The 144,179-nt window shown below is 43.3% G+C and overlaps 2 protein-coding genes across 2 annotated transcripts; both read left to right on the top strand.

Annotated features, from left to right (window-relative positions):
* Nucleotides 1-3,579: 3,579 nt before the first annotated feature.
* On the top strand, nt 3,580-109,760 carry LOC106613063 (chloride channel protein 2). The gene is made up of 23 exons (XM_014214947.3): nt 3,580-3,782; nt 10,450-10,603; nt 16,916-17,047; nt 27,697-27,825; nt 27,935-28,068; nt 29,722-29,799; nt 30,729-30,807; nt 31,438-31,563; nt 41,644-41,728; nt 43,333-43,434; nt 44,297-44,381; nt 46,176-46,331; nt 55,748-55,817; nt 55,952-56,062; nt 57,237-57,450; nt 58,496-58,629; nt 59,283-59,479; nt 99,762-99,879; nt 100,166-100,236; nt 101,808-101,846; nt 103,792-103,896; nt 104,646-104,732; nt 107,104-109,760. The coding sequence occupies exons 1-23, from the start codon at nt 3,738-3,740 to the stop codon at nt 107,308-107,310; spliced, it is 2,658 nt and encodes an 885-aa protein (XP_014070422.2). The 5' UTR covers nt 3,580-3,737; the 3' UTR covers nt 107,311-109,760.
* A 22,088-nt stretch (nt 109,761-131,848) lies between these two features.
* Nucleotides 131,849-142,075, top strand: LOC106613062 (uncharacterized). The gene is made up of 11 exons (XM_014214946.3): nt 131,849-131,966; nt 134,131-134,310; nt 134,465-136,018; nt 137,943-138,035; nt 138,622-138,726; nt 138,905-139,014; nt 139,255-139,449; nt 139,801-139,963; nt 140,190-140,355; nt 140,856-140,950; nt 141,247-142,075. Exons 2-11 carry the CDS (start codon nt 134,154-134,156, stop codon nt 141,330-141,332), a joined length of 2,724 nt encoding a protein of 907 aa, XP_014070421.3. The 5' UTR covers nt 131,849-131,966; nt 134,131-134,153; the 3' UTR covers nt 141,333-142,075.
* The last annotated feature ends 2,104 nt before the right edge of the window (nt 142,076-144,179 follow it).

The raw sequence follows: 144,179 nt of genomic DNA on the forward strand, positions 1-144,179 counted from the left end.
GGGGTACGTGTGACTCGACCTTTGTCTCCTGAGCACATTGGTTATTTGCAGCGATGAGACAAGATCGAAAAAGGGGGTAAACTACAGGACCTCTATACCAGGAGGTGTCAGAGGAAGGCCCTAAAAATTGTCAAAGACTTCAGCCTCCCTAGTCATAGACTGTTCTCCCTGCTACCACACGGCAAGCGGTACCGGAGCGCCAAGTCTAGGTCCTAGAGGCTTCTAAACAGCTTCTAACCCCAAGCCATAAGACTCCTGAACATCTAGTCAAACGCCTACCCAGACTATTCGCATTGCCCCCCCCCCCCCACCACTCTCCACACCACTGCCACTCTCTGTTGTCATCTATGCATAGTCACTTTAATTAACTTTACCTACATGTACATACTACCTCAACTAACCAGTGCCCCTGCACATTGACTCTGTACCGGCACCCCCCTGTATATATTGTTATTTTTTACTGCTGCTCTTTAATTACTTGTTACTTTTATTTCTTATTCTTATTCATATTTTTTTTAACTGCACTATCGGTTAGGGGCTCGTAAGTAAGCAATTCACTGTAAGGTCTACACCTGTTGTATTCGGCGCAGTGACTAATACAATTTGATTTGATTTGATATGTGACTTTGTCACAACAAATCCATATATAATTGTGCTTAATTGATTGATTGATTGTACAAGCAGAAGTGATGTCCTCTTACCCATCAGGTAGGAAGTAGCAGTAGCAACACTGCCAAGTGGCTGGGATGTCCTCCACTGAGTCCACTGTCCCCACCACCTCAACTCCCACCATCTGTCATCTGCTGTCTGCATTCCACCTCCCTCTGACCACATATAGACCGCACATTAACCACACAACATTGTCAATACATGGTCAAATGAAACATAATCTCATCCCCAGGCTATTGCACACAGCGCATATAAGCCTGGGATATCAACCACTCAACGTTGGCCTTACTGGGAGTGACCATAGAATTCTATGGGACCTACTGAATAAAGTATTTGTCATCATTTAATTTGAGCCAATCACACGACAAGGCATGTCTCTGTGCTTGTGGTGCGCTAGTGTACGGGGGAGGGTTAGGGAGAAAGTGTTGTGGAAGATGATTGGTTGGTAGATTAAGCCGATTAAGCCAATGCTTACACACCAGGAATATCACCCGGCATTCTGTATTGGCTAACGAAGGCCAAGTTTGACGCAATGGACCAACAGAGTCTTTGCGCATTTGGGCGAAATATATTGATAAAAGTCACCTTGTCCGAGAGAGATTTAGATGGTTATCAAAAACTCACAACAGGGTAAGCCTACACTAAACACAACCCCTATTTTAAGTGTTTCTAAAATCTCCTATGGAAAAAAATGAATGGTTGAAAAAACAATTGGAACCATTTCCGTGTTTGACCACTAGGTTATATTGTTTTTGACACCTCCACTGTGGGGTTCTATTGTGGAGGAACCATGAGCTCACGTGGGAAAAACATGCTCACAAGAGAGAGGAAATGCCCACTTACACAGACAGGAACCTTGACAATTCTTTTCAATGGTAAACGGTCTGACTAAACTATCTTATTTATCCACCATCTTTGCCTGAACTTTCACTGTTCAGAAAACAAGAGGACAGACTGTACCATTTGAACGAGCTAGAGGGGTGTGTCATACAACTCCAAGGCACACAAATCCAGGGGTGTAGTGCTGCCGAAGCATGAGGGCTCTCTAACTTTTTTCAATTTGAGAATACACAAAGCTGGTAAAAATATTTTTGGAACATGATTTCTGAAGCTCAATCAATGCCTGGCAAGATCACATAATGATGAATTAGTATTTACAAAAATCTAATCTAATCAAAATTGATTGGTCACATACACATTTTTAACAGATGTTATTGCGGTTGTAGTGAAACGCTTGTGTTCCTAGCTCCAACATTGCAGTAATATCTAACAATTCACAACAATATACATCAATCTCAAAGTAAAATAATGCAATTAAGAAATATATAAATATTAGGATGAGCAATGTCAGTATATACGTATGAAATGAGTGAAACAGTATGTAAACATTATTAAAGTGAACAGTGATTCCATGTCTATGTACATAGGGCAGCAGCCTCTAAGATACAGAGTTGAGTAACCTGGTGGTAGCCGGCTAGTGACAGAGATTAAGTTCCGGGCAGGGTACTGGGTGGAGGCTGGCTAGTGATGGCTATTTAACAGTCTGATGGCTTTGAGATAGAAGCTGTTTTTCAGTCTCGGTCCCAGCTTTGATGCACCCGTACTGACCTCGCCTTCTTGATGATAGCGGGCATATACAGGCAATAGCTCGGGTGATTAATGTCCTTGATGATCATAACAGAATCTAATATAATATAATAGCATAGCATAGTAGGCCTATAACATTACGGTTACACCAAAAACAACTCTTCATTTCTGGCAAGATTTAAGGATGGTTAGCTGAAGCTGAATAGTCCCATTTCTTTCTCATGCTGACAAAAATCAACATTGTGCGACTATGCAATATATATGCTTTGATTGAAACAAAATACAAGAAAAGCTAATTGTTTACCTGTATCTTTGTAGTGACTGGGTGTATTGATACACCATCCAAAGCCTAATTAATAACTTCACCATGCTCAAAGGGATATTCAGCATCTGCTTTTTTTAAACACTTGTACCAATCGGTGCCCTTCTTTGCAAGGCATTGAAAAACCTCCCTCTCTTTGTGGACGTATCTGTGCTTGAAGTTCACTAGTCAATTGAGGGACCTTACAGATAATTGTATGTGTGGGGTACAGAGATGGGGTAGTCATAAAAAAAATCATGTTAACCACTATTATTGAACACGGAATGAGTCCATGCAACTTATTATATGATTGGTTAAGCACATTTTTACTCTTGAACTTATTTAAGCATGCCATAACAAATGGGTTGAATACTTATTGACTCAAGATATTTCAGCTTTACATTTTTATAAATTTCTAAAATGTTCTACAAACGAAATTCCAATTTGCCATTATGGGGTATTGTGTGTATATCAGTGACACAATCTCAATTTAATACATTTTAAATTCAGGCTGTAACACAACAAAATGTAGAAAAAGTAAAGGGGTGTGAATACTTTCTGAAGGCACTGTAGGTATGCTTAACTTGGTGTTTAAGGGTATTAAAAATATACATTTTACATTTTTATCCAGAGCGACTTACAGTAGTGAATGCATACATTTCATACATTTTTTTCTCCGTACTGGTCCCCTGTGGGAATCGAACCCACAACCCTGGCGTTGCAAACACCATGCTCTACCAACTGAGCCACACGGGACCATATACGTTTATTGAGACAATATGTATGGGCATAGGCAGACGTTGCAATTGGAGGATACATTTGATTAATATTCTATAATAATATTCAATAGGCTACATCTGTCGGTACAAACTTTGATTGAGAAATAATGATGTAACTAACTTTTTTGGGTGCGCTCCCGCACCTAAAGCACTACACACCATTGCACAAGTCCCGCCTCTGGATCGAAGAGATTTGGGGATATAAAATGAAGGAACTTTGTTATGCAGCACTTTTGAGTTCATCTCATGAACGTCAGCAGCTTCACGACACGTTAATCAGTGTAGTGTTCTAGTCACTAGCAAATAAGAGAGAGTTTTTGTGTCTCACTCCTACCTCAAAAGAATTCCTCATCATCATCTCTCGCATCTCTCTGCGGTAGCGCGAGCCACACAGCGCAGCCATGGCCAGCGACGATCAGCGGGGGCTACATTATGAACAAACGTTGGTAAGTTAACTTGTTGCTAGCTGAGGAACGCTTTTCTCCGTTCTCTCGATATACACGACCAGTTGAGCGTTCATCAGCTAAGTTGTTGCCACTTCAACTTCGGTGTGTTGTCCATTACATCTGCTTGAGCCAGTGTCGTTCACTGTTTTTACGTTGAGAGAACGTCTTAAAGTTTTGGGCTCGCACCTGGGCGTTTGGTAAAATGACAAGTCACAACATGGTTATGACAGAGAGGTTTATGATTTCTCTCTCACAGATTAAAACAATTCAATTAAAAGGGGTAGGCCGATTTTAAAACACTGCATTAAATGGGTCTAAGGTCGTTAAATTATTCACAATGTACATAAAGTGAGTATTGGTAAAGTGGGACACTTTGTGAAAATGTGCTAACAGGTGTTGTGCTAACAGGTGTAGGGACTGCGGTTGAAAATTAGCCGGCTGGCTAAAACCGGCACTTTTACTGAAACGTTGATTAATGTGCACTGTCCCTGTAAAAATAAAATAAACTCAAACTCAAACATCTCCCCCTGACAGAATTCTCCCCCCTTCGCGTGAACGCGCACACACTCATTCTTCATTGCTGCGACTTGCTTGCTAGTAGAGAGTTCTGCTCTTCACTCCGTCGTCAGTGTAGCCTACATTTCACTGGTCTTAGTAGCAGAAAGCATTTTTTATTTGTGTCCTTCAAGGCAGCTGTCAATGATAACGTTTTTTTGTTTTATGGCGGTTTGGATCGCGGGGGAGGCACAAGTAATGTCTGCAGTTTTCGGTTTGGCTATTTGTTTAAAGTGTATTAGTCTATAAATAACAAAAATTGCCAAAATTCGTCATCTCTCCCATGTCTTATTCGACTAGTAGTTGTTCTGAAATGTTTATTGCTTGCCAACATTTTACTCCCTCTATGTTTAACACACATACATTAAGTATTAATTTCGGTTGCCTATCCTGACGTGAAGTTTGTTCTATAGAAAGTATTTAACTCTGATGTGTGCCACAGAAAGTATTTGACTCTAGTGACAAAATTAAGGAAATTAGAAGGGGGGTTCGGCAAAGGCCGTTTTCTTGCCTGGCGAAATCCTCCCACCCACCCCGTTCTATCTTGGGACTACAAGGCCTGGCACACTTCATAATCATTTTGGTAGCTCATGTTGACCAGTAGTGTGCCACAAAAAGTATTTGACTCTAGCCACAAAATGAAGGAAATTAGAAGGGGGGGGGGGGGGGGGGGGATTCTGGCAGGGGGGAGATTTTCGGCACAACACCAGAACACCTTACAGAATCATCGCATAGTCATAACCCCAACATGATACCGTTCTAAACATCATAAGAACTCTACTACACTATACAAAAGAAAACGAAAGAAATATTTAACAAAGAATGGATGACTCTTCTTCAAACACAAATTGTCCCGAGGCCACATTTTTTGCAGTCCATACTGGTAAATTGGGACACTTTGATTGGCAAAGTGGGACACTTAATTCTTTATTGTAAAGAATGATACATTTGAGAATATGTCACGTCCTGACCCTAGTAAGATATAATTTTCTATAGTAGAGTAGGTCAGGGCGTGACAGGGGGTGTTTTTGGGTTGTTCTATGTTTTCTATTTCTATGTTTAAGTTCTAGTTTTTCTATTTCTTCATTGGGATTGTTTGGGTTGATCTCTAATTGGAGGCAGCTGATCCTCGTTGCCTCTGATTAGAGATCATATTTAAGTATGGGTTTTTCTTCCTGGGTTTTGTGGGTAGTTGTTTTCTGTTTAGTGTATGTCACCTGACGGAACTGTTGTCGGTCGTTTTGTTAAAAAGTCTTCATTAAAAGTAAATATGAGCACTCTACACGCTGTGCCTTGGTCCCCTTTATACGACACACGTTACAGAATATATGAGTCATTTCCATATTTTTATGATGAACTTCAAATATTCATACAAATGAAATGTATTAAAACATTCTTTAGGCATTTTTGTGGAACATTAAACATGATTATTTATTATTACAATTATGATTATTATTATGATGACTATTATTATCATCATACTTGATTATAAGTATATGATGTAGCCAATACAGTGCATTCTGAAGGTAATATAATGATGTACAAAGATTTAAATGCCATTTCTCTAAAAGTTTGGCAACTTCATATAATAATTTAACTGTCACGCCCTGACCAGTATAAGGGGTTATTTGTTATTGTAGTTTGGTCAGGGCGTGGCAGGGGTGTGTTTGTTTTGTGTTGTCGGGGGTTTTTGGGTAATGTTCTATGTTTTGTATTTCTATGTTCTTTCTATGTTGTGTATTTCTTTGTGTTGGCCTGGTATGGATCTCAGTCAGGAACAGCTGTACATCGTTGTTGCTGATTGGGAGCCATACTTAGGTAGCCCTTTTTCCACCTGTCTTTTGTGGGAAGTTGTTTTTGCACTGCTGTATTTTAGCCTGCAAAACTGTTTAGCTGTTTTTCGTCTTCTTGTTTTTTCGTTAAGTGTTCAATAAAAGTTATTATGAGCATTCACATACCTGCTGCATTTTGGTCCAATCCTTATGACGGCCGCGACATTAACATTATACATCAATATAATGTGCTTCTGAAAATATTCAGACCCGTTGACATTTTCCAGATTTTGTTACGCTTTATTCTAAAATAGATTTTAAAAAAAATACTCATCATTCTACACACAATACCCCATAATGACAAAGCGAAAACATGTTTTTCGCAAATGTATATAAAAAATAGATATATATATCTTATTTACATAAGTATTGAGACCCTTTGCTATGAGACTCGAAATTGAGCTCAGTTGCATCCTGTTTCCACTGATCATCCTTGAGATGTTTCTACAACTTGATTGGAGTCCACCTGTGGTAAATTCAATTAATTGGACATGATCTGGAAAGGCACACACCTGTCCATATAAGGTCTCACAGTTGACAGTGCATGTCAGAGCAAAAACCAAGCCATGAGGTCGAAGGAATTGTCTGTAGAGCTCAGAGACAGTGTTGTGTTGAGGCACAGATCTGGGGAAGGGTACCAAAAGCATTGAAGGTCTCCAAGAACCCAGTGGCCTCCATCATTCTTAAATGGAAGAGGTTTGGAACCACCAAGACTCTTCGTAGAGCTGGCCGCCCGGCCAAACTGAGCAATCGGGGAAGAAGGGCCTTGGTCAGGGAAGTGACCAAGAACTTGAGGGTCACTCTGACAGAGCTCCAGAGTTCCTCTGTGGAGATAAGAGAATCTTCCAGAACTGTGGTTCCCAAACTTTTTATAGTCCCGTACCCCTTCAAACATTCAACCTCCAGCTGCGTACCCCCTCTAGCACCAGGGTCAGCGCACTCTCAAATGTTGTTTTTTTGCCATCATTGTAAGCCTGCCACACAATACATTTATTAAATATAAGAATTAGTGTGCGTTTTTGTCATAACCCAGCTTGTGGGAAGTGACAAAGAGCTCTTATAGGACCAGGGCACAAATAATAATATAATAATCAATAATTTTGCTCTTTATTTATCATTTTACATATAAAACCTTATTTGTTCCTAAACAATTGTGAATAAATCACCACAGGTTAATGAGAAGGTTGTGCTTGAAAGGATGCACATAACTCTGCAATGTTGGGTTGTATTGGAGAAAGTCTCAGTCTTAAATCATTTTCCACACACAGTCTGTGCCTGTGTTTAATTGTCATGCTTGTGAGGGCCGAGAATCCACTCTCACATAGGTAAGTGGTTGCAAAGGGCATCAGTGTCTTAACAGTGTGATTTGCTAAGGCACGAAACTCTGAGCGCAGCCCTATCCAGATATCTGGCAGTGGCTTCTGATTAAATTAGATTTTCACAGAACCGCTTATTGCAATTTCGATGAGGCTCTCTTGTTCAGATATCGGTAAGTGGACTGGAGGCAGGGTATGAAAAGGAGAATGAATCCAGTTGTTTGTGTCGTCCGTTTCGGGAAAGTACCTGTGTAAAGTACCGTAGTCCTGTGTGGCTCAGTTGGTAGAGCATGGTGTTTGCAACGCCAGTGTTGTGGGTTCAATTCCCACGGGGTACCAGTACGGGGAAAAAAAGAAAAAAGAAAATGGATGCACTCACTATTGTAAGTCGCTCTGGATAAGAGCATCTGCTAAATGACTAAAATGTAAATGCGCACCCAGCTCACTCAGGTGCTTTGCTATATCACATTTGACATTGTCTGTGAGCTTCAGTTCATTTGCACTCAAAAAATCATACAATGATGGAAAGACCTGTGTGTGGTCTTTGTTAATGCAGACAGAAAAGAGCTCCAACTTCTTAATCATAGCCTCAATTTTGTCCCGCACATTGAATACAGTTGCGGAGAGTCCCTATAATCCTAGATTCAGATCATTCAGGCCAGAAAAAACATCACCCAGATGTCTTTATTTATTTATTTAACCTTTATTTAACTAGGCAAGTCAGATAGGCCAGTCGTGTGAGAAACTCATCATCATGCAAGCGGTCAGACAAGTGAAAGTTATGGTCAGTAATGAAAACTTTAAGCTCGTCTCTCAATTAAAAAGAAACGTGTCAATACTTTGCCCCTTGATAACCAGCACACTTCTGTATGTTGTAAAAGCATTATATGGTCGCTGCCCATATCATTGCATAATGCAGTGTACCCAAGTGGCGTCGGGAACAACTGCTTGCATGCGCGTTACCACTCCACTATGTCTCCCTATCGTGGCTTTTGCTCCGTCAGTACAGATACCAACACACCTTGACCACCAAAGTCCATTACTTTAAAAATATCCTCTCATGTTGTCCTGGTTTCCAGTGGTTTGCAGAAGATGATGTCTTCCTTAATTGACCCCCCATAAACATAATGGACATATACCAGGAGCTGTGCCAGGCCTGCCACGTCTGTTGACTCATCCAGCTGTAACGCATATAATTCACTGGCTTGTATGCGAAGCAGTAATTGTTTCAAAACATCTCCTGCCATGTCAGTGATGCGTTGTGAAACAGTGTTGTTTGATGAAGTCATTGTCTGTATATGTTTTGGGGCCTTTTCCCCCAGCACTGTCCCAGTCATATCCGCAGCAGCAGGAAGAATTAAGTCCTCCACAATAGTATGGGGCTTGCCTGTCTGTAACGTGTGTGCTGGGAGTGGTGACCTAGAGGCCGGAGAGGGAGCACACGTGACACTGTATCAGCCACTCGGTAGCTCACCATATAAGACGCTTCTAGACCCTTCTTATTAATGGTATCTGTTGCTTTTATACATGTCTTATTACTCGAAAGTCGTCTTTATTCTCGCTCCAAAAACTCTGTGGCTTATCTTTCAAATTGTCATGTTTCGTTTCTAAATGTCTGTGCAAGAGTGAAGGTTTCCCGCGAGAGAGTAACGGTTAATGTGATTGGATGTTAATTATTTGACTAGGCTACCTGCATTTGACATTGTGCTGTTATTTCGCTGAACATTAGATGGTTTAATTAAAATTTTGGCAATGAAACGAGGCTACTCAGGCGAGAAAAAAACCTCACCCAAATGTATAGCCCCGTTGGAAAATATAAATGTACTGTTTGAAAATGTGAAGATAAAAAAATAATAATATATGAATCACATTTTTATTTGGCTTACCCCCGACGGCATTGCTACACCAGTTTGGGAATACCTGTTCCAGAAGGACAACCATCTCTGCAGCACTCCACCAATCAGGCCTTTATGGTAGAGTGAATAGACGGAAGCCAGTCCTTCGTAAAAGGCACAAACAGATTGCTTATCATATATCTGCTGCAGAGGGACAAGAGAGAGCCATGAGAAAACGAGTTTTGATCAGTCATGGAAATAAAAGTGCAGAAAACAAATTGGCTACCTATTTCAAAAGAAGATGCAGAACAAGCTTTGAAGGAAAAATACTTGAGTTTTGCTGCAGGTACAGCTAACTAGTGCAAAAATAATATTGCGATATTATATTTCGTAAAAAATTATATCCCGGTATGTAACTGTATCGTCGATTCCCCCCCATCACTACTCTTCCTCCCCCTCTCTCATATATTCTACCTGTTGTTCTGGCTGATACCATCCTATACACTGTAGATAGGGTCAGTTGTTCTGGCTGATACAGTCCTATACACTGTAGATAGGGTCAGTTGTTCTGGCTGATACAGTCCTATACACTGTAGATAGGGTCAGTTGTTCTGGCTGATACAGTCCTATACACTGTAGATAGGGTCAGTTGTTCTGGCTGATACAGTCCTATACACTGTAGATAGGGTCAGTTGTTCTGGCTGATACAGTCCTATACACTGTAGATAGGGTCAGTTGTTCTGGCTGATACAGTCCTATACACTGTAGATAGGGTCAGTTGTTCTGGCTGATACAGTCCTATACACTGTAGATAGGGTCAGTTGTTCTGGCTGATACAGTCCTATACACTGTAGATAGGGTCAGTTGTTCTGGCTGATACAGTCCTATACATGGACCGTATACATAGACCATACTTAGGCTGTCATTGCAATGTGCCGGTGGGACCCATTCATTCGACAAGATGTCTAGAAATGTCCTCTACAGTATGTGTAAGTAAACTAGTGTTGTAGTAAGTAGGGTTGTCTAGTGTGATACCCAGTCCTTGATGTAAGTACATGGCATGTTTTGTATGTTTATGTGTGTGTGTTACTTACTGCTCTCCCTTAACCCTTTCTGTGTGTTCTTCCAGATGTATGGTCGCTACACACAGGAGTTGGGGGCGTATGCTAAAGAAGAGGCAGCTCGCCTGAGGGAGGAGGGGGTGCGGAGACCCTCGGTCGCAGAACGCTCACGCTCCCTGGAACTCCTGGAGAATGACAAGGGCTGCTGCGCCAAGTGTCGCAGTGAGTACTGACCAATACTGACCACTCAAGCTGGACATACTGTAACCAGACCATATTCTCTGACCAGGTCTCTCTTTGTTACTGTGAAACAAGTCTCACTTCACATAAACTTTGCTAGATACCATGTAGTTACATTGTTACAAACATAAATACACTGGAGTGTATTGAAGGAGGGAGTTGGGAGGGAGAGTTTTGGAGTGTTTGTACAGTCAGTGTGTGTGTGTGTGTTGATGTTTATTTGCTAGTACAGTGTTTGTGGTGTGTGAGCCACCTCATTCTATTTACTGTTGATGGTGATAATAATGATTAATATATTTGTTTTTGGTAGACTGAACAGCCTGTTCACTAGAAATAGACTAGGAGTGTACAAAACATTATGACCACCTGCTCTTTCCATTACATAGACTGACCAGGTGTATCCATGTGGAAGCTATGATCTCTTATTGATGTCACCTGTTAAATCCACTTCAATCAGGCTAAAGAAGGATTTTTAAGCCTTGAGACAATTGAGACATGGATTGTGTATATGTGCCATTCAAAGGGTGAATGGGCAAGACAAAGTATTTAAGTGCCTTTGAATGGTAGTACGTGCCAGGCGCACCAATGTGTGTCAAGAACTGCAAAGCTGCTGGGGTTTTCACGCTCAACAGTTTGCTCTGTGTGCCAAGAATGGTCCACCCCCCCAAGAATAATTGCCCAGCAGTGGGCGCAAAGTTGTGATGGGCGGAGTCAGAGCACACTGCTCAGACCACAGCTCCACTGCAGTTCACAATGCTCTAGCAAGCCTGAGAATACTTGATGATACAGTAGTTGATGGAAACAGCGCGCCGTTTTCAATTATTTAGCCTTCTCCATGCCATAGCCCTAACCTTAACCACTCAGTATTCAGACCCATAATGACAAAGTGAAAGCAAGTTTATAGAAATTTTTGCAAATGTATTAAAAATAAAAAACAAAATACCTTATTTAAATAAATATTCAGACCCTTTGCGATGAGACTTGAAATTGAGTGCAGGTGCAACCTGTTTCCATTGATCATCCTTAAGATGTTTATACAACTTAACCACCTGTGGTAAATTCAATTGATTGGACATGATTTGGAAAGGCACATACCTGTCTATATAAAAGGTCCCCCAGTTGACAGTGCACGTTAGAGCAAAAGCCAAGCCATGAGGTCAAAGGAATTGTCCATAGAGCTCCAAGACAGTATTGTGTCGAGACACAGATCTGGGGAAGGGTACCCAAAAAATGTATGCAGCATTGAAGGTCCCCAAGAACACAGTGGCCTCCATCATTCTTAAATGGAAGAAGTTTGTAACCACCAAGGCTCTTCGTAGAGCTGGCCTCCCGGCCAAACTGAACAATCGGGGGAGAAGGGTGGTCACTCTGAAAGAGCTCCAGAGTTCCTCTGTGGAGATGGGAGAAACTTCCAGAAGGACAACCATCTCTGCAGCACTCCACCAATCAGGCCTTTATGGTAGAGTGACCAGACGGAAGCCACTCCTCAGTAAAAAGCACATGACAACCCGCTTAGAGTTTGGCAAAAGAAACCTAAAGACTGTCAGACCATGAGAAACAAGATTCTCTGGTCTGATGAAACCAAGATGGAACTCTTTGGCCTGAATGCCTGTCAGGCTTGTCGTTAGGAATGGACCAAGGCGCAGCGGGAATGTGGATACTCATCTTTCTTTAATGAAAAAACACGCAAAGCATCCACAGTGAAAAAACAATAAATGATACTCACGACAAGAACAGTTTTGCAGTGCAAAAACAACTACCCACAACCCCAAAGAAAAACACACACCTGTTTATAGGACTCCCAATCAAAGGCAACTCAACACACCTGCCTTCAATTGTGAGTCCAACAACCCACTCACATGTAACACAAAAATCTCTCTGCCACGTCCTGACCAAAACTAATACAATTGCTCCCTCTGCTGGTCAGGACGTGACAATGCCAAGCGTCACGTCTGGAGGAAACCTGGCACCATCCCTACGGTGAAGTATGGTGGTGGCAGCATCATGCTTTGGGGATGTTTTTGAGTGGCAGGGACTGATGCAAAGATTAACAGAGCAAAGTTCTGTGAGATCCTTGATGAAAACATGCTCCAGAGTGCTCAGGACCTCAGACTGGGGCATATGTTCACCTTCCAACAGGACAATGACCCTAAGCACACAGCCAAGACAACGCAGGAGTGGCTTCGGGACAAGTCTCTGAATGTCCCAGCTAGAGCCCACACTTGAACCTGATCGAACATCTCTAGAGAGACCTGAAAATATTTGTGCAGCGATGTGCTCCATCCAACCTGACAGAGCTTGAGAGGATCTGCAGAGAAGAATGGGAGAAACTCCCCAAATACAGGTGTGCCAAGTGTCACGTATACTCCCTCTCGGCCTCTAGGTCATCAGGCTGCTGATTATCCCGCACACCTGTCACCATCGTCAAGCGCACCAGCGCCTCATGACGCTCACCTGGACTCATCACCTCCTTGATTATCTTCCCTATCTGTCACTCCCCTTGGTTCTTTCCTCAGGTGTTATTGACTCTGTTTCATGTCGGTGCGTTGTTTGTGTTTCGTGTTTATTGTTTTGTTTATTTATTAAAACACTCACTCCCTGTACTTGCTTCCCGACTCTCAGCGCACTCGTTACACCAAGCTTGTAGTGTCATACCCAAGAGGACTCGAGGCTGTAATCGCTGTCAAAGGTGCTTCAACAAAGTAATGATTAAAAAGGGACTGAATAACAAGTCAGTACCGCCGATCTGCCAACTTCTGTCTGTAGCGACCAAACAGTTTGGGCTACACACTAATATGACCCCTCTGTGGAAAGGTGAAACTTTCACAAACACGTACATGTCAGTAGATGCTTTGCTCTAGGATGCACACAAGCCTCACTAGACTTGTCTGAAGATAGCCCTGTACCAGTTTAAAAAATGAACGAAAATGTATATAGAAGTAGTTTAGGGCAAATTTTTTGGTTGTTAAATATGGGTAAAAAATATATAAAATCCTGATCTTTCTTATATCTCTCAGATATAGGACAGACATTTTAAAACAAACTTCCTTTTGATTTATTTTTGGACTATCTGTTTTTCCATGTATGAATCTGTTATTTGTATGTGCTAATAGCAGGCCAAATTCAATGTTTCATCCAAAAAAAAATAAAAAATTTTTCCCTTATACCTAAAGGGGTCCTCAAAATCAAATAGCTAAATAATCGTTGGCATAACCATCTTTAAAAAATACATACAGTGAGGGAAACAAGTATTTGATCCCCTGCTGATTTTGTACGTTTGCCCACTGACAAAGAAATGATCAGTCTATAATTTTAATGGTAGGTTTATTTGAACAGTGCGAGACAGAATAACAAAAAAATCCAGAAAAAACGCACGTCAAAAATGTTATAAAATTATTTTCATTTTAATGAGGGAAATAAGTATTTGACCCCTCTGCAAAACATGACTTAGTACTTGGTGGCAAAACCCTTGTTGGCAATCACAGAGGTCAGACGTTTCTTGTAGTTTGCCACCAGGTTTGCACACATCTCAGGAGGGATTTTGTCCCACTCCTCTTTGCAGATCTTCTCTAAGTCATTAAGGTTTCGAGGTTGACGTTTGGCAACTCAAACCTTCAGCTCCCTCCACAGATTTTCTATGGGATTAAGGTCTGGAGACTGGCTAGGCCACTCCAGGACCTTAATTTGCTTCTTCTTGAGCCACTCCTTTGTTGCCTTGGCCGTGTGTTTTGGGTCATTGTCATGCTGGAATACCCTATCACGACCCATTTTCAATGCCCTGGCTGAGGGAAGGAGGTTCTCACCCAAGATTTGACGGTACATTGCCCCGTCCATCGTCCCTTTGATGTGGTGAAGTTGTCATGTCCCCTTAGCAGAAAAACACCCCCAAAGCATAATGTTTCCACCTCCATGTTTGACGGTGGGGATGGTGTTCTTGGGGTCATAGGCAGCATTCCACCTCCTCCAAACATGGCGAGTTGAGTTGTCCTCTGAATCATTCAGATGTTCATTGACAAACTTCAGACGGGCATGTATATGTGCTTTCTTGAGCAGGGGGACCTTGCGGGCGCTGCAGGATTTCAGTCCTTCACGGCGTAGTGTGTTACCAATTGTTTTCTTGGTGACTATGGTCCCAGCTGCCTTGAGATCATTGACAAGATCCTCCCGTGTAGTTCTGGGCTGATTCCTCACCGTTCTCATTATCATTGCAACTCCACGAGGTGAGATCTTGCATGGAGCCCCAGGCCGAGGGAGATTGACAGTTCTTTTGTCCTATCACAGCCATTAAACCCTGTAACTGTTTTAAAGTCACCATTGGCCTCATGATGAAATCCCTACACCATCTCCTTCCTTTCTGGCAACTGAGTTAGGAAGGGACTGGGTGTATTGATACACCACCCAAAGTGTAATTAATAACTTCACCATGCTCAAAGGGATATGTTGTGGAAGTTTTAAACATGGACACTCAAAGTCAATCTTATTTACCCCCAATTTTGATCTTGTCTCATCGCTGCAACTCCCCAATGAGCTCGGGAGGCAAAGGTCGAGTCATGCGTTCTCCGAAACATGATCTTGGTGTCAAGTGTGCGCCAAACCGCGCTTCTTAACACCCGCCTACTTATCCCGGAAGCCAGCCGCACCAATGTGTCGGAGGATAACCGTTCAACTGTTCAAGTGGCTCTCGGAGGATGTGTTGGTACCATTCTTTATTCATGGCTGTGTTCTTAGGCAAAAGTGTGAGTGAGCCCACTCCCTTGGCTGAGAAGCAACCCCACACATGAATGGTCTCCGGATGCTTTACTGTTGGCATGACACAGGACTGATGGTAGCGCTCATCTTGTCTTCTCCGGACAAGCTTTTTTCCGGATGCCCCAAACAATCGGAAAGGGGATTCATCAGAGAAAATGACTTTACCCCAGTCCTCAACAGTCCAATCCCTGTACCTTTTGCAGAATATCAGTCTGTCCCTGATGTTTATCCTGGAGAGAAGGGGCTTCTTTGCTGCCCTTCTTGACACCAGGCCATCCTCCAAAAGTCTTCGCCTCACTGTGCGTGCAGATGCACTCACACCTGCCTGCTGCCATTCCTGAGCAAGATCTGTACTGGTGGTGCCCCGATCCCGCAGCTGAATCAACTTTAGGAGACGGTCCTGGCGCTTGCTGGACTTTCTTGGGCGCCCTGAAGCCTTCTTCACAACAATTGAACCGCTCTCCTTGAAGTTCTTGATGATGCAATAAATGGTTGATTTAGGTGCAATCTTACTGGCAGCAATATCCTTGCCTGTGAAGCCCTTTTTGTGCAAAGCAATGATGACGGCACATGTTTCCTTGCAGGTAACCGTGGTTGACAGAGTAAGAACAATGATTCCAAGCACCACCCTCCTTTTGAAGCTTCCAGTCTGTTATTCGAACTCAATCAGCATGACAGAGTGATCTCCAGCCTTGTCCTCGTCAACACTCACACCTGTGTTAACAAGAGAATCACTGACATGATGGCAGCTGGTCCTTTTGTGGCAGGGCTGAAATGTAGTGGAAATATTTTTGGGGATTCAGTTCATTTGCATGGAAAAGAGGGACTTTGCAATTAATTGCAATTCATCTGATCACTCTTCATAACATTCTGCACTATATGCAAATTGCCGTCATACAAACTGAGGCAGCAGACTTTGTGAAAATTAATATTTGTCATTCTCAAAACTTTTGGCCATGGCTGTACACCCCCATCCATGTCATCAACATTACAACCTTTTCCCCTATACAATAGCACACACAGGCCGTACTATAGAGGAGGAAAGTATAGAGACAGAAATGGGGAGAGTAGTAATGCTTTAGATGAGGTAAAGAAAGAACGTCGTGGTGTAGCGTGTGGTTTAGTACATTGGTGAGATGAGAGAAGACTGAATAAGATGACTGGGGAGCAGGAATAATGTTACGACAGTGGAGGGAAATAGGGGAAGAACTGGTAGAGTCAGTGTGTGTGTGTGTGTGTAGGGGAGGGGGAGTTAGAGGAGAGGACGGGAGACAGAGGAGAACATCACTGTGTTAACTTTTGCACAGACTAGTATAATTTTAACTTAAAAAATGGTGAGAGTGTTACATTGTATGGTGGGTATGGGTGGTCCTGACTCCAAGGTGGGTAATGTAGTTTTAACAATGCTACTCTTCTCTCCTCAGTCTGTAAGATGTGTTGGTTTGTTTGTATTGTAGTTCTGACTGACTTGACTCACTGGTACTGTAGTAGTAAGTGTTGTTGTTGTTGTCTAACAGTGTGCACCTGTATCTCTCTTCCCTCCAGTCTGTACGGTGCGCTGTCAGAAGTTCCTCATCTCTTGTGTTGGTGAAGACTGGATCTTCCTCATCCTCCTGGGTCTATTCATGGCTCTGCTCAGCTGGCTGGTCGACTTCGGTATCGGCATCTGTCTACAATGTAAGAGAGGGAGGGAGGGAGTTGGGAAGGAGGGAGTTAGGAAGGGAAAGAGAGGTAGACTCCTTGGTCTACTGATGGCTCTAGTCAGCTGTGTCATCGACTTCACTATCGCAACCTGTCTACAAGGTGAGGGAGGGAGGGATAAGAGAGGAGAGTGAGGGAGGAGGAGAGAGGGATGGCGGGAGAGGATGCAGAGAAGTCAAATGGTGGACAGACTACTTAGACCCCATGGTGTGTGTAAGCACATTGTCAGTGTTTTCCCATTAGGTTTGAATGTATCTTTTGTGTGTATATCTTGTCAAGGTATCTTGACACAAACGAGCTGTACAGCTTTTATAACTGGATACATGATGACTAACCACCTGTCCAACAGGGACAACCCACCACCTCCGCTTACACCCACGCACTTGAACACACACACACACACACATTAGGACACATACTTTGAGAGGCTGGTCATGGCCCACATCAAGGCTAGCATGCCAGGCACACTGGACCCACTCCAATTTGCCTACCTCTCCAACAGATCCACAGAAGATGCCATTTCCATTGCTATTCACACGGCTGTAACTCATCTGGACAAGAGGAGCACCTATGTAAGAATGCTGTTCATACACTACAGTTCAGCATTCAACACTATTGTTCCCTCCAAGCTTGACACCAAGATCAGGGCCCTGGGTCTGGACACCACCCTTTACAACTGGATCCTAGACTTCCTGACGGGCAGACCATGTGAGGATTGGTAACAGCACTGCCTCCACACTGACTCTTAGCACAGGGGCCCCCCAGGGGTGTGTCCTCAGCCCTCTGCTGTACTCCCTGTTCACCCACAACCGCGTGGCTTTGCACGATACCAACTCCATCATAAAGTTTGGTGACGACACTACAGTTGTAGGCCTGATAACCAGGTAGGTAAGGGAAGTGGCATTGTGGTGACAGGATAACAACCTCTCCTTCAACGTCAGCAAAACCAAGGAGTTCATTGTTTACTTCAGCAAGCAGAGGAGGGAACATGCCCTGATTCACATCAATGGGACTGGAGAGAGAGAGAGAGTCAGCAGTTTAAAGTTCCTCACAGTCCACATCACAGAGGACTTGTCATGGACCATCAACACCACCACTCTTGTCAACAGTGTCTTTAACTTCCTAAGGCGGCTGAATAAATTCGGCATGCCATTCCGGGTACGCTCCAAATGTTGCCGCTGCACCATCGGGAGCGTCCTGACCGGTTGCATCACGACCTGGTACGAGAATTGCTCTGTCCACAACCACAAAGCCCTACAGCAGTTGGTGAAGATGGCCCAGTACACCTGTCACGTCCTGACCAGTATAAGGTTAATTGGTATTGTAGTTTGGTCAGGACGTGGCAGAGGGTATTCATTTTATGTGGTTCGGGGTGGTGTGTTTTGTTGAAGGGGCATTTGGTTTAAGTATTCCGGGGTTTTTTGGGCACTGTTTGGTTTTCAGGTATTCTATGATTTTGTCTAGTATGTCTGTTTCTATGTTTGGTTAATTGGGGTTGGGACTCTCAGTTGAAGGCAGGTGTTGTCTATCTGCCTTTGATTGAGAGTCCCATATATTAGGGTGTGTTTGTGTGTGTGATTTGTGGGTGATTGTTCTGTGTTGAGCCTTGTGCTTTGCAGACTGTCAGTTTATCGTTCGTTTTCTTGTTTGTTGTTTTGTATTCGTTTTGATTTAATTAAATGTTCAAAATGAACAACTGCACACCTGCTGCGTATTGGTCTACATTCTCAGATGACGATTTCGCATTATCATCAGAAGACAAAGTTAATTGTGACAGAATCACCCACCAACTATGGACCAAGCAGCAGAAGAAGGAGCAGAGGGACTTCGAGTTGGACTGGCGGGAGAAGTGGACCTGGGAGGAAGTACTGGACGGGGCCGGACCTTGGCACCAGGCTGGGGATTATCGCCGCCCGCAGTGGGAAATTGAGGCAGCCAAGGCAGAGAGGCGGAGGTACGAGGCCAAGTACGCGCTGAGGGTGAAGCACGAGAGGCACCCCCAAGAATTTTTTTTAGGGGGGGCACACGGGTAGTTTGGCTAGGCATAGGAAGAGCCGGAAGTCAGCTACCCGTGGTTATATGGAGGAGCGTATGGGGTGGAGAGCGCCATGTTTCGCTGAGGAGCGCACTATCTCACCCATACGCACGCACAGTCCGGTGCGCGTTGTTCCAGCCCCTCGCAGGTGCCGTGCTAGAGCGGGCATCCAGCCTGGTAGGAGGATGCCTGCGCAGCGCATCTGGTCGCCGGTACGCCTCCGAGGACCAGGCTACCCAACTCCCGCTCTACGCACGGCTACCATCAGGCCCCTGCACAGCCCAGTCTGCCCTGTACCAGCACCCCGCTCGTACAGGGCTACTAGTTCCATCCAGCCAAGACGGGTTGTGCAGGAGGTAAGATCAAGACCGACTGTGCGCCTCCATAGCCCTGGGTTTCCAGCTCCTGTCTCTCGTGCGGACCCGGAAGTGCGTCAACCCAGTCCGACTCGTCCTGTTCCCACTCCCTGCACTAGCCTGGAGGTGCATGTTCAAAATCTGGTACGCCCAGTACCAGCACCACGCACTAGCCTTCAAGTGCGTAAACCCAGCCACGGCCAGTCAACAGTCACCGGAGCTGCCCGCCAGTCAACAGTCGTCACCGGAGCTGCCCGCCAGTCAACAGTCGTCACCGGAGCTGCCCGCCAGTCAACAGTCGTCACCGGAGCTGCCCGCCAGTCAACAGTCGTCACCGGAGCTGCCCGCCAGTCAACAGTCGTCATCGGAGCTGCCCGCCAGTCAACAGTCGTCATCAGAGCTGCCCGCCAGTCAACAGTCGTCATCAGAGCTGCCCGCCAGTCAACAGTCGTCATCAGAGCTGCCCGCCAGTCAACAGTCGTCATCAGAGCTGCCCGCCAGTCAACAGTCGTCATCAGAGCTGCCCGCCAGTCAACAGTCGTCATCAGTGCTGCCCGCCAGTCAACAGTCGTCATCAGTGCTGCCCGCCAGTCAACAGTCGTCGGAGTTGCCCGCCAGTCAACAGTCGTCGGAGCTGCCCGCCAGTCAACAGTCGTCGGAGCTGCCCGCCAGTCAACAGTCGTCAGAGCTGCCCGCCAGTCAACAGTCGTCAGAGCTGCCCGCCAGTCAACAGTCGTCAGAACTGCCCGCCAGTCAACAGTCGCCAGAGAGGTCAGACTGCGCTGAACTGCCGGAGTGGCCAGACTGCGCTGAACTGCCGGAGTGGCCAGACTGCGCTGAACTGCCGGAGTGGCCAGACTGCGCTGAACTGCCGGAGTGGCCAGACTGCGCTGAACTGCCGGAGTGGCCAGACTGCCCTGAACTGCCGGAGTGGCCAGACTGCCCTGAACTGCCGCAGTGGCCAGACTGCCCTGAACTGCCGCAGTGGCCAGACTGCCCTGAACTGCCGGAGTGGCCAGACTGTCCCGAGTTGCCAGACTGCCCAGACTGTCCCGAGTTGCCAGACTGCCCCGACTGTCCCGAGTTGCCAGACTGCCCCGACTGTCCCGAGTTGCCAGACTGCCCCGACTGTCCCGAGTTGCCAGACTGCCCCGACAGCCTGGAACGGCCTGAGCCGGAGCCACCTCCTGAGATAGGTGGGTTGGGGAGGGGGGGTGTAGCACAGTGCCGTCGTTGACGGCAGCCACCCTCCCTTCCCTCCCTTTAGTAGGGGGGAATTTTTCTTTTTGGTGTTGCTTGGGGTTATTTTTGTTAAGGTGCTTCCGGGGGGGGGGGGGGGGGGGGGGGGTACTGTCACGTCCTGACCAGTATAAGGTTAATTGGTATTGTAGTTTGGTCAGGACGTGGCAGAGGGTATTCGTTTTATGTGGTTCGGGGTGGTGTGTTTTGTTGAAGGGGCATTTGGTTTAAGTATTCCTGGGTTTTTTGGGCACTGTTTGGTTTTCAGGTATTCTATGATTTTGTCTAGTATGTCTGTTTCTATGTTTGGTTAATTGGGGTTGGGACTCTCAGTTGAAGGCAGGTGTTGTCTATCTGCCTTTGATTGAGAGTCCCATATATTAGGGTGTGTTTGTGTGTGTGATTTGTGGGTGATTGTTCTGTGTTGAGCCTATGCTTTGCAGACTGTCAGTTTATCGTTCGTTTTCTTGTTTGTTGTTTTGTATTCGTTTTGATTTAATTAAATGTTCAAAATGGACAACTGCACACCTGCTGCGTATTGGTCTACATTCTCAGATGACGATTTCGCATTATCATCAGAAGACGAAGATAATTGTGACAACACCCATCCACAGTCTACTCAAAACGGTGCCTGAGGAAGGCCCGCAGCACCATCAAAGATCCCGCACACCCCAGCCACGAGCTGCTGTTCACTCCCTTACTGCCGTGGCAGACGGTATCGGAGCCATAGGAAGTTAATACTGCAGAACACTTTAATTGGACTGGCCACCTGCTCTGATTCTCTGCACCTTCGCACACATGCACTCACTCACTCACTCATACACACACACACACACACACACAAACCACTGCTTTTACCAGACTCTTATTATGATTGCTAAATACTGCACAATTTAAACACCACCCCCCCTTCCCCAGAACACATGTAAATATTGGACTATAGATTGTGCTGTCCTGTATTATACTTATGCTAAAATGTTTATTTTATTCTACTGAGCCATTTACTTTATGTTCGTATTATTGTGTTTTATTATGTCTTATTGTTGTTGCATTGTCGAGAAGGAAACTGCAACTTTGCATTTCGTTGGACAGTTTATACCATGTACAGTTGAAGTCGGAAGTTTACATACACCTTAGCCAAATACATTTAAACTCAGTTTTTTTCCTGACATTTAATTCTAGTATAAATTCCCTGTCTTAGGTCAGTTAGGATCACCACTTTATTTGAAGAATGTGAAATGTCAGAAAAATAGTAGAGAGAATGATTTATTTCAGCTTTTATTTCTTTCATCACCTTCCCAGTGGGTCAGAAGTTTACTTACACTCAATTAGTATTTGGTAGCATTGCCTTTAAATGGTTTAACTTGGGTCATACGTTTCGGGTAGCATTCCGCAAGTTGGGTGTATTTTGGCCCATTCCTCCTGACAGAGCTGGTGTAACTGAGTCAGGTTTGTAGGCCTCCTTGCTCGCACACCCTTTTTCAGTTCTGCCCACAACCTTTCTATAGGTTTGAGGTCAGGGCTTTGTGATGGCCACTCCAATACCTTGACTTTGTTGTCCTTAAGCCATTTTGCCACAACTTTGGAAGTGTGCTTGGGGTCATTGTCCATTTGGAAGACCCATTTGCGACCAAGCTTTAACTTCCTGACTGATGTCTTGAGATGTTGCTTCAATATATCCACATAATTTTCCTGCCTCATGATGCCATCTATTTTGTGAAGTGCACCAGTCCCTCCTGTAGCAAAGCACCCCCACAACATGATGCTGCCACCCCCGTGCTTCACGGTTGGGATGGTGTTCTTCGGCTTGCAAGCCTCCCCCTTTTTCCTCCAAACATAACGATAGTCATTATGGCCAAACAGTGCAGTTGCAAACCGAAGTCTGGCTTTTTTATGGCGGTTTTGGAGCAGTGGCTTCTTCCTTTCTGAGCGACCTTTCAGGTTATGTCGATATAGGACTCGTTTGACTGTGGATATAGATACTTTTATACCTGTTTCCTCCAGCATCTTCACAAGGTCCTTTGCTGTTGTTCTGGGATTGATTTGCACTTTTTACACCAAAGTACGTTCATCTCTAGGAGAGAGAACACGTCTCCTTCCTGAGTGGTATGATGGCTGCGTGGTCCCATGGTGTTTATACTTGCGTGCTATTGTTTGTACAGATGAATGTGGTACCTTCAGGCATTTGTAAATTGCTCCCAAGGATGAACCAGACTTGTGGAGGTCTACAATTAGTTTTCTGAGGTCTTGGCTGATTTCTTTTGATTTTCCAATGATGTCAAGCAAAGAGGCACTGAGTTTCAAGGTAGGCCTTGAAATAGGTACACCTCCAATTGACTCAAATGTTGTCAATTAGCCTATTAGAAGCTTCTAAAGCTATGACGTCATTTTCTAGAATTTTCCAAGCTGTTTAAAGGCACAGTCAACTTAGTGTATGCAAACTTCTGACCCACTGGAATTGTGATACAGTGAATTATAAGTGAAATAATTTGTCCGTAAACATTTACATTTACATTTACGTCATTTAGCAGACGCTCTTATCCAGAGCGACCTCCAAATTGGTGCATTCACCTTATGATATCCAGTGGAACAACCACTTTACAATAGTACATCTATATCTTTTTTGGGGGGGAGGGTAGGGGGGGGTTAGAGGGATTACTTAATCCTATCCCAGCTATTCCTTAAAGAGGTGGGGTTTCAGGTGTCTCCGGAAGGTGGTGATTGACTCTGGTGTCCTGGCGTCGTGAGGGAGCTTGTTCCACCATTGGGGTGCCAGAGTAGCGAACAGTTTTGACTGGGCTGAGCGGGAACTGTGCTTCCGCAGAGGTAGGGAGGCGAGCAGGCCAGAGGTGGATGAACGCAGTGCCCTTCTTTGGGTGTCGGGACTGATCAGAGCCTGAAGGTACGGAGGTGCCGTTCCCCTCACAGCTCCGTAGGCAAGCACCATGGTCTTGTAGCAGATGCGAGCTTCAACTGGAAGCCAGTGGAGTGTGCGGAGGAGTGGGGTGACGTGAGAGAACTTGGGAAGGTTGAACACCAGACGGGCTGCGGCGTTCTGGATGAGTTGTAGGGGTTTGATGGCACAGGCAGGGAGCCCCGCCAACAGCGAGTTGCAGTAATCCAGACGGGAGATGACAAGTGCCTGGATTAGGACCTGCGCCGCTTCCTGTGTGAGGCAGGGTCGTACTCTGCGAATGTTGTAGAGCATGAACCTACAGGATCGGGTCACCGCCTTGATGTTAGCGGAGAACGACAGGGTGTTGTCCAGGGTCACGCCAAGGCTCTTAGCACTCTGGGAGGAGGACACAATGGAGTTGTCAACCGTGATGGCGAGATCATGGAACGGGCAGTCCTTCCCCGGGAGGAAGAGCAGCTCCGTCTTGCCGAGGTTCAGCTTGAGGTGGTGATCCGTCATCCACACTGATATGTCTGCCAGACATGCAGAGATGCGATTCGCCACCTGGTTATCAGAAGGGGGAAAGGAGAAGATTAATTGTGTGTCGTCTGCATAGCAATGATAGGAGAGACCATGTGAGGATATGACAGAGCCAAGTGACTTGGTGTATAGCGAGAATAGGAGAGGGCCTAGAACTGAGCCCTGGGGGACACCAGTGGTGAGAGCACGTGGTGCGGAGACGGATTCTCGCCACGCCACCTGGTAGGAGCGACCTGTCAGGTAGGACGCAATCCAAGAGTGAGCCGCGCCGGAGAGGGTGGAGAGGAGGATCTGATGGTTCACAGTATCAAAGGCAGCAAATAGGTCTAGAAGGATGATAGCAGAGGAGAGAGAGTTAGCTTTAGCAGTGCGGAGAGCCTCCGTGACACAGGGAAGAGCAGTCTCAGTTGAATGACCAGTCTTGAAACCTGACTGATTTGGATCAAGAAGGTCATTCTGAGAGAGATAGCAAGAGAGCTGGCCAAGGACGGCACGCTCAAGAGTTTTGGAGAGGAAAGAAAGAAGGGATACTGGTCTGTAGTTGTTGACATCGGAGGGATCGAGTGTAGGTTTTTTGAGAAGGAGTGCAACTCTCGCTCTCTTGAAGACGGAAGGGACGTAGCCAGCGGTCAAGGATGAGTTGATGAGCGAGGTGAGGTAAGGGAGAAGGTCTCCGGAAATGGTCTGGAGAAGAGAGAAGGGGATAGTGTCAAGCGGGCAGGTTGTTGGGCGGCCGGCCGTCACAAGTCGTAAGATTTCATCTGGAGAGAGAGGGAAGAAAGAGGTCAAAGCATAGGGTAGGGCAATGTGAGCAGGACCAGCGGTGTCGTTTGACTTAACAAACGAGGATCGGATGTCGTCAACCTTCTTTTCAAAATGGTTGACAAAGTCGTCCGCAGAGAGGGAGGAGGGGGGGAGGATTCAGGAGGGAGGAGAAGGGGGCAAAGAGCTTCCTAGGGTTAGAGGCAGATGCTTGGAATTTAGAGTGGTAGAAAGTGGCTTTAGCAGCAGAAACAGAGGAAGAAAATGTGGAGAGGAGGGAGTGAAAAGATGCCAGGTCCGCAGGGAGGCTAGTTTTCCTCCATTTCCGCTCGGCTGCCCGGAGCCCTGTTCTGTGAGCTCGCAATGAGTCGTCAAGCCACGGAGCAGGAGGGGAGGACCGAGCCGGCCGGGAGGATAGGTGACATAGACAGTCAAAGGATGCAGAAAGGGATGAGAGGAGGGTTGAGGAGGCAGAATCAGGAGATTGGTTGGAGAAGGATTGAGCAGAGGGAAGAGATGATAGGATGGAAGAGGAGAGAGTAGCAGGAGAGAGAGAGCAAAGGTTGCGAAGGCGCAATACCATCTAGTAGGGGCAGAGTGAGTAGTGTTGGAGGAGAGCGAGAGGGAAAAGGATACAAGGTAGTGGTCGGAGATTTGGAGGGGAGTTGCAGTGAGATTGGAAGAAGAACAGCATCGAGTAAAGATGAGGTCAAGCGTATTGCCTGCCTTGTGAGTAGGGGGGGACGGTGAGAGGGTGAGGCCAAAAGAGGAGAGGAGTGGAAAGAAGGAGGCAGAGAGAAATGAGTCAAAGGTAGACGTGGGGAGGTTAAAGTCACCCAGAATTGTGAGGGGTGAGCCATCCTCAGGAAAGGAATTTATCAAGGCGTCAAGCTCATTGATGAACTCTCCAAGGGAACCTGGAGGGCGATAAATGATAAGGATGTTAAGCTTGAATGGGCTAGTGATTGTGTCAGCATGGAATTCAAAGGAGGAGATAGACAGATGGGTCAGGGGAGAAAGAGAGAATGTCCACTTGGGAGAGATGAGGATTCCAGTCCCGCCACCCCGCTGACCAGAAGCTCTCGGGGTATGCGAGAACACGTGGTCAGACGAGGAGAGAGCAGTAGGAGTAGCAGTGTTTTCTGTGGAGTCCATGTTTCCGTCAGCGCCAAGAAGTCGAGGAACTGGAGGGTAGCATAGGCTGAGATGCACTCTGCCTTGTTGGCCGCAGACCGGCAGTTCCAGAGGCTGCCGGAGACCTGGAACTCCACGTGGGTCGTGCACGCTGGGACCACCAGGTTAGAGTGACAGCGGCCATGTGGTGTGAAGCGTTTGTGTGGCCTGTGCAGAGAGGAGAGAACAGGGATAGACAGACACATAGTTGACAGGCTACAGGAGAGGCTACGCTAATGCAAAGGAGATTGGAAAGAAAATTAACTAAACAACTGGGGAAGCGAGAGAGCAGGGCCTCCCTCACTCGCCATTTGCTGAAACACTCAAATATAACTATTCCAACTTCCACTTAGAAATTATAATTGATGTAAACTACAGTGGTTCAATGTGTCCAGGAATATGCTCAAACTTAGTTTATTCAGCTAGATAACTTGGTATAGTATTCTTCCGTGAAACCCACCCAGTGCACCGTATCCTATGACGTCGTAGCCAACTAGCATGCTAGCATCCAATAACACACGGTTAGCACCAATACTTGGTTACAACAAACTACCAATGGATCATTCGTGTCCGTGTCTAGTTCCTTTCATAACGCAGAAGTAATTAAACGTTGGCTAGCTAACACAAAGTCAGTCCTGCTAGCTACACAAGTGGACTACTCAACTCGAAAGCTTACGTTGCAAAAATCTTATTGACTAAAAAACAATTGTTGGAAAAATTACTTGTGTCATACACACAGTAGATGTCCTAACCGACTTGCCAAAACTATAGTTTGTTAACAAGAAATTTGTGGAGTGGTTGAAAAATGAGTTTTAATGACTCCAACCTAAGTGTATGTAAACTTCCGACTTCAACTGTACATACAACTAATAAAACTTGAAACACTGTTCCTCTGTCTGAATCATTTAATCTGACACATCTCCTGCATGCAGCTAAAGAAGACATTAAGCCACACTAAGATAATCTCAGACACTGTGGTTCACACACACACACCCGTCAAACCAGGGTGTGTGTGTGTGTGTGTGTTCATGATGATCTGCAGTGCAAATTGCTGTCTCCCTGAGCTGCATGCAGGTGTGTGTGTGTGTGTGTGTGTGTGTGTGTGTGTTTTTCTGCCATTAGAAATCCCTCCTCTGATTTTATTTATCGTGTTATCAGTCAAACAGACATTTACACACATTGCTGCATTATTGTGTGTGTGTGCCAAGGGGGAGACTGATGCACGTGGAGAAAGTGAAGAGAGAGTAATCTAGAAGCAAGACGCTCATATAGACAAATCCTCTTATTCCCTTTCTCCACACACATGCGCACACACATGCACACACACACAGGCACACACACATTTTTGATCTCTCCCTGTAAAGCATTCCTTTTAGGGAGAGGAGTCCTGCGTGTTCTACTGTTGTTGAGGTACTCATAAGTAATCCTTCTTTCTGTCTCAGTTGAAGCATGACTTGGATGTACTTTTACTTTATGACTGACATCAAGTTGATATTGGTGTGTGTGTGTGTGTGTGTGTGTGTGTGTGTGTGTGTGTGTGTGTGTGTGTGTGTGTGTGTGTGTGTGTGTGTGTGTGTGTGTGTGTGTGTGTGTGTGTGGTGTGTGTGTGTGTGTGTGTCCACAGCACAGAAGTGGATGTTTGTGAACCTGGAGAGTAATGTGTTTCTCCAGTACCTGGCCTGGGTCACCTACCCTGTGGTGCTCATCACCTTCTCAGCTGGCTTCACACAGATACTGGCCCCACAGGCCGTAGGTAAGACACACAATCACACAATCTCACAATCTCACCCACACACACATACTACACACACATACTGACCATAGCATACCCACACTAACCCTCTCTCCCCCTCCCCCTCTAGGTTCAGGTATCCCAGAGATTAAGACCATTCTGAGGGGTGTAGTGCTGAAAGAATGCCTCACCTTTAAAACCTTTGTGGCCAAAGTCATCGGCCTCACCTCTGCCCTCGGCAGTGGCATGCCTCTGGGCAAGGAGGTAACACACGCACTCTCTACACACAGTACACACACACACACACACACACACACACACACACACACACACACACACACACACACACACACACACACACACACACACACACACACACTCTGTAAACATTCTTCTCACCTCACACAGTCCTCATACACACGCATACACACACATATAGACGCATACACACACGTCCTCTTCTCACAGTCAGGCTTGTGTGAGTTTGGGTAGTTGTCACTTGTTGCTGACAGTACAGTACTGTTATGCAGACACACACTCCATTTGACAGCCAGCAGACGCAACCTGGCATGAAGACTCCTAAAATCAATCAATATATCTGTGATTCATAGGACAAGGGGTTCTTACAGTGAAGCACACAGAGGGTTGTGGTTACACATGTCCTGTGTCCCTGTCATACAGCCACACACGTTGCACTCAGGCCACCCTGTTGGTCACAGTGGAGAGGGAGGACAGGGGAGGGGGATAAGGAGGGAGGAGAGGAGAGGGGGATGAATGAGGGTGGAGAGGAGAGGAGGATGAAGGAGGGTGGATTGGAGAGGAGAGGGGATTGGAGAGGAGAGGGGGATGAAGGAGGGTGGATTGGAGAGGAGAGGGGGATGAAGGAGGGTGGATTGGAAAGGAGAGGGGGATGAAGGAGGATGGAGAGGAGACGGGGGGTGGAAGAGGGAAAGAAAATGAGATCATTGTAATCTTGAAAGACCTGAGATTAGTCAATGATACACTGGAGGAGAGGAGATTTATAGGAACACACTGAGGAGGGTGTTTGTGTACACACATGTTTCTGAGAAGAGTGTGTGTCTGTGTGTGTGTACATGTGAGATGTGTGTGCGAGTGTTAATTATACTGTATGAGACAGTGAATGCATTAAACCAATTGCATTCACAGGTGAGCCTGCTGTCCTGAGAGGGATATAATGATGATGCTTGGGTTAAATTACCATTTTTTTAAATGACAGGACACATAGGGTGACTCCTCCCCCAGCTTCTCTCCCTCTAGACAATAACACTGCAGCTCCATTTAAAGTTTCCTACTCCACTCTGCTCTGTTGTGGCATAAATGACAGATGCCCAGCAGTGACTTCAGCAGCAGGGTTCAGGCTATGACTGAGTGTTGAAACAGGGAGGGAAACATTTTTACATTTGATATTTTAGTGATTTATCAGACGCTCTTATTCAGGGTGACTTGCAGTAAGCAGTGAGTGCATACATTTTGGAAAGAAAAAGACTGGAGACCTCTCTCCTTTCAGAGAGTTTGAAAAGTGGAGAGAGAGAGGTCATGAGTGAGTGTAAAAACAGGGAGTGAAACAGAGGTAAAGAAAGAAAGTCTGGACACCTTTCCTCCTCTCTGAGAGTTAAAGAAAGTGGAGAAAGAGAGGGAGAGGGAGAGAGAGAAAGAGGCTAGTTGTATTGGGGAGAAGTGTTGCTTCTCAACACCAGGATTAGGTTAGTCTCCTGGAGGGTTTTAAACCTCTGGACTACATGGACCCTTTTGGCAAAATGTGACTTGTTTTTATTCCGGCGTGAGTGAAACTGAAGTTTAAGTGTGATGTGGTTTTCTTTAAGTATGTAACAAATCTTTTTTTTATACCCAGTGTTTTAAGAAATAATTCACAAGTCATTCTCTCTTCCTCTCTAGAGTCCGTTTGTTCACATTGCCAGTCTTGGTGCTTCACTTCTCTGCAAGTTCATGTCTCTGTTTGGAGGAATCTATGAGGTAAACTACACCTGTACACACACACGTTACCACATTGTTACCAATATGTTCTTAATAAGCTTTCAACACTATACATGCCTCTGTCAGTATTTCACTTCCATACCCTAACCTCACAACTAAACCACAGTACATCGTCCGTCCGTCTCCCCTTAATCTTTTCCTTCTCTCCCTCGGCTCCCTCTCGCCTCTCTCCTTCTCTCATCCTCTCTCTCTTCCCCCTCCTCTCTGTGTTGTATCTGTACTGTATATGAATATGCCGCATTTTATGGCTTTTGTTTGCGCTTCCACATGAATTACTCTTCCATCCATGCATTTGTTCATTCAAATATTACCTACAAAGTAATCATGTTTAGGAATAAACACTTTAGCGCTCTTGCAAAGCTAAAGAAATATAAATGCTTACTTTATTTGTCCTGGTAGTTGGAGAAGGATTCTTCATATTTCCTTGTTGTGACAGGCAAACGGAGGTGCGTTGGAGAGCGCAATGTTTTAACTGTTCATACCAACCTGTTGGTGTGAAATTGTATATTCCATGGTGAAATGCATTATCCCAATTTTCCCCTGTCACAACAGCTGTGACAGGTATAGGTTGGGCTATACTTGCTGCAGTGCATGCTAATTGCGAACAGGCATTACTGAGGCCTGCCCTGGGGGAGGTCAGTGGGCTGACTTATTGATTTAAATCCAGTTGATATTGCTCTTCGTCCTGTTGATTATTTTGTAAATAATGTAGTAGCTTACTTTTTGTGCTTATTTATTCCCCATTTTTGCTCATAAAAGCCCTGACCTTGTGCAGAAAAACGTAGCATCATTGTCTGCCTCCTTCCACACTACTAGGCCTACATCCATCCGGACAACAGCCTACCTCACAGGCTGTGTGTGTGTGTGTGTCTGTAAATGTGAACACACCTCTCCCTATGTACTTACAGAATGAGTCGAGGAACATGGAGCTGTTGTCAGTTGCCTGTGCTGTGGGGGTGAGCTGTGTTTTCGCTGCCCCTGTAGGAGGTGAGTGACACCAACATAACACTCACTGACTGATACACTGGCTGGGTCAGAGATTGTAAGGTTTACAATTAGCAGTTGATGTTACTCTTCAATAACACAGACCCCAAAGCATATCAGGCGGAGAAAAATAGGTTTATTCAAAGAGGACAAATCATAGATGTTATGCTGAGAGGTAGATGTTCATTCTCCCCTGTCCTCATTGATTCTCTCCACAGAACAAAGGGACAGGATGTAGTTTTATAACCCAGCCCTAGCCTGTGGTTGACCAATTAGAATTCCTTGCAATAAAACTGAGCCAATGGCCAAATAACAAGTATCTTATTTCAGGCTCAATGCCTAGACAAATTCCTCCCATGTCTCTGACCCATTGATCAATAATTCCCTATTACAGAAAAAACACTTTTTCCATAGTCCTCTCTTGACCTTTAGTGCTCTTGACCTTTAGTCCTCTTCGTTGTGTATTTATCTTGGAAATAGTCTTACACCCGTCACTCCCCTGATTGGGGCATAGTTACTAATAATCTTCCTGTGTGTTTCTAAGTAATGTGTGTGTGTGTGTGTGTGTGTGTGTGTGTGTGTGTGTGTGTGTGTGTGTGTGTGTGTGTGTGTGCCTATGCGTGTGTGTGTCAGGTTTGCTGTTCAGTATTGAGGCAATGTCTACGTTCTTCACTGTGAGGAACTACTGGAGAGGGTTCTTCGCTGCTACCGTCACTGCCTTCATGTACAGAGTCCTGGCCGTGTGGAACAGAGACGAGGGTAAGACATGTTTACATGTGTACCCAGCAAACTGGGAGCATTCCCAGAACATTAACTTATGTTATAGTTAGGGTTTTATCGAACATTAGGATGAGAACATCCTAAAAACATTCCAATAATGTTTTTGATAACCAAATGTTGTTTTTTAAGGTGTTTTAAATTTATTATACTTGGAATTTTCTCATAACGTTCACTAAAATGTTGTGCACAACATCTGTAACAACCACTGCAGAACATTCCCCAAACATTCTCATTAGGTTTCCAGGTACAATGTACAAGTACTTTTAAAACATAGTGCCACAACAAAATGTGAGTGCAATAGAAATGGTTCTGAGAATATATTACGTGAACGTTCTGCTAATGTTGATGAAGATTTGATCAAAAACACGCGTAACAACAAGCAGGGAATATTCCCACTATGCTTTCATGAAGTTACGGTGAGACATTATGACATGATTATTCCAATAACGTTTCCTAAACATTCTTCAGCAATCATGTCTGCATTCAATGAAATTAGTTCTGAGAAAACATTACTGGAATATTTCACTAACATTAATGGATATCCGAGACACCTATCCAGGCATAGCATCTTAATTTGACCAGTTTCTCACAGCAGGAAAATAATCTTGCAGCAACAGGAAATGTGCATTAATAAGTGGATTATAATTAATGGACATTTTTGTATGGGTTGATACATTTTTCATTAGGGAAAATCAAGTCTGATATTTTAAAGAAGAAACTTTAGAATCATTTTTAAACCTACAGTATTCTTTCCAAAATGTTCAGTCAATGTTGAGGGAGACATTACTACTAACACCTATAACAACAAACAAGAAACATTCCTGGAATATTCAGTTAATGTTGAGGGAGAAATTACTACTAACATCTATAACAACAAACAAGAAATATTCCTGGAATATTCAGTTAATGTTGAGGGAGACATTACTACTAAATCCTATAGCAACAAACAAGAAACATTCCCGTGAGACTCTTATAAAATTATTCTGTAAGGTTATGACATGATGATCCAGAATTGTTCTAAAAACAAACTTCAACGATAATGGAAGTATTTCTTAAAGCATTGCTACAATGTTCTGCAGTGCATTCGTAAGGTATTCAGACCCCTTGACTTTTTACCCATTTTGTTAGGTTACAGCCTTAAAAAAAAATCAGCATCAATCTACTGTACACACAATACCCCATAATGACGAAAACAAAACGCTGTTTTTAGACATTTTTGCAAATGTATAACAAATAAAAAACTGAAATATTACATTTACATAAGTAAATTCAGACCCTTTCCTCAGTAGTTTGGCAGCGATTACAGCCTTATTTATTTGGGGAGTCGCTGCACAGCTATATTCGATTGGTTTCAAGTCTGGGCTCTGGTTGGGCCACTCAAGGACATTCAGAGACTTGTCCCAAAGCTACTCCTGCGTTGTCTTGGCTGTTTGCTTAGGGTTGTTGTCCTGTTGGAAGGTGAACCTTCGCTCCAGTCTGAGGTCCTGAGCACTCTGGAGCAAGTTTTCATCAACGATCTCTCTGTACTTTGCTCTGTTCATCTTTCCCTTGATCCTGACTAGTCTCCCAGTTCCTGCCGCTGAAAAACATCCCCACAGCATGATGCTGCCACCACCATGCTTCACTGTTGGGATGGTGCCACGGTTTCCTCCAGACGTGACGCTTAGCATTCAGGCCAAAGAGTTCAATCTTGGTTTCATCAGACCAGAGAATCTTGTTTCTCATGGTCAGAGAGTCTTTGGTTGACTTTTAGCAAACTCCAAGCGGGCTGTCATGTGCCTTTTACTAAGGAGTGGCTTCCAATTGGCCACTCTACCATAAAGGCCTGATTGGTTGGGTGCTGCAGAGATGGTGGTCATTTTGGAAGGTTCTCCCATCTCCACAGAGGAACTCTGGAGATCTGTCATAGTGACCATCGGGTTCTTGGTCACCTCCCTAACCAAGGCACATTATATTGATGTATAATGTAAAATTATTATATGAAGTTGCAAAACTTTTAAAGAAATGGCATTTCAATCTTCGTTAATCATTATATTTTATTAGGATATTATCCAAAGAATGGTAATCAAATCACATTTTATTTGTCACATGCGCCGAATTAAACATGTGTAGTCTTTACCATAGAATGTTTACTTAAGATCCCTTTCCCAACAATGCAGAGTTAAAAAGTAAGAACATTTGCAGATAAAAATGTAAAATATTAACACAATAAATAACAATAACTTGGCTATATACAAGGAGTACCGGTACCAAGTGAATGTGCAGGGGTACGAGGTAGTTGACATAATATGTACATGTAGGTAGGGGTAAAAGTGACTAGGCAATCAGGATAGATAATAAACAAGGCAACAATAAACATGTCTTCCCCCATGAATGATGCCGTGCCCCCCTTGGGCCAATCAGTGTAATTTAGTAAATTATGGAGCTCTATGGCAAGACGCATTATTCACCCCAGTTTTGTCCAAAATCAGGCCAGTTGTTTCTGAGATATCTCGTGTGACTAATTTACAGTGGATTACTATAGCGCCCCCTCTTGGGCCAATTAGTGTAATATTGTAAATGCAGGATCTCTATGGCAAGATGCATCATTCACCCAAGTTTCGTCAGTATCGGGTCAGTGGTGTCTGAGATATAGCGTGGTTTAGTTAGACTCATATCCCTGAGCATGTGTGCCAAATGTCATCATTCTGAGTCAAATAGATCAAGAGATGTGCCCGTTATAGCACCACCATGAATGCTCTTGCATAAGTTGAGTCTTGACAATGTTTGCAACGTGTACCAAATTTAGTTACAATACGAATATCCTTGACTGATTTATATGCACCGGGCCGGCCGGCCCGCCCGTTAGGCAGGATTATGGTGGCAGCTTGACGAAGATGGCATTTTCCGAGTTAAACTGACCAAGCAGCACCTCCAACAACACATAACACCTCATAATTTTTCCCAAAACAATGACAATTTCTCTCAACCAGTGGCATATGGGCTTTTTAGGTGAGCACTGATGCCATACTGTGATAAGCAGTGGCCACTTTGTCAAAGGCAAGGGCACAAAATATTTTGCTCGTCCATTCCCAGCGTGCCTCTCCAGGGTGCTGTTGGAGAGACTCATCGCTGCGGCGCTCCACCAACTTTCCGTCAAAAAATAATCAAACATAAATCATGTAGCAGATATAGCCTATGAAAGAGAAAAGAGTATGCAGCCTTTTATGTAGCCTACAGGCAGGAGATAAAATGTATGACAATGTAATGAGACAGACACTTTTTACATCATACACGTTTCTTCCATCATATAGCCTAACCTAAATGACGCAAATAGCCAAACCTAAATGGCGCCCAATCAAATAAAAGATGTGCTGACATGTTAAACACCATATCCTAAAAACAGTACAGAAAAGTAAAGTAAAATGGACCATATGCTGTCTGCTGTCCAGGAGTTTTACCCCATGGGCTAAATTGTCATGATCAGTGTTTTAAAGTTTGTATTCATCCCATTTTTGATGAGCTGATCATAGGGAGAAAGAAAAAAGGCGTACTTCTGAATTTCCCGGTGTGTAAACATTGCAAATAGGCTGAGGATAACTCTTGATAAAGTTGTGTAGCTGATATTCAGAGCTTAAATAGCCAAATTGATTAGTCACAGGAATCAGAACTAATAAAGCCAATGCAACTGCCTGTTTTATAAACGTTAGTCCTACAACATAGATTCATAAAATTCTATTGCGGCCGACACTATAGGCTAGACCCCAGTAAGCACAGACCAACGCCAATGTCTTTTTCTGGTCCTTTCTGGACAGTCCGTTTTTTTTTTTGTGTTTTACAAACGGTAGGTCTACCAGATGGATGGGCATTCATAAAATTCCATTGCGGGACGACACTGTAAGCTGCACCCCAGTAAGCACGGACTGACACCAATGTCTTTTGGGCATCTTTTTTTGGTCCAGTCCAGACCAGCCTTGATTTCTGACATAGATTTTTGGTCCGGTGAAGGCCAAATCTGAACCAATCATAAACGTTTATGTTTGGTTCAGATTTGGTCGGGTCTGGACCAGCCTTGATTGGTTCAATAAATGACCTAATTTCAACTTTCATTCCGAACTGGAAATGAACCTTCAACATCTGGAAAACTGTATTTTCAACATCTGGAAAATATGTTTTTTCTACATTCGGAAAGAATGCCTGTTCAACTTTCATTAAGAATTGAAAATGAGCCTGATTTCAACGACCAGAAAATACATATTTTCAACGTCTGAAAAATACGCATTTTCAACATCAGGAAAATACGTATTTTTCAACATCTGAAAAATACGTATTTTCACCTTTCACAGATTCTAAAATGAACCTAACTTCAACTTCTGGAAAATACATATTTTTGATGTTTTTTCAATGTCAATTTGCTTACTAGGACTTTTCTAGTTTTGTGGGGAATAGGAGGAAGGCGTCAATTTTCTTCTCTCACCTAGTGCAGCAGAACGGCCAGGACTGGACCTGTATGTGTATTTATGTGACCGCCCCCGCTCCCAACCACAGCATGAAAAATGCTGAACGTGCCGCAATGATCTCTGTCGGAACCCACAGTGATGCAGCCAGTCAAGATGCTCTCAATGGTGCAGCTGTATAACCTTTTGAGGATCTGAGGGGCCAAGACAAATCATTTCAACCTTATGAGGGGGAATAGGCGCTCTTGTGTTTAGTCCTTGGGGATGTGGAAACTGAGGATCTTGAAGCCCTCGACCCGCTCCACTACAGCCCCGTCGATGTGGATGGGGGCGTGCTCGCCCCATCTGTTTCCTGTAGTCCACAATCAGCTCCTTTGTCTTGCTGACATTGAGGGAGAGGTTGTAGTAGTAGTACAGTAGTAGTAGTAGTATGTGTCTTAGAACATATGCGCATCTATGTACATCTCACCACAGTCTGCCAGGCAGTAATTTTACATGATTTCTGAAATTAAGTTTGTAGGGAAAATAAATATAAAAACATCCCAACAGTGGCCAGTGTATTAGGTACACGAAAATGGTTCACTCCTCCTACAGACGTGGCCGTGGCATGTAGGCAGACAGGCATCGATGCATTCAGTTACTGTTCGATTGAGCATTAGAATGGGCAAAACGAGTAACCTAAGCAACTTTCAGGGTGGTATGATCGTCGGTGCCAGGTTGGCCTGCTGGGCTTTTCTAGTCTGACAACGTATAGGGTTTATAGAGAATGGTGCGACAAACAAAAAACATACAGTCAGCGGCAGTCCTGGCGGTGAAAACAGATCGTTAATGAGCGGTCGAAGGAGAATGGCAAGAATTGTGCAAGCTAACAGGCTACAAACTAGAGGTCGACCGATTATGATTTTTCAACGCCGATACCGATTATTGGAGGACCAAAAACCGCCGATGACGATTAATCGGACAACTTTTTATTTATTTATTTGTAATAATGACAATTACAACAATACTGAATGAACACTTATTTTAACTTAATATAATACATCAATGAAATCAATTTAGCCTCAAATAAATAATGAAACATGTTCAATTTGGTTTAAATAATGCAAAAACAAAGTGTTGGAGAAGAAAGTAAAAATGCAATATGTGCCATGTAAAAAAGCTAAGGTTTAAGTTCCTTGCTCAGAACATGAGAACATATGAAAGCTGGTGGTTCCTTTTAACATGAGTGTTCAATATTCCCAGGTAAGAAGTTTTAGGTTGTAGTTATTATAGGAATTATAGGACTATTTCTCTCTATACGATTTGTATTTCATATACCTTTGACTATTGGATGTTCTTATAGGCACTTTAGTATTGCCAGTGTAACAGTATAGCTTCCGTCCCTCTCCTCGCTCCTACCTGGGCTCGAACCAGGAACACATCGACAACAGCCACCCTCGAAGCAGCGTTACCCATGCAGAGCAAGGGGAACAACTACTCCAAGTCTCAGAGCAAGTGACGTTTGAAACACTATTAGCACGCACCCAGCTAACTAGCTAGCCATTTCACATCGGTTACACCAGCCTAATCTTGGGAGTTGATAGGCTTGAAGTCATAAACAGCGCAATGCTTGAAGCATTGCGAAGAGCTGCTGGCAAAATGCACGAAAGTGCTGTTTGAATGAATGCTTACGAGCCTGCTGGTGCCTACCACCGCTCAGTCAGACTGCTCTATCAAATCATAGACTTAATTATAATATAATAAACACACAGAAATACGAGCCTTAGGTCATTAATATTGTCGATTCCGGAAATTATCATCTCGAAAACATATTTTTTTTTTTTTGTGAAATACGGAACCGTTCCATATTTTATCTAACGGGTGGCATCCCTAAGTCTAAATATTCCTGTTACATTGCACAACCTTCAATGTTATGTCATAATTACGTAACATTCTGGCAAATTAGTTCGCAACGAGCCAGGCGGCCCAAACTGTTGCATATACCCTGACTCTGCTTGCAATGAACGCAAGAGAAGTGACACAAAAACGAATCCCCGAATTCCCCCTGAACAAGGCAGTTAACCCCCGTTCCTAGGCTGTCATTGAAAATAAGAATGTGTTCTTAATCTGACTTGCATAGTTAAATAAAGGTGTAAAAAAAAAAATATGATATTATTATTATTATTATATATTTTTTTTCAATTGGTAAATCGGTGGCCAAAAATACCGATTACCGATTGTTATGAAAACTTGAAATCGGCCCTAATTAATCGGCCATTCCGATTAATCGGTCGACCTCTACTACAAACTGTCAAATAACAGCGCATTACAACAGTGGTGTGCAGAACGGCATCTCGGAACGCAAAACTCGACGATCCTCGTCGACCACACCGGGTTCCACTCCTCATCCGCCCAGTCCCCTCACCAACACACAAGACGGAACACCGCAATCCCAGTTCCTATTGCATCATGCTGATGTCAGAGTCAGGATTTGACGTAAGTAGCATGAGTCCATGACCCCATCCTGCCACAGGCTGGTGGTGGTGTACTGGTGTGGGGAATGTTTTCCTGGCACAGGTTAGGTCCCTTGATACCAATTAAGCAACATTTCCATGTCCTGAAGAATTCAGTTTGTTCTGGAGGCAAGGAGGTTCTGACCCGGTACTAGATGGGTGTACCTAATAAATTAACCACTGAGTGTATAAAGAAGATTGGTAGAGTAAGAAATAATAGAGGATCATTTTTTCCTAGATTTAGTTATCCTCTCTTTTGCAAAGTCAAAGACCACAGCCTGGAAGTCACAGAGTAAAAGTGTAAACAGCTTCATATTGGTGTCAGTCCCATCCCAGTGGCGCAGTGGATTCATTCAAGGGTTAACACTCAAAATCTCCCAGGTTCGATCTCCGCTTGAGACTATCAACAACATACAGAAAAGCTATGTTTGTACAATACATGTTTAATAAATTGTCATGTGATTCCACTAATGTTCTCAACAGTAAGATAACACTGACACATGAAAGAAACCTCAATGGACTTAAAAAAACGGTAATTTATCATTCTGGGAACATAGAAAGAACATTGAGGGAATGTTTTGTGCACCCTGATGCAAACATTGTAAGTATGCCGTCACAACTGGACATATTTTGTGTTTAGGGAACCTATCTCTCATCATATCCCCACAATGTTCCCAAAACCTAAATAAATGTTTTAGGGACTTTTAAAGAACATACAAAATGTGTTATCGGAACATTCTTGCAACATCAGGCAAGTGTTTTTTCAACCTAATAGAAACATTGTAATCATCAGCACAACTGGACAGTTTTTGTGTTTTGGGAACATATCTCTTGTCATGTCCTTGCAATGTTACCACAACCTAAAGAAATGTGTAAGGAACTTTTAAAGAAAAGAAATGTGGTTCCTGTAACATCAGGTGAATATTTTTTGCACCTTAAAATAAATATGATATAATCATCTTCACAACAGGACAGTTTTTTTGTTTTTATTTTTGGAACATATGTGACCGACTGCCTTGATTCGGTCTTATGTAGCAACATTTGAAATTGTGTTTTTTACATTGGATAAAAGCAGAGACACAGAGATACAAAATGGTATATCAAGCACTGCATTTGAGGAACAGTGTGAAAGCTATTCTGCTTTTAAAGTTGATAGACTTTTGAGATAATGGCTAATAATAATAATTGAATGTTTTGGTACGTACTGGAGAGCTCTTCTTTGTCTACACTCATTCAGCATCGTTCACACCCTCTTTATCTTTAGCTCCACCAATCTCTTTAAGGGTTGATCCAAACGTTCTGTCCTAACAACAGCAGTCAAGCACCCAAGTTAACTGGCTAACAGTTGTTGCAGTGAAATTCTATTAAAATGGGCACTTGCACAGTGGAGTCTTTTGTTAAGAGATGTAGCTAGCTAGCTAAACATTGAACCATAATCACAACTCATGACGTTACTACCCTGCATGAATCTGCAGGTAGCTAACCAACCAGGTTCAATGTTAGTTAGCTAACATTAGGCTATAACAAGCAAAGCAAATGGCTCTGAGATACAACTAATAAGATCATACACGTAACATTAGCTAGCGAGCCAGCCAGCCAGCTAACGTTAGCTAGCTAGCTAACAGTACACTTTAACGTGAAATGAAAATACTTTGTCAAAATTAGAAATGTGTAATATCTGAAAATGTAGCTAGACTTTCTTACCCGTCTGAAATCGGAGTAGATAGCCAGAGCGAATTTACTGGCTACGTCTATCAGTGGTTGTCGCGGTGACATTCTATTGAAATGGATACTTGCATAGTGGAGTCTTTTGTTAAGACATGTAGCTAGCTAGCTAGCCAAACAATGAACCATAATCCCAACTCATGACATTGCTACCCTACATGAATCTGCAGGTAGCTAACCAACCAGGATCAATGTTAGCTAGCTAACATTAGGCTATAACTAGCCAAGCTAATGCCTCTGAGATACGAATAAAAAGATCATACACATAACGTTACCTAGCTAGCTAACAGTACACTTTAACTTGAAATGAAAATGACTTTGTCAAAATTAGAACATGTAATATCTGAAAATGAATATCTTACACGTATACATCATGGTTGGATGTTTCTCCCTGTCACGGGTGCCATGGTTGCCCTTAGTTTGAAGATGTAATCCGGAGACAGGTGTTTTCTCCATCTCCTTAGCTATCATATTCTAATTCCACTGATTTCAAGACTCGGTCCTCCAGAAAGTGGAGAGCAACACTTATGCAGCTCTACTAAGCAATATATTTTTTTAAAAGCCACGTTAGACAAGATTACCTACACATACTAACCAGCTCAAATAGACAGAAGTGTGCTATATGGCAGACCAATCCGAACTCATCTCTCAGCATGTCCAGCCCACTCATTATCTCAGCAATCATGGCTAGCAGGAAGGTTGCTTGCTTTTTCTGTGGCTCAACCAACTAGGCTCTGTGGCTAAAACACATTTTGATTAAAAAAAAGGTTACGTTAAAATGGCTCTCGTGTGAAGTAGTGACCCGCAACATACGCCTAGTTTCCTGAAACGGGTCACATATCTTTTGTGATGTCCCCACAATGTCCCCACCAGACTGTTACCACAACCTAATGAAACATTCTGGAAACCTTTAAAGAACAGACTATATGTGTTCTGGTAACATCCTTGCAATGTCAGGCTAATGGTTTATACGAACATTGTATAATCATCAGCACAACTGGACAGTCTTTGTGTTATGAGAACATTTTCCACAACATAATAAATGTTCTGGGAACTTTCACAGAACCAATTTTGGTTTGCTGTGTATACTGTATATTGCCTTAATAAAACATTAAGGTAAGGTCTGTACTGTATTTAGCCCAGTGTTTCCCAAAATTAGACCTCGGGACCACAAGGGGTGCATGTTTAGTTTTTTGACCTAGCACTACACAGCTGATTCAAATAATCACAGCTTGATGATTAGTTGATTATTTGAATCAGCTGTGTAGTGCTGGGGCAAAAACCAAAACGTGCACCCAGGGGGGCCACAGGACTGAGTTTGGGAAACACTGATATAGCCCTTTAAAAACATTTTGATAACGATTAATCACTCCATTTCTCTCTCTCTATCCCTCCCTCCTACACAGTGACCATCACAGCTCTGTTGCCAACCAATTTCCGTCAGGACTTCCCCTTTGACCTCCAGGAGCTCCCAGCCTTCGCTGTCCTTGGGTGAGTCTAAGTTGTCCTCAATTATCCAGTGAGCTCTCCGTTGCCTCTGTTAGCCAGAGACCCATCTGAGGAGTGGAGCTTTGACTCACAATCAAGCAAAACAGCAGTCTTATCACACTTCTATAGGGAGAGAGATAGAGAGAGAGAGTGTTTGTGTGTGTGATGCACGCCCCTGTAGGTGTGTATTTCGGTAACCTCTCCCTCGCCAATGCCTTGCTGTCTTTTTGGAAAGTAGGTCAGTGATTCAGTCAACTCGGACAGAGAGAGAGATAGGGAGAGAGAGTGAAATATCATCTATTCATTATTTATTCAGGAGTATTTGACATATTTATTATGCAGGAACATTAATTTATGAGCATTCATATACAGTAATTGGCTGTAACTGAGGGGGAACTTTGAGCTGGGTGATATGAACAAAATCCATATCGTGATAAATGTAGCTATTTGCTTGATAACAGTAAATACAACAACAAACAAAAAAGTGAATGTTTTTGGGGCAGGGCTTTAGACACATTTTTTCCAGTGTCATGTAGGACAACAGAGATGGTAGCCTATGATTAAAAAAGTCACCTATTTCATCTAACATATCCAGGGAATGCATGATTGATATTTTGATGTGTAACCTGATTTATTTTTGGCTATATAGCCATGTAGGCTAATTGATTAATCTATCAGTAAATATAGGTTAATGTCCTAAAAAAAACTTTCCAGTTTGATGTAGACCATTTCTATTCACTGAAAATGGCGTGTTCTGCTCTGCGAGCACATCAAAACCATACTACGGCCTGCACTGATCAATGGTCATACAGTGCATTCGGAAAGTATTCAGACCCCTTGACCCCTTTCCAAATCATGCCCAATCAATTGATTTTACCACAGGTGGACTCCAATGAAGTTGTAGAAACATCTCAAGGATGATCAATGGAAACAGGTTACACCTGAGCTCAATTTCGAGTCTCATAGCAAAGGGTCTGAATATTTATCTAAATAAAGTATTTATGTTTTTATTTTTAATACGTTTGCAGAAATGTCTAAAAACCTGTTTTTGCGTTATCATTATGGGCAATTGTGTGTAGATTGATGAGGATAATTTTTTATTTTATCAATTTTAAAATGTGGAAAAAGTCAAGGGGTCTGAATACTTTCCGAATGCACTGTATACTTGTACATCTCTCTCTCCTCGCATAATGGGGTCAGGGAGTGAGAGTCTCCCACAGCAGTCGACAGCGAAACGGGACAGGCAGATACTTTCATAGCAGGAATCAACACAATGTATAGGCTATTACTATTGACCAAATAGAACAATCTACAGGAACGATGTGTAGCAAAGTCACTGAACATGCGAGTGTCAGTAATTTTCAATTCGTCATCCCAGCTCTAGGCTCTGCTACCACTTAGTTCTGGTGGCTGGAGAAACTCTGTCTCTCTGTCCTACTGTAACTTCCACAAAGTGGACACATACTGGGTACTTACTTAAAACACAAGCTTATATAAACTGGTCTCTCTCTCTCTTTCTACACCCGTCTTTTTCTCCTTTTAATCTCTCCCTCTCCCTGTCCCTCCTCCCTCCCCACTCCTCCCTTCCCCCTCTTCTCTCGCCACAGTATTGCCAGTGGTTTTGGCGGAGCGTTGTTTGTCTGCCTGAACAGACAGATAGTCCAGTTAATCAGGAACCAGAAGACCATCAAAAAGTTCCTCATGAAGAAGTAAGTCATCAACATCAGACAGTGGCCCCTACTGGGTCCTAGAGAGAGTACCTGTATCCCAGTGTCCACACACACACACACACACACACACACACACACACACACACACACACACACACACACACACACACACACACACACACACACACACACACACACACACACACACACACACACACACACACACACACACACACACACAGATTTAGCTCCAGTGATGCAGATCTCTCCACAGCAGAGATAAATGAAGACATTCATCTTGACAAGTGTTTATTAATGAATGATGTCTACTCATCTCCCTACCAGACTGATGAATTAACAATCCTTAGACTTCTAAATTAACGTAATGTTCTGTATATCACTCAGCCATGTGAAGGGTTTGTGGACAGTTTGACTAAACATCCTCTCTGCTCTCCCTCTTATCCTCCCTCCCTTCTCTTCTCTCACCCTCCCTCTCTCTTTCCTCTCACCCTCCCTCCCTTCTCTTCTCTCACCCTCCCTCCCTCTCTCTTTCCTCTCACCCTCCCACCCTTCTCTTCTCTCACCCTCCCTCCCTCCCTCTCTCTCCCTTCCCTCCCTCCCTTCTCTTCTCTCACCCTCCCTCCCTCTCTCTCTCCTCTCCCTCTCACCCTCCCTCCCTTCTCTTCTCTTCTCTCACCCTCCCTCCCTCTCTCTCTCTCTCCCTCCCTCCCTCCCTCCCCTCCCTCCCTCCCTCCCCTCCCTCCCTCCCTCCCTCCCTCCCTCCCTCCCTCCCTCCCTCTCCTCTCACCATCCCTCCCTTCTCTTCTCTCACCCTCCCTCTCTCTCTCCTCTGCCTCTCCCCCTCCCTCCCTCCCTCCCTCCCTCCCTCCCTCCCTCCCAGGCGTCTGCTGTACCCAGCCCTGGTCACTCTGCTTGTGTCTACGCTTACATTTCCCCCCGGCTTCGGACAGTTCATGGCAGCCAAGGTTAGTTTAGTTCCACTGTTCCAAACCATGGCCAGTGGGTTTTTGTGGATAACACAGGTGAAATCAGAGGAGAGTTGATAGTTAGGAACACAGATAAGTACTGTTGTTCTTTGTGTCTATTGGTTATGTGTGTGTGTGTGTGTGTGTGTGTGTGTGTGTGTGTGTGTGTGTGTGTGTGTGTGTGTGTGTGTGTGTGTGTGTGTGTGTGTGTGTGGTTTAGGGTGACTAATGTAGATGCCTCTCTGTTTAAATTCCTCTCATCTGGGAAATTAAAACAATTAACAGCAGAAAATTCAGCGGCTCCTCCGGCCTAACACACACATACATACAATCACACATTTACATAGCGGCACAGTCTCTCCCTCCATCTCATTTTTTTCTTCCTATGTCTTCCTGCCTCCCTACCCCCCCTCCTTCCCTCTCTCTGTAATGAGAGGGGGAGTGAAACTCTTGGTGTAGTTCTGTTGTTGATGCTAGGGATGTGACAAATAGATTTAGTTTCTTAACGTTTAAACTGCAATTTTTCTTTGTGCTTAAACAATAAAAAAATCATTAAGATTAGAAAAAAATTGTAAAAAATAAATAAATACAATTCCATGTACAGATAAATAGTTAAACAGTTAGATTAAACAACTCCTTTGTAAGATAAATGTTTTAAATTGAAACATGTATGGAAACAGGTGAATTAACACTTCTCAGTTAGCAAGCTCAAGCAAGCTAAAACCCACATGGTAGCAAAAACTAACTAGCAGAAATTGTTAAAAGCTAGAAAAATGTAACACTTTGCTGGAGGCTACTATTTACTAGTTAACAAAAAATCATGTATGTCATATAAAAAATATTCACCCCACCCAGTATTGTAATCAAAACGAGAAAGCACGTAGTTCTTGGCTCAGACAGTGTAGTAGTGTGGGCTCAATAGCATCTCTGTAAGGATCTATGTGTAGCTGGTGCAGAGGAGTCAGGCGCAGGACAGCAGAGATTAGTAAATAAAAGTAACTTTACTCAAAGTCATCAAAATACAAGAGAATAACCAAGCCCACAATACGGACCACAATACAACAAACAATCACTCACAAACAAACATGGGGAACAGAGGGTTAAATAATAAACAGGTAATTGGGTGAGTGAAACCAGGTGTGTAAGACTAAGACAAAACAAATGGAAAATGAAAAGTGGATCGGCGATGGCTAGAAGGCCGGTGACGTCGACCGCCAAACGCTGCCCGAACAAGGAGAGGGACCGACTTCGGCGGAAGTCGTGACAATCTCATTAGTGTGCAAGATCTTGAGAATCAGCTATACATGTGATGGAAGAGTGCACTGTGCATGCAGAGGGTTGCAATTCCATTGAATTGGTGAAAGTTTAACCAACATATGACACAAGACCTAGAATTGCCTTGTGTATCCCACAATAAGTTCACTGTTACAAGCTAACGTTTTTGATGAATTTAAGCAAAATTCCCCAAATTCCCAGGCTTAACTTCCCATGGAAAATTTCTGGAAAAATTCTGGAAATTTACCAGAAAGTGTATGATCCTTTGCAACCCTATCCCCTAGCACCTACCCCATGACACTTCATGTAGATTGGGATAGTACTAAGCTTCTCCTTGCCCTCTGAAAGGAATATTTCTTGCTGTGTTGCTTATACCTATCCAATCCTTTCATATCTGCTTCAATGCTTTGGGTAGGAGCTAGGGACCAATATGGGATATATAAAAAATTACATAAATGCCTGCTGGCTTTAGCCCTCCATCTGTCTGATATGATGTCACTTCCTGTTTCCCCCATGCAGCTGACCCAGATGGAGTCCCTGGAGACGTTGCTGGACAACCACACGTGGTCCAAGCAGGGCATACCCGAGGAGTTTGACAGCAACAGCCACTCCCAGGCCTGGAAACACCCCCAGGTCAACGTCTTCGTCACCCTCACCCTCTTTGTTGTCATGAAGGTAGGCACACAGGAGCCTAACCTTTCTCCTGTTAGTGGTCTTGAAGGAAAGGAGTTAAAGAAACAATTTGATCATCCAAAACTGCTTAAAAGTCCTGTCCTGTCCTCTTGTCCCCTCCCTCTCTCCTCCCTCTTCTGTCCTAAAATCAGACACCTTTACTTTCACTCCTCTGATGGTGCTGTCCCATCCCCCTGTTCTTCCAATGTCACTTCCAAGGTTGACACAGTCAATTTTCTCTGGGTGTGTGTGTGTGTGTTTCCAGCCCACTACTGTATATGTAGCAGTATTTCTGGCATACATTTTGACGTTGTCACTAACTTTGTGTTTGTGCCCATTGTCCTCAATAGAGGTAGTATTTTAGTAATCCCCTGTGTGTGTGTGTGTGTGTGTGTGTGTGTGTGTGTGTGTGTGTGTGTGTGTGTGTGTGTGTGTGTGTGTGTGTGTGTGTGTGTGTGTGTGTGTGTGTGTGTGTGTGTGTGTGTGTGTGTGTGTGTGTGTGTGTGAGAAAGCAGCGTAGGGTGTAGAGTTACTGACAAAGATCCATTAGATCACACTGGCAGGTGGGCTTAGTTACTGCTAACTAGATGGTCATTTCTATGCAATCAAATCAAATTTTATTGGTCACATACACGTGTTTAGCCAGTGTTATTGAGGGTGTAGCAAAATGCTTGTGCTTCTAGTTCTGACAGTGCAGCAATATCTAACAAGTAATATCGAACAATTTCACAACAAATACCTAATACACACAAATCTAAGTTAAGGAATGGAATTGAGAATATATAAGTATATGGAGGAGCAATGTCAGAGCGGCACAGACTAAGATACAGTAGATAGTATAGAATACAGTATATCCATATGAGATGAGTAATGCAAGATATGTAAACATTATTAAAGTGACAGTGTTACATTTATTAAAGTGGCCAATGATTTCAAGTCTGTATGTAGGCAGCAGCCTCTCTTTGCTAGTGATGGCTGTTTAACAGTCTGATGGCCTTGAGATAGAACCTATTTTTCAGTCTCTCGGTCCCAGCTTTGATGCACCTGTACTGACCTCGCCTTCTGGATGATAGCGGGGTGAACATGCAGTGGCTCGGGTGGTTGTTGTCCTTGATGATCTTTTTGGCCTTCCTGTGACATCTGGTGCTGTAGGTGTCCTGGCAGGCAGGTAGTTTGCCCCCTGTGATGCGTTGTGCAGACCGCACCACCCTCTGGAGAGCCCTGCGGTTGTGGGCGGTGCAGTTGCCGTTCCAGGCGGTGATACAGCACGACAGGATGCTCTCGATTGTGCTTCTGTAAAAGTTCTAGGTGACAGGCCTAATTTCTTCAACCTCCTGAGGTTAGGGTAGGGTTAGGCGCTGCTGTGCCTTCTTCACCACACTGTCTGTGTGGGTGGTCCATTTCAGTTTGTCAGTGATATGTACGCCGAGGAACCTAAAACTTTCCACCTTCTCCACTGCTGTCTCGTCGATGTGGATAGGGGGGTGCTCCCTCTGCTGTTTCCTGAAGAAGAAGGCTGGCTCTGAAGGATCAGCGAAGTGGAGATGTTGTTTCCTACCTTCACCACCTGGGGGCGGCTCGTCAGTAAGTCCAGGACCCAATTGCACAGGGCCGGGTTCAGAACCAGGGCCTCGAGCTTAATGATGAGCTTGGAGGGTACTATGGTGTTGAATGCTGAGCTATAGTCAATAAACAGTATTCTTACATAGGTATTTCTTTTGTCCAGATGGGATAGGGTAGTGTGATGGCGATTGCATCGTCTGTGGATCTATTGGGGCGGTAAGCAAATTGAAGTGGGTCTAGGGTGTCAGGTAAGGTGGAGGGGATATGATCCTTGACTAGTCTCTCAAAGCACTTCATGATGACAGAAGTGAGTCAGTGCTACGGGATGATAGCTCAGTTATCTTTGCATTCTTGGGTACAGGAACAATGCTGGCCATTTTGAAGCATGTGGGCACGGCAGACTGGGATAGGGAGATTGAATATGTCCGTAAACCCACCAGCCAGCTGGTCTGCGCATGCTCTGAGGACGTGGCTAGGGATGCCATCTAGGCCGGCAGCCTTGCGAGAGTTAACAGGTTTAAATGTCTTACTCACGTCGGCCACGGAGAAGGAGAACACACAGTCCTTGGTAGCTGGCCTCGTCGGTGGCACTGTGTAATCCTCAAAGCGGACAAAGAACGTGTTTAGCTTGTCTGGAAGCAAGACGTCGGTGTCCGCGACGTGGCTGGTGTTCCTTTTGTAGTCCGTGATTGTCTATAGACCCTGCCACATACTTCTCATGTCTGAGCCGTTGAATTGCGACTCCACTTTGTCTCAATACTGACGTTTTGCCTGTATTATTGTCTTGCGGAGGGAATGACTACTCTGTTAGTATTCTGCCATATTCCCCGTCACCTTGCCATGGTTAAATGCGGTGGTGTCACGTCCTGACCAGTAATAGGGATTTTTTTTGTTATTGTAGTTTGGTCAGGACGTGGCAGAGGGTATTTGTTTTATGTGGTTCGGGGGTTATGTGTATGTAGAGGGGTGTTTTAGTTATGTGTTCCAGGGTTTTGGTGTATGTTCTTGTTTTGGTATTCTAGGTTTTTCTAGTTTGTATATTTCTTTGTTGGTCTGTGTGGCTCTCGATCAGGAACAGCTGTACATCGTTGTTCCTGATTGAGAGTCATATATAGGGAGCTTGTTTTCACCTGGTTGACTGTGGGTAGTTGTATTTGCACTGCTGTTGTTTAGCCTGCAAATCTGTTAGCTGTCGTTCTTTGTTTATTGTTTTTCCGTGTTCGCTATAATAAATATAATTATGAGCACGCAACCCGCTGCGCCTTGGTCTAATCACTTCGACAGCCGTGACAGGTGGTTTGCGCTTTCAGTTTTGTGCGAATGCTGCCATCTATCCACGGTTTCTGGTTAGGGTAGGTTTTGACAGTCACAGTGGGTACAAAATATTCTATACACTTCTTGATAAACTCAGTAACCGTCTCAGTGTACACGTCCATATTATTCTCAGAAGCTACCTGGAACATATCCCAGTCCGCGTGATCAAAACAATCTTGAAGGGGGGATTCCGATTGGTCAGACCAGCGTTGAATAGTCCTTAGCATGGGTACTTCCTGTTTAAGTTTCTGCTTATAGGAAGGGAGGAACAAAATGGAGTCATGGTCTGATTTGCTGAAAGGAGGGTGGGGGAGGGCCATGTATGAATGCCGGAAGTTAGAGCAACAATGGTCCAATGTTTTTCCAGCACGAGTGCTACAGTCGATATGCCGATATAATTGAGGTAGTATCGGCTTGAGGGGGGATATACATGGCTGTGATAATAACCGAAGAGAATTCTCTAGGGAGATAATAAGGTCGGCATTTGATTGTGAGGTATTCTAGGTCAGGTGAACAAAAGGACTTGAGTTCCTGTATGTTATTACAATTACACCATGAGTCGTTAATCATGAAATATACACCCCCGTCCTTCATCTTCCCGGAGAGATGTTAATTCCTGTCGGCACGATGCACTGAGAATCCAGATGGCTGGACCGACTCCGACAGTATACCCCGAGAGAGCCATGTTTCCGTGAAAGTGTATGTTACAATCCCTGATGTCTCTCTGGAAAGCAACCCTTGCCCTGATCTCGTCAACTTTGTTATCTAGGGACTGAACATTAGCGAGTAATATACTTGGAAGAAGTGGGTGGTGTGCGCACCTCCTAAGTCTGACTAGAAGACCGCTCCGAATTCCTCTCCTCCGGCGGCGTTGTTTTGGGTCGGCCTCTGGGATCAGTTCAAATGCCCTGGGTGGTGCTAACAAAGGATCCGCTTCGGGAAAGTCGTATTCCTGGTCGTAATGCTGATGATGCTGGTGAGTTACCACTGCTCTGATATCCAATAGTTCTTCCCGGCTGTATGTAATAACACATACAATTTTCTGGGCTAACAATGTAAGAAATAATACATTAAAAAAAAAAAATACTAAGGACTAGAAGCGAGGTGGGCCGCTGTTGGCACCATCTTGGTCTCTTACGCTGAATCAGTGCTGGAAAATGCAACATTACCTGTTTATCTTTAGTTATACTGTTAAAGACCTTTAAACATCCCAGCTAGCCCACAGTGTTACCTGGAAACAGAGATGGTAGTTGCTATGTAATAACACAGAATCTGTGTTATTGGAAATGCATCACTACTTGTTTCTCTTTTGTTGTACCGTTGTATCCCTTCTCCATTACAAATATAACATAACAGTGACACGTCCTTTTAAAGTAAAAAAACATGGCTATGACATGACAAACAAAGCCCAGTTAACAATCAGATTCTTTACTGTCAAAAAATATATGCACAAGATATGACTAAGGATTTATATGGCAATTCAGTGACATGCTGTAATCCAGCGGCGTGCCTACTCCATATTTCCAGTATTTTTAAAATATATTTATAGATTTGTATTATTTAAGATATTGGATGCCATTTAAAAAACGGTTTGTGATTTCCAATATGTACAACTACTGTAAATGATTATGTGTGCGCAAATGATCAGATGAAGAGTGCCAGTCCATGTTCCCTGGATCAACAGGTGACAACAAATAAATCCAGTCAAATCACACAGCAACAAAAGTGACATAGTATTCAAAGTGACATAGTAAAGGAATAAAATAAGTGACATTGTAAAAGTACACAAAAAAGAAGAAAAAAATACCTATAGGAATATAGTATGGAATGGACATTGTTTGTGCAAAGAGTAGAATAACTACAGTGCAGTAGCAGCATAGAATTATAATGAAAGTATGTCTACATAGTGGAGTTAGGTGACTTAACCTCTCTGGGGCAGGCGGGACGAATTCGTCCCACCTACGTAACAGCCAGTTGAATCCTGTGGCGCGATTTTCAAAACCTTTGAAATGCTATTACTTCAATTTCTCAAACATATGACTATTTTACAGCTATTTAAAGACAAGACTCTCGTTAATCTAACCACACTGTCCGATTTCAAAAAGGCTTTACAACGAAAGCAAAACATTAGATTATGTCAGCAGAGTACCAAGCCAGAAATAATCAGACACCCATTTTTCAAGCTAGCATATAATGTCACAAAAACCCAGAAGACAGCTAAATGCAGCACTAACCTTTGATGATCTTCATCAGATGACAACCCTAGGACATTATGTTATACAATACATGCATGTTTTGTTCAATCAAGTTCATATTTATATCAAAAACCAGCTTTTTACAATAGCATGTGACGTTCAGAACTAGCATACCCCCCGCAAACTTCCGGCGAATTCACTAACAATTTACTAAATTACTCACGATAAACGTTCACAAAAAGCATAACAATTATTTTAAGAATTATAATACAGAACTCCTCTATGCACTCGATATGTCCGATTTTAAAATAGCTTTTTGGTGAAAGCACATTTTGCAATATTCTAAGTACATAGCCCAGCCATCACGGGCTAGCTATTTAGACATCCGGCAAGTTTAGCACTCACCAATATCAGATTTACTATTACAAAAGTTTGATTACCTTTTGTTGTCTTCGTCAGAATGCACTCGCAGGACTGCTACTTCAATAACAAATGTTGGTTTGGTCCAAAATAATCCATCGTTATATCCGAATAGCGGCGTTTTGTTTGTGCGTTCCAGAAACTATCCGAAATGGTAAATCAGGGTCGCGTGCATGGCGCAATTCGTGACAAAAAAAATCTAAATATTCCATTACCGTACTTCGAAGCATGTCAACCGCTGTTTAAAATCCATTTTTATGCCATTTTTCTCGTAAAAAAGCGATAATTTTCAGACCGGGAATGTCCATTTAGCTAAACAGAGGAAAGAAAACAAAGCTTTCGGTCGACGCGGGCACGAGCCTGAGTCTCACAGTACTGTAACCAGCCACTACCCAAACTCGCTACTTTGTTTCAGCCAGAGCCTGCAAAGCCACGATTCAGCATTTTGCCGCCTTCTGAGAACCTATGGCAGCCGTAGGAAGTGTCACGGGACAGCTAAGATCCTCACTCTTCAATAAACAGAGACAAGAAGAACGACACCTTGTCAGACAGGCCACTTCCTGCATGAAATCTTCTCAGGTTTTTGCCTGCCATATGAGTTCTGTTATACTCACAGACACCATTCAAACAGTTTTAGAAACTTTAGGGTGTTTTCTATCCAAAGCCAATAATTATATGCATATTCTCATTACTGGGCAGGAGTAGTAACCAGATTAAATCGGGTACGTTTTTTATCCAGCCGTGTCAATACTGCCCCCTAGCCCTAACAGGATAACTATTGCATTGGTCCATAAAACTAAAGTGGGCTGGTTTTGAGATAGGTGGTCCGAGACTTGATGTTGATCCTCACTGCAGCGGATCCCTCTCCCCTGTGCACCGCCTTCTCCCGCCTTCACAATCGGAGGCCCCTTTCAGGTAAAGGACGACCTGAATCTGGACCCCTCGTCCGTGGCATCCCGGGTTGCAGGGTTCTTTCTATTACACAAAGAGGGTTCTTTTTTTATACACAAAGAATGAACATTTAGTTACATTTCAATTACACAAGGTCTTACGCAACGAGATTTAAAAATGTACTTAAAAGTAACACATTTAATAATAACAAAACTTGAAGCATAGTCTTTAGAAACAAGCCCTTGAAACAGGCGTTATCTCCTGCACCAGTCCAGGTTGTGGCGATGGCAAGCATGTTTGACAGAATGCAATGTAGCGTCTTCCACAGTGTTGAATTCAGGTCCTTGACACCCTTTACTAATGTTTCATATAGTTAAAGTAGACCAGTTGTAAACATAGCCTAGCCAGCTAGCTAGACACTAGTAGTTACAAATATCTATGTCCACCATTTTAGCCAGTTAATAAGAGATTCTATGCAGCTACAAAGATACACAACATACATATATTAGTAGAGTGATTTCCCATTTTGAAATGGGTTTCAGTTGGCTAGATGGACAGTATGATGCATTTACCATGAATGCTAGCTATCTATGTTAGCTTTGAAAGCATGCTATGACACAGACTGTTGAGTAGCCTAGCTAATGCTAGAGCTCAGTCTCTTACCTTTCGACTGAAGATGACGTTTATGGACTGAATGAGGCAACAAGGTTTCTCTTCCTTGAGGCCATCTCGGAAAAACATCCAATATCCATAATTTTTCGGCCTTTGTCTTTCATGAACGACCCTATAATTCAATATCTAGATATAGCTCTCTTTCAGGCCTGACATCATTAATAGTATTAATTATTAATAGCATTCTAGCTACATTATTAATAGCGTTATAGCTACATTATTAGCAGAGTTATGGCTGGATTAAGCTACCTCTTTTTATTTATTTTATTTCAGCTTTATTTAACCAGGTAGGCCAGTTCCAATCTATGGCCGGCTTGAGTGAGTGAGTGAGAGAGAGAGAGCTACGTGCATGCCATTTTTTCCCGGAGAAGGCACAATCATGTGATCAGGTCTAATGAGGTTGCACAGTGAAAGAAGGCTGGCCCAGGCCTACCAAGCGTTACCCAATGAGGTTGAAGGGTGGGCCCAATGGCTCAGTGCAAATTCCATGCACATGTACACACAGCAGACAGAGAAAAAGACGAATGACGTGGTGCACATATCTGCAAATACAGTTGAAGTCGGAAGTTTAAATACACCTTAGCCAAATACATTTAAACTCAGTTTTTCACAATTCCTGACATTTAATCCTAGTACAAATTCCCTGTCTTAGGTCAGTTAGGATCACCACTTTATTTTAAGAATGTGAAATGTCCGAATAATAGTAGAGAGAATGATTTATTTCAGCTTTTATTTATTTCTTCATATTCCCAGTGGGTCAGAAGTTTACATACACTCAATTAGTATTTGGTAGCATTGCCTTTAAATTGTTTAACTTAGGTCAAATGTTTCGGGTAGCCTTCCACAAGCTTCCCACAATACGTTGGGTGAATTTTGGCCCATTCCTCCTGACAGAGCTGGTGTAACTGAGTCAGGTTTGTAGGCCACCTTGCTCGCACACACTTTTTCAGTTCTGCCCACAATTTTTCTATGGGATTGAGGTCAGGGCTTTGTGATGGCCACTCCAATACCTTGACTTTGTTGTCCTTAAGCCATTTTGCCACAACTTTGGAAGTATGCTTGTGGTCATTGTCCATTTGGAAGACCCATTTGCAACCAAGCTTTAACTTCCTGACTGATGTCTTGAGATGTTGCTTCAATATGTCCACATAATTTCCCTTCCTCATGACGCCATCTATTTTGTGAAGTGCACCAATCCCTCCTGTAGCAAAGCACCACCACAACATGATGCTGCCACCCCCGTGCTTCACGGTTGGGATGGTGTTCTTCGGCTTTCAAGCCTCCCCCTTTTTCCTCCAAACATAACGATAGTCATTATGGCCAAACAGTTCTATTTTTGTTTCATCAGACCAGAGGACATTTCTCCAAAAAGTACGATCTTTGTCCCCATGTGCAGTTCCAAACCGTAGTCTGGCTTTTTATGGCGGTTTTGGAGCAGTGGCTTCTTCCTTGCTGAGCGGCCTTTCAGGTTATGTTGATATAGGACTCGTTTTACTGTGGAAAAAGGCACTTTTGTACCTGTTTCCTCCAGCATCTTCACAAGGTTCTTTGCTGTTGTTCTGGGATTGATTTGCACTTTTCGCACCAAAGTACGTTCATGTCTAGGAGACAGAATGCGTCTCCTTCCTGAGCGGTATAATGGCTGCGTGGTCCCATGGTGTTTATATTTGCGTGCTATTGTTTGTACAGATGAACGTGATACCTTCAGGCATTTGGAAATTGCTCCCAATGATGAACCAGACTTGTGGAGGTCTACAATTTTTTTTTCTGAGGTCTTGGATGATTTCTTTTGATTTTCCCATGATGTTAAGCAAAGAGGCACTGAGTTTGAAGGTAGGCCTTGAAATACATCCACAGGTACGCCTCCAATTGACTCAAATTATGTCAATTAGCCTATTAGAAGCTTCTAAATCCATCATTTTCTGTAATTTTCCAAGCTGTTTAAAGGCACAGTCAACTTAGTGTATGTAAACTTCTGACCCACTGGAATTGTGATACAGTGAATTATAAGTTAAATAATCTGTCTGTAAACAATTGTTGGAAAAATGACTTTTGCCACGCACAAAGTAGATGTCCTAACCAACTTGCCAAAACTATAGTTTGTTAACAAGACATTCGTGGAGAGGTTGAAAAACGAGTTTTAATGACTCCAACATAAGTGGATGTAAACTTCCCACTTCAACTGTATGTGACACCGTACGTGATTTTCGGGGACCACTTTTGGCGCGTGTGCGCTACTTTCAGAAAAACTGTCAAAAAAGTATCTAAAACTTCTGGTAACATCTCTTTAATTGAAAGATTGTCCTGTTCCCTAATTGAAATGCCACACTGTTCCCGGTGTGACTCTGTCTCTGTCTGTCTCAGTTCTGGATGTCTGCTCTGGCCATGACCATGCCTGTGCCCTGTGGAGCCTTCATGCCTGTCTTCGTCATTGGTAAGAATTGTGTGCGAATGTGTGTGTTTCAACAATAATGTTAACCCTGTGGATATGCTATTCAGTCTTGTGAGTGTCTGTGTAACATTATGTTACTCTCTCATTAACAATGTGTGTGTGTTTGTGTGTTCTAGGGGCAGCGTTTGGCCGTCTGGTCGGGGAGAGCATGGCCGCCTGGTTCCCTGATGGCGTCCACTCTGATGGCACCATCTACCCCATAGAGCCAGGAGTGTACGCAGCCGTAGGTGAGTTACTGTAGAAATATACACACAAAGGCAAAGTTTGGTACAGATAGACAAGATTAACAATACCTATTCAAGACTAGACACTAGGCACCATTATTGTAAAAGTTAGGTAGTGCAAAGCCAGATACAGTAAGCCCTTTATGTCACAGACAAAAACAATATGATGTCCCCTTTGGCAAGTCCCAAATGTTTTGCTTGCCAGCAATCAAGTTTTCAAGATATGTAACTTTCAAAGTACAGAAATCAAACTGCGTCATACGTGGATGATTTCTGTATTTTGAAAGTTTCAAATCTTGAAAACTTGATTGCTGACAAGCAAAACATTTGGGACTATATCAACAATTGACTAATGCAACAAATACCAAAAGATTGTTTTTGGGTGGAATTTTCCTTTAACGTTGTTGTTATGAGTGATTCTGTTAGCATTGTTGTTGACTGTTGTGCTGATTATGCTGTTGTTCAGTGTTGGGGTTGATGTCATCTGTGTTTGTGTCTAATGGGTGCTGATGTTGTTCACTCACCTTCAGCTTTCAGTCTCTCTCTGATGAGCCCTCTTTCACCTCAGCTCTCTGTCTCTCTCTGATGAGCCCTCTTTCACCTCAGCATGGCTAGATTTGCCCTCTCTTTCTCTCACTATCTTTCTCTCAGTCGCTCTCTCTCCCTTTTTCTCACTCTCTCGTTCTCTTGCTCTCTTGCTCCCTCTCTCCTCCCTCCTAATAAAGTTAGGAATAATCAACCTTCCCTCCCTCCCCTCTATCTCTGCACCCCCTCTCCCACCCACTCTCTCAACTCCTTATTTTTTCTCATTTTATCCACTCATCTCTTTTTCGCTTCAATAACGGTTCTTAAATTAATAAAATGTGTGAGATACAAAGTAATCTCAATTCAACCCTTGTCTCTACCTACCGTCTCCCTCCCTCCCCTCTCATCCCTCCCTCCTCACTTTGTTGCTCCAGTATTATTGATGAATAATCAGTATAGAGTTGAGGTGAAGAGAAGTATGATTACAATGATATTGCTTTTACTACTTTAGTCATGTCAAGGACAGTAACCTCAACCTTCATCTGTACCCATTCCCTCCTCTCCTTTCCTCTCGCCTTTCTTCTTTCCTTCTCTCCCACCTCTCCTCTGTTCTTCCCTTCTCTTCTCCTCCTCCTCTCCCCTCTCCTCCCAGGTGCGGCGGCCCTGTCTGGAGCAGTCACTCACACAGTGTCAACTGCAGTTGTTGTGTTTGAGTTGACGGGTCAGATCAGCCACATCCTGCCGGTGATGATAGCGGTGATACTGGCCAACGCCGTGGCCCAGTCCCTCCAGCCCTCGCTATATGACTCCCTCATCATGATCAAGAAACTACCTTACCTCCCTGAGCTGGGCTGGGGTCACCACGAGTACGTAGGACTACACCTATCTGTCTATCTATCTATCAACAGCACCCCTGGAGCAAAGTAGGGTTAAGTGCCTTGCTCAAGGATAAATCAACAGATTTTTCACATTGTCAGGCCTGGTATTTGAAACAGCAAGCTTTCAGTTACTGGCCCATCACTCTAACCACTACGCTACCTGAGGGTTAACCTTTTGTTCCCATTTTCTAACAGTCATCACTCACAAGCTATGTTTCCATTAACAAGCTATGTTTCCATTAACAAGCTATGTTTCCATTAACAAGCTATGTTTCCATTAACTTGTCCAATTACTTTTGGTCGACATTTAGAACGTTTGCATAGAAAATCAATGTGACAATTGCCTGCTACTGTGCATTTCATTGAACTATCTTTTGTCCAAAAAACAGCTGGACACGATGATGTCACACGTACAATTTTTTTAAAAGTTTTTCACAAAAACCTAGTGTCGAATAATGAAGTGGTTGAAGTGTTACCCATTTAGACAAATTGCGTGACCGCCTGTTTGCCCTCCCACCTATCTGTTTCATGTCTCAGGTAGTCCACGAACACCAGCATGGATAGAATGCATTCATTTACTAATATTTTCCATATTCTAATAATTATCATGTGCCAACATATTGCCACGGTGAAACTTGCACTCCTGTAGGCCTAGATCTGAAATAATTGGATGGTGAAACTTGCCAGCCAACCAGAAAAGCAAGGTGAAGCAATTCAGTCATTCTTGAGTCAGGAAAATCCATGTCCTGCAAAGAAACCTTATTTTTATAGTTGAACAATAGATTTTGCTAGCAGTACGCCTTTAGAATGAAATGTGGAGTGGAGTTTTATAGTTACGTGATGACAAAACATGCCCCCTGTTGAACAGTTACAAATGTTGTCGATCTTTAGAACATTTCTTCTTTTGTGACATTGCTTTTGTCTAATAAACCTGAGTCAAAGGAAACCTGTACTGACTGTATGGGGGGTGCTAATACCCCCTCCCTCTCTTCCACTCCTCCCCTCGTCATCCCTCTCTCCTATCATCCTTCAGGAAGTATAATATTTGTGTGGAGGACATCATGATCAGGGATGTGATGTACATCACCCTCAACTGCTGCTACAGAGACCTGCATGATGTACTACTGTCTGGACACCTCAAGACCCTAGCCCTGCTCGAGTCCAGTGGTGAGACACTCACACGCCCACAAACACACATGCATACACACACATTACAGACACCACAGAACATTTTCAGTCAAATAAAAGTTCCCCACACACACATTCAAGTTATGTATTCTTATGCCAAGTCTGTTGTAATTGTGCAGCGATGCCAAAGCAATTAGCTGGGGCATTTAACCAAGACATAATAAACAAATTCCAAACAAAAGGCAATTATTTAAAACAAACAAACATACCCCCTCATACACACTGTACTGTACCCTGTTGTGTCACACACACACACACACACACACACACACACACACACACACACACACACACACACACCACACACACACACACACACACACACACACACACTCAGACTCCTGGCTGTTCTCAGTTACATCACTCACCATGTTGTTGTGATTCGTTAGGAGTCCCCTGCAGTCTGCACATTAACTACTGTTCTAAAATACCTCTTCTCCTCTCCTTCATCCCATCTTCCCACTCTGTCCTCCCCCTCCTCTCACTCTAATCTCCTGGCCCCTCTCTCTCCATTTCTCCTCTCTTCCATCATTCTTCTTCTCCTCTGCCCATCATCTCTGTCCTCTCTTCACCCCTCACTCCCTTCTTACTTTCTCTCCTTCTCCACCTCTACCCCCTCGTCCCCCCCTCAGAGTCGATGATCCTGCTGGGTTCTATTGAGCGTGCCCAGCTCCAGGCCCTCCTGTCCCTACAGCTGGGCCGGCCACGGAGGCTGAAGTACCTGAGAGACCGGGCTGCTGCTGAGAAGCGCCTGTCGGTGGTCTCCCACCCAAGCAGCGAGGACGGCTCCACCATGGTCAACCAGGAAGTCCACTTCCAGGTCAATAAGGTAAAAGTACAAATACATCTGTATAAGATGTGGTGCTTACCCTCAGTCTTGAAGACTGGATCAGTGAAAGAGAACCTAGGCACTTTTCATAGTGAAAGGGGAAATAAAATGATATGAAATTCTTCTAGTCTCATGGTTGATATTGGCTGTATCTGTGAGAGAAAGAGTTTTAACAAGCCTTTACTGTCCCATCAGTAAGAGGCCAGGAGAGAGAGACAGACAGAGGGAGAGAGAGAGTCCTGGGGTGTTCACAAACACAAAAACAAAAACACAGAGCCCCAGGACAGCAACACAATTAGACCCAACCAAATCATGAGAAAACAAAAAGAGAATTACTTGACACATTGGAAAGAATTAACAAAAAAACAGAACAAACTAGAATGCTATTTGGCCCTAAACAGAGAGTACACAGTGGCAGAATACCTGACCACTGTGACTGACCCAAACTTAAGGAAAGCTCTGACTATGTACAGACTCAGTGAGCATAGCCTTGCTAATGAGAAAGGCCGCAGTAGGCAGACCTGGCTCTGAAGAGAAAACAGGCTATGTGCACACTGCCCACAAAATGAGGTGGAAACTGAGCTGCACTTCCACTGGCAACCAGTGAAGAACAAACACCATTGTAAATACAACCCATATTTATGTTTATTTATTTTCCCTTTTGTACTTTAACCATTTGCACATCGTTACAACACTGTATATATACATAATATCACATTTGTAATGTCTTTATTCTTTTGGAACTTCTATGAGTGTAATGTTTACTATCTACTTCACTTCCTTTGGCAGTGTTAACATATGTTTCCCATGTCATTACAGCCCTTTGAATTGAATTGAGACAGAGAGACACAGACTGACAGAGATAGAGAGAGAAACAAACAAACAGAGAGAGACAGACAGAGAACGAGAAACAGACAGAGATAGAGAGAGAAACAAACAGAGAGAGAGACATACAGAGAACGAGAAACAGACAGAGATAGAGAGAGAAACAAACAGAGAGAGACAGACAGAGAACGAGAAACAGACAGAGATAGAGAGAGAAACAAACAAACAGAGAGAGACAGACAGAGAACGAGAAACAGACAGAGATAGAGAGAGAAACAAACAGAGAGAGACAGACAGAGAACGAGAAACAGACAGAGATAGAGAAACAAACAGAGAGAGACAGACAGAGAACGAGAAACAGACAGAGATAGAGAGAGAAACAAACAGAGAGAGAGACAGACAGAGAACGAGAAACAGACAGAGATAGAGAGAGAAACAAACAAACAGAGAGAGAGACAGACAGAGAACGAGAAACAGACAGAGATAGAGAGAGAAACAAACAGAGAGAGAGACAGACAGAGAACGAGAAACAGACAGAGATAGAGAGAGAAACAAACAGAGAGAGAGACAGACAGAGAACGAGAAACAGACAGAGATAGAGAGAGAAACAAACAAACAGAGAGAGAGACATACAGAGAACGAGAAACAGACAGAGATAGAGAGAGAAACAGACAGAGAGAGAGACAGACAGAGAACGAGAAACAGACAGAGATAGAGAGAGAAACAAACAGAGAGAGAGAGACAGAGAACGAGAAACAGACAGAGATAGAGAGAGAAACAAACAAACAGAGAGAGACAGACAGAGAACGAGAAACAGACAGAGATAGAGAGAGAAACAAACAGAGAGAGAGAGACAGACAGAGAACGAGAAACAGACAGAGATAGAGAGAGAAACAAACAGAGAGAGAGAGACAGACAGAGAACGAGAAATAGACAGAGATAGAGAAACAAACAGAGAGAGACAGACAGAGAACGAGAAACAGACAGAGATAGAGAGAGAAACAAACAGAGAGAGAGACAGACAGAGAACGAGAAACAGACAGAGATAGAGAGAGAAACAAACAAACAGAGAGAGAGACAGACAGAGAACGAGAAACAGACAGAGATAGAGAGAGAAACAAACAGAGAGAGAGACAGACAGAGAACGAGAAACAGACAGAGATAGAGAGAGAAACAAACAGAGAGAGAGACAGACAGAGAACGAGAAACAGACAGAGATAGAGAGAGAAACAAACAAACAGAGAGAGAGACATACAGAGAACGAGAAACAGACAGAGATAGAGAGAGAAACAGACAGAGAGAGAGACAGACAGAGAACGAGAAACAGACAGAGATAGAGAGAGAAACAAACAGAGAGAGAGACAGAGAACGAGAAACAGACAGAGATAGAGAGAGAAACAAACAAACAGAGAGAGACAGACAGAGAACGAGAAACAGACAGAGATAGAGAGAGAAACAAACAGAGAGAGAGAGACAGACAGAGAACGAGAAACAGACAGAGATAGAGAGAGAAACAAACAGAGAGAGAGAGACAGACAGAGAACGAGAAACAGACAGAGATAGAGAGAGAAACAAACAGAGAGAGACAGACAGAGAACGAGAAACAGACAGAGATAGAGAGAGAAACAAACAGAGAGAGAGACAGACAGAGAACGAGAAACAGACAGAGATAGAGAGAGAAACAAACAGAGAGAGAGACAGACAGAGAACGAGAAACAGACAGAGATAGAGAGAGAAACAAACAGAGAGAGACAGACAGAGAACGAGAAACAGACAGAGATAGAGAGAGAAACAAACAGAGAGAGAGACAGACAGAGAACGAGAAACAGACAGAGATAGAGAGAGAAACAAACAGAGAGAGAGACATACAGAGAACGAGAAACAGACAGAGATAGAGAGAGAAACAAACAGAGAGAGAGACATACAGAGAATGACAAACAGACAGAGATAGAGAGAGAAACAAACAGAGAGAGAGACAGACAGAGAACGAGAAACAGACAGAGATAGAGAGAGAAACAAACAGAGAGAGAGAGAGACAGACAGAGAACGAGAAACAGACAGAGATAGAGAGAGAAACAAACAGAGAGAGAGAGAGACAGACAGAGAACGAGAAACAGACAGAGATAGAGAGAGAAACAAACAGAGAGAGAGAGAGACAGACAGAGAACGAGAAACAGACAGAGATAGAGAGAGAAACAAACAGAGAGAGAGAGAGACAGACAGAGAACGAGAAACAGACAGAGATAGAGAGAGAAACAAACAGAGAGAGAGACATACAGAGAACGAGAAACAGACAGAGATAGAGAGAGAAACAAACAAACAGAGAGAGAGACAGACAGAGAACGAGAAACAGACAGAGATAGAGAGAGAAACAAACAGAGAGAGACAGACAGAGAACGAGAAACAGACAGAGATAGAGAGAGAAACAAACAGAGACAGAGACAGACAGAGAACGAGAAACAGACAGAGATAGAGAGAGAAACAAACAGAGAGAGACAGACAGAGAACGAGAAACAGACAGAGATAGAGAGAGAAACAAACAGAGAGAGACAGACAGAGAACGAGAAACAGACAGAGATAGAGAGAGAAACAAACAAACAGAGAGAGACAGACAGAGAACGAGAAACAGACAGAGATAGAGAGAGAAACAAACAGAGAGAGACAGACAGAGAACGAGAAACAGACAGAGATAGAGAGAGAAACAAACAGAGAGAGAGAGACAGACAGAGAACGAGAAACAGACAGAGATAGAGAGAGAAACAAACAGAGAGAGAGAGACAGACAGAGAACGAGAAACAGACAGAGATAGAGAGAGAAACAGACAGAGAGAGACAGACAGAGAACGAGAAACAGACAGAGATAGAGAGAGAAACAAACAGAGAGAGAGACATACAGAGAACGAGAAACAGACAGAGATAGAGAGAGAAACAAACAGAGAGAGAGACAGACAGAGAACGAGAAACAGACAGAGATAGAGAGAGAAACAAACAGAGAGAGAGACAGACAGAGAACGAGAAACAGACAGAGATAGAGAGAGAAACAAACAGAGAGAGACAGACAGAGAACGAGAAACAGACAGAGATAGAGAGAGAAACAAACAGAGAGAGAGACAGACAGAGAACGAGAAACAGAGAGAGATAGAGAGAGAAACAAACAGAGAGAGAGAGACAGAGAACGAGAAACAGACAGAGATAGAGAGAGAAACAAACAAACAGAGAGAGACAGACAGAGAACGAGAAACAGACAGAGATAGAGAGAGAAACAAACAGAGAGAGACAGACAGAGAACGAGAAACAGACAGAGATAGAGAGAGAAACAAACAGAGAGAGAGACAGACAGAGAACGAGAAACAGACAGAGATAGAGAGAGAAACAAACAGAGAGAGAGACAGACAGAGAACGAGAAACAGACAGAGATAGAGAGAGAAACAAACAGAGAGAGAGAGAGACAGACAGAGAACGAGAAACAGACAGAGATAGAGAGAGAAACAAACAGAGAGAGAGAGAGACAGACAGAGAACGAGAAACAGACAGAGATAGAGAGAGAAACAAACAGAGAGAGAGAGAGACAGACAGAGAACGAGAAACAGACAGAGATAGAGAGAGAAACAAACAGAGAGAGAGACAGACAGAGAACGAGAAACAGACAGAGATAGAGAGAGAAACAAACAGAGAGAGACAGACAGAGAACGAGAAACAGACAGAGATAGAGAGAGAAACAAACAGAGAGAGAGAGACAGACAGAGAACGAGAAACAGACAGAGATAGAGAGAGAAACAAACAAACAGAGAGAGACAGACAGAGAACGAGAAACAGACAGAGATAGAGAGAGAAACAAACAGAGAGAGAGAGACAGACAGAGAACGAGAAACAGACAGAGATAGAGAGAGAAACAAACAGAGAGAGAGAGACAGACAGAGAACGAGAAACAGACAGAGATAGAGAGAGAAACAAACAGAGAGAGACAGACAGAGAACGAGAAACAGACAGAGATAGAGAGAGAAACAAACAGAGAGAGAGACAGACAGAGAACGAGAAACAGACAGAGATAGAGAGAGAAACAAACAGAGAGAGACAGACAGAGAACGAGAAACAGACAGAGATAGAGAGAGAAACAAACAGAGAGAGAGACAGACAGAGAACGAGAAACAGACAGAGATAGAGAGAGAAACAAACAGAGAGAGAGACAGACAGAGAACGAGAAACAGACAGAGATAGAGAGAGAAACAAACAGAGAGAGAGACAGACAGAGAACGAGAAACAGACAGAGATAGAGAGAGAAACAAACAGAGAGAGAGACAGACAGAGAACGAGAAACAGACAGAGATAGAGAGAGAAACAAACAGAGAGAGAGAGACAGACAGAGAACGAGAAACAGACAGAGATAGAGAGAGAAACAAACAGAGAGAGAGAGACAGACAGAGAACGAGAAACAGACAGAGATAGAGAGAGAAACAAACAGAGAGAGAGAGACAGACAGAGAACGAGAAACAGACAGAGATAGAGAGAGAAACAAACAGAGAGAGAGAGAGCAGACAGAGAACGAGAAACAGACAGAGATAGAGAGAGAAACAAACAGAGAGAGAGACAGACAGAGAACGAGAAACAGACAGAGATAGAGAGAGAAACAAACAACAGAGAGAGAGACAGACAGAGAACGAGAAACAGACAGAGATAGAGAGAGAAACAAACAGAGAGAGACAGACAGAGAACGAGAAACAGACAGAGATAGAGAGAGAAACAAACAGAGAGAGAGACAGACAGAGAACGAGAAACAGACAGAGATAGAGAGAGAAACAAACAGAGAGAGACAGACAGAGAACGAGAAACAGACAGAGATAGAGAGAGAAACAAACAGAGAGAGACAGACAGAGAACGAGAAACAGACAGAGATAGAGAGAGAAACAAACAGAGAGAGACAGACAGAGAACGAGAAACAGACAGAGATAGAGAGAGAAACAAACAGAGAGAGACAGACAGAGAACGAGAAACAGACAGAGATAGAGAGAGAAACAAACAAACAGAGAGAGACAGACAGAGAACGAGAAACAGACAGAGATAGAGAGAGAAACAAACAGAGAGAGACAGACAGAGAACGAGAAACAGACAGAGATAGAGAGAGAAACAAACGAGAGAGAGAGACAGACAGAGAACGAGAAACAGACAGAGATAGAGAGAGAAACAAACAGAGAGAGAGAGACAGACAGAGAACGAGAAACAGACAGAGATAGAGAGAGAAACAAACAGAGAGAGAGAGACAGACAGAGAACGAGAAACAGACAGAGATAGAGAGAGAAACAGACAGAGACAGACAGAGAACGAGAAACAGACAGAGATAGAGAGAGAAACAAACAGAGAGAGAGACAGACAGAGAACGAGAAACAGACAGAGATAGAGAGAGAAACAAACAGAGAGAGAGACAGACAGAGAACGAGAAACAGACAGAGATAGAGAGAGAAACAAACAGAGAGAGAGACAGACAGAGAACGAGAAACAGACAGAGATAGAGAGAGAAACAAACAGAGAGAGACAGACAGAGAACGAGAAACAGACAGAGATAGAGAGAGAAACAAACAGAGAGAGAGACAGACAGAGAACGAGAAACAGACAGAGATAGAGAGAGAAACAAACAGAGAGAGAGAGACAGAGAACGAGAAACAGACAGAGATAGAGAGAGAAACAAACAAACAGAGAGAGACAGACAGAGAACGAGAAACAGACAGAGATAGAGAGAGAAACAAACAGAGAGAGACAGACAGAGAACGAGAAACAGACAGAGATAGAGAGAGAAACAAACAGAGAGAGACAGACAGAGAACGAGAAACAGACAGAGATAGAGAGAGAAACAAACAGAGAGAGACAGACAGAGAACGAGAAACAGACAGAGATAGAGAGAGAAACAAACAGAGAGAGAGACAGACAGAGAACGAGAAACAGACAGAGATAGAGAGAGAAACAAACAGAGAGAGAGACAGACAGAGAACGAGAAACAGACAGAGATAGAGAGAGAAACAAACAGAGAGAGAGAGAGACAGACAGAGAACGAGAAACAGACAGAGATAGAGAGAGAAACAAACGAGAGAGAGAGAGACAGACAGAGAACGAGAAACAGACAGAGATAGAGAGAGAAACAAACAGAGAGAGAGAGAGACAGACAGAGAACGAGAAACAGACAGAGATAGAGAGAGAAACAAACAGAGAGAGACAGACAGAGAACGAGAAACAGACAGAGATAGAGAGAGAAACAAACAGAGAGAGACAGACAGAGAACGAGAAACAGACAGAGATAGAGAGAGAAACAAACAGAGAGAGACAGACAGAGAACGAGAAACAGACAGAGATAGAGAGAGAAACAAACAGAGAGAGAGAGACAGACAGAGAACGAGAAACAGACAGAGATAGAGAGAGAAACAAACAGAGAGAGAAGACAGACAGAGAACGAGAAACAGACAGAGATAGAGAGAGAAACAAACAAACAGAGAGAGACAGACAGAGAACGAGAAACAGACAGAGATAGAGAGAGAAACAAACAGAGAGAGAGAGACAGACAGAGAACGAGAAACAGACAGAGATAGAGAGAGAAACAAACAGAGAGAGACACAGACAGAGATAGAGAGAGAAACAAACAGAGAGAGAGAGACAGACAGAGAACGAGAAACAGACAGAGATAGAGAGAGAAACAAACAGAGAGAGACAGACAGAGAACGAGAAACAGACAGAGATAGAGAGAGAAACAAACAGAGAGAGACAGACAGAGAACGAGAAACAGACAGAGATAGAGAGAGAAACAAACAGAGAGAGAGACAGACAGAGAACGAGAAACAGACAGAGATAGAGAGAGAAACAAACAGAGAGAGAGACAGACAGAGAACGAGAAACAGACAGAGATAGAGAGAGAAACAAACAGAGAGAGAGACAGACAGAGAACGAGAAACAGACAGAGATAGAGAGAGAAACAAACAGAGAGAGGACAGACAGAGAACGAGAAACAGACAGAGATAGAGAGAGAAACAAACAGAGAGAGACAGACAGAGAACGAGAAACAGACAGAGATAGAGAGAGAAACAAACAACAGAGAGAGACAGACAGAGAACGAGAAACAGACAGAGATAGAGAGAGAAACAAACAGAGAGAGACAGACAGAGAACGAGAAACAGACAGAGATAGAGAGAGAAACAAACAGAGAGAGAGACAGACAGAGAACGAGAAACAGACAGAGATAGAGAGAGAAACAAACAGAGAGAGAGAGACAGACAGAGAACGAGAAACAGACAGAGATAGAGAGAGAAACAAACAGAGAGAGAGACAGACAGAGAACGAGAAACAGACAGAGATAGAGAGAGAAACAAACAGAGAGAGAGACAGACAGAGAACGAGAAACAGACAGAGATAGAGAGAAACAAACAGAGAGGAGAGAGACAGAGAACGAGAAACAGACAGAGATAGAGAGAGAAACAAACAGAGAGAGAGAGAGACAGACAGAGAACGAGAAACAGACAGAGATAGAGAGAGAAACAAACAGAGAGAGACAGACAGAGAACGAGAAACAGACAGAGATAGAGAGAGAAACAAACAAACAGAGAGAGAGACAGACAGAGAACGAGAAACAGACAGAGATAGAGAGAGAAACAAACAGAGAGAGAGACAGACAGAGAACGAGAAACAGACAGAGATAGAGAGAGAAACAAACAGAGAGAGAGACAGACAGAGAACGAGAAACAGACAGAGATAGAGAGAGAAACAAACAGAGAGAGAGAGAGACAGACAGAGAACGAGAAACAGACAGAGATAGAGAGAGAAACAAACAGAGAGAGAGAGAGACAGACAGAGAACGAGAAACAGACAGAGATAGAGAGAGAAACAAACAGAGAGAGAGAGACAGACAGAGAACGAGAAACAGACAGAGATAGAGAGAGAAACAAACAGAGAGAGACAGACAGAGAACGAGAAACAGACAGAGATAGAGAGAGAAACAAACAGAGAGAGAGACAGACAGAGAACGAGAAACAGACAGAGATAGAGAGAGAAACAAACAGAGAGAGAGACAGACAGAGAACGAGAAACAGACAGAGATAGAGAGAGAAACAAACAGAGAGAGACAGACAGAGAACGAGAAACAGACAGAGATAGAGAGAGAAACAAACAGAGAGAGACAGACAGAGAACGAGAAACAGACAGAGATAGAGAGAGAAACAAACAGAGAGAGAGACAGACAGAGAACGAGAAACAGACAGAGATAGAGAGAGAAACAAACAGAGAGAGAGACAGACAGAGAACGAGAAACAGACAGAGATAGAGAGAGAAACAAACAAACAGAGAGAGACAGACAGAGAACGAGAAACAGACAGAGATAGAGAGAGAAACAAACAGAGAGAGACAGACAGAGAACGAGAAACAGACAGAGATAGAGAGAGAAACAAACAGAGAGAGAGACAGACAGAGAACGAGAAACAGACAGAGATAGAGAGAGAAACAAACAGAGAGAGAGAGAGACAGACAGAGAACGAGAAACAGACAGAGATAGAGAGAGAAACAAACAGAGAGAGAGAGAGACAGACAGAGAACGAGAAACAGACAGAGATAGAGAGAGAAACAAACAGAGAGAGAGACATACAGAGAACGAGAAACAGACAGAGATAGAGAGAGAAACAAACAGAGAGAGACAGACAGAGAACGAGAAACAGACAGAGATAGAGAGAGAAACAAACAGAGAGAGAGAGACAGACAGAGAACGAGAAACAGACAGAGATAGAGAGAGAAACAAACAGAGAGAGAGAGACAGACAGAGAACGAGAAACAGACAGAGATAGAGAGAGAAACAAACAACAGAGAGAGAGACAGACAGAGAACGAGAAACAGACAGAGATAGAGAGAGAAACAAACAAACAGAGAGAGAGACAGACAGAGAACGAGAAACAGACAGAGATAGAGAGAGAAACAAACAGAGAGAGAGACAGACAGAGAACGAGAAACAGACAGAGATAGAGAGAGAAACAAACAGAGAGAGAGAGAGACAGACAGAGAACGAGAAACAGACAGAGATAGAGAGAGAAACAAACAGAGAGAGAGAGAGACAGACAGAGAACGAGAAACAGACAGAGATAGAGAGAGAAACAAACAGAGAGAGAGAGAGACAGACAGAGAACGAGAAACAGACAGAGATAGAGAGAGAAACAAACAGAGAGAGAGAGAGACAGACAGAGAACGAGAAACAGACAGAGATAGAGAGAGAAACAAACAGAGAGAGAGACATACAGAGAACGAGAAACAGACAGAGATAGAGAGAGAAACAAACAGAGAGAGAGACAGACAGAGATAGAGAGAGAAACAAACAGAGAGAGACAGACAGAGAACGAGAAACAGACAGAGATAGAGAGAGAAACAAACAAACAGAGAGAGACAGACAGAACGAGAAACAGACAGAGATAGAGAGAGAAACAAACAGAGAGAGAGAGACAGAGAACGAGAAACAGACAGAGATAGAGAGAGAAACAAACAAACAGAGAGAGACAGACAGAACGAGAAACAGACAGAGATAGAGAGAGAAACAAACAGAGAGAGAGACAGACAGAGAACGAGAAACAGACAGAGATAGAGAGAGAAACAAACAGAGAGAGACAGACAGAGAACGAGAAACAGACAGAGATAGAGAGAGAAACAAACAGAGAGAGAGAGAGACAGACAGAGAACGAGAAACAGACAGAGATAGAGAGAGAAACAAACAGAGAGAGAGAGAGCATACAGAGAACGAGAAACAGACAGAGATAGAGAGAGAAACAAACAGAGAGAGAGAGAGACAGACAGAGAACGAGAAACAGACAGAGATAGAGAGAGAAACAAACAGAGAGACAGACAGAGAACGAGAAACAGACAGAGATAGAGAGAGAAACAAACAGAGAGAGAGACAGACAGAGAACGAGAAACAGACAGAGATAGAGAGAGAAACAAACAGAGAGAGAGACAGACAGAGAACGAGAAACAGACAGAGATAGAGAGAGAAACAAACAGAGAGAGACAGACAGAGAACGAGAAACAGACAGAGATAGAGAGAGAAACAAACAGAGAGAGACAGACAGAGAACGAGAAACAGACAGAGATAGAGAGAGAAACAAACAGAGAGAGAGACAGACAGAGAACGAGAAACAGACAGAGATAGAGAGAGAAACAAACAGAGAGAGAGACAGACAGAGAACGAGAAACAGACAGAGATAGAGAGAGAAACAAACAAACAGAGAGAGACAGACAGAGAACGAGAAACAGACAGAGATAGAGAGAGAAACAAACAGAGAGAGAGACAGACAGAGAACGAGAAACAGACAGAGATAGAGAGAGAAACAAACAGAGAGAGACAGACAGAGAACGAGAAACAGACAGAGATAGAGAGAGAAACAAACAGAGAGAGAGACAGACAGAGAACGAGAAACAGACAGAGATAGAGAGAGAAACAAACAGAGAGAGAGAGAGACAGACAGAGAACGAGAAACAGACAGAGATAGAGAGAGAAACAAACAGAGAGAGAGAGAGACAGACAGAGAACGAGAAACAGACAGAGATAGAGAGAGAAACAAACAGAGAGAGAGACAGACAGAGAACGAGAAACAGACAGAGATAGAGAGAGAAACAAACAGAGAGAGACAGACAGAGAACGAGAAACAGACAGAGATAGAGAGAGAAACAAACAGAGAGAGAGAGACAGACAGAGAACGAGAAACAGACAGAGATAGAGAGAGAAACAAACAGAGAGAGAGAGACAGACAGAGAACGAGAAACAGACAGAGATAGAGAGAGAAACAAACAAACAGAGAGAGAGACAGACAGAGAACGAGAAACAGACAGAGATAGAGAGAGAAACAAACAAACAGAGAGAGAGACAGACAGAGAACGAGAAACAGACAGAGATAGAGAGAGAAACAAACAGAGAGAGAGACAGACAGAGAACGAGAAACAGACAGAGATAGAGAGAGAAACAAACAGAGAGAGAGAGACAGACAGAGAACGAGAAACAGACAGAGATAGAGAGAGAAACAAACGAGAGAGAGAGAGACAGACAGAGAACGAGAAACAGACAGAGATAGAGAGAGAAACAAACAGAGAGAGAGAGAGACAGACAGAGAACGAGAAACAGACAGAGATAGAGAGAGAAACAAACAGAGAGAGAGAGAGACAGACAGAGAACGAGAAACAGACAGAGATAGAGAGAGAAACAAACAGAGAGAGAGACATACAGAGAACGAGAAACAGACAGAGATAGAGAGAGAAACAAACAGAGAGAGAGACAGACAGAGATAGAGAGAGAAACAAACAGAGAGAGACAGACAGAGAACGAGAAACAGACAGAGATAGAGAGAGAAACAAACAAACAGAGAGAGACAGACAGAGAACGAGAAACAGACAGAGATAGAGAGAGAAACAAACAGAGAGAGAGAGACAGAGAACGAGAAACAGACAGAGATAGAGAGAGAAACAAACAAACAGAGAGAGACAGACAGAGACGAGAAACAGACAGAGATAGAGAGAGAAACAAACAGAGAGAGAGACAGACAGAGAACGAGAAACAGACAGAGATAGAGAGAGAAACAAACAGAGAGAGACAGACAGAGAACGAGAAACAGACAGAGATAGAGAGAGAAACAAACAGAGAGAGAGACAGACAGAGAACGAGAAACAGACAGAGATAGAGAGAGAAACAAACAGAGAGAGAGACAGACAGAGAACGAGAAACAGACAGAGATAGAGAGAGAAACAAACAACAGAGAGAGAGACAGACAGAGAACGAGAAACAGACAGAGATAGAGAGAGAAACAAACAGAGAGAGAGACAGACAGAGAACGAGAAACAGACAGAGATAGAGAGAGAAACAAACAGAGAGAGAGACAGACAGAGAACGAGAAACAGACAGAGATAGAGAGAGAAACAAACAGAGAGAGAGACAGACAGAGAACGAGAAACAGACAGAGATAGAGAGAGAAACAAACAGAGAGAGACAGACAGAGAACGAGAAACAGACAGAGATAGAGAGAGAAACAAACAGAGAGAGAGACAGACAGAGAACGAGAAACAGACAGAGATAGAGAGAGAAACAAACAGAGAGAGAGACAGACAGAGAACGAGAAACAGACAGAGATAGAGAGAGAAACAAACAAACAGAGAGAGAGACAGACAGAGAACGAGAAACAGACAGAGATAGAGAGAGAAACAAACAGAGAGAGAGAGAGACAGACAGAGAACGAGAAACAGACAGAGATAGAGAGAGAAACAAACAGAGAGAGAGACAGACAGAGAACGAGAAACAGACAGAGATAGAGAGAGAAACAAACAGAGAGAGAGACAGACAGAGAACGAGAAACAGACAGAGATAGAGAGAGAAACAAACAGAGAGAGACAGACAGAGAACGAGAAACAGACAGAGATAGAGAGACAAACAAACAGAGAGAGAGAGACAGACAGAGAACGAGAAACAGACAGAGATAGAGAGAGAAACAAACAGAGAGAGACAGACAGAGAACGAGAAACAGACAGAGATAGAGAGAGAAACAAACAAACAGAGAGAGAGACAGACAGAGAACGAGAAACAGACAGAGATAGAGAGAGAAACAAACAGAGAGAGACAGACAGAGAACGAGAAACAGACAGAGATAGAGAGAGAAACAAACAGAGAGAGACAGACAGAGAACGAGAAACAGACAGAGATAGAGAGAGAAGCAAACAGAGAGAGACAGACAGAGAACGAGAAACAGACAGAGATAGAGAGAGAAACAAACAGAGAGAGAGACAGACAGAGAACGAGAAACAGACAGAGATAGAGAGAGAAACAAACAGAGAGAGAGAGACAGACAGAGAACGAGAAACAGACAGAGATAGAGAGAGAAACAAACAGAGAGAGAGACAGACAGAGAACGAGAAACAGACAGAGATAGAGAGAGAAACAAACAGAGAGAGACAGACAGAGAACGAGAAACAGACAGAGATAGAGAGAGAAACAAACAAACAGAGAGAGAGACAGACAGAGAACGAGAAACAGACAGAGATAGAGAGAGAAACAAACAGAGAGAGAGACAGACAGAGAACGAGAAACAGACAGAGATAGAGAGAGAAACAAACAGAGAGAGAGACAGACAGAGAACGAGAAACAGACAGAGATAGAGAGAGAAACAAACAGAGAGAGACAGACAGAGAACGAGAAACAGACAGAGATAGAGAGACAAACAAACGAGAGAGAGAGACAGACAGAGAACGAGAAACAGACAGAGATAGAGAGAGAAACAAACAGAGAGAGACAGACAGAGAACGAGAAACAGACAGAGATAGAGAGAGAAACAAACAAACAGAGAGAGAGACAGACAGAGAACGAGAAACAGACAGAGATAGAGAGAGAAACAAACAGAGAGAGACAGACAGAGAACGAGAAACAGACAGAGATAGAGAGAGAAACAAACAGAGAGAGACAGACAGAGAACGAGAAACAGACAGAGATAGAGAGAGAAACAAACAGAGAGAGACAGACAGAGAACGAGAAACAGACAGAGATAGAGAGAGAAACAAACAAACAGAGAGAGAGACAGACAGAGAACGAGAAACAGACAGAGATAGAGAGAGAAACAAACAGAGAGAGAGAGACAGACAGAGAACGAGAAACAGACAGAGATAGAGAGAGAAACAAACAGAGAGAGAGACAGACAGAGAACGAGAAACAGACAGAGATAGAGAGAGAAACAAACAGAGAGAGACAGACAGAGAACGAGAAACAGACAGAGATAGAGAGAGAAACAAACAAACAGAGAGAGAGACAGACAGAGAACGAGAAACAGACAGAGATAGAGAGAGAAACAAACAGAGAGAGAGACAGACAGAGAACGAGAAACAGACAGAGATAGAGAGAGAAACAAACAGAGAGAGACAGACAGAGAACGAGAAACAGACAGAGATAGAGAGAGAAACAAACAGAGAGAGACAGACAGAGAACGAGAAACAGACAGAGATAGAGAGAGAAACAAACAGAGAGAGAGACAGACAGAGAACGAGAAACAGACAGAGATAGAGAGAGAAACAAACAGAGAGAGACAGACAGAGAACGAGAAACAGACAGAGATAGAGAGAGAAACAAACAAACAGAGAGAGAGACAGACAGAGAACGAGAAACAGACAGAGATAGAGAGAGAAACAAACAGAGAGAGAGACAGACAGAGAACGAGAAACAGACAGAGATAGAGAGAGAAACAAACAGAGAGAGACAGACAGAGAACGAGAAACAGACAGAGATAGAGAGAGAAACAAACAAACAGAGAGAGAGACAGACAGAGAACGAGAAACAGACAGAGATAGAGAGAGAAACAAACAGAGAGAGAGACAGACAGAGAACGAGAAACAGACAGAGATAGAGAGAGAAACAAACAAACAGAGAGAGAGACATACAGAGAACGAGAAACAGACAGAGATAGAGAGAGAAACAAACAAACAGAGAGAGAGACAGACAGAGAACGAGAAACAGACAGAGATAGAGAGAGAAACAAACAGAGAGAGAGACAGACAGAGAACGAGAAACAGACAGAGATAGAGAAACAAACAGAGAGAGACAGACAGAGAACGAGAAACAGACAGAGATAGAGAGAGAAACAAACAAACAGAGAGAGAGACATACAGAGAACGAGAAACAGACAGAGATAGAGAGAGAAACAAACAGAGAGAGACAGACAGAGAACGAGAAACAGACAGAGATAGAGAGAGAAACAAACAAACAGAGAGAGAGACAGACAGAGAACGAGAAACAGACAGAGATAGAGAAACAAACAGAGAGAGACAGACAGAGAACGAGAAACAGACAGAGATAGAGAGAGAAACAAACAGAGAGAGACAGACAGAGAACGAGAAACAGACAGAGATAGAGAGAAACAAACAGAGAGAGAGAGACAGACAGAGAACGAGAAACAGACAGAGATAGAGAGAGAAACAAACAGAGAGAGAGACAGACAGAGAACGAGAAACAGACAGAGATAGAGAGAGAAACAAACAGAGAGAGAGACAGACAGAGAACGAGAAACAGACAGAGATAGAGAGAGAAACAAACAAACAGAGAGAGACAGACAGAGAACGAGAAACAGACAGAGATAGAGAGAGAAACAAACAGAGAGAGAGACAGACAGAGAACGAGAAACAGACAGAGATAGAGAGAGAAACAAACAGAGAGAGAGACAGACAGAGAACGAGAAACAGACAGAGATAGAGAGAGAAACAAACAGAGAGAGAGACAGACAGAGAACGAGAAACAGACAGAGATAGAGAGAGAAACAAACAAACAGAGAGAGAGACATACAGAGAACGAGAAACAGACAGAGATAGAGAGAGAAACAAACAAACAGAGAGAGAGACAGACAGAGAACGAGAAACAGACAGAGATAGAGAGACAAACAAACAGAGAGAGACAGACAGAGAACGAGAAACAGACAGAGATAGAGAGACAAACAAACAGAGAGAGAGAGACAGACAGAGAACGAGAAACAGACAGAGATAGAGAGAGAAACAAACAGAGAGAGACAGACAGAGAACGAGAAACAGACAGAGATAGAGAGAGAAACAAACAAACAGAGAGAGAGACAGACAGAGAACGAGAAACAGACAGAGATAGAGAGAGAAACAAACAGAGAGAGACAGACAGAGAACGAGAAACAGACAGAGATAGAGAGAGAAACAAACAGAGAGAGACAGACAGAGAACGAGAAACAGACAGAGATAGAGAGAGAAGCAAACAGAGAGAGACAGACAGAGAACGAGAAACAGACAGAGATAGAGAGAGAAACAAACAAACAGAGAGAGAGACAGACAGAGAACGAGAAACAGACAGAGATAGAGAGAGAAACAAACAGAGAGAGAGAGACAGACAGAGAACGAGAAACAGACAGAGATAGAGAGAGAAACAAACAGAGAGAGAGACAGACAGAGAACGAGAAACAGACAGAGATAGAGAGAGAAACAAACAGAGAGAGACAGACAGAGAACGAGAAACAGACAGAGATAGAGAGAGAAACAAACAAACAGAGAGAGAGACAGACAGAGAACGAGAAACAGACAGAGATAGAGAGAGAAACAAACAGAGAGAGAGACAGACAGAGAACGAGAAACAGACAGAGATAGAGAGAGAAACAAACAGAGAGAGACAGACAGAGAACGAGAAACAGACAGAGATAGAGAGAGAAACAAACAAACAGAGAGAGAGACAGACAGAGAACGAGAAACAGACAGAGATAGAGAGAGAAACAAACAGAGAGAGAGACAGACAGAGAACGAGAAACAGACAGAGATAGAGAGAGAAACAAACAAACAGAGAGAGAGACATACAGAGAACGAGAAACAGACAGAGATAGAGAGAGAAACAAACAAACAGAGAGAGAGACAGACAGAGAACGAGAAACAGACAGAGATAGAGAGAGAAACAAACAGAGAGAGAGACAGACAGAGAACGAGAAACAGACAGAGATAGAGAAACAAACAGAGAGAGACAGACAGAGAACGAGAAACAGACAGAGATAGAGAGAGAAACAAACAAACAGAGAGAGAGACATACAGAGAACGAGAAACAGACAGAGATAGAGAGAGAAACAAACAGAGAGAGACAGACAGAGAACGAGAAACAGACAGAGATAGAGAGAGAAACAAACAAACAGAGAGAGAGACAGACAGAGAACGAGAAACAGACAGAGATAGAGAGAGAAACAAACAGAGAGAGACAGACAGAGAACGAGAAACAGACAGAGATAGAGAGAGAAACAAACAGAGAGAGACAGACAGAGAACGAGAAACAGACAGAGATAGAGAGAAACAAACAGAGAGAGAGAGACAGACAGAGAACGAGAAACAGACAGAGATAGAGAGAGAAACAAACAGAGAGAGAGACAGACAGAGAACGAGAAACAGACAGAGATAGAGAGAGAAACAAACAGAGAGAGAGACAGACAGAGAACGAGAAACTGACAGAGATAGAGAGAGAAACAAACAAACAGAGAGAGACAGACAGAGAACGAGAAACAGACAGAGATAGAGAGAGAAACAAACAGAGAGAGAGACAGACAGAGAACGAGAAACAGACAGAGATAGAGAGAGAAACAAACAGAGAGAGAGACAGACAGAGAACGAGAAACAGACAGAGATAGAGAGAGAAACAAACAGAGAGAGAGACAGACAGAGAACGAGAAACAGACAGAGATAGAGAGAGAAACAAACAGAGAGAGAGAGACAGAGAACGAGAAACAGACAGAGATAGAGAGAGAAACAAACAAACAGAGAGAGACAGACAGAGAACGAGAAACAGACAGAGATAGAGAGAGAAACAAACAGAGAGAGACAGACAGAGAACGAGAAACAGACAGAGATAGAGAGAGAAACAAACAGAGAGAGACAGACAGAGAACGAGAAACAGACAGAGATAGAGAGAGAAACAAACAGAGAGAGAGACAGACAGAGAACGAGAAAGACAGAGATAGAGAGAGAAACAAACAGAGAGAGAGACAGACAGAGAACGAGAAACAGACAGAGATAGAGAGAGAAACAAACAGAGAGAGAGAGAGACAGACAGAGAACGAGAAACAGACAGAGATAGAGAGAGAAACAAACAGAGAGAGAGAGAGACAGACAGAGAACGAGAAACAGACAGAGATAGAGAGAGAAACAAACAGAGAGAGAGAGACAGACAGAGAACGAGAAACAGACAGAGATAGAGAGAGAAACAAACAGAGAGAGAGACAGACAGAGAACGAGAAACAGACAGAGATAGAGAGAGAAACAAACAGAGAGAGACAGACAGAAAACGAGAAACAGACAGAGATAGAGAGAGAAACAAACAGAGAGAGAGACATACAGAGAACGAGAAACAGACAGAGATAGAGAGAGAAACAAACAGAGAGAGAGACAGACAGAGAACGAGAAACAGACAGAGATAGAGAGAGAAACAAACAGAGAGAGAGACAGACAGAGAACGAGAAACAGACAGAGATAGAGAGAGAAACAAACAGAGAGAGACAGACAGAGAACGAGAAACAGACAGAGATAGAGAGAGAAACAAACAGAGAGAGACAGACAGAGAACGAGAAACAGACAGAGATAGAGAGAGAAACAAACAAACAGAGAGAGACAGACAGAGAACGAGAAACAGACAGAGATAGAGAGAGAAACAAACAGAGAGAGAGAGACAGACAGAGAACAAGAAACAGACAGAGATAGAGAGAGAAACAAACAGAGAGAGACACAGACAGAGATAGAGAGAGAAACAAACAGAGAGAGAGAGACAGACAGAGAACGAGAAACAAACAGAGATAGAGAGAGAAACAAACAGAGAGAGACAGACAGAGAACGAGAAACAGACAGAGATAGAGAGAGAAACAAACAGAGAGAGACAGACAGAGAACGAGAAACAGACAGAGATAGAGAGAGAAACAAACAGAGAGAGAGACATACAGAGAACGAGAAACAGACAGAGATAGAGAGAGAAACAAACAGAGAGAGAGACAGACAGAGAACGAGAAACAGACAGAGATAGAGAGAGAAACAAACAGAGAGAGAGACAGACAGAGAACGAGAAACAGACAGAGATAGAGAGAGAAACAAACAGAGAGAGACAGACAGAGAACGAGAAACAGACAGAGATAGAGAGAGAAACAAACAGAGAGAGACAGACAGAGAACGAGAAACAGACAGAGATAGAGAGAGAAACAAACAAACAGAGAGAGACAGACAGAGAACGAGAAACAGACAGAGATAGAGAGAGAAACAAACAGAGAGAGACAGACAGAGAACGAGAAACAGACAGAGATAGAGAGAGAAACAAACAGAGAGAGAGACAGACAGAGAACGAGAAACAGACAGAGATAGAGAGAGAAACAAACAGAGAGAGAGAGACAGACAGAGAACGAGAAACAGACAGAGATAGAGAGAGAAACAAACAGAGAGAGAGACAGACAGAGAACGAGAAACAGACAGAGATAGAGAGAGAAACAAACAGAGAGAGAGACAGACAGAGAACGAGAAACAGACAGAGATAGAGAAACAAACAGAGAGGAGAGAGACAGAGAACGAGAAACAGACAGAGATAGAGAGAGAAACAAACAGAGAGAGAGAGAGACAGACAGAGAACGAGAAACAGACAGAGATAGAGAGAGAAACAAACAGAGAGAGACAGACAGAGAACGAGAAACAGACAGAGATAGAGAGAGAAACAAACAAACAGAGAGAGAGACAGACAGAGAACGAGAAACAGACAGAGATAGAGAGAGAAACAAACAGAGAGAGAGACATACAGAGAACGAGAAACAGACAGAGATAGAGAGAGAAACAAACAGAGAGAGACAGACAGAGAACGAGAAACAGACAGAGATAGAGAGAGAAACAAACAGAGAGAGAGAGAGACAGACAGAGAACGAGAAACAGACAGAGATAGAGAGAGAAACAAACAGAGAGAGAGAGAGACAGACAGAGAACGAGAAACAGACAGAGATAGAGAGAGAAACAAACAGAGAGAGAGAGAGACAGACAGAGAACGAGAAACAGACAGAGATAGAGAGAGAAACAAACAGAGAGAGAGAGAGACAGACAGAGAACGAGAAACAGACAGAGATAGAGAGAGAAACAAACAGAGAGAGACAGACAGAGAACGAGAAACAGACAGAGATAGAGAGAGAAACAAACAGAGAGAGAGACATACAGAGAACGAGAAACAGACAGAGATAGAGAGAGAAACAAACAGAGAGAGAGACAGACAGAGAACGAGAAACAGACAGAGATAGAGAGAGAAACAAACAGAGAGAGACAGACAGAGAACGAGAAACAGACAGAGATAGAGAGAGAAACAAACAGAGAGAGACAGACAGAGAACGAGAAACAGACAGAGATAGAGAGAGAAACAAACAGAGAGAGAGACAGACAGAGAACGAGAAACAGACAGAGATAGAGAGAGAAACAAACAGAGAGAGAGACATACAGAGAACGAGAAACAGACAGAGATAGAGAGAGAAACTGTTACGAACCTCTTTGGCCCAGCGGTCTAGGGGGGATGGATACGAGACCCGTAACATAAATCATGCAAATTATAATCGTGACATGTAACAGTGAGAACCAAAAACCACAGACAACTGAAATCTACCGTCAAACTCAAAAGGTTTATTTTAAACACACGGTAAAGGGGTGTGGGAAAAGGGGCTGAGCTGGACCCAAGCAACGAAACAATAATCCAAAACCACCCCTAAGCTAGACTAGCCTATTTCAACAACAGCTAGCTAACTAACCAAAAATACAGTGGGTGGTCCGCCCAGTTCTAACTATGGTACTTAGACACAGTATTCCTACGGGTAATGTATGCCCATGGGCGACTTGTCTTGGTACCCCCTTTTCCCACCAAACAAACAAACAGTCAAATAACAAAACAATACTCACAGGATTACCGGACAAATGTGACATGTAGTTTGCAAAAACAAAAGAGATCAATACAGAGAGAGAGAGACACGGGGAGATAGAGATTGGACACAAGAGCGAATGAGCACAAAGATTGATCACAGAGTGAGAATGAGCTCGCGAGATAAAAATGAGCTCCGGGAGAAAACAACTGACTGGGTTTTTAAACCAAGGGAAAGGGACTGTGATTGGTTGAGGGAGAAGGAACAGGTGTCTTCTGATTGGGGACTGATGATTGTCACCTGTGATGGGGAGAAGGAGAGAAAAGAAACACACAGGATACACACTTGTATCCGTAACACTCCCACCCTTAAAAGAGCAACCCCCAGGGGGGATTGCGACTAAAAGTATGTACACAGTTTATACAAAAGTATCTACAATGAATACTCACAAAATCAAAGTCCATCTTCCGAAACATACAAAAATTATTACACACGAGACAAAGCATCTGCTAACATATTTTCAGAACCCTTTTTGTGGCAAATCTCCAAATTATAATTTTGTACAATAAGAGCCCAACGCATAAGGCGCTGGTTCTGGTTGTACATACGGTGGAGAAACACTAAGGGGTTATGGTCCGTATATACAGTCACAGGTAGGGCACTAGACCCTATGTACACCTCAAAATATTGCAGAGCTAACAACAACGCTAGAGCTTCTTGCTCGATGGTGGCATAGTTTGTCTGACATTTGTTAAATTTTCTGGAGAAATAACACACCGGATGATCCAGTCCACTCTTGTCCTGCTGAAGTAGAACAGCACCAGCACCTCTGGCACTAGCATCTACCTCAAGTTTAAATGGTTTTTCAAAATACGGAGCTGCAAGTACAGGGGTATTACATAATAGTGCTTTAGCAGTTTCAAAAGCTACCTTACAGTCCGGGGACCACACAAACGATCTTGCCGGACTGAGCAAATCGGTCAATGGAGCAACTACCGCAGAGAAGTTTTTACAGAAGCTACGGTAGTAGCCAACCATCCCCAAAAAGCGGCGTAGCTCTCGTCTGGTGGTAGGCGCAGGGAATGCAGTGATAGCCAAGACCTTAGCATCAACAGGGCGCACCTGTCCATGGCCTACCTCTTTGCCGAGATAGGTAACAGTGGCCTTCCCAAACTCGCACTTTGCCAAGTTCAGGGTTAAAGAAGCAGCGGCCAAACGTTCACATACTACCCTTAGAGAGTTAACATGATCTGTCCACTCAGATGAATAAATCACTAGATCATCTAGATATGCACTACAATTAGGAACGCCAGCTAATACGGTGTTAACCAGTCGTTGAAAAGTGGCTGGTGCATTTCGCATCCCAAAAGCCATGACAGAGTATTGTAGGAAGTTGTCTGGGGTAACAAAGGCAGAAATCTCAGAAGCACGTGAGGTTAACGGAACCTGCCAGTAACCTTTTAAGAGGTCCAACTTAGTTACATAAGTAGCAGCACCAACAGTGTCAATACAGTCGTCCAGTCTGGGTAACGGGAAAGAATCTGGCAATGTGACAGAATTTACCTTTCGATAATCCATACATAACCTGGACGTACCATCAGGTTTAGGAACCAGAATGCAAGGAGAACTCCAAGGGCTTGAACTTGGCGTGGCCAGGTCATTTTCCAACAAATATTTCACTTCATCCCTCATTATCTTCCTCTTAGAAGCATTGACACGATATGGGTGTTGCTTGATAGGGGCAGCATTTCCAACATTAATGTCATGTTCCAACACATTTGTGCGAGTAGGAACGTCATTAAAGAGACATGGAAAACTGTGGAGTAGCCTCACAATATCGTCGGCCTGTCCTTCCGTTAAGTGAACCAGACCTGACTGGAGAGACATCAGCATTTCTGAGTTGGGCAATCTAACACACTGCTGCTGAGTATTGCGCAACTCCAATCCATCTCCATCAACATCATCAATATGACAGTCCACTATCATAGCCGTAGAAGCAGCAGAAATAGCAGTAACTTCCGCTGTGGTTGAACCATCTACCTGGGTGATGGGTCGGGTTTGGTATGCTTTCAACATGTTAATGTGGCACACACGAGATTGCCGTTTTCTATCAGGAGTTTGAAGCACATAATCAGTTTCACTTAACTTCTTTTCAATCAAATAAGGACCAGAGAAACGAGCTGACAGTGAAGATCCTGGAACAGGCAATAACACCAGCACTTGGTCACCTGGCTGTAGTGGACGAGAAACAGCCTGTTTATCATAGTGTCTTTTCATACTTGTTTGTGAGGAAGACAGAGCTTCCTTAGCGAGAGCACAGGCTTGGTGTAGGCGCTCACGAAAGCGACTAACGTAGTCCAACACATTCTCTTCTTCCGTACACAACTCTTGGGACAAAAACTGTTCTTTAAGGACTTTCATTGGTCCTCTCACTGTGTGACCAAACACTAGTTCAGCTGGGCTGAACCCTAGGGACTCCTGTACAGTTTCACGAGCAGCAAACAAAACTAGAGGAACTCCCTCATCCCAATCTTTCTCAGATTCCAAACAATATTTACGTAGCATAGACTTCAGTGTCTGATGCCATCGTTCAAGCGCACCCTGAGACTCTGGGTGATATGCGCTTGATACACGGTGCGCAACTGACAAGGATTTTAACACCTGCTTGAAGAGCTTTGACAGGAAATTTGTACCTTGATCAGTTTGTACCACCTTAGGTAACCCGAATGTCGTGAAGAACTTAATTAAGGCTTTACTCACCACTGGAGCTGTAATCCTTCTCAGAGGAATGGCTTCGGGGTATCTTGTTGCCATACACATTATCGTTAACAGAAACTGGTTACCCGATTTTGTCTTCGGTAACGGTCCAACACAATCAACCACCACATGTTCAAATGGTTCACCTATGACAGGTATAGGACAAAGAGGAGCAGGAGGAATAACCTGATTTGGTTTTCCTGTAACCTGACATGTGTGACATGTCCGACAGAACTGAGCCACATCTTGTTTTAAACCTGGCCAAAAGAAATGTCGAAGGATCCGATCATAAGTCTTCGTGATCCCTAAGTGTCCAGACCACTGGTGATCATGAGCAAGGGATAACACATTGTGTCGAAAGGCTGTAGGAATCACTATTTGGTAAACAGCATTCCAATCTCCCTCCGCGCCACCATGGGATGTCCATTTACGCATGAGGAGATTACCATCAAGAAAGTAAGCCACATTCTTCTTCTTTACCTCTTCCAATGAGACAACACTAGAAAAACATTTAGCAAGCTTGTTGTCAACCTTCTGGTTAGCAATCAGCTGCTCACGAGTGACTGGTAACTGTATTGCCTCAGCAATAAGTTCAACATACTTCGATTCTTCCCTTGTCTGTTTGTCAGAGGTGATCAGCTTCGCAGAGGTAGTACACAACCCATCCTCTTGATCATCTTCTTTGAACAGAACAGTGTTCGACAAATCTATCACGTCACCCACTTGTCTTGCCTGAGCACGAGTGACAGCACAAGCGGGGAACACATGGGGATAACTCTGTGCCAACTCATTGGAGAGAGAGTGGTCACTTTTATCCAACACTTCCAATACGGGTACTACCTTTCCTCCAGCAATATCGTTACCCATTATAAAGGTCACACCTTTTACTGGCAACATAGGACGTACCCCCACTCTGAATATTCCACTGATCAACTCAGAGTGTACATTCACAAAGTGCAATGGCACTGGGACAAAACCCATTTCAATACCCTGAACTAACACACTGGAACCACAGTATGTATTGTCGGATAAGGGCAACACATCAGACAATATAAATGACTGTGCCGCACCAGTATCTCTAAGGATTTTAACAGGACGCTGAGATGCTTCGTCATTCGCTATGGACACAAACCCCTCGAAAATGAACGGTTCGTAACTGCGGTCGGGTACTGAGACTTTCAAACTACATTTACCCTGAGGCACTGGTTTCGTTTCAGACCTCACAACAGTACGAATTAGCCCAACACCTGTCGGCGGCTTTGCACGAATAGGCATCCCTTGTTTGCGTTTTAGTAGGAAGCAATCATTAATCATATGTCCCACTTTATGACAATAGAAACAGGGACGCTCATTTTTCTGGCGTGCTTGATATACTGCGGGCCGACCAGGACTAAAAGTAGGCAACTCAGTAGCTCTACTCTCAGTATGAGCCGAAAACACACTCTTGTGCGTCAACACAAACTCGTCTGCCAACACAGACGCTTCTGACAGGGAGGATACTTTCTGTTCATTTAGGTATACTACAATGCGTTCGGGTAAACAATTTTTAAACTCTTCCAACAAAATTAACTCCCGGAGAGAGTTGAAATCAGTTACCTTACTAGCAGCATGCCATTTATCAAACAGATTTCCCTTGTCTCTAGCAAACTCCACATAAGTCTTATTAGAAGACTTTCTATGAGACCTAAATCTCTGTCGGTATGCCTCAGGCACAAGCTCATAAGCGCGAAGAACGGTAGCTTTGACCACTTCATAGTTCAAACTATCTTCCAGAGGTAGCGCTGATAAAACCTCTTGGGCTTTACCAGTTAATTTACATTGTAGCAATAAACACCATACTTCTTCAGGCCATTTCAAGGCTACAGCTATACGTTCAAACACACAAAAATAGGAGTCAACCTCTGACTCTCTAAACAAAGGTACTAAGGCAATCTGCCTACTAATGTCAAACGTGTTGGAAGCTACAGCTGGTGAGGACGACTCACTAACAGGCACAGTAGGAACGAAGGCTAGCCTCGCTGTCTCTGCTTCCAGTTCCATTTGGCGCATTTTGAAATCCATCTGCCGCTGTTCTCTTTCTTTTTCAGCCTCTATTTTACAGATTTCCAACTGCCGCTGTTCTCTTTCTTTTTCTGCCTCAAGTTTACACATTTCTAACTGGAGATTTTCTCGCCTAATTTGGGCTCTCTCTTCTGCCTCCAGTTGAAACTGTATAGAACGGACATCCCTTCTGGCATCACCAGTTGACAGTGGGGAGAGTGGATCAAAACGGGGCAATGTAGCTGGAGCTTTAGCCTCGCCTTCGGTCTCAGACACCGACGGGCTTACAGGAGCAGCAACATCCCCTACAGGGGTAGTAGGCTCAGGCAGCGGTAACACAAGCACCTGCTCTTTCAACAATACATTTAACACTAGTTTCTTAACCTCCGCCTTAACTAAATTGTGAGAAATAGACAATGAATAATGTTCTGCCAAGGTCATTAAATCAATTTTACGACATTTATTAAACACCTCCCACAAAGGGTTATCCAAAAAGGATTTCAACTCAAAAGTAGCCATCTTGAACTACTACCAAACACAAAAGCCAACAAATAGCAAACACTAATGCTTATGACGCTCAACACTGACTAACCACACAATAACAATCTGCATGAGCGGTATGGGCGTCAGTAATGACAGATCCTGGATGAGCCCCCACTTATGTTACGAACCTCTTTGGCCCAGCGGTCTAGGGGGGATGGATACGAGACCCGTAACATAAATCATGCAAATTATAATCGTGACATGTAACAGTGAGAACCAAAAACCACAGACAACTGAAATCTACCGTCAAACTCAAAAGGTTTATTTTAAACACACGGTAAAGGGGTGTGGGAAAAGGGGCTGAGCTGGACCCAAGCAACGAAACAATAATCCAAAACCACCCCTAAGCTAGACTAGCCTATTTCAACAACAGCTAGCTAACTAACCAAAAATACAGTGGGTGGTCCGCCCAGTTCTAACTATGGTACTTAGACACAGTATTCCTACGGGTAATGTATGCCCATGGGCGACTTGTCTTGGTACCCCCTTTTCCCACCAAACAAACAAACAGTCAAATAACAAAACAATACTCACAGGATTACCGGACAAATGTGACATGTAGTTTGCAAAAACAAAAGAGATCAATACAGAGAGAGAGAGACACGGGGAGATAGAGATTGGACACAAGAGCGAATGAGCACAAAGATTGATCACAGAGTGAGAATGAGCTCGCGAGATAAAAATGAGCTCCGGGAGAAAACAACTGACTGGGTTTTTAAACCAAGGGAAAGGGACTGTGATTGGTTGAGGGAGAAGGAACAGGTGTCTTCTGATTGGGGACTGATGATTGTCACCTGTGATGGGGAGAAGGAGAGAAAAGAAACACACAGGATACACACTTGTATCCGTAACAGAAACAAACAAACAGAGAGAGACAGACAGAGAACGAGAAACAGACAGAGATAGAGAGAGAAACAAACAGAGAGAGAGACAGACAGAGAACGAGAAACAGACAGAGATAGAGAGAGAAACAAACAGAGAGAGACAGACAGAGAACGAGAAACAGACAGAGATAGAGAGAGAAACAAACAGAGAGAGAGACAGACAGAGAACGAGAAACAGACAGAGATAGAGAGAGAAACAAACAGAGAGAGAGAGAGACAGACAGAGAACGAGAAACAGACAGAGATAGAGAGAGAAACAAACAGAGAGAGAGAGAGACAGACAGAGAACGAGAAACAGACAGAGATAGAGAGAGAAACAAACAGAGAGAGAGACATACAGAGAACGAGAAACAGACAGAGATAGAGAGAGAAACAAACAGAGAGAGACAGACAGAGAACGAGAAACAGACAGAGATAGAGAGAGAAACAAACAGAGAGAGAGAGACAGACAGAGAACGAGAAACAGACAGAGATAGAGAGAGAAACAAACAGAGAGAGAGAGACAGACAGAGAATGAGAAACAGACAGAGATAGAGAGAGAAACAAACAAACAGAGAGAGAGACAGACAGAGAACGAGAAACAGACAGAGATAGAGAGAGAAACAAACAAACAGAGAGAGAGACAGACAGAGAACGAGAAACAGACAGAGATAGAGAGAGAAACAAACAGAGAGAGAGACAGACAGAGAACGAGAAACAGACAGAGATAGAGAGAGAAACAAACAGAGAGAGAGAGAGACAGACAGAGAACGAGAAACAGACAGAGATAGAGAGAGAAACAAACAGAGAGAGAGAGAGACAGACAGAGAACGAGAAACAGACAGAGATAGAGAGAGAAACAAACAGAGAGAGAGAGAGACAGACAGAGAACGAGAAACAGACAGAGATAGAGAGAGAAACAAACAGAGAGAGAGAGAGACAGACAGAGAACGAGAAACAGACAGAGATAGAGAGAGAAACAAACAGAGAGAGAGACATACAGAGAACGAGAAACAGACAGAGATAGAGAGAGAAACAAACAGAGAGAGAGACAGACAGAGAACGAGAAACAGACAGAGATAGAGAGAGAAACAAACAGAGAGAGACAGACAGAGAACGAGAAACAGACAGAGATAGAGAGAGAAACAAACAAACAGAGAGAGACAGACAGAGAACGAGAAACAGACAGAGATAGAGAGAGAAACAAACAGAGAGAGAGAGACAGAGAACGAGAAACAGACAGAGATAGAGAGAGAAACAAACAAACAGAGAGAGACAGACAGAACGAGAAACAGACAGAGATAGAGAGAGAAACAAACAGAGAGAGAGACAGACAGAGAACGAGAAACAGACAGAGATAGAGAGAGAAACAAACAGAGAGAGACAGACAGAGAACGAGAAACAGACAGAGATAGAGAGAGAAACAAACAGAGAGAGAGACAGACAGAGAACGAGAAACAGACAGAGATAGAGAGAGAAACAAACAGAGAGAGAGACAGACAGAGAACGAGAAACAGACAGAGATAGAGAGAGAAACAAACAGAGAGAGAGAGAGACAGACAGAGAACGAGAAACAGACAGAGATAGAGAGAGAAACAAACAGAGAGAGAGAGAGACAGACAGAGAACGAGAAACAGACAGAGATAGAGAGAGAAACAAACAGAGAGAGAGACAGACAGAGAACGAGAAACAGACAGAGATAGAGAGAGAAACAAACAGAGAGAGACAGACAGAAAACGAGAAACAGACAGAGATAGAGAGAGAAACAAACAGAGAGAGAGAGACAGACAGAGAACGAGAAACAGACAGAGATAGAGAGAGAAACAAACAGAGAGAGACAGACAGAGAACGAGAAACAGACAGAGATAGAGAGAGAAACAAACAGAGAGAGAGAGACAGACAGAGAACGAGAAACAGACAGAGATAGAGAGAGAAACAAACAGAGAGAGAGAGACAGACAGAGAACGAGAAACAGACAGAGATAGAGAGAGAAACAAACAAACAGAGAGAGACAGACAGAGAACGAGAAACAGACAGAGATAGAGAGAGAAACAAACAGAGAGAGAGAGACAGACAGAGAACGAGAAACAGACAGAGATAGAGAGAGAAACAAACAGAGAGAGACACAGACAGAGATAGAGAGAGAAACAAACAGAGAGAGAGAGACAGACAGAGAACGAGAAACAAACAGAGATAGAGAGAGAAACAAACAGAGAGAGACAGACAGAGAACGAGAAACAGACAGAGATAGAGAGAGAAACAAACAGAGAGAGACAGACAGAGAACGAGAAACAGACAGAGATAGAGAGAGAAACAAACAGAGAGAGAGACATACAGAGAACGAGAAACAGACAGAGATAGAGAGAGAAACAAACAGAGAGAGAGACAGACAGAGAACGAGAAACAGACAGAGATAGAGAGAGAAACAAACAGAGAGAGAGACAGACAGAGAACGAGAAACAGACAGAGATAGAGAGAGAAACAAACAGAGAGAGACAGACAGAGAACGAGAAACAGACAGAGATAGAGAGAGAAACAAACAGAGAGAGACAGACAGAGAACGAGAAACAGACAGAGATAGAGAGAGAAACAAACAAACAGAGAGAGACAGACAGAGAACGAGAAACAGACAGAGATAGAGAGAGAAACAAACAGAGAGAGACAGACAGAGAACGAGAAACAGACAGAGATAGAGAGAGAAACAAACAGAGAGAGAGACAGACAGAGAACGAGAAACAGACAGAGATAGAGAGAGAAACAAACAGAGAGAGAGAGACAGACAGAGAACGAGAAACAGACAGAGATAGAGAGAGAAACAAACAGAGAGAGAGACAGACAGAGAACGAGAAACAGACAGAGATAGAGAGAGAAACAAACAGAGAGAGAGACAGACAGAGAACGAGAAACAGACAGAGAACGAGAAACAAACAGAGAGGAGAGAGACAGAGAACGAGAAACAGACAGAGATAGAGAGAGAAACAAACAGAGAGAGAGAGAGACAGACAGAGAACGAGAAACAGACAGAGATAGAGAGAGAAACAAACAGAGAGAGACAGACAGAGAACGAGAAACAGACAGAGATAGAGAGAGAAACAAACAAACAGAGAGAGAGACAGACAGAGAACGAGAAACAGACAGAGATAGAGAGAGAAACAAACAGAGAGAGAGACATACAGAGAACGAGAAACAGACAGAGATAGAGAGAGAAACAAACAGAGAGAGACAGACAGAGAACGAGAAACAGACAGAGATAGAGAGAGAAACAAACAGAGAGAGAGAGAGACAGACAGAGAACGAGAAACAGACAGAGATAGAGAGAGAAACAAACAGAGAGAGAGAGAGACAGACAGAGAACGAGAAACAGACAGAGATAGAGAGAGAAACAAACAGAGAGAGAGAGAGACAGACAGAGAACGAGAAACAGACAGAGATAGAGAGAGAAACAAACAGAGAGAGAGAGAGACAGACAGAGAACGAGAAACAGACAGAGATAGAGAGAGAAACAAACAGAGAGAGACAGACAGAGAACGAGAAACAGACAGAGATAGAGAGAGAAACAAACAGAGAGAGAGACATACAGAGAACGAGAAACAGACAGAGATAGAGAGAGAAACAAACAGAGAGAGAGACAGACAGAGAACGAGAAACAGACAGAGATAGAGAGAGAAACAAACAGAGAGAGACAGACAGAGAACGAGAAACAGACAGAGATAGAGAGAGAAACAAACAGAGAGAGACAGACAGAGAACGAGAAACAGACAGAGATAGAGAGAGAAACAAACAGAGAGAGAGACAGACAGAGAACGAGAAACAGACAGAGATAGAGAGAGAAACAAACAGAGAGAGAGACATACAGAGAACGAGAAACAGACAGAGATAGAGAGAGAAACAAACAAACAGAGAGAGACAGACAGAGAACGAGAAACAGACAGAGATAGAGAGAGAAACAAACAGAGAGAGAGACAGACAGAGAACGAGAAACAGACAGAGATAGAGAGAGAAACAAACAGAGAGAGACAGACAGAGAACGAGAAACAGACAGAGATAGAGAGAGAAACAAACAGAGAGAGAGACAGACAGAGAACGAGAAACAGACAGAGATAGAGAGAGAAACAAACAGAGAGAGAGAGAGACAGACAGAGAACGAGAAACAGACAGAGATAGAGAGAGAAACAAACAGAGAGAGAGAGAGACAGACAGAGAACGAGAAACAGACAGAGATAGAGAGAGAAACAAACAGAGAGAGAGACATACAGAGAACGAGAAACAGACAGAGATAGAGAGAGAAACAAACAGAGAGAGACAGACAGAGAACGAGAAACAGACAGAGATAGAGAGAGAAACAAACAGAGAGAGAGAGACAGACAGAGAACGAGAAACAGACAGAGATAGAGAGAGAAACAAACAGAGAGAGAGAGACAGACAGAGAACGAGAAACAGACAGAGATAGAGAGAGAAACAAACAAACAGAGAGAGAGACAGACAGAGAACGAGAAACAGACAGAGATAGAGAGAGAAACAAACAAACAGAGAGAGAGACAGACAGAGAACGAGAAACAGACAGAGATAGAGAGAGAAACAAACAGAGAGAGAGACAGACAGAGAACGAGAAACAGACAGAGATAGAGAGAGAAACAAACAGAGAGAGAGAGAGACAGACAGAGAACGAGAAACAGACAGAGATAGAGAGAGAAACAAACAGAGAGAGAGAGAGACAGACAGAGAACGAGAAACAGACAGAGATAGAGAGAGAAACAAACAGAGAGAGAGAGAGACAGACAGAGAACGAGAAACAGACAGAGATAGAGAGAGAAACAAACAGAGAGAGAGAGAGACAGACAGAGAACGAGAAACAGACAGAGATAGAGAGAGAAACAAACAGAGAGAGAGAGAGACAGACAGAGAACGAGAAACAGACAGAGATAGAGAGAGAAACAAACAGAGAGAGAGAGAGACAGACAGAGAACGAGAAACAGACAGAGATAGAGAGAGAAACAAACAGAGAGAGAGAGACAGACAGAGAACGAGAAACAGACAGAGATAGAGAGAGAAACAAACAGAGAGAGAGACATACAGAGAACGAGAAACAGACAGAGATAGAGAGAGAAACAAACAGAGAGAGAGACAGACAGAGAACGAGAAACAGACAGAGATAGAGAGAGAAACAAACAGAGAGAGACAGACAGAGAACGAGAAACAGACAGAGATAGAGAGAGAAACAAACAAACAGAGAGAGACAGACAGAGAACGAGAAACAGACAGAGATAGAGAGAGAAACAAACAGAGAGAGAGAGACAGAGAACGAGAAACAGACAGAGATAGAGAGAGAAACAAACAAACAGAGAGAGACAGACAGAACGAGAAACAGACAGAGATAGAGAGAGAAACAAACAGAGAGAGAGACAGACAGAGAACGAGAAACAGACAGAGATAGAGAGAGAAACAAACAGAGAGAGACAGACAGAGAACGAGAAACAGACAGAGATAGAGAGAGAAACAAACAGAGAGAGAGACAGACAGAGAACGAGAAACAGACAGAGATAGAGAGAGAAACAAACAGAGAGAGAGACAGACAGAGAACGAGAAACAGACAGAGATAGAGAGAGAAACAACAAACAGAGAGAGAGACAGACAGAGAACGAGAAACAGACAGAGATAGAGAGAGAAACAAACAGAGAGAGAGACAGACAGAGAACGAGAAACAGACAGAGATAGAGAGAGAAACAAACAGAGAGAGAGACAGACAGAGATAGAGAGAGAAACAAACAGAGAGAGAGACAGACAGAGAACGAGAAACAGACAGAGATAGAGAGAGAAACAAACAGAGAGAGACAGACAGAGAACGAGAAACAGACAGAGATAGAGAGAGAAACAAACAAACAGAGAGAGAGACAGACAGAGAACGAGAAACAGACAGAGATAGAGAGAGAAACAAACGAGAGAGAGAGAGACAGACAGACAGAGAACGAGAAACAGACAGAGATAGAGAGAGAAACAAACAGAGAGAGAGACAGACAGAGAACGAGAAACAGACAGAGATAGAGAGAGAAACAAACAGAGAGAGAGAGAGACAGACAGAGAACGAGAAACAGACAGAGATAGAGAGAGAAACAAACAGAGAGAGAGACAGACAGAGAACGAGAAACAGACAGAGATAGAGAGAGAAACAAACAGAGAGAGAGACATACAGAGAACGAGAAACAGACAGAGATAGAGAGAGAAACAAACAGAGAGAGACAGACAGAGAACGAGAAACAGACAGAGATAGAGAGACAAACAAACAGAGAGAGAGAGACAGACAGAGAACGAGAAACAGACAGAGATAGAGAGAGAAACAAACAGAGAGAGACAGACAGAGAACGAGAAACAGACAGAGATAGAGAGAGAAACAAACAAACAGAGAGAGACAGACAGAGAACGAGAAACAGACAGAGATAGAGAGAGAAACAAACAGAGAGAGACAGACAGAGAACGAGAAACAGACAGAGATAGAGAGAGAAACAAACAGAGAGAGACAGACAGAGAACGAGAAACAGACAGAGATAGAGAGAGAAACAAACAACAGAGAGAGACAGACAGAGAACGAGAAACAGACAGAGATAGAGAGAGAAACAAACAGAGAGAGACAGACAGAGAACGAGAAACAGACAGAGATAGAGAGAGAAACAAACAGAGAGAGAGACAGACAGAGAACGAGAAACAGACAGAGATAGAGAGAGAAACAAACAGAGAGAGAGAGACAGACAGAGAACGAGAAACAGACAGAGATAGAGAGAGAAACAAACAGAGAGAGAGACAGACAGAGAACGAGAAACAGACAGAGATAGAGAGAGAAACAAACAGAGAGAGACAGACAGAGAACGAGAAACAGACAGAGATAGAGAGAGAAACAAACAGAGAGAGAGAGAGACAGAGAACGAGAAACAGACAGAGATAGAGAGAGAAACAAACAGAGAGAGAGAGAGACAGACAGAGAACGAGAAACAGACAGAGATAGAGAGAGAAACAAACAGAGAGAGACAGACAGAGAACGAGAAACAGACAGAGATAGAGAGAGAAACAAACAAACAGAGAGAGAGACAGACAGAGAACGAGAAACAGACAGAGATAGAGAGAGAAACAAACAGAGAGAGAGACAGACAGAGAACGAGAAACAGACAGAGATAGAGAGAGAAACAAACAGAGAGAGACAGACAGAGAACGAGAAACAGACAGAGATAGAGAGAGAAACAAACAGAGAGAGAGAGACAGACAGAGAACGAGAAACAGACAGAGATAGAGAGAGAAACAAACAGAGAGAGAGAGAGACAGACAGAGAACGAGAAACAGACAGAGATAGAGAGAGAAACAAACAGAGAGAGAGAGAGACAGACAGAGAACGAGAAACAGACAGAGATAGAGAGAGAAACAAACAGAGAGAGAGAGAGACAGACAGAGAACGAGAAACAGACAGAGATAGAGAGAGAAACAAACAGAGAGAGAGACAGACAGAGAACGAGAAACAGACAGAGATAGAGAGAGAAACAAACAGAGAGAGAGACAGACAGAGAACGAGAAACAGACAGAGATAGAGAGAGAAACAAACAGAGAGAGAGACAGACAGAGAACGAGAAACAGACAGAGATAGAGAGAGAAACAAACAGAGAGAGACAGACAGAGAACGAGAAACAGACAGAGATAGAGAGAGAAACAAACAGAGAGAGACAGACAGAGAACGAGAAACAGACAGAGATAGAGAGAGAAACAAACAGAGAGAGAGACAGACAGAGAACGAGAAACAGACAGAGATAGAGAGAGAAACAAACAGAGAGAGAGACATACAGAGAACGAGAAACAGACAGAGATAGAGAGAGAAACAAACAAACAGAGAGAGACAGACAGAGAACGAGAAACAGACAGAGATAGAGAGAGAAACAAACAGAGAGAGAGACAGACAGAGAACGAGAAACAGACAGAGATAGAGAGAGAAACAAACAGAGAGAGACAGACAGAGAACGAGAAACAGACAGAGATAGAGAGAGAAACAAACAGAGAGAGAGACAGACAGAGAACGAGAAACAGACAGAGATAGAGAGAGAAACAAACAGAGAGAGAGAGAGACAGACAGAGAACGAGAAACAGACAGAGATAGAGAGAGAAACAAACAGAGAGAGAGAGAGACAGACAGAGAACGAGAAACAGACAGAGATAGAGAGAGAAACAAACAGAGAGAGAGAGACAGACAGAGAACGAGAAACAGACAGAGATAGAGAGAGAAACAAACAGAGAGAGAGAGACAGACAGAGAACGAGAAACAGACAGAGATAGAGAGAGAAACAAACAGAGAGAGAGACAGACAGAGAACGAGAAACAGACAGAGATAGAGAGAGAAACAAACAGAGAGAGAGACAGACAGAGAACGAGAAACAGACAGAGATAGAGAGAGAAACAAACAGAGAGAGACAGACAGAGAACGAGAAACAGACAGAGATAGAGAGAGAAACAAACAAACAGAGAGAGACAGACAGAGAACGAGAAACAGACAGAGATAGAGAGAGAAACAAACAGAGAGAGAGAGACAGAGAACGAGAAACAGACAGAGATAGAGAGAGAAACAAACAAACAGAGAGAGACAGACAGAACGAGAAACAGACAGAGATAGAGAGAGAAACAAACAGAGAGAGAGACAGACAGAGAACGAGAAACAGACAGAGATAGAGAGAGAAACAAACAGAGAGAGACAGACAGAGAACGAGAAACAGACAGAGATAGAGAGAGAAACAAACAGAGAGAGAGACAGACAGAGAACGAGAAACAGACAGAGATAGAGAGAGAAACAAACAGAGAGAGACAGACAGAGAACGAGAAACAGACAGAGATAGAGAGAGAAACAAACAAACAGAGAGAGAGACAGACAGAGAACGAGAAACAGACAGAGATAGAGAGAGAAACAAACAGAGAGAGAGAGAGACAGACAGACAGAGAACGAGAAACAGACAGAGATAGAGAGAGAAACAAACAAGAGAGAGAGACAGACAGAGAACGAGAAACAGACAGAGATAGAGAGAGAAACAAACAGAGAGAGAGAGAGACAGACAGAGAACGAGAAACAGACAGAGATAGAGAGAGAAACAAACAGAGAGAGAGACAGACAGAGAACGAGAAACAGACAGAGATAGAGAGAGAAACAAACAGAGAGAGAGACATACAGAGAACGAGAAACAGACAGAGATAGAGAGAGAAACAAACAGAGAGAGACAGACAGAGAACGAGAAACAGACAGAGATAGAGAGACAAACAAACAGAGAGAGAGAGACAGACAGAGAACGAGAAACAGACAGAGATAGAGAGAGAAACAAACAGAGAGAGACAGACAGAGAACGAGAAACAGACAGAGATAGAGAGAGAAACAAACAAACAGAGAGAGAGACAGACAGAGAACGAGAAACAGACAGAGATAGAGAGAGAAACAAACAGAGAGAGACAGACAGAGAACGAGAAACAGACAGAGATAGAGAGAGAAACAAACAAACAGAGAGAGAGACAGAGAACGAGAAACAGACAGAGATAGAGAGAGAAACAAACAGAGAGAGACAGACAGAGAACGAGAAACAGACAGAGATAGAGAGAGAAGCAAACAGAGAGAGACAGACAGAGAACGAGAAACAGACAGAGATAGAGAGAGAAACAAACAGAGAGAGAGAGACAGACAGAGAACGAGAAACAGACAGAGATAGAGAGAGAAACAAACAGAGAGAGAGACAGACAGAGAACGAGAAACAGACAGAGATAGAGAGAGAAACAAACAGAGAGAGAGAGACAGACAGAGAACGAGAAACAGACAGAGATAGAGAGAGAAACAAACAGAGAGAGACAGACAGAGAACGAGAAACAGACAGAGATAGAGAGAGAAACAAACAAACAGAGAGAGAGACAGACAGACAGAGAACGAGAAACAGACAGAGATAGAGAGAGAAACAAACAGAGAGAGACAGACAGAGAACGAGAAACAGACAGAGATAGAGAGAGAAACAAACAGAGAGAGAGACAGACAGAGAACGAGAAACAGACAGAGATAGAGAGAGAAACAAACAGAGAGAGAGACAGACAGAGAACGAGAAACAGACAGAGATAGAGAGAGAAACAAACAAACAGAGAGAGAGACATACAGAGAACGAGAAACAGACAGAGATAGAGAGAGAAACAAACAGAGAGAGAGACAGACAGAGAACGAGAAACAGACAGAGATAGAGAGAGAAACAAACAGAGAGAGAGAGACAGACAGAGAACGAGAAACAGACAGAGATAGAGAGAGAAACAAACAGAGAGAGACAGACAGAGAACGAGAAACAGACAGAGATAGAGAGAGAAACAAACAAACAGAGAGAGAGACAGACAGAGAACGAGAAACAGACAGAGATAGAGAGAGAAACAAACAGAGAGAGACAGACAGAGAACGAGAAACAGACAGAGATAGAGAGAGAAACAAACAAACAGAGAGAGAGACAGACAGAGAACGAGAAACAGACAGAGATAGAGAGAGAAACAAACAGAGAGAGAGACAGACAGAGAACGAGAAACAGACAGAGATAGAGAGAGAAACAAACAGAGAGAGAGACAGACAGAGAACGAGAAACAGACAGAGATAGAGAGAGAAACAAACAGAGAGAGAGACAGACAGAGAACGAGAAACGACAGAGATAGAGAGAGAAACAAACAAACAGAGAGAGACAGACAGAGAACGAGAAACAGACAGAGATAGAGAGAGAAACAAACAGAGAGAGAGACAGACAGAGAACGAGAAACAGACAGAGATAGAGAGAGAAACAAACAGAGAGAGAGAGACAGACAGAGAACGAGAAACAGACAGAGATAGAGAGAGAAACAAACAGAGAGAGAGACAGACAGAGAACGAGAAACAGACAGAGATAGAGAGAGAAACAAACAGAGAGAGAGACAGACAGAGAACGAGAAACAGACAGAGATAGAGAGAGAAACAAACAGAGAGAGAGACATACAGAGAACGAGAAACAGACAGAGATAGAGAGAGAAACAAACAGAGAGAGAGACAGACAGAGAACGAGAAACAGACAGAGATAGAGAGAGAAACAAACAGAGAGAGACAGACAGAGAACGAGAAACAGACAGAGATAGAGAGAGAAACAAACAGAGAGAGAGAGAGACAGACAGAGAACGAGAAACAGACAGAGATAGAGAGAGAAACAAACAGAGAGAGACAGACAGAGAACGAGAAACAGACAGAGATAGAGAGAGAAACAAACAGAGAGAGAGACAGACAGAGAACGAGAAACAGACAGAGATAGAGAGAGAAACAAACAGAGAGAGAGACAGACAGAGAACGAGAAACAGACAGAGATAGAGAGAGAAACAAACAGAGAGAGACAGACAGAGAACGAGAAACAGACAGAGATAGAGAGAGAAACAAACAAACAGAGAGAGAGAGAGACAGAGAACGAGAAACAGACAGAGATAGAGAGAGAAACAAACAGAGAGAGAGACAGACAGAGAACGAGAAACAGACAGAGATAGAGAGAGAAACAAACAGAGAGAGAGAGACAGACAGAGAACGAGAAACAGACAGAGATAGAGAGAGAAACAAACAGAGAGAGACAGACAGAGAACGAGAAACAGACAGAGATAGAGAGAGAAACAAACAGAGAGAGACAGACAGAGAACGAGAAACAGACAGCGCCGCTCCAGAATCTCACATAAGTGTTCAATTGGGTTGAGATCTGGTGACTGAGATGCGTGCGCACAGACAGACAGACAGACAGACAGACAGACAGACAGACAGACAGACAGACAGACAGACAGACAGACAGACAGACAGACAGACAGACACACACACACACACACAAACACACCATTTAAACCCCCTATGCTACTTTGAGACCTCTCTATCAAAGTCACTGAAATCTCTTCTTCTAGTCATTGTAGCCAAAATAATGGGCAACTGGGAATTTTTATATATGACCATAAGCATGATGGGATGTTAACTGCTTAATTAACTCAGGAACCACACCTGTGTGGAAGCACCTGCTTTCAATATTTACATTTACATTTAAGTAATTTAGCAGACGCTCTTATCCAGAGCGACTTACACATTTTTATATATGACCATAAGCATGATGGGATGTTAACTGCTTAATTAACTCAGGAACCACACCTGTGTGGAAGCACCTGCTTTCAATATACTTTGCATCCCTCATTTACTCAAGTGTTTCCTTTATTTAGGCAACAGGTACAGCATGAACTGTACTATTGATTATATGTATTCAGAGTGTATTCATAGGTTGCACCTCCGTGAATCGGTCGCGTCATGCCATTGTTATGAACGTTCTTAAGCTGTCCTCTGCCGCCCAGTCATTCTGGACAGAGGCTAACTACTATTTCGTCAAAATTACACTATAGTGCCTAAAAATATGATGACATTGCTAATGTAGTCAAATATTTAGTAGGAAACAACTTTAGCAGCATTATCATGCCGTCAAATTGACTTTAGACAGATGGCAATGTTGTCATTAGCTTGCTAAGTTAATCAAAAATAGCTAGCAATGCTAACGTTAGCTAGCTACAATCCGGTGGCCTCTCAGTTAATCTGGCTACATCAAAATGTTTTCCTACTAATTATTTTCCTCCTTTTGAATGTCATAGTATTTCCAAGCCACTGGAATGCACTTTTGATGAAATCTTCATTAGCGCTCATTGACAATGCATTGAGTAGAATGCTCAGTCGGGCATCAGTCCCAAACAAACGTTCGACACAATATTGTGACGAAACATGCAACCCATGAATAGTAACGTGTGTGTGTGTGTGTGTGTGTGTGTGTGTGTGTGTGTGTGTGTGTGTGTGTGTGTGTGTGTGTGTGTGTGTGTGTAGATCTCCACAGAGGAGTCTTCCTTCAGTTCCACCCCTACCCCCTCCATGAAGCCACTGAAGCCGGCCCTGAAGAGACCCTCTGTGGTGGACCGCCCTACTGAGATATCCATGCCCACAAGTAAGAACAAACACACACAGAGGAACTTGTATTACCAACATCAATGGTCTCTATCTCTCCTTCCATGTCTCTCAAATAATTGTATTTAATTTATTTTTTATTCCGAAAGGATCCTAAAATTCGAAATCAAATAGCTAAATGATCCATAGTATGAGCATCTTAAAACAATTCCATAATCAGTTTAGAACCCCCCCAACTGCTTAGACTTTTGTGAATTATTAAACAACTAAGTACTTTTTGAATTACTTAGAGCTTCTTCAATAGTCTCTGTCTCTCCCTTTCTCAGGTCCACAGGACCACTCTGGCAGCACCTTAAAGAACCTCTTCCGTGTCAGACCTGATAAAGAAGGCCTGGAGGTGAGACACACACACACACTCCTACCTCCTATACAAACTCTCCCTCTTCTAGAAGTTCACCATCAATCACTCTCCGATACATAATCACTTCCTGTTCAATCTCTCTGAGTGACACCTCCAACTCAAGCCTCCACACCTCCACTTAGGTTAGGCATGACTCTATTTTTTGAGAGTTGGGGGAGCTTCAGAGTTGGAGGTGCATTTGCCCAGCGTGGCAGAGATGTTGTGTTAACGTTGTTCTTGTCTTTGGCCGCTGGAAGAACAACAACGTCAACATCAACATAAAGGGCACTACATCAAGCTCTGCGACTCCTGAGTTTAGGAGGCCACCCAGGCGCATCAGGATATCCGTTGTGGTAAAAATGCTGGGAATGCCCCAGGAACCTGCCCAACAACTGGTCAGCAAACCAATCAACCATTCGCCATCCGCTGCAGGGCTAGTCCATGCCTGTGGACTTTGATCTGTGCCGAGCTGAGCCATGCCGATCTGTGCCATCGAGACAAATGTGTTGAACGCCCTCCTCCCTGTCTGTGAACTTTTACTGACCTCATCCTCTTCTGATTGGCTGTTAGGTAGTTTTAACTCTGACCTCATCGTCAGAATGCAAACTGCTTGGTCAAGAAGTCAGTAGTGGTCGTGGAGAACTCGACTGCCTCTCTAGCTATGACACCCTAAACCCCAAAAGACTACAAACCGTGTCTATGTGGTCCAAACGTGGTCTTTCCATGGTCAGGGTGGTGTGGTTAAGCTGCGGGCAACTTAAGGGACGTCGCAGTTCAACCAAAGCATGCTGCTACGCTGTCTATCATCAGCCATGTCATTAGAGGTGTCCAATCAGTGACCTTCTCCTGGTTTGTGGGTGGGGCCCGCCCCTCCACAGAACCAAACTCCTCCCCTTTTCATCTTCTATAGTTGTTCATACCACTTGCCATGAAAACATATGTCATACTGAAGATGGAGGGAAGGGTGGTGGTTGGGATGGGAGCGGGGGGGGGTCCATGCATGTCTATCTATGGAGGACAATAGAAATCAGAAGAACATCCTGTTGGTAAGACGGGCAGTTCTTATCCTCCTGTTCAATGACAGAGCAATTACAATTACAACCACCAAGGAACCCATAATGCATGAGAGGAGGATTTATTTGAGGTATCTGGAAAATGACATCATAAACCATGATACACTGTCTAATTACCAACGCTGCTACGCTCAAACAGCCATTCATGTCCATCGATGAAACAACTGCCCAATTTTGAATTAACAATGATGATTACAACATATACAACATGATAACATTTTGTATGTACCCCCTGACAAAATATAAAATGGTAATTGTGTTATTCATAAATAGTCAAGAGAACAGCAATCTGGAAATGAAATAGTTCAGGGTTTTATGTCATTAAACCTTGATTTTATTTCATATCCATAGACTACATGTATGACACATCCATATCATAAAAGCATCCATTCATCATATAGCTAGATTATAGAAATAAAACCTTTAACCATTGATCGCTTGGTTTGTGTTTGCAGTGTAAGTGTGTTGATCTGTTTCCTGTCCCTCTTCTCTCAGGATGACTTGGATGTGGATGATGACATGACCATCAGAGAGGTGAGACCCTATAACACTTTCTCTCCCTCTTTCTCCCTTTTCTCTCAGGATGTGTCAGTGCTGTCTGTCTACGCTACAGTGTATTTACTGGTTATCAGGGGAATAATTAGTCACTGAGTATGAATATCCTTATCAAAGCTGGAATCTCTATGGGCATCTATTATCTCTGCACCAGGGACCACAGCCAGACACTGTGTAGCCACACAAAAGAGGAAACCACCTAGGCTTAAAGGAAGTGGAGTTTGGATAGGGATTGAGATTAGGGTTGATGTTTGGGTAGGGATTTAAATTAGCATTGGGGTTTGCAAAGTGATTTGGTTGGTATTAGGAATGATTGGATTTTAGATTAATGCAGGAATTATTGGTGGTACCTCAATTGAAATATTCGGAGATTTTTTCACTGCATTCCATAATCTATCATTTCTTTAATCTCACGTTTCCATTTCAACTGCTACCATGCTTATTATGCATGTCACTCTCATATTTGCTCAACTATTAGCATTTAGATTTGCAGAAGCCCATATAGGTAACAATCACCTTAGTTTAATGTCTATTCCAAAAGGAATGATTTTCTCTTCTGAAATGTTAATGAATGCCCCACCATAAAACTTTTTTCAACTGAAATACGATGTTTACCCATGATGTTGCACAACGATTGAAGTCAATAAATCATGGTTTTAGTCAAAGTATGACATATTTGGGCTTGAAGAGACAAATCCGGAAAGCCCATTTCGTGCAAATCCTTGTGAATGCAGTATCTTTTCCTATGATATGATGAAGAAATTATTTTCAGCCTACGTTTCATTTCAGCACTGGGTTTTATTTGAATGTTGCCACCCACCAGCATGACATGGTTTATTAATCAGAAATAGCTGCAAAGTTATTCCTCTTTGTGACTGAGATGAGTCTCCACTTGGCCGCCTGAGCCATGGACGGTGCAAATGTATGTTTTTCCCCCCCAGAAAATTAACAAAATCCATTGGATAATTTGTCAATTTTCACTTATTTTTGAGCTAGTCTGTATTAAAAATATACTGCATATATCTGACCGTTTTATTAATGGTATAATTGCGTGAGATGATAGCATTTTGCAAACCCGCTCACCCCGTCTCCCCAAGATGAATGGTTTTGACCACTAAAGTTTTGCTTCACTAGACACTCCACTGCTTTGATTGGTGTAAAGTTATCTAGAAACCACAAGTGTCTATCCAGGTAATGAAAAGGCACCCGCAAAATAAAATGTATAGTTACATGTCATCTGCGGAGTACATGATCATGAACAAAGTCATTGTAGCCTATCATTTCACTTCCCCTGTGGGCACGGGTTGATTTGGCTTTGGGGTACCGCAGTCTGCCAGCAGTCTACCTACCAAGGGTTGCACCATGTCCATTACAATGTAGAAAACGCATATCAGCTATCTTTCAATAGTTATCCATATTACTTGAGCTTCATCTTATTCTTTCTAACTATCTGTAACCGATGTGAAATGGCTAGTTAGTTAGCGGTGGTGCGCGCTAGTAGCATTTCAGTCGGTGACGTCACTCGCTCTGAGACATGAGCCACATCAGTTAACATCATTTGAATTAACATTCTGCATATATTACAAAGAAAATTATTGCATCACAATACCAGGTAGCCATTGTGAGTGCACCCATGACTTTACCTGTCAACTTGCCAGGGTTACAGGTTCCAAGCCTGTTCTATTCACCTATTTCTATATGTGCTGCAGCTGAATTGTAGTCATTCAGTCAACTGTTTGTTAGGAAAAAAATATTAGTTTTATCAATTTATTTTTTACAGTTATGACAGTTACTTTCTGTCCATGATGGTCTTCATACGTAACCGTCGGTTACATGGTTATACGGTAATTGTGCCAGCCCAATGTCTGAGTTTTTGAGTACTTCCAGAATGTTTCTCTCCTCTTTATCCTCCTCGGGTTTGCAGATTGCAGAGTGGGAGGAGAAGCAGCTTGACGAGCAGGTGAACTTTGACAACTGCATGATCGACCCCGCCCCCATCCAACTGGTGGAGCGCACCTCACTACATAAGGTCTGTCTGTCTGTCTGTCTGTCTGTCTGTCTGTCTGTCTGTCTGTCTGTCTATCTGTCTGTCTGTCTGTCTGTCTGTCTGTCTGTCTGTCTGTCTCCGTTATACTGCTCAGCACCCCCTTTTCACTAAATCCAGGATTATTTTGTAAAATGCGCATTGTAGATGGATAGTCCAGTATTAATGCTATTATAGCCACGGCAGTGCAAGCACACACACTCACATTTGTGTGTGACTTATGGACACTGGTGTTTGTTCTCTTGCGTCTATCAGTCTGGGTGACGTGTATTGCATGCTGTTTTATGTGTTTGTTTCCTGGTACATTGTAATGGTTAACTCCCATTGCATTAAATATTTAAATAACAATAAGGTTATTCTATTTCCTGTGATTTGGGTTTAGGCTCAAGCTTGAGGTTCTAGCAGCTTACAGTATCAGTAGGGATGTTGTACCTTTCACAACAATCTAGCTCAGTGGTGCTCAGACACCCGATTAGTCTAATCAAGGTGATTACTTTTGATGACTTGCTGATTTACTTCATTAGTTGAATGAGGAAGGAGCTTGCACACCATTCAGCTCTCCAGTGACCACTGAGCTGACTGTTCTAATGCACTAACTGCTGTAGTTTAATAGCTGCTTTCAGATGTTTACTGATTTGGGATTCAGAGGGGCCTCCATATGAATGTCAAAAGGGAATCTTTGGTTCTAAGTGTTCTAGATGTTGGTTCTAAGTGTATTGTTCTCTTGTCCCCAGACCCACACCATCTTCTCTCTGCTGGGGTTGGACCATGCCTACGTCACCAGCATTGGACGACTCATCGGAGTGGTGTCCCTGAAAGAGGTGAGTGATCAGATCACCTGGGGTGGAGCACATCAACATGGCACTGTCCTATCATCATCATCGATTACAACATCACAACAGCCACCATTGTCATAGCCATCTCCATCATCATCATCTTTCTCACTGTCACAATCATCAGCATAACTGTCACCACCATCAGTATCAATGACCTTCGCTCCTTCCGTGCCTTGTTATGTGACAGACAGCGAGACAAATGACTGGTTAATGTTCCTTGCAGTCTCTCCTCCTTCTGTCTCTTGTTCTTTCTATATTTCTCTCTCTCTCTTCACAAACAAAGCATGCGGAGGCACTCTGTCTTTGTCAGTTGGCTGTAAAACAGGAGATTGTTGCTAAGCACAGTGTTGTTCCACTGGCTGACATTTAGGCCTTTTGTTTGGTGTTAAACAGCAGTGAGATGAGCCTCACCTCTCCTTGCCTCTCCTCTTCTCGCCCTCTCGTCTCATCTCCTCTCTTTGCTTCTCCTCGCCTCACCTCTCCTCTCCTCGTCTCTGTCACACAGCACTGCTGCATTCAGCTCTCCTTATGCTTTCTAATAACTGGGGAGGGTGTGTATGTGTGTGTAAGTGAGAAATGTCTGCCTAGAAAGCGTTGTTTCCCAGGCGTCTGTCGTGGTTGGGGAAGGAGAGGGGTGGAGTATATGACGACGTCTGAATAGGGCTATTGTTGGGGCCAATATATGTTGAGTTCAAAAAACCATTGTTCATCATCTTTAATTTATTACCATGGTAGCATAGCCACACTCCCTATATTATCACCTAGAATCACCATAGCAACCGCCCTGTAATATTGCCATTGTTAAACATCACCATTCCACTTTGGTCTACACTTGCCTAAGACTGTCAATGATTTATATGTGCACTAGATGACTGACTAGGGGCGCCGTTTTGAAGCCACCGCACCTCCATCTTGGCACTGCCACACCGTTGTAAAAATATATTTTGGAAGCTATAGAAATGCCTTTATTAATAAATTTAAAAAAAATTGCCGTGTTCATTCTATTACAGACACCTTAATGCATACTTTTAAATTATATTATGTAAGCTAAACATACAAATTAAAAAATATATAAAAACATGTATCTTTTTTTAAAGTACTGTTCCCACTAGGGTTGCAAAGGGAGGGTATATTACTGGAAACTACCAGTAAACTACCAGAATTCAGCATATGTGGGAACTCCTTCAAGACTGTTGGAAAAGCATTCCAGGTTAAGCAGGTTGAGAGAATGCCAAGTGTGCACAAAGCTGTCATCAAGGCAGCTTTGTGGCTATTTGGCTATTTGGTGGCTATTTGAAGAATCTCAAATATAAAATATTATTTGATATTTTTTAAACCTTTTTTTGGTTACTACATTATTCCATATGTGTTATTTCCTAGTTTTGATGTCTTCACTATTATTCTACAATGTAGAAAATAGTAAAAATAAAGAAAAACCCTTGAATGAGTAGGTGTTCTAAAACTTATGACCGGTAGTGTACATCATGGATGGATGCTTCTCCCTGTCACGGGTGCCATGGTTTCCCTTAGTTTGAAGATGTAATCCGGAGACAGGTGTTTTCTCCATCTCCTTAGCTATCATACTCTAATTCCACTGATTTCAAAACTTGGTCCTCCAGAAAGTGGAGAGCAACACTTATGCATTTCTACTAAGCAATACATATTTTTTTTAAAGCCGTGTTAGACAGGATTACCTACACATACTGACCAGCTCAAATAGACAGAAGTTTGCTATATGGCAGACCAATCCAAACTCATCTCTCGGCATGTCCAGCCAACTCATTATCTCAGCCAATCATGGCTAGCGGGAAGGTTGCTTGCTTTTTCTGTGTCTAAACCAGCTAGGTTCGTAATTTAACAATTGTATTCATGTTTTTCAAGTATAAATTACCAAAGTTACGATAGATTCCTATAGATTTTCTGTTAATTACCAGATTCCAGTAACTTTGGTAAATGACCGGTAGTTTTGCAACCCCACTACAACGAAGAATACTTAAATAGATGTAATTTTGTCCTTGAATCATTTCATTGAAATACTGTAAAATTCCATTCATTCCTATGGAGGATTGCTCCTTCTGGGGAGTGCCAATATGGCTGGCCGGTGGCTTCAGTCTTTCATTGGCAAATACATAGCATCAGCAATCCAGGGATTACATACATTATTGGTCACTGTACAGATTGAGCTGTCCTCTCTGATACCAAGCCTAATTTATACTCAATCCCAAATTGACTGGTACTCAATAACTGTGACCCGTAGTCCCTAAGTGTCAAAGTGTACAGGCTAGGGGTTGGGTTTGCATTGGGCAAGTCACTTCACTTTTGTTGACCCACTATTTCTTTGTCATTATCTCTGTAGCTGCAGAAAGCCATCGAGGGCTCTGTGGCAGTGAAGGGGGTGAATGTTCGCCCCCCTCTGGCCAGTTTCCGGGACAGCGGCACCAGTGGCACCATTATGAACAACGAGAACAAAGCCAGAGATCTCCACAAGCTGTGGAACCGGCGAAAGTCGATGTCCCTCCCCCAGGAGCACCGAGCCTCCGACTCTGACGAGAAGTCCAAGTGAGGTGGACGGGGATAGGTTAACGGGGATGGGGACAGGTGGACGAGGATGCGGACAGGTGGACGGGGATGGGGACAGGTGACACAGGAATGGGGACAGGTGTGTTGGCGAGGAGTAGGAGGAGCGTTGACCCCCCCCCAACTCAAAACCACAACCAATGCTGCAAACTCATGGCTTGGATCAATATTTAATTCTGGACTATAGAGTTCTCTCCTCTTACTCCTCTCCTAACCTTCCTCTCCATCCCTCTCTCCTTTACCCCTCCTCCCGGTTGGTCTTTGGGCCCTACACTTACTCAGCTCTTATGGAGGAGGAATGGACTCACCACAGACTGGACCCTGCTCTCCACTAGGCTTGGGGGGGCCCACAACCGAATAGATCTGTGTGTTAGGGAGGGGAGAGGAGGGATGGACTCACCCTGCGCTTGGCCCAACCAGAACAGAAGAGATCTGGGTGTTAGGGAGGGGAGAGGAGAGGAGGGATGGGTTAAGGTGTCACTGCTTAACAAAGGTGGTCAGAGCACAATGTATAGAATATGCGTGGTTTGACTATAAAAGGAATTGCATTTTTATACAAATTTTGCAGACTTGGCTATTGGTCTGACTTTGAGGGGAAATTTAAAAAAGAAAATCCCATGTGTAGCACCTTCTCAGAAAATACAGTCTCAAACACACATGCACAAGTTTTAATAAGAGCCAGTCTGCACACTCCAAGACAATGGAGTTTTCTCTAAAAATAGTTCTTTATAACCTTGAAGAGAGGAAGAAGGAGAGGGAGAAGAGGGAGAGTGAAAAAGGCTAAAATATGACAATATGAAAGCGTTTTCTGTTATCTAATCTGCTGCGTTAGGGAGTTTTCTTCAATAGAACCCAGGGTAGCTTTCTGGTTGGCCAACTTCACATCCCCACTGTATATGTCCACTGTCCAGTAACACTACGGTGATCAGAGTAAGGTCAGACCCAGACCACATAGAACCAGTTTAAATAATGTTGACCAGTAGCCAACTGACTGAAACTAGATATCTGAACTAACTGACCAATGATCAAACACTACAGCCCATCCATACTGACCAATTAGAAGTCGTCAGCATTACCGATCTGTGATCTATACATGACCAATGATAAAGCACTACATTCCTACTACAGTATGAGTTATCAATAGTCCTACTGATATATAGACCTGCCTAGAGGAGGTCTGGTTAGATGGTTAAGAGTCTGACCTCTGTGGTTTTGATTTATTCATGTCTTTTCCTCATGACAGTCGCTGGCTTAATGTGCTGCATGGTTTCCTTAGTCATTTGAATGACTAAGGAAACCACTGCTTGGTGTTGATTTCTGCCAGCGATGTAAAGATGTCTGCTCACATATGCAAGCTCAGATGGTTGTGCTTTTACACATTCATATGCCTTATTCAGTTCCACATTGAATAAAGTACACACACACACACAAGCACACACACACAGTATTGTACAACCTTGTTGAGACACAATTCAGTCCCATTCAAAATCCTACTTTCCCTAACCTTAACCCTAACCCTAGCTCCAAACCCTAACCTTAACCCGAAAACCTAACCCTAACCCTAGCTCCTAACCCAAATTCTAACCCTAACACTAATTCTGACCTTAACCCTAAACCCCCTAGAAATTGCATTTGACCTTGTGGGGACCAACTAAATGTCCCCAGTTGGTCCAAAAAAATTGGGACAATTCTTGAGAGGACTTCTGGTCCCCACAAGTATAGTTAAACATGTCCACACACACACTGACTGACATTGGTATTGCATAAATAGGTTTTCATTTCAGTGGTGAGTTCTTGCCTTGTTCACCGCCACTGAAAAGAAAACACACACACACACATTAACATCTTCACAGACTGTCATGTCCATCCTGACATGCAGAGAGATGCACACATATGAGGAGAAGTATGCTGTTGTGTATATCATTTTAATGGACAATATCATTATGATGATGGATATATTTTTTTTAAGGTTTTTATTCTTGTTTATTTTGTATCTTTTCTCATTGAATGAATTTTGATCTAGGTTTGATTGGCATCATTCATTCATCCAATGAGCTTTAATCATGGCTTATATTGGGAAAGGGGCAGTGGTGTAAAGTACTTAAGTAAAAATACTTTAAAGTACTACTTAAGTAGTTGTTTTGGGTATTTGTACTTTACTATTTATATTTTACTTTTACTTCACTACATTCTTAAAGAAAATGATATACTTTTTACTCCATACATTTTCCCTGACACCCAAAAGTGCTCATTACATTTTGAATGCTTAGCAGGACAGGAACATTGTCAAATTCACACACTTTTCAAGAGAACATCCCTGGTGATCCCTACTGTCTCTGATCTGGACTCACTAAACACACATGCTTCATTTGTAAATTATTTCTGAGTGTTGAAGTGTGCCCCTGACTCCTTAAATTAAAAAAACAAGAAAATGGTGCCGTCTGGTTTGGTTAATATAATGAATTTGAAATGATTTATACTTTTGATACTTAAGTATATTTTAGCAATTACATTTACTTTTGATACTTAAGTATATTTAAAACCAAATACTTTTAGACTTTTACTCAGGTAGGATTTTACTGGGTGACTTTTACTTGAGTCATTTTCTATTAAGGTATCTTTACTTTTACTCAAGTATGACAACTGGGTACGTTTTCCACCACTGGAAAGGGGATGGGGTTTTTGGGGAATGTGTGGATTTAAAACTTTGCTATACGTTTACAGATTTAACATATTTAACATCATTGCTGTAATACATGATTGTTCATTTAAAATCTAACTGATCTACATTGCTATCTATCGAGTTGCTCTTCCTGCAACTCCTTTTTAGTTTTTGTTGCGTATTGCTCTTCCCTGTCTGATTGTTATAAAGAGGTCCAATGTTCAATGTTTTTCCAGCCTTGCAGCATGTACCCAACATTTCTACAATGTTTATCCAGCCTTGCAGCATGTACCCAACATTTCTACAATGTTTTTCCAGCCTTGCAGCATGTACCCAACATTTCTACAATGTTTATCCAGCCTTGCAGGATGTACCCAACATTTCTACAATGTTTATCCAGCCTTGCAGGATGTACCCAACATTTCTACAATGTTTATGTATGTCATTTGAATAATGCAAGTAACACTATAAAGTAAGCAGAATGAGACCCACTACCTGAAATAACAGGAACATTTAACCAACGTTTATAGAATGTTTAAAGGACCCATGGGTGTTCTAATGGTCTGTGGTCCGTATGACATCGTCATGTCACAAGTGCCTACGTCATCCTGTTTTCTCTGTAATCTCTGTTTTCTCATTTTAGGGGATAGAAATGACTACCTATGTCTCTGCATTTGGTCACACACACACACACAGACACACACCCTGCACCACCCCAACAATCAGCATTATGTGAAAATGGCACATTTCTATGTTTTGTAGTAAAAAAAGATAGAGGAAGATAAGTGTTTCCAATGACATCATGGGTGTGTGCCGTGTGATTTTAGCAATTATGAGTAGACATTGCCTACTGTGGTGGAAAAACCAGTCATAAGGCAGTCCAATCTCAATATTCAAAAGCTTTATTTGAACATGCATGGGAAAACCAATTCAACTCGCTCTTTGTTCTCACAGACGGAGGATAGGTGGGGTGTTACACATGCCCTTCGAATGAGTCCGGTCCTTCTGCTCATCACCACAGATAGTAAAGGAAAGAGAACAACTAATCATACCAAGGACATGAGATCTCTCCCCCACACATCCCGGGATAGCAGGAGCTATGAAAGATCGTTTCACAGAAAGTTAGAAACAGTTATAAAACAGACTACAAAAAAGTAAAGGGACAATTTTCTGTAAGATTTAGCAATCTAAGAGAAACAGGATGACCTGTCCCTTCTTCAGACAAAATAAGATAACAAATTACATTTCTCTTCCACACTACTAATTGTCTACTAATTAGTTTATGATGTCATTGGAAACACTTATCTTCCTCTCCTCTGGAGATGATGAGTATGAAGTTGAAATGTCCCTTTAATACACAATTGGAACAATGAATGTGTAATTACACATCCTCTTGCTGAAGGTTATTCCACATGGTGTAACTACTGATGTTATTACACATTTTCTTGTTTAACTATGTAAGTAATGTTTTGGTAGTTACACATTTGAAAGTTACCTGTGAATTACCATGTTAATAACTGTAACCTACATCTGACCTTGTTACATGTAACTACAAGGTGCCACTACCATCGAATCCACATGTAATATCAAGGTTGATAAATAGGCTAGGACCTGGTAACAACAATTGTAACAAGGCACCCCCTGTCATTAACTACTGGTCATTTTCAATGAGTTTATTTCTATGTTATGACCTGGCTCAAAGGCTATACCAAATCAAGTGTAATGTAAGAACAATGTAGTTCCATAGGTTACCAGGATATTGATGACTCTATGGCTCTGGACAAGTATCTGTTGTTGTTCATGAAAATAACCCTTTTTCTCTCTCTCAGGTCTACCCAGTGTGTTCAGTTTGGAGGGGGGTTTTTTTTGGGGGGGGGGGGGGTCTATCTGTAACCTGGTCTGAACTTTTCTTTGACCAGGATGCACTGTGTGTGTATGTAATAAACCAAACCCCATGTTACTTACTTTAATATGGTGCAATGTTAAAGATACATTTTGTATTTTTTTATACATTTTCTTTATAAAGGTCATCCATTTATATATTATAAGGCGGCAGATAGCCTTGCGGTTAAGAGTGCTGTGACAGTAGCCCAAAGGTCCCTGACATCTATAAATGTGCCCTTGACCAAGGCACTTATCCATAGTTGCTCTGGATAAGAGCGTCTGCTAAAGGACTGAAAATGTATGTAACAAAATGTATTAATTCATCAACACCTAAACCCACCAATAAAAAATCGACTGAAATCGAATCATAAATGTTTTAACTATCGCATTTCTGGACATTACATCTCTTCTACAGTATGTGTAAAACAGGTCAGAGGCCTGCCTCAGAGCAGTATGTGGGGGGTGAGGGGGGCTCTACAGATGTTGGATCTTAATTTGAACCATTTCGTCGCAGGAAGAAAATAATCCTGCAGCAGGAGGATTTGAATGAATATTGAATATTTAGTATTTGCCGCCAGGGCGCAGCTGGAAATGGTGTTTGTAGGCTATACAATGCCGTACCTACATTGTACCTTAGACTGAAAGTCCACTGGGCGTCAGTTCAAGTAGCCTATGTAGGCTACGTGCAGGCTACAGCCCGTCTCATGAATTCTTATGTGGATTATAATAAATTGACATTCGTAGGGGGTAGATGTATTTTTAATTAGGGAAAATAAGTATTTTTTATATATATCAATTGTTTTATTATACACAGAGTATACCAAACATTAGGAGTACCTTCCTCAGAACAGCCTCAATTCGTCAGGGCATAGACTCTACAAGGTGTCAAAAGCGTTCCACATGCTGGCCCATGTTGAATGCTGGCCCTGCTTCCGACAGTTGTGTCAAGTTGGCTGGATGTCCTTTGGGTGGTGGACCATTCTTGATCAACACGGGAAACTGTTGAGCATGAAAACCCCAGCATTTTTTGTCTTGCCCATTCACTCTCTGAATGGCACACATACACAATCCATGTCTCAATTGTCTGAACAACACAAAAGTCCTTCTTTAACCGGTCTCCTCCTCTTCACCTACATTGATTGAAGTGGATTTAACACGTTACATCAATAAGGGATCATAGCTTTCACCTGGATTCACCTGGTCAGTTTATGTAATGGAAAGAACAGGTGTTCCTAATGTGTATTATACTCAGTGTATTTCGAGGTAAGCAATAGGCCCACTGCCCTTTGACCCCTATCTTCCCAACAATGTTCTTCAATTGAAGCAAAAAAATTATGAAAGGAATGGGACTTCCCCACTCCTTAATAAAATACCTTTAATAAAGATAAAATCATTGGACAAATAACAATAGATTGTGAGCACACCTTTCATTATGCAACAATGGATAGGGTAACAGGTAGCATTCAGAATGAATTGGAATATAATAAAATAACCAGGGGCGCAACTTTGGTTTTATAAGTGAGTGGGACATAATTATTTTAAAAGATGTACTGGGTTGTCACGCTCGTCGTTAGAAATGGCGGACCAAAACGCAGCAGGTATGTGTATACTCATCCTCTTTATTTACGGGAAAGAAGGAAAAACCAAACAAACACAACAAAACGATGAACGACAAAATGCCAGTCTTGAAGGCACCACAGCAATCCAAGAACAATCTCCCACAATTAAACAAACAAACACACCCAACTAATATAGGACTTCCAATCAAAGGCAACACCCCACAGCTGCCTTCAATTGGAAGTCCACCCCAATTAACCAAACATAGACATACAACTAACTAGATAAACATAGAAATACGTAAACAAAGATCATAACCCAAAAACCTGGAAATACTAAATCAAACACCCTTTTTCCAAAACACCACCCCGAACCACATAAAACAAATACCCTCTGCCACGTCCTGACCAAACTACAATACCAATTAACCCTTATACTGGCCAGGACGTGACAGTACGCCCCCCCCCCCCCTTAAAGGTGCTAACCCCGGAAGCACCTTAACAAAAATAACCCCAAACAACACCAAAAGAAAAATTCCCCCCTAGTAAAGCGGCTGCCGTCAACGACGGCACTGTGCTACACCCCCCCTCCCCAACCCACCTATCTCTGGAGGTGGCTCCGGTTCTGGCCGTTCCAGGCTGTCGGGGCAGTCTGGCAGCTCGGGGCAGTCTGGCAGCTCGGGGCAGTCTGTCAGCTCGGGACAGTCTGGGCAGTCTGGCAGCTCGGGACAGTCTGGCAGCTCGGGACAGTCTGGCAGCTCGGGGCAGTCTGGGCGGTCTGGCCACTCCGGCAGTTCAGGGCAGTCTGGCCACTCCGGCAGTTCAGGGCAGTCTGGCCACTCCGGCAGTTCAGGGCAGTCTGGCCACTCCGGCAGTTCAGGGCGGTCTGGCCACTCCGGCAGTTCAGGGCAGTCTGGCCACTCCGGCAGTTCAGGGCGGTCTGGCCACTCCGGCAGTTCAGGGCGGTCTGGCCACTCCGGCAGTTCAGGGCGGTCTGGCCACTCTGGCAGTTCAGGGCAGTCTGGCCACTCCGGCGACTGTTGACTGGCGGGCAGCTCTGACGACTGTTGACTGGCGGGCAGCTCTGACGACTGTTGACTGGCGGGCAGCTCTGACGACTGTTGACTGGCGGGCAGCTCTGACGACTGTTGACTGGCGGGCAGCTCTGACGACTGTTGACTGGCGGGCAGCTCTGACGACTGTTGACTGGCGGGCAGCTCTGACGACTGTTGACTGGCGGGCAGCTCTGGCGACTGTTGACTGGCGGGCAGCTCTGGCGACTGTTGACTGGCGGGCAGCTCTGGCGACTGTTGACTGGCGGGCAGCTCTGGCGACTGTTGACTGGCGGGCAGCTCTGGCGACTGTTGACTGGCGGGCAGCTCTGGCGACTGTTGACTGGCGGGCAGCTCTGGCGACTGTTGACTGGCGGGCAGCTCTGGCGACTGTTGACTGGCGGGCAGCTCTGGTGACTGTTGACTGGCGAGGCTGGGTTTACGTACTTGAAGCCTGGTGCGTGGTGCTGGTACTGGGCGTACCAGATTGAGAACACGCACCTTCAGGCTAGTGCGGGGAGTGGGAACAGGACGAGTCGGACTGGGTTGACGCACTTCCGGGTCCGGACGAGAGACAGGAGCTGGAAACCCAGGGCTATGGAGGCGCACAGGCGGTCTTGATCTTACCTCCTGCACAACCCGTCCTGGATGGATGGAACTAGTAGCCCTGCACGAGCGGGGTGCTTGTACAGGGCGGACTGGGTTGTGCAGGGGCCTGATGGTAGCCGTGCGTAGAGCGGGAGTTGGGTAGCCTGGTCCTCGGAGGCGTACAGGCGACCAGATGCGCTGCGCAGGCCTCCTCCTACCAGGCTGGATGCCCGCTCTAGCACGGCACCTGCGAGGGGCTGGAATAACGCGCACCGGACTGTGCGTGCGTATGGGTGAGATAGTGCGCTCCTCAGCGAAACATGGCGCTCTCCACCTCATACGCTCCTCCATATAACCACGGGTAGCTGGCTTCCGGCTCTTCCTAGGCCTAGCCAAACTACCCGGGTGCCCCCCCAAAAAAAAATATTGGGGGGTGCCTCTCGTGCTTCTCCCTCAGCGCGTCCAAGGCCTCGTACCTCCACCTCTCTGCCTTGGCTGCCCCAATTTCCCACTGCGGCCGGCGATAATCCCCAGCCTGGTGCCAAGGTCCAGCCCCGTCCAGAACTTCCTCCCAGGTCCATCTCTCCTGCCAGTCCAACTCGAAGTCCCTTTTCTTCTGCTGCTTGGTCCTTAGTTGGTGGGAGATTCTGTCACGCTCGTCGTTAGAAATGGCGGACCAAAACGCAGCAGGTATGTGTATACTCATCCTCTTTATTTACGGGAAAGAAGGAAAAACCAAACAAACACGTATACAAAAATAACAAAACGATGAACGACACAATGACAGTCTTGAAGGCACCACAGCAATCCAAGAACAATCTCCCACAATTAAACAAACAAACACACCCAACTAATATAGGACTTCCAATCAAAGGCAACACCCCACCGCTGCCTTCAATTGGAAGTCCACCCCAATTAACCAAACATAGACATACAACTAACTAGATAAACATAGAAATACGTAAACAAAGATTATAACCCAAAAACCCGGAAATACTAAATCAAATACCCTTTTTCCAAAACACCACCCCGAACCACATAAAACAAATACCCTCTGCCACGTCCTGACCAAACTACAATACCAATTAACCCTTATACTGGCCAGGACGTGACATGGGTAAACACTCCAAATTGCCTACCCGACCGCTTAGAGGAGTCTGCATGGTCCTAAAGCACACCGGGCCTAATTTTGTATCACATTTCAATTATAAAATTGGGGGGGACAAAAATGCAATTTTCAGATGTCCCCCCCGTCCGAATGTCCCCCGTCCCCAGTGAAAGTTGCACCCCTGCAAATAAATATCGCTAGCACTAGATTATTGCCAGCTGATGTCTCCTTAAACCATCAATACATTCTAAATTCACCCGAACACAGCTGATCTCATTTGCAACAATTTGTAGTCACCTCATTACCGCTCCCTAATAGATGATGTCAGTGTTACCTTACTCCAGTTTGCAAACAAAGTCTTTCAATATATGTCCGCCCTCTGGTTGGAATTATCGTAACAATTTAGTCAATTTTAAACAGATTAAGCGTGATTTACAGTATCTATTTGACAAGCATAAAGTATTTCCTCTTTCACCACAGCAAATCTACTGTGGCAATCTACCTGATACTTTGTATGAATGATAACTAATGTTGGTGTAGCTGACTGTTATTATTTTATGTGTTTCCTATTTATGTTAGCCATTAACATATGTTGAAGTGTGATTCATCACTCCAGAGAAAGTGTTTCCAATGCTCCAGAGTCCAATGGCGGTGAGCTTTACACCACTCCAGCCAACGCTTGGCATTGCGCATCTTAGGCTTGTGAGCGGCTGCTCAGCCATGGAAACCCATTTCATGAAACTCCCGATGAACAGTCCTTGTGCTGACTTTGCTTCCAGAGGCAATTTGTAACTCGGTAGTGAGTATTGCAACCGAGGACAGGCCATTTTCACGCACTACGTGCTTCAGCACTCAGCGGTGCCGTTCTGTGAGCTTGTGTGGCCTACCACTTCACGGCTGAGCCGTTGTTGCTCCTAGACGTTTCTACTTCACAATAACAGCACTTACATTTGACCGGGGCAGCTCTAGCAGGGAAGAAATTTGAGGAACTGACTTGTTGGAAAGGTGGCATCCTATGACGGTGCCACATTGAAAGTCACTGAGCTTGGGCCATTCTACTGTCAATCTTTGTCTATGGAGATTGCATGTGTGCTCAATTTTATACACCTGTTAGCATGGGTGTTGCTGAAATAGCCAAATCCACTAATTTGAAGGGGTGTCTACATACTTTTTGCCATGTAGTGTATTTGAAAGGGTACTCACCAGATAGGGGCCTCCCTGGAGTACACCAGGCTGGTTTCTGGAGAAACAGATCTAAGACTGACAATATTTTATGGCTATCAGAGGACATCCTGAGAAATGTCCAAAATAAAAATAAAAATCCTGCTGTTATCTTCGACATTCATCATTCGACAAAACATGGCATAACGGACTACGTTACAGACTAGCCGACAATAACCTCCAACTCCCACATCCAATCAGAAACATCATCTCAAGCTTCCTCCATAACCGCCAAATAAAAGTTAAGGTGTCCACAGCCATCTCTCCACATTTACCCCAGAAGCTGGAGTCCCGCAAGGTACAGTCCTCAGCCCACTTCTATTTATCATCTCCATCTCAGATATTTACTACCCCCTTCCTTCCTTTGGACAGGTAGCACAATTTGCTGATGACCTATGCCATTGGACCAGCTCCAAGTGCCCACAGCTAGCCTCAAAGATACTCACAAAGTGCATATAAGAAATAGAACAGTGGTCAAACAACTGGCAAGTTAAAATAAACCCCAAAAAGACAGAGTGCATTCTATTTACCAAAAACACAAACCTATAACTAAAGAAACTCGTGCTGACCACACCACTTGTGTTGCTTGCGCGAGCGTTGCAAAATAAATGTACACATACATGTTATTCAATCATTGCATCCGCAGTGCTAGCGAGCGCCTGCATGGCCAGGCGCTAAAATAGAAATTGGTTCTATTTGTGACGTACAACGCGCTGCAAGTCCGGCCTCTCCCATCTCCTCATTGGTTTTTAGTAGCATATACCCACGTGCCATCTCCTCATTGGTTTTTAGTAGCATACACCCACGTGCCTTCTCCTCATTGGTTTTTAGGAACATACACCCATGTGGGTAATTGAAAGATGAACTTAGGTTCACACTGGTCGGTTGTAGTAATGCTGTAAAGTTGGTTGCCAACCGCCAAATAAAGTCCAAAGAAGAAAAGGAAGCCTGAAGGAAGGAGGGATGACGACTAACGAATTCGGTTTATCATTTTATCTGTGGATTAATTGTCGAAGTAGAGGACCTTGTGCATTTCAGGTAAAATAACAACCCAATGTTTATATCCCAGGACAAATTAGCTAGCAACAGCAAGCTAGCTAGCTAAATTGCCATAAATGTTTAATGCTTTTTGACCTGTCCCCAAATTAATATAATTGGTTCAGAGTTTGTTTTGATATTTCAACCTGCATGTCCTGATCGCTTCTGGTGTGGGTGAACAAAATCAACTTGCGCGCGATGGCGCACGCAGACGCACGCGCGCCTGCGCTTTAGTCAGCATGTAAAAATGTACAACAAAATTATAACAATTTTAAAATAAGTTCCTGGGGGTAACATTTCAAAGAAACATGCTGTGGACCACCCATATTGGGAACATTGAGAGAGAAGGACAGAAGATGATCAATCATTTGAAAGCACTTTGTGGAAATAAACATGGAACAGCACCCAAAACTATTTTAAAATCAGATCAATTCTTGAATATGCACTGGATTACAGCCTCCACACATCAAATGAACAGACTACTGAAAATACAGAACAAAGCAATACAAATGGCATACAGATTACCCGGCTTCATCAACACAATACATTCACCACATACTGTATCGGGAGTCAAGACCATCACAGAAAGACAGCCAATAATAGGACAGAAATACCTGAACAGCGCAATCCACAACACATCACAAAAAAAACGTAGAAGAAGCATAATGGGCCACAGAAACACCTGTCAGTCATGCTCCAGATGTCAAAGCCAGACTGATACAAGCTTAACCTCACATCCCACACCACATCAACACACCTCACTTAAAAACACAACATAACCACAATGAACATGTAACCTACCCCCCTGAAACTCCTTTCCTATTTTAACTACTTTTGTTCACACTCTTGTTTCCTTTATTAGCGTTAACTAACGTGCTACTACTGTCATCATTTAAAATATTTTTTAAAAATCCTTATTTTTTCTTCTGTTTTCTTTAAGTTTACAATACTGTAGGCACAACACAAATAGGCAGTCTAGCGATTTCATGTTCTTTTTAGTTCCTGAGCTACATGCAGCTATTTACTCTCGCCACAATATCAGCATATATGGCATAACTATGGCACCGGCGATGCAAAACGAATCCGCCCATACGCAGACTGAGCCCTGACAGACTGTTTTCACTGGTCTTGATACACGCTCGGCTGCGTAGAACATTCGTCATGTGGAAAGCAGCAAGACAGTAGCTAGGTTTCCATCCAATTGGCGACATGTTTTCATATGAATATTCTAAAATCTGCATAAAAACAATACCACCAGTGATGTTTCCATAAAATGGACTTGTTGCAGAGAGAAGGCGGTATGTGATGACGTAGTGCACATAAAATACCTTTTGCGGTAAATTCAAGATAAATGGGTTTCCGTCACGTGCGCTCCATCTGTGCGCTGTTGGCTAAAGCCCACATGTAGTGTACATGCTCAGATTATTATTATGGACAAAAGAGAGAGATTATTTTCATCTGTCAAAGGTCAACCAAGCATTGATTATCATGTCACCAGAATAAAACTCTCGATATTTATTGGAAAGGAGCATCAAGCTCATCACATTGCACTTTCACCACCATGTGAAGATCATCATAATTTATTTAATCTGTAACCTAATATCAATCAATCAATCAAATGTATTTATAAAGCCCTTCTTACATCAGCTGATGTCACAAAGTGCTGTACAGAAACCAAGCCTAAAACCCCAAACAGCAAGCAATGCAGGTGTAGAAGCACAGTGGCTAGGAAAAACTCCCTAGAAAGGCCAGAACCTAGGAAGAAACCTAGAGAGGAACCAGGCTATGAGGGGTGGCCAGTCCTCTTCTGGCTGTACCGGGTGGAGATTATAACAGAACATGGCCAAGATGTTCAAATGTTCATAGATGACCAGCAGGGTCAAATAATGATAATCACAGTGGTTGTAGAGGGTGCAACAGGTCAGCACCTCAGGAGTAAATGTCAGTTGGCTTTTCATAGCCGATCATTCAGAGTATCTCTACCACTCCTGCTGTCTCTAGAGAGTTGAAAACAGCAGGTCTGGGACAGGTAGCACGTTCGGTGAACAGGTGAGCGTTCCATAGTCGCAGGCAGAACAGTTGAAACTGGAGCAGCAGCACAACCAGGTGGACTGGGGACAGCAAGGAGTCATTAGGCCAGGTAGTCCTGAGGCATGGTCCTAGGGCTCAGGTCCTCCGAGAGAGAAATAAAGAAAGAGAGAAAGAAAGAAAGAAAGCAGGAAAGAGAGAGAGAAAGAGAGAAAGAGAGAAAGAAAGAAAGAAAGAGAGAAAGAGAGAAAGAAAGAAAGAAAGAAAGAAAGAAAGAAAGAAAGAAAGAAAGAAAGAAAGAAAGAAAGAAAGAAAGAAAGAAAGAAAGAAAGAGAGAATTAGAGAGACCATACTTAAATTCACACAGGACACCAGATAAGACAGGAGAAATACTCCAGATATAACAGACTGACCCTAGCCCCCCGACACATAAACTATTGCAGCATAAATACTGGAGGCTGAGACATGAGGGGTCGGGACTGCATGCTTTCCTGATGAGTTGTAGTGGGAGGACCACACTGTGGTGTTATTTGAATATTGTATCCTGATTGGCCATATGCTAATGCTGACCTGTGAGTATGCAGGGTTTATGAGGAAAGCATCTCTCTCTCATGTGGTTTGTAATGTGAAGCAACATCAAATTAGCAATAAATGTGCCTTCATAAAGATACACTGTTAGTAGTAGAGGTCGACCGATTAATCGGAATGGCTGATTAATTAGGGCCAATTTCAAGTTTTCATAACAATCGGTAATCGGCATTTTTGGACGCCGATTGTGGCCGACTACATTGCACTCTACAAGGAGACTGCGTGGCAGGCTGACCACCTGTTATGCGAGTGCAGCAAGGAGCCAAGGTAAGTTGCTAGCTAGCATTAAACTTATCTTATAAAAAACAATCAATCTAAACATAATCACTAGATAAATACACATGGTTGATGATATTACTAGTTTATCTAGCTTGTCCTGCGTTGCAAATAATCAATGCGGTGCCTGTTAATTTATCATTGAATCACAGCCTACTTCGCCAAACGGGTGATGATTTAACAAGAGCATTCGCGAAAAAAAGCACTGTCGTTGCACCAATGTGTACCTAACCATAAACATCAATGCCTTTCTTAAAATCAATACACAAGCACATTTTTTTAAACCTGCATATTTATTTAATATTGCCTGCTAACGTGAATTTCTTTTAACTAGGGAAATTGTGTCACTTCTCTTGGGTTCTGTGCAAGCAGAGTCAGGGTATATGCAGCAGTTTGGGCCGCCTGGCTCGTTGCGAACTGTGTGAAGACAATTTCTTCCTAACAAAGACCGTAATTAATTTGCCAGAATTTTACATAATTATGACATAACATTGAAGGTTGTGCAATGTAACAGCAATATTTAGACTTAGGGTTGCCGCCCGTTCGATAAAATACGGAACGTTTCCATATGTCACTGAAAGAATAAACGTTTTGTTTTCGTAATGATAGTTTCCGGATTTGACCATATTAATGACCAAAGCTCGTATTTCTGTGTTTATTATATTATAATTAAGTCTATGATTTGATAGAGCAGTCTGACTGAGCGGTGGTAGGCAGCAGCAGGCTCGTAAGCATTCATTCAAACAGTACTTTCCTGCGTTTGCCAGCAGCTCTTCGCTGTGCTTCAAGCATTGCGCCGTTTATGACTTCAAGCCTATCAACTCCCGAGATTAGGCTGACAATACTGAAGTGCCTATAAGAACATCCAATAGTCAAAGGTATATGAAATACAAATGGTATAGAGAGAAATAGTCCTATAATACCTATAATAACTACAACCTAAAACTTCTTACCTGGGAATATTGAACACTCATGTTAAAAGGAACCACCAGCTTTCATATGTTCCCATGTTCTGAGCAAGGAACTTAAACGTTAGCTTTATTACATGGCACATATTACACTTTTACTTTCTTCTCCAACACTGTGTTTTTGCATTATTTAAACCAAATTGAACATGTTTCATTATTTATTTGACTAAATTGATTTTATTTATTTATTATATTAAGTTAAAATAAAAATGTTCATTCAGTATTGTTGTAATTGTCTTCATTACAAATATATATATATATATATATATATATATAAAAAATTAACATTTGGCCGATGAATTGGCATCGGCTTTTTGGTCCCCCAATAATCGGCATCGGTATCGGCGTTGAAAAATCATAATCGGTCGCCCTCTAGTTAGTAGATAGTAGTTATTTTACTCACATACAGACAAGTTTGATTACGCCACACATACATTATTACATGATTGAAAATGTACTTTGATGGTTATTATATCAATATTTGCGCATAACAGCATTCATTTCTACCAACATTTTTCACATAATTAATTTTACTGACACAAAAAGATCCCACCTCGTCTAATGTATTTTGTTTTGTCAACATTTGGAAATGTTACCAAAAAATGTTCTGTTTCCATCAGGCCTGTCATGGCATTTTTTATTCGACATGTAGGCTACTATTTTTACGGCTGTCGTAGAGAGGGGACCAAAGCGCAGCGTGGTAAGTGTTCATTATATTTATTTAAACAATGAAAACACTAGAACAAAGAAACAAACCGAAAAGCCAAACAGTTCCATCAGGTAACGAATACAAAACAGAAAATAACTACCCACAAAACACAGGTGGGAAAAGGCAGCATATTTAGTTAATATTGCCTGCTCAGAGACAACGATAGACAGCTGCCTCTGATTAGGAACCATACTCGGCCCAACACAAAGAAATACAAAACATAGAATGCCCACCCCACACCCTGACCTAACAACATAGAGAAATAAACCGTCTCTCCCAGGTCAGGGCGTGACAACTATACTCCCATAAAAAGGTTGGATGAAAACCTGGTTACAGACACGCAGTCTAATTAGCTATTTAAATATATTTATCCGTCATTATTGCAAACATTGACTAATGTTTGCGTTCCATTTAGTTAGTCTGCCTTTTTGCAGTCAAGTAGTGTTCTTTTTTCAAGAACTACAATATGGCAGAAACTATAAAGATAGTGTACAGCATCACATAAAATGCTCAATAGTTTTTTCTCCAAAGTGTAGGAACTGCGTCCTGCTTGTGCAAATGCAATATCCATTACAACAGACAGACAGAGAAATACAGTGCATTCGAAAAGTATTTACTTGGCTCATCGTGCTCTAGCGACTCCTTGTGGTGGGCCGGGCACCTGCAGGCTGACTTAGGTTGTCAGTTGAACAGTATTTTCTCCAACATATTGGTGCAGCTGGCTTCCGTGCTAATCGGGCAGATGTTAAGAAGCGGTTTGGCGGGACATGTTTCGGAGGACGCATGACTCGACCTTCACCTCTCCTGAGAGCTCGTTGGGCAGTTGCAGCGATGAGACAAGATTGTAATTGGATCGCAATTGGAAATTATGAAATTGGGAGAAAAAAAATTATAGAAAATAAATGTATATTATTCAGATCCTTTGCTATGAGACTCGAATTTGAGCTCAGGTGCATCCTGTTTCCATTGAACATCCTTGAGATGTTTCTACAACTTGTTTGGAGTCCACCTGTGGTAAATTACAATTTTCTACGATCACTTTGGCACTAATTTCAGAACCTTGATGTCATTTTTCAAAACTCTAGACACAAAACTCACAACCGATGATCAAAATGCAAATTTTTCAAAACTCTAACACTTTTTCCAATTGTTTGGATACAATACACATAAAGCTAAGATCATATGTTCATTGAACTAAAATCACCTGTTCAAAGTGACACAACTTAACCTAAAAGTATTACCATTTCAAAATGCAATTCACACATTACCTGACTGTCTATTCATTTCATTACAATGATCTAAGTATCAATTGATACAACTGCTCAAAATGATAAGTAACTGTTGCATTACTCTTAATGCAAAGTTTTATGGAAACTGACAAACAATATTCCATGTTTAGATCATTAAACTTTCAGGATAACGAGATCCATTGACACCAACTACCGTGAAACATGAACCAAGTGCACTACATTATCTATGGATGTAATATTTCATCATCATTCTTTATCAGACGCTGTTTCTATGATCCCATGAACCACTTTTCCAGACCATGTTTTCAGATTTGACATTACTGTACACTCGTCGGCCACTTTATTAGGGACATCTATCTAGTACTGGGTAGGACCCCCTTTTGCATTTGTGGCCTTTCTGTTAGCTTGAATGAGTCTGGACATTCTCTTCTGACCTCTCTCATTAACAAAGTGTTTTGCCCACAGAACTGCCGCTCACTGAATGTGTTTTGTTTATCACACCATTTTCTATAAACTCTAGAGACTTTAGTGCGTAAAAAATCCCAGGAGGGCAGCTATTTCTGAGATGCTGGAACCACCATGTGTGGCACCAACAATCATACCATGGTCAAAGTTGCTTAGATTACGCATCTTGCCCGTTCTAATGTTTGGTCGAACAACAACTAAAGCTCTCTACTCTACATACTCTACAGTTGAAGTCGGAAGTTTACATACACCTTAGCCAAGTACATTTAAACTCAGTTTCACAATTCCTGACATTTAATCCTAGTAAAAATTCCCTGTCTTAGGTCAGTTAGGATCACCATTTTATTTTAAGAATGTGAAATGTCAGAATAATGGTAGAGGGAATTATTTATTTCAGCTTTTATTTCTTTCATCACATTCCCGGTGGGTCAGAAGTTTACATACAGTCAATTAGTATTTGGTAACATTGCCTTTAAATTGTTTAACTTGGGTCAAACGTCTCGGGTAGCCTTCCTCAAGTTTCCTACAATAAGTTGGATGAATTTTGGCCCATTCCTCTTGACAGAGCTGGTGTAACTGAATCAGGTTTGTGGGCCTCCTTGCTCGCACACACTTTTTCAGTTCTGCCCACAAATGTTCTATAGGATTGAGGTCAGGGCTTTGTGATGGCCACTCCAATACCTTGACTTTGTTGTCCTTAGCCATTTTGCCACAACTTTGGAAGTATGCTTGGTGTCATTGTCCATTTAGAAGACCCATTTGCGACCAAGCTTTAACTTCCTGACTGATGTCTTAAGATGTTGCTTCAATATATCCAAATAATTTTTCTACCTCATGATGCCATCTATTTTGTGAAGTGCACCAGTCCCTCCTGCAGCAAAGCACCCCCACAACATGATGCTGCCACCCCGTGCTTCACGGTTGGGATGGTGTTCTTCATTTTGCAAGCCTCCCCCTTTTTCCTCCAAACATAACTATGGTCATTATGGGCCAAACAGTTCTATTTTTGTTACATCAGACCAGAGGACATTTCTCCAAAAAGTACTACCTTTGTCCCCATGTGCAGTGGCAAACTGTAGTCTGGCTTTTTTATGGTGGTTTTGGAACAGTGGCTTCTTCCTTGCTGAGTGGCCGTTCAGGTTATGTCAATATAGGACTTGTTTATCTGTGGATATAGGTACTTTTGTACCTGTTTCCTCCAGCATCTTCACAAGGTCCTTTGCTGTTGTTCTGGGATTGATTTGCACTTTTCGCAAAAAAAATACATTCATCTCTAGGAGACAGAACGCGTCTCCTTCCTGAGTGGTATGACGGCTACATGGTCCCATGGTGTTTATACTTGCGTACTATTGTTTGTACAGATGGACGTGGTACCTTCAGGCGTTTGGAAATTGCTCCCAAGGATGAACCAGACTTGTGGAGGTCTACAATGTTTTTCTGAGGTCTTGGCTGATTTCTTTTGATTTTCCCATGATGTCAAGCAAAGAGGCACTGACCTTAAAGGTAGGCCTTGAAATACATCCACAGCTACACCTCCAATTGACTCAAATTATGTCAATTCGCTTATCAGAAACTTCTAAAGCCATGACATCATTTTCTGGAATTTTCCAAGCTGTTTAAATGCACGGTCAACTTAGTGTATGTAAACTTCTGACCCACTGGAATTGTGATACAGTGAATTATAAGTGAAATAATCTGTCTGTAAGCAATTGTTGGAAAAATTACTTGTGCCATGCACAAAGTATATGTCCTAACCGACTTGCCAAAACTATAGTTTGTTAACAAGTAATTTGTGGAGTTGTTGAAAAACTAGATTTAATGACTCCAACCAAAGTGCATGTAAATTTCCGACTTCAAATGTACATGTCTGAGGGAATCCACTGTTTAAAGTAAGCTAATTAGACTAGCCACTGAGCCTCTGCTATCCCAGCGACAGGCTGGTAGAATACCACACAAACAGACCTGTAAGCATTTATAATACTTATGTTACAGCCCCATAGAGAGCACCAGAGGAATGGTCCAGTCCTCCCCTCTTGGAGATGTTGTGAGCCTCGTTGGAGAACCTCATCAGTCATCCCTGGAACTCTATTCCAACGTTGAAGGCCAACAGAAAGTCCCGCCCACTAGGCTTTCTGTTATTGGGCAGTATGTCGCTGACCGCCAGTAGAGCGGGAAGGACCGCCCCCAACGGGTGAATGGCAGGGTGCCAGGCATCGTCAAGGTCCACGGAGTGGGCCTGGACAGGACAACCGACACACAACAGGCACACAGTAGTTATCTTGGACAACATACATACAATGGAGACAGACAACGGACAGACCACAGTTATTAGCAGACTCATTGCTTTAAAGATTCAAATGTTATGTTTATTACAAAACAAATGAAGACAGTAGGTGTACACAGTTGGTTTACCACGAGACAGTAAATAGTGACAAATACTGACAATTACATGTCTGTTGCTGGATGTTTTTTCTGTCTTTATGACCTGTCTGTCTGTTTCTCTGTCTGTCTCTGTCACTCTGCCTGCCTGCCTGTCTGTGTCTGTCTGTCTCTCCGTCTGTCTCTGTCTCTCTCTTTCTGTTTCTCTGTATTTCTCTAAATGTATCTTTGTCTGTCTGTCTTTATGTCTGTGGTAATAGGAGCCCCATAGTGTCCACATACAGTACCAGTCAAAGGTTTGGACACACCTACTAATTCAAGAAAAGAGCAGCCAACAAGTGCTCAGCATATGTGGGAACTCCTTCAAGACTTTTGGAAAAGCATTCCAGGTTAAGCTGGTTGAGAGAATGCCAATGGTGTTCCAAGCTGTCATCAAGGCAAAGGGTGGCTACTTTGAAGAATCTCAAATATAAAATATATTTTGATTTGTTTAACACTTTTTTGGTTACTACATGATTCCATATGTGTTATTTCATAGTTTTGATGTCTTCATTCTTTTTCTACAATTTAGAAAATAGTAAAAATAAAGAAAAACCCTTGAATGAGGAGGTGTGTCCAAACTCTTGACCTGTACTGCATATCTACACTTATGTGTATGCAGATCTACTGTAGATGCATCTACTCACAGCCACTCTGTTGAATAAAGGCAGCGAGGGTTGCGGAGAGTCTGGTTCCTCTGCGTCCGTATACAGAACTGATGTCATCCGGAGCGTACATATGTTGCAGGACAGAGGATGGACAGTAGAGGGCGTTAGAGAGACAGAACAGAGACAACATAACTGTTAAAACAACCTATTTTTCTCCTCTTCCCTACAACACTGTGTCCATATCACAATGTGTTTCCACACGTCTACACAGGAACTGTCACCATGGGGACTGTGAGTGACCAATCTTTACAGAGTACACTCTATTCCTCCATTCCTGTCCTGACTATTTAGTGGATGACAGAGTTTCTGCCTCTAACAGTCATGTAGTCTGTCAACTGTCTCTGTCTAACCTTAACCCTGGGTCCAGTTACTGTGTTTTGTCTGCAGGCTGTCTCTGCCTCTTACAGACTGTCACAGCACTCGACTGGATTCATAGAGTTGTCAATCGAAGAAAAGCCCTTGCCTCGTTTCCGTGTGTCTTCTCCTTCATCTGCACTGTTCTGACAACTTGGTAGATTGACATCACTACAAGCTATCTGCTTTCACATCAATTAGGGGTAGGGTGAAGGGAAGAAGACGAGGAGAAAAGGAAGCAGAAAGGTGTTGGTTCAAGTCCCAGGTGACACAAAAATGGAACTGAACTAGCAGATGAAAAGCTGCTGGTCTCTGATCCCATATACCATCCCCTGGCGTTGGGCACTTGAACACGGCACTTAACCCCTCACAATTGCTCTCCATCCAGGGGCGCTCTGTGCGGCTGACCCTGTGCCTCTCAATGGGTGTGCGTGTGTATATCTAGGGGTGTTAGGAAAGGCAGAAGACAAGTATCTAGACAAGTATCTATTCTATTATCTCACCTGACAGTGTTGTAGGGCCAACTGGAAGATGTGTGTGGTGCTGCCCAGTAGTCCCACTCCGATTGGAGTCCAGAACCATCCTCTTGCTGCGGTGGAGCAGGATGGGGGAATTTGGTAGGACTGGACACCCTGGATGAACTGTCCAAAACTGTCTGTCACACTGTCCTCTGAGCCTGGATGGTCTGTCACTGGAGGGAATGAGGAGAGGAGGGAATGGGAAGGAGGAGAGGAGGAGGAGGGGGAGAGGAGGGAGAGGGGAGAGGAGTGTTGAAGAGGACGAGGAGAGGGGAGAAGAAGGGAGACGAGGACAGGAGACAGGAATGTTTAAAACCTCCTCAGTATGTTCTTAGCTCAGTTTACTCACGTCTGAACTGAGACGAAGAACCAGAGGAGAGGTAGACAACCAACACAGACAGCCTGTGTCAATGTAGGTCTATGTACAGTATACTGTAGACCTCAACAAGACAGCCTGTATGAATAGAACAGATCAGACCAATATTTACTAATGTCAAACATTAGCTTCCTCATATCCAAGCCAGAAAGAAACACTTAGCCAATGTGCTTGTGTCCAGTATATGTGTGTGTTTTGATATTGTGGTAAAGGAAAATCCTAACACAGGAAGGAGACAGCAGAGAGTACACAGTACATAGTAGAGTGCTGAGCTTAGCTTACTGTCCAAGGCAGACTGGTGGAGTCCTCTCAGCGTAGCAGACATGGGTCTGAAGGATCTCTGACAAACACACAAACAGACGGACAGCAGTACAGTATGTCAGTAAAACAGTCCTGAGGGACAGATCGAGAGAAAGAATGAAAACATAAAATAGCAAAACTATGAAATGTTCTTTATCGTACTCTACTTTTTCTTCAGTTTTAGGCTTAGCAGAATTCCTTACAGTTTGTTGTTCTCAGTAAAGAAAATTCACCTGGGGCATCTTAGAGCAGGCTCAACTTGCCAGACTGCTCAGTTCACTTGCCCAGGCAGTAGGGCAACCCTTACAGTCCCTGCTACAACTAGGTTCCAAAGTTATACCTGGTTACCCTCAGGTGAAACAATTTGGCCAACCACTCAGGGACCTGTGGTGCCACCTCTGGCATCCGTACCAGTTAATCATTGTGACGTATGAATTACGAGTGATAGTGTTATCACTACGTAAACATTTTATGTAGGTCTACTTGTTAAATTATTTTGTGACGTGCAGTAATATTCAAGTCCTGAGAGGTCAATAAGCTTATTTGACACATCAATTAGTATTACAGACAGACAGGCTTCTAACCTCACACACTGACTGTCATTTGAATAGAGAGAGACCCACATATATCAATATATCATGAATCATGAAGCAGTGAGAGGCAGGGAGGGGGAGGAAATTCCAAAACATGAACCTCTACTCCCATCACATGCTGGGATTTTCCCTCATCATCACCATCATCATCATCAGGAGGAAGGTATTTCCTTCTTGGGTAAGGTGTGATGTTATACTCCAGAGAGACAAAGATCCCTGATACAGGACAGAGAGGGACAGGAAGTCATTGGCTTCTTAGTTGCAGACGTTCCATTAATTTGGTGCCTTTTGAGATGTGTAACTTGGTGAAAAAAGCTTTTGATTTGACCTATTTTGAACATTCTGTCATAAAAAGCACATGTTCAACCTAAAATAACCTCTCAAGAGGTTAAATAAAAAATGTCTATAGTAACTGCATATTAAGTGACAATTAAAGTAACAGGTTTGACTGTAACAGGGTTGACGATTTCACCTTAAATCGGCCATAAATCCCCTGGAAGCTTGTTGTGTGCAACAGGGAGGGGCAATTGAATGCAAGTTTCACCAAAAATAATGTAAATTGTTAAAACATGTCTAGCCTGTCTATCTATGGGTAACAGGGTTAACGTGTTATACTCGACCCACCCAGTATTCCACCACAAAATGGCCAAAAAGAGTAGAACCAGCCCACCTGCTTTTACACTATGATTTGACTAATAGATGTTCAATGTTTCTTTTGAAGTAAATATTTAAAAGGAATAGTTTCAACATATGAAAACAAGAGTTCAGTTCAGGTAACAGGGTTGATCTTAAGGGCCAGGTTTATAAAAATAAATAAATAATGTATTTCACTAATCTTCAGAAATTACATTGTCAAAGCAACAAAAAGGTTTTACAATGATAGTGAACATTTTGAGAAATGTTGGTGTCAAGTGGGTTAAACTCTTCCTGTGCAGAGAGTCTATTCATATAAAAATATCACATTTATTGAATTTTCCATGTGGTCTATATTAAAGGGCATGTCATCAAATATGAAAGGCTTTAAAAATGCAATATTGGTGTACGTTTTCTACTTAAAGGCTCATTGCAATCAAAAACATGATTTACCTGAGTGTACAAAATTCTTTCCATGACATAGACTGACCAGGTGAAACCAGGTGAAAGCTATGATCCCTTATTGATATCACCTGTACTGCAACGCTGCTGGGTTTTTCACGCTCAGCGGTTTCCCTGTGTGTATCAAGAATGGTCCACCACCCAGGACATCCAGCCAACTTGACTCAACTGTGAAAAGCATTTTAGTCAACATGGGCCAGCATCACTGTGGAACGCTTACGGCACCTTGTAGAGCCCATGCCCTGACAAATTGAGACAGCTCTAAGGGCAAAAGGGGGTGCAACTCAATATTAAGAAGGTGTTCCACACTGAGGTTGGAATAATACTGTGAAATTGTGAAAATTATGTTAATGCCCTTTTAGTGTAAGAGCTAAAACGTTGCTGGGACTATATGGGAGTGGTCTGAGTTGGAAGGGGGAAAATGACAATGTGTTATTGGCAGAAAGGTTTGGAACTCTCTTTCTTATTTGTCTATTAACTCATTTATCGATTGGTGATGTCAACAGGCAGGCCAAAACTATATCCCGTTAAAACTCCTTCTCACCAAAACAGGTTTCAAACAGCTTCAGAAATGGTTCTTTTCAAAGAAGCAAAAAAAGAATATCCAATATTTTAATTGAAAACAATCACAGTAAGGTATGTAATTGTTACCCAGAAATTATTTGATATTCAGATAAAAACAGCTGCATTGGACCTTTAAAATATCAAAAGGAAGCAAAAGGTACTAATTTCATGGAACAACCCAGGTAAGGTCTGATGTCACCTCTGGAGGGGTGAGGGGGGTGAGGCCGGAACATCTGGAACTCCTCCCACTCTCAGGACATTCCTCCAGAACATATGTCAAGCAACGTCTTCTCTCTCTGTCCGATCACCTCGCCTTCTCTTTCTTTGTCTGAGCATCATCATCATTGTCCTCATCATCAGAAGGTAAATACTCCTTCTCTGCGTGCTGTATCCATTTCCTCTCCTCTCTGTGTTATTGCACTGTGTAGGCTAGTTTCAGGACAGCAGAATATTATATTCAAACATTCATGGCATGATTAGAAATAACTGGTATCTTATGTAAATATTTGTCATGAAAACATAGAGAATGTAAAGAACAGCTTATGATACTGTGGAGAAGTTGTCTGAACAGTTAGAGGAGGCTAGTAGGGTTGTGATGGTAAGATAGTGATGGAGAGAGAGGGAGAGAGAAAGAGGTCTGATATTACTTACTAGAATCAGCTGCTTGATAATAGACTTGTAAACACATATGTATGGAAGTCTAATAGATGTATGTGATATACTATATATGATGATAGACAGGCTGACATATACAGGGTAACTAAATGTGCTCTGCTCTGTCTCCTGTCACTGACTCAGCGAAAGAGGGAGAGAGAAAAGAAGGAGAGAGAGAGGAAGAAAATAAGATTGGCTAGGCAGCAGCCTATCTCTCTAGGCACCAGCCTCCTATCTCTCTAGGGACCAGCCTCCTATCTCTCTAGGCACCAGCCTCCTATCTCTCTAGGCACCAGCCTCCTATCTCTCTAGGCACCAGCCTCCTATCTTTCTAGGCACCAGCCTCCTATCTCACTAGGTACCAGCCTCCTATATCTCTAGGCATCAGCCTCCTATCTCACTAGGCACCAGCCTCCTACTTCTCTAGGCACCAGCCGCCTATCTCTCTAGGCACCAGCCTCCTATCTCTCTAGGCACCAGCCTCCTATCTCTCTAGGCACCAGCCTCCTATCTCTCTAGGCACCAGCCTCCTATATCTCTAGGCATCAGCCTCCTACTTCTCTAGGCACCAGCCGCCTATCTCTCTAGGCACCAGCCTCCTATCTCTCTAGGCACCAGCCTCCTATCTCTCTAGGCACCAGCCTCCTATCTCTCTAGGCACCAGCCTCCTATCTCTCTAGGCACCAACCTCCTATCTCTCTAGGCACCAGCCGCCTATCTCTCTAGGCACCAGCCTCCTATCTCTCTAGGCACCAGCCTCCTATCTCTCTAGGCACCAGCCTCCTATCTCTCTAGGCACCAGCCTCCTATCTCTCTAGGCACCAACCTCCTATCTCTCTAGGCACCAGCCTCCTATCTCTCTAGGCACCGGCATCCTATCTCTTTAGGCACCAGCCTCCTATCTCTCTAGGCACCAACCTCCTATCTCTCTAGGCACCAACCTCCTATCTCTCTAGGCACCAGCCTCCTATCTCTCTAGGCACAGGCACCTGCCATGTACTAACGCCCTCCAGTCACACATACTGTACTGTGGAATCTGTCTTTGTCACTGGGAGTGGGTGGATATGAGAATCAGCGTTTAGCTGGCACTAAGCAGGACAGGGAGTAGAGAGGCACTGCTGGGCTCTCTGAGAGGGGTTACTGTGCTGAATAAGGTAGGGGAGGTGGGAGAGAGAGGGAGTGAGAGGGAGGGAGGGGAAGAGTGAGTGAGAGAGAGAAAGGCAGGGAGCGATGTGGTAATTCACAAATGTGTTTTGATTCAAAAAAGTGTAGGTTACTGTTTTACATATAGAGGGCGATGGGATCTTTATGTTCAGTGATAATTAACATGAAGTACTGAGGTGAATCTTAACCAGAGCCCTTTCTAGACAGTAAGCTCCAATACCACCTGTTTCAACTCATCTGACCCAATCAAGATAACATTTATCCTCCATGACTGGGCCAGTGACATCATCAACTCTGCAAATATATCCTCTGGTTGTTTATTGTCCAAAACACATTTATACTAGAAACACATTCATACTTTATTTCCATTCCACAGAATAAAGAAACAGGCAGGACAGGAATGAGCTAATATTGGATTTAAATTTAGAGCAAGAGGAAGTCTTAGCCCTGGGTTGGCGGAGAGTGTTGACAGACAGACCAGCCAACCACACCAGTCTAGGGTTGCATCCCAAATGGCTCTAGGCTGGGGTCCCACATGGCACCCAGCCTAGAGCCTTATAGTTAAACACTTCAACCCAGACTGATGCTGGAATAATATGCTACTGAATAGCTTGTATTTTCATCATTTATTTTCTCATTATAATTTTTTTCTTCGCTGTCCTCTCTCTCATGTTCATATAATATTATTACTTTTGCTATTGTTTTACAGCTGTAGCTGAAACGACAGACGCCATGGCAACCTTGGATGGTTTTCCCGCCAGTTTCTATGGTGAGCCGGGGGTGTTGGGCATGTTATCCAATGGGATCAGTGCGTTCCTGGTTCTACTGCAGAACTTCAACACCGCTAGAACCGGAGTACCGCCGCAGGGGGTGGAAAACATTCTGGCAGGTACGCTAATCAATCCATCCATTCATCATGATCACTGTCTAACTCTACTCTCTGTTCTTGCTGTTGTGTTTCAGTTGGTTGTTCAGCATCAGTAACAGTGTTGTGTGTTTGTAGGTGGTTGTTCAACATCACTAACTGTGTTGTGTGCTTGCAGGTGTTCACCTGATTCTGATAGGTGGTGTGTGTCAGCTGATCGCCGGCCTCCTGTCGTTCCGCAAATACGACCACCTAAGCAGCACTGCCTTCATCGGCTACGCAGCGCTCTGGGGGAGCTATGGCGCCACACGCATCTTCCAGGGTGCCTCCCAACCAATCACAACCAACTTGACCCTGTCACATGACCTGATGAGCAACATGACAATGCACACTTCCCTCATAACCAACCTATCTCTGTCAGCGGAACTCATCAACGGCACCTCGCGGAGCCCTGATTGGCTGTTCTTCCTGCACATTCCCCAGACTGCCATTGCGGGATTGGTCCCATACATCCTCCTCTCCTTCCTATTGGCCTTCTGCTCGGCCACGGTAAACGTCATCATGCCCTTTGTGTTCGGCGCCATCTCGCTGACGCTGCTGTTCGAGGCCGTGGTATTAGGAGTGTCCTCCGCCTGGCCGCTGATTGTCTCCGGTATTCTAGAACTCCTCATCCTTCTTTTCGCCATGTACGGCAGCGCTGCCCTGCTGGTGAAAGGCCTGGCACAGCGCTACATCTTGAAGGGGTTCGGCAACCCCCTGTTTAACGTGCTCCTACTGGGGACCAATCAAACTCCCAAGGCCAGCGCTCAGAGCCTGGGACAGGAGAAGAAGAAGAACACGAAGTACGCTGAACCTCAAGCGCTCTGCTTTTTTTGCGACACCGTGTCTCCATTCATCCTGTTGTTCTACTGCTTCGGCTACGTCACGTCCTTCTCCCTGGGGGCCGTGTGGGTGTCCATCATCTCTGCTGCTCAGCTCCTCTCCAGCTACTACGCTCACCTGCGGCATGATGGCTACCTGGCCATCAAGGCCGGGCTGCATGCCACCTACTGGCTGACCAAGGCGTGGGAGGAGTTTGTGTTGTCGCCCCTGATCGTGTCGGAGCCGAAGGTAGAGGTGGCTGCTGGAAGACAGGCAATGGTTGGTGATTGGTTCTTTGTGACGGCAGCGCTGCTCATTTTAGTGGTTAGTCTCAGTAATGACGCCCTGGAGGTGGCCCACAATGCATTGTTCCTGCTGCTGTCCGTGTCCACGGTCCCCCAGATCCCCCTCCAGGGGTACTACATGTTCTTTGGGGTGTCCTGCTCCCTGTTTGCCGCCTCCTCGCTTTACGGGACATTCTGCCGCCTCATCAACTCCATTGCTGAGAAGATTCTGATCCCTGTGGGTCCTCAGCTCGTCTCCTCTGACCGCCTCCGCGCCGTCCTGTGCTGCTGCTGTTCCCCGGGGAAACTCCAGGGGGCGCTGTCATCATCACCACCAACAATTCAGATCACTGACACCCTATTCTACCTGACCAACGGGGTGGCAGCTCTCTCGGCACTCCACTCGGCCTCGTCCAGTCAGAGCGGGGTGTTCCTGCGGCTGAGCGTTCCGTGGGTGCTGGTGTCAGGAGCGTTGGTACAGGGGTTGGTCAGCAGACTGCAAGTCAGGGGAGGACAGAGATTTGGATCTGTCATCCCATCCTTCTACATGGTTGTCTGGGCTACATGGACATGGTACCGCTTCGCAGGTACATGGTTGACTTGTGCTGCCTCCTAAATGACACCCTATTCCTTATACAGGGCTCTTGTAAAAAGTAATGCACTATATACAGTGAGGGAAAAAAGTATTTGATCCCCTGCTAATTTTGTACATTTGCCCACTGACAAAGAAATGATCAGTCTATAATTTTAATGGTAGGTTTATTTGAACAGTGAGAGACAGAATAACAACAAAAAAATCCAGAAAACCGCATATCAAAAATGTTATAAATTGATTTGCATTTTAATGAGGGAAATAAGTATTTGCCCCCTCTCAATCAGAAAGATTTCTGGCTCCCAGGTGTCATTTAGATAGGTAATGAGCTGAGATTAGGAGCACACTCTTAAAGGGAGTGCTCCTAATCTCAGTTTGTTACCTGTATAAAAGACACCTGTCCACAGAAGCAATCAATCAATCAGATTCCAAACTCTCCACCATGGCCAAGACCAAAGAGCTCTCCAAGGATGTCAGGGACAAGATTGTAGACCTACACAAGGCTTGAATGGGCTAAAAGACCATCACCTAGCAGCTTGGTGAGAAGGTGACAACAGAACTGTCAATCTCCCTCGGCCTGGGGCTCCACGCAAGATCTCACCTCGTGGAGTTGCAATGATCATGAGAACGGTGAGGAATCAGCCCAGAACTACATGGGAGGGCCTTGTCAATGATCTCAAGGCAGCTGGGACCATAGTCACCAAGAAAACAATTGGTAACACATTACACCGTAAAGGACTGAAATCCTGCAGCGCCCGCAAAGTCCCCCTGCTCAAGAAAGCACATATACATGCCCGTCTGAAGTTTGCCAATGAACATCTGAATGATTCAGAGGACAACTGGGTGAAAGTGTTGTGGTCAGATGAGACCAAAATGGAGCTCTTTGACATCAACTCAACTCGCCGTGTTTGGAGGAGGAGGAATGCTGCCTATGACCCCAAGAACACCATCCCCACCGTCAAACATGGAGGTGGAAACATTATGCTAAGGGGGTGTTTTTCTGCTAAGGGGACAGGATAACTTCACCGCATCAAAGGGACGATGGACGGGGCCATGTACCGTCAAATCTTGGGTGAGAACCTCCTTCCCCCAGCCAGGGCATTGAAAATGGGTCGTGGATGGGTATTCCAGCATGACAATGACCCAAAACACACAGCCAAGGCAACAAAGGAGTGGCTCAAGAAGAAGCACATTAAGGTCCTGGAGTGGCCTAGCCAGTCTCCAGACCTTAATCTCATAGAAAATCTGTGGAGGGAGCTGAAGGTTCGAGTTGCCAAACGTCAGCCTCGAAACCATAATGACTTGGAAAAGATCTGCAAAGAAGAGTGGGACAAAATCCCTCCTGAGATGTGTGCAAACCTGGTGGCCAACTACAAGAAACGTCTGACCTCTGTGATTGCCAACAAGGGTTTTGCCACCAAGTACTAAGTCATGTTTTGCAGAGGGGTCAAATACTTATTTCCCTCATTAAAATGCAAATCAATTTCTGGATTTTTTTGTTGTTGTTATTCTGTCTCTCACTGTTCAAATAAACCTACCATTAAAATTATAGACTGATAATTTCTTTGTCAGTGGGCAAACGTACAAAATCAGCAGGGGATCAAATACTTTTTCCCCCCACTCTAGGGAATAGGGTACCATTTGGGACATACCCTGAAGGATTAGATTAGAAGACTTTATTATCCATTAGGTTTACGCAAAATGGAAATTTGGCTTTGGCGCTAACATACATATAGAATTTTACTCATTTCACACATCGACAGATCCTAACAGGAAGAATGCGCCTTTAAGTTTGGCCTAAATCATACAATAATGTCAAGAGGAGACTTGCAGGATAGTTAGTCAGTGTTACTGTTGTTGTTGTTGTCTCCATGCTCTGTCACCTGTTTAGTAACCAGTACTCTCTGTTCTATTCTCAGGCCTCATGCTACAGATCTCTCCAGCAGGGTCCTTAGGGTTCACAGCTGGAACCATCGCTTTCCTGGTCATCAACGCTTTCCTCATGCTCATCGGTCAGTCTCTTCATGAAATGACCAAAATCTACCTGTTCACCTGCTTCAACAGATAAAGAGAGTGAAAAACGGTTGTGTTTGGCACCCTATTCCTTATGTAGCCCTATGGGCACTGGTCGCAAGTAGTGCTTCACCGTAGTGCAGGGATCATCAACTATATTCAGCCGAGGGCCAATTACAAATCATTTGTAGACTGCAAATGAACCACAAGAAGCCCGAACAGATATAACATTTGACTAAAACATAGTAATTTCAAACATTGCTTACATTTCTACACAATCACATATATCTCTCTATTATGCGTGGGAATACCTTGGAACAGATTTCCAAAATTAAAATCAATTGGAGCTGATTTGCTGGTGTTTTTGCAGTCTTTTATATCCAACAATTGTTTTTGCTCAGAAAAATGTATAGGCCAAATAAATGTGTCCGCGGGCCGCCGTTGGGGAAGCCTGATATAGGGCATAGGTGACCATTAGGGACACATGCAGTGTATTCATCCTGTATTGCTAACTTTCTCCATGTCTTCTCCCCTCCAACACTCCATTTCTACATCTCTCCATATTTCCATGTGTCCACCCCCCAGCTGCATATGGGAACCTGGTCCTCTTGTCTCTGACCACAGTCATGGAGGTAGTCCTGGTCTGTTTCCTCCTGTCCACCCTCCAACAGCTCCCCTACCAGCTGGAGAGTAAGGAACCTGCTTCTCACCTCACTACCCTTACGGTCTCAGACCTACTGCACAGTATCTCTACCATAGTGAACATGTACGCTTTCTGTTCAAAACATTGCATTATGTACACATTGTTTTGATACCTAGATGTTAGTTGAATGTCACTTCTAACATTGCTCTTGCATTCTTCCTACAGTTGCCATGCTAGCTGTGTTCTCTATCATCTGTGTGTATGGAGCCCTGGCATCGCTGGTCAACTGTACCTTCTCTCAGAGACTGCTGCCCCTTGGCCCGCCGCTGTTCAAGGTGAGAACAATACACTCCATTCCGTATTTCATTCTGTTCCATTCTATTCCGTTCCATTCCATTCAATTCCATTCTATTCCGTTCCATTCTACTCCATTCCATTCCGTTACATTCTATTCTATTCCATTCTGTTCCCGTTCCATTCCATTTATTTCTGTTCTGTTCCATTTCATTCCATACCATTCCGTCCTACTCCATTCTGTTACGCTCCATATCGTCTCTCTCTGTGTTGTGTCTCAGGATGTGAAGCAGCGGAAGGCGTTGTCGCCTGACTCGCCCTGTCCCGTAGCAGACTCCAGGCTGACTAGTGGACTCCTGAAAATCAACAGACTGCTAGACGACGGGGGGGTCTGTGGAATCCCCACCGACACTGTCTACGCCCTGGCTGCCTCCTGCAAGAACCCTCACGCCATCGAGAGCATCTACAACATCAAGGTAACACTCACATTATCAGTAACATACTGTCCTCATACTCTTAAACAAGCCAATGTTACTCCAGCAAGTAGGCTACTGGTCCTTTGAGCCTGATATGAACAATTGTCCTGGAACAATCCTAATTGTGAAATGTCTGTGAATTGTCATGCACTGGCTCACAAAATTTTGTTTTGGGATGAAACTTTGGTTGAAACTGGATAACACCTGACCTTTGACCTCTAACCTCTCTTTGACCCCTTTTAGGACTGCCCAGCAGAGAAGCCAATCTGTATCTCCAGTGTAGAGCAGCTGGGCCAAGCCCCTTGACCCCTGACCTCTAACCCCTGACCTGTCTCTCTGACCCCTAACCAGGACCGCCCAGCAGAGAAGCCGATCTGTATCTGTATTTCCAGTGTGGAGCAGCTGGTGGCTGCCAAGCCCCCCTTCAGTCCTCTACTCTGGGAGTTCCTGAGGAACGTCTACCCTGGAGGAATCAGCTGCATCGTCTGCAAGGGAGATTGGCTACTCAGACTGGGTCAGTACCATGGTGGCAAATTACCAGTGGAGGCTGCTGAGGGCAAGACGGCTCATAATAATATTTTGAATGGAGTGTAATAGATGGAATGGAGTGAATGGAATGGTGTCAAACATGTGGTTGACTTTTGGGGGTCTACCTAAACTAAAATAGTGTTTTTAATCGTTGTGTTCGCACCTGTGTCGGTCAAGTTTTGCTGAGATAATGGTCTACATGTGTTGTCCAGGTGTGGGTCCGGCCTACGACCTTGTGGGGACCAAGGACAGCATTATGATCCGAGTCCCTGACCACACCGTCACCGGACACCTGTGTGACATCACCGGCCCACTCGCCATCACCTCAGCCAATCCCAGCGGAGAACCCGACAGCACGCACCACGACATGGTCATCAGGTAACAGTCTAGCATAATACTCACCAGTACTCAAGCGTGTTGACGCTTATTCATAAAACATTATAGTGGTAAATGATCACCATTTATAACATGTCATAAATGGTGCACATTGCAGCTCCAATGTAATAATTAGATACCAACATTTCCACAGCTATGCTGCCTTCATCAGGGTTTCATCAAATGATGACTATTTAACCTGGAGAGAACTATTTGATGTGATGCTGAGAGTGATGTCATTATTGAGGTATTTCTGCGTCCAGGAGTCTTGTTATAGACCGGTTTGATCTTTCCAGTCAGACTGGTTTGGTATCAGTCAGCCTGCTGTGTAAATGTACAGTTATGCTAATGTGACTGTGTTAGTCCTCGACTCGTTATGGGGTCATAATGTAGATGATGTTCTTTACTCTTGATGCTGTTCTGAACCTGTACCTGAACTTACTCTCAAACTGTCTTCCTAATACTGATAGTGACACTGTCTCCTCTATCTGTGTGTGTTTCAGTCGTCTGGGCCATAAGATCCAGGGTGTTTTGTGTGACGGGGATTCCAACGAGGTCGTAGCCTCCACAGTGGTCAACTGCCTCAAGATAGATGAAGGTATGATGTCACAGTGCAGTACAGACTCCCACTACAATAAGTCATAACTAACCTCTTAGGCTGTCTGTTGTCCCACCTAGGGTTGCAACATTCCAATAACTTTCCCCAAATTCCCAGGTTTTCCAGATATCCTAGTTGGAAGATTCCTGGATTTCAGAAGGATTTAAGTAGGAATTTCCAAAATCCTCCAACCAGGAATTTAGTTAAAGTTACTGAGACTTTGCAACCATAGTCCCACCCAATGGTTCCTTGTGTGTCAATGATCACTTAGTCAGAATTGTTTCCTTCTCCCCCAGGTACGATTAGCATCGTGAGGGAGGGCTGTGTCCCGGCTATCAAGGTTCGACAGATCTTTGAGAGGGTGAAGAGCAGTATGCTATGAAGAGGACCTTCACACTCCATCCTCTCCTACATTCTCGCTTCCATCCACCTCTCCTTCCCACATTCCCTCCCTCCATCCTATGTTGACCAATGATGACGCTCAGATCAGATACTGGACCCACACATCTCAGGCCACCAGCCAATGAAGAGTGTTCTCTTAAAGATAACTGAAGATTAAATGTGAAGAGTGTAAAAACGCGGCATAATTGTTGTAATGTTGGGCTAACTAAATGCTAATCAATTCGTTGTGATGAGAGGACTGTAGTGAAAGCCAAATGCAATCTTTGCTGACCTTATTGTTATAACAAATGTTTTAATCAGGGAAATTACCTATGTATTCATTCAGTATATTTGTTGTAGTTTTAGAGGTACGATACAGATGTTGTGAATTCTAGATTGATGTTAGATTTTTGTTCTGTAATAAAGTGCGACCAGAAAACACCATAATACCTTGATGTTGAATTAAGTCTAAAATAAACATTTGTTAAGGACTATGTAGTGTGGATAAATGTGTGATGCTTCTGGGGAGAAATGAAGGATTATTTATTGTTATGGTGAGGTAAGATTTATGTGGGATTTAATGTATTGTTCCATATGGGAGATTTACACAGGCCAAACAGCATACATGCAACATTTAAATGACCCGATTTCTATCATTTGTCCTGACAATGTGTTGCAATGGTTATATGTGTATATGTATGTTATTGTTTAAATCTATTTCATATTAAAACTCAACTAAACTAACATTTCCAGTTTCTTTTCTGTTTTCAATACCGTAACCAATATTTCTCATGTCTTAATAATGAATAAACAAGTGTCAATGATCAGCCTAAAACAAGATGTCTCCACCACAAGACCCAGCATATGAACAGATAAAAACCACATTAATGAATAGAACATTATTATAGGATCTCCATGTATAAAACAGGTCTGCAGAACTATGGAGTAGGGCTCTTTTGGGTCTAGTTTTAGAGCATGCTTTATATCCTGCTTTTAACCTTACAGCAGACTCTGGGGAAATCCACTTCCTGCATAGTTGGTCAACTAGAAACCAATTCTAATTTGCAATGAATCCTGGGCAAGAGGAAATACAGCTAAGATAATAACATTTTCATTTAAAATGGTCTCCAATAGAAATGGGTCATTCCAGTAGAGATCTGAGGTGCATGCATTCATTTCGAGGTAAAACATGTAGGCTATAGAACGTTCTATCCATCACCATTCAAAATGGCCTCCAAAAGAGCTGGGACATTCCAGTGGATCTCTGAGGTGGGGTTCTAGTAGCCTCTACCCAGGAGCTCTGCTTCACAAACACGCGTAACCAACCTCCAAAAGCATCTTACCCAGTCACGCTAGCTATTTGACAGCAGTAGGGACACTTCAGGGTGAGGAGTGAGTTTCATACATGCCCATCTGCTACAGAAGGATGTTATTCAAAATGCAATGTAGTTTCCCTGATATAAATACAGTACCAGTCAAAACTTTGGACACACCTACTCATTCCAGGGTTTTTCTTTATTTTCACTATTTTCTACATTGTATATTAATAGTGAAGACCTCAAAACTATGAAATAACACATATGGAAACTTGTAGAAACCAAAAATGTGTTAAACAAATGAGAATAGGAGTGACATTAAGGGTTGCCCTATTGCCTGGGGCAAGTGAACTGAGCAGTCACGCAAGTTGCAGTCACACAGAGGTTTCTCCATTGGGAAGGGGATTTTTTGCAAAGAATTCCAGTATCCTAAAACGGATATATCTGGTTCTTCCCCATTGTTTAAGTGAAGACAGACAATTTATGGCATTTATTGCAGTCGGGCAAGTTGAGCCTGCTACATGTGTGTGCTTTGTACAGTGTCTAGTAAAAGTCTACACGCCTAATGCACAGGTTCTACATGGCGATACCATTCCCAAGAGCCTCTTTCACCCCTCAGAAACTCTCTCACCCCTTTCTCAGCTCTCAGAACCTCTCTCACCCCTCTCTCACCACCACAGGATGCTGGTGGGAGGAGTTATAAGAGGATGGGATCGTTGTAATGGCTGGAATAGAATATGGAGCGTTATCAAACACATCAAGCATATGGAAACCACCTTTGACTCCATTCCATTCAAGCATTCCAGCCATTACAATGAGCCTCCTATAGCTCCCCTCACCAGCCTTCTCTGATCACCCCTCAGATGGAGACAAATTCCACTTAAACAGAGGCAGTGAGAATGATGAATTGATTGGGGAAAATGCCCAGGGCCAGGACCAACAAAGAACTGAAGATTAGCCTCCTTATCAACATGTTTTAAGTAAGTGAGAAACACAAAATAAGATAAAAGCAGTAAGGAAAGTGTTGTGAAGGTACACAGGAGAAGATGAGAAGGTTGATCTGGGGAAATATCCAGCAGGGCTAACAAAAGATGGATGTACTTCCTTGTAAAATGAATGACTGATAGTTACTGGCATCACTATTCATCAGTCTTCACTTGTATCATTCTTCTTCATCCATCCTCAGCATCCAGAATGCTCATCCAAATGATTTATGTAGGTTTTACTTGACGATACCATCCCATGAGACCCTCTCACTCCTCAGATCCCCCTCACCCCTCAGAACCTCTACCACCCCTCATAACCTCTCTCACCCCTCAGAACCTCTCTCACCCCTCAGAACCTCTCTCACCCCTCAGAACCTCTCCCACCCCTCAGAACCTCTCCCACCCCTCATAACCTCTCTCACCCCTCAGAACCTCTCTCACCCCTCATAACCTCTCTCACCCCTCAGAACCTCTCTCACCCCTCAGAACCTCTCTCACCCCTCAGAACCTCTCTCACCCCTCAGAGCCTCTCCCACCCCTCATAAC

The sequence above is a fragment of the Salmo salar genome, chromosome 09 (assembly GCF_965601325.2).
Source record: "Salmo salar chromosome 09, fSalSal1, whole genome shotgun sequence".
In the NCBI taxonomy this organism is placed as follows: domain Eukaryota; kingdom Metazoa; phylum Chordata; class Actinopteri; order Salmoniformes; family Salmonidae; genus Salmo; species Salmo salar.

Excerpts from the sequence above, each read along its gene's own strand:
- LOC106613063 (XM_014214947.3), top strand. The coding sequence starts at position 3,738 with ATGGCCAGCGACGATCAGCGGGGGCTACATTATGAACAAACGTTG. Across the intron at positions 31,564-41,643 it reads CGTGTGGAACAGAGACGAGG|TGACCATCACAGCTCTGTTG; the intron begins GTAAGACATGTT and ends CCTCCTACACAG. Across the intron at positions 55,818-55,951 it reads CATGCCTGTCTTCGTCATTG|GGGCAGCGTTTGGCCGTCTG; the intron begins GTAAGAATTGTG and ends TGTGTGTTCTAG.
- LOC106613062 (XM_014214946.3), top strand. The coding sequence starts at position 134,154 with ATGGCAACCTTGGATGGTTTTCCCGCCAGTTTCTATGGTGAGCCGGGG. Across the intron at positions 138,727-138,904 it reads GCTCCCCTACCAGCTGGAGA|TTGCCATGCTAGCTGTGTTC; the intron begins GTAAGGAACCTG and ends TTCTTCCTACAG. Across the intron at positions 140,356-140,855 it reads CACCACGACATGGTCATCAG|TCGTCTGGGCCATAAGATCC; the intron begins GTAACAGTCTAG and ends TGTGTGTTTCAG.